The sequence below is a fragment of the Lynx canadensis genome, chromosome B2 (assembly GCF_007474595.2).
Source record: "Lynx canadensis isolate LIC74 chromosome B2, mLynCan4.pri.v2, whole genome shotgun sequence".
Lineage (NCBI taxonomy): Eukaryota > Metazoa > Chordata > Mammalia > Carnivora > Felidae > Lynx > Lynx canadensis.
Genome location: NC_044307.1, coordinates 45,234,045 through 45,378,223, shown reverse-complemented (window position 1 = coordinate 45,378,223; position 144,179 = coordinate 45,234,045). Strand labels below are relative to the sequence as shown.

The window sequence follows — 144,179 nt, the reverse complement described above, 5'->3', positions numbered from 1 at the left end:
AAGCTCCCGCTAGAAAGGGAGACACGGAATCTGAAGCAGGCTCCAGGCTCTGAGTTGTCAGTGCATTACTTACTTATGCTTAGGAAGCACACTTACATTCTAGCCAAATACACTCAACAAACACATAGGCTCCATACCAAACGCCAAGGATATAACAGCCCTGAGATGGTCTCTGCCTCAGAGGGCTATAGCCCAAGAGGGGATAGGCTAGGAGAGCAGAATAACAATCCTGCGTGATAGGTATTATGAGGAGGGTGAGCGTGGGTTGCTCTAGAAATACGTGGTCTCATGTAGCAGCCACTAGCCGCATGTGGCTAGTGAGTATTTGAATTGTGGTTATCCAAACTGAGATGTGCTATGAATATAACCCACACCCAATTTTTTTTTAATTTTTTTTTAACGTTTATTTATTTTTGAGACAGAGAGAGAGAGAGAGAGAGAGAGAGAGAGAGCATGAACGGGGGAGGGTCAGAGAGAGAGGGAGACACAGAATCTGAAACAGGCTCCAGGCTCTGAGCGGTCAGCACAGAGCCCGATGCAGGGCTCGAACTCACAGACCGTGAGATCATGTCCTGAGCCGAAGTCGGCCGCTTAACCAACTGAGCCACCCAGGCGCCCCTAGCCCACACCCAATTTTGAAGATTTAGTAGAAAAAACAAAAAACAAAAAAACAGTAAGCTAACTCATAAATAACTGTATTATATTAATTACATGTCAAAGTATTAATATTTTGGACATATGGACTTAAATGAAATATATTATTAAAGTTAACCTCAAATAGTTTCTTTTTATCTATTTTACTGTATTTCTTATTGTTGTTATTATTTCAATTTAAATCCAAGCTAGTTAACATAGTGTAATAATGGTTTCAGGAATAGAATTTAGTGATTCATCCCTTACACAGCCAGAGCTCATCCCAACAAGTGCCCTCCTTTTTTTTTTTTTTTTAATTTTTTTTTTCAACGTTTATTTATTTTTGGGACAGAGAGAGACAGAGCATGAATGGGGGAGGGGCAGAGAGACAGGGAGACACAGAATCGGAAGCAGGCTCCAGGCTCTGAGCCATCAGCCCAAAGCCCGACGCAGGGCTCGAACTCACGGACCGCGAGATCGTGACCTGGCTGAAGTCGGACGCTTAACCGACTGCGCCACCCAGGCGCCCCAACAAGTGCCCTCCTTAATGCCCATCACCCATCCCCCCACCCAACACCCCCCCCCCCCAGCAACCCTCAGTTTGTTCTCTGTATTTAAGAAACTCTTATGGTTTGCCTCCTTCTCTGTTTTTATCTTATTTTTCCTTCCCTTCCCCTATGTTCATCTGCTTTCTTTCTTAAGTTCCACATATGAGTGAAATCATGATGTCTGTCTTTCTCTGACTGGCTTATTTCACTTTCTTTTTACCTTTTTTAATGTTACTGCTAAGAAATTTAAAATTACATCCGCGTTCATATCTTAAAAAAAATTGTTTAATATTTGTTTATTTTTGAGAGACAGAGAGGCACAGTGTCTCTTGGCCATTTGTATATCTTTGGAGAAATGTCTATTCAAATTGTTTGCCCATGTTTAAATTGTGTTGTTTGTCTTTTTGTTGTTAAATTATAAGTGTTCTTTCTTATTCTGGATATAGACTTTTATCAGATCCAATGATTTGAAAAAATTTTCTCTGTGCCTTTGCACTTTTTCAGTAGTTTCCTTTTCTTCAAAAAAAATTTTTTTAATGTTTATTTTTGAGAGAGAGAGGGAGACAGAGTGTGAGTTGGGGGGGGGGCAAAGGGAGAGGGAGACACAGTATCTGAAGCAGACTTCAGGCCGAGTTCTCAGCACAGAGCCCAATGTGGGGCTGGAACTCACAAACCATGAATGAAATCATGACCTGAGCCAAAGTCGGACACTTAACTGACTGAGCCACCCAGGCACCCCGTAGTCTCCTTTTCAAGATTATTTTAGCTGTTCTGGGTCCTTTGCATTTCCATGTGAGGTTTTTGGTTTTATTTTTCCATTTTTTTAAAGTAATCTCTACACACAAAGTGGGGCTCAAACTCACGACCCCAAGATCAAGAGTTGCATGCTCTTCTAACTGAGCCAACCAGGTGAATTTTAAGATCAACTTGTCCATGTGAATTTTAAGATCAACTTGTCCATTTCTGCAAAAAAGGCAGCTGAAATTGTAGGGCTTGCATTCATCTACAGATCAGACTATTGGTCAATATTGCTGTCTTAACAATAGCAAGTCTTCCAATCCATGAAGATTCATTTAGGGCTTCTTTAATTTAATTCTGTAATGTTTTGTACCTTTCACTGTACACAAAAAGTTGGTTAAACATTTTCCTAAGAACTTTATTTTATTGATACTATTGTAAATGAAATTGTCACACCTGGGATGATAGTGATTTCATTGGGACTCGCTTTGAACCCTCCCCCTGATCTCCCTGTTAAGCTGTCTGCCTCTGGGGGGTTCACACCCAGATTTCCCACTCCTCTCATTGCTGGTTGATTGCTCTATTGCTTAGACACCCTGGTTGTTAACTTGCTGTCTTTCAGAGCCAGCTCAATTTGAATCCTTCACAGAGATAGTTTTTGAGGCAATTCTTCAAGGTTTGTTTTGACCCCTGGAGGGCTCTCCTTAGCTCTATGCTTTCCTGGTTCTCTTTGATGAACTAGCTGGTCTGTGGTTTAAGATGTTACTCCAATGGAATTACCAACTTCTCTCTTAACTGCTACCCCCAAAATCTCCAATGTTTTGAAGAGTGACTGTAAGCCTAACTTTTCCCATAATCTGTTTTAAATTTTTTTTTTCAGCGTTTATTTTTATTTTTGGGACAGAGAGAGACAGAACATGAACGGGGAAGGGGCAGAGAGAGAGGGAGACACAGAATCGGAAACAGGCTCCAGGCTCTGAGCCATCAGCCCAGAGCCCGACGCGGGGCTCGAACTCACGGACCGCGAGATCGTGACCTGGCTGAAGTCGGACGCTTAACCGACTGCGCCACCCAGGCGCCCCCCCATAAACTGTTTTAAATAAAATCGGTTCCTCTGGGAGTAGCCTTGGAACTTTCTGTTCTTAGGAACTGCCTCTCCCCCTGTTCAAAATCTCTGAGCTCCTGCTTTTGATATAGAAACAGTGGCTCATGTCTCTTGTAACGATATTGCTCCCTAACAAGCAAGGCACTGGATGGAGGTAATAGCTTCTGGTCTTCTCCATTTGCTTCTGCCAGCATGGAATCTCTGTCTTATGAGTGAGATGGGGCAAGGATGGTCAGGGCCTCAATATTGTCCACCTGACACATCTTGGACCAAGTCTGTGCCCTTGTAAGTGTGAGATGGATGGAGGAAGGGACTCCCCTATCTTTTGGTCACACTCACCAAGAATTTAAGTTCAGCAACTTGTAGCTGGAGGGAAATGAGAAATGATGATGTTTTGCTCCTTCTGGTAAGGTACTGTATTCCTTGATGGGAAGCTGGGAGGAAAGGGAGCTTTGTTTTCTTGGCCACACCCATCCGGACTGAAGCCTCTGTCTTTGCACAGAGCTACAGCTGAGGGTAGAAAGGAGCCGTGTTGGTTCAAGTGCCACAGATCCTTGGTGTTACTACTGAGATTACTTAGTAGATTTTCTTGAATAAATGCTTCTTCATGTGTTGTATGCCATTAGGACAATTTTCAGAAACTCGAAATGGCCATTTTTACATATTTTTCACCAAATTCTAGTTATTTCCTGTTGAGTCTCTTCCACAGAGCTCCTCATGCTGCCATTCTGGAACTGGAAGTAGTAACGATTCTTTTTAAAACAAAACTAAAACCATAAAGGGGGGAATTCACTGGTGTTTACTCTATTCGAATGAAAGGTTTTTGTTCAAGAATGGATGGCGTTTAAGTAGTTAACTGGTGACTACCAGATAGCAGATTATGATAGAAAAAATTTCAGAAGACATGAATAATAAAATATGGTGTATTTTTAATGGAATATACAGAATACATAGGAATTCCTGTAAATCTGCTAGAAAATGATGTGGAACCTCATAGAAAAATGGGCAATGGATGAGAATAAGTGGTTCAGAGATGGAGGAAACTCTTACAGCTAATACGTTCAGAACGAGAGGCTTAGCCTCATTCGCAGTCCTAAAAATGCAATTAAAATATTTACTTTAATCCAAATAATAGGGCAAATTAAGTTATTTTCTGTCAAATACTGATGAAAAATGGGGAACAGAAGCCTCACAGACTCTTGGTGAGATTAAGCTTTTGGAGAGCAATTTGGTGGTATTTAATACAAACAATTATGCATTTAGCTTATAACCCAGGAAATTTCATGCCTGGTAAATACGTTGGAAAATCTTCACAAAGAAGCTCGAGGAAGGTGATTCATGGCAGCGTTGTTATTAATATGTGTTAGAGTGAAGATTTGAAATCTGCCAAAAGTGCATCAACAGAGAATGGATGAACCCATGTGGTATATGCATGTTATCAAATAAGTGTATCAACGAAAGAGAAGGAAGTAGATATATCAGTAAAGATGGCTTACAGATGTGATATTGAGTATGAAAACTGAAAAGCAAAATGAAATGTTCGGCATGACATAATTGACGTAGAACATAAAAAGATACTTTATGTTGTTCATTGTTACACAGATTTGTGAATAAAGATATGGATGGTGAAATAATATCCATGAGGCTATGTGTGGTGGAGATCAGATGGTGAATGGCAGTGGATAAGGGAAAGGGAAGATGACAAAAAAAAAAAATAAATAAACTCATTAAAATTAAATTAAAAATGGATTAGGCAAAGGCACAGAGGAATAAAAAAAAAGACTATGCTGGCAGTGCTCCAAATAATATGCTCCAAACTAAGGAGTATGATTGGCCATATTTTTTCTTAATTTTATTTTTTTTTTAATTTTGGTGGGGGAGGGGCAGAGAGCGAGAGGGAGAGAGGATCTTAAGCAGGCTCCACACTCAGGGTGGAGCCTGATGTGGGGCTTGACCTCATGACTCTGAGACAGTGACCTGAGCTGAAATCAAGAGTCAGTTGCTTAACTGACTGAGCCACCCAGGAGCCCCTGATTGGTCCTATTAGTTGGTCCTATGCCATTCTGTGTGCGCACGAGTCCCATAATATTTTTGATGATGATAAAATGAGATAATGTATGTATAAGTGATTAGATAAACATTCGAGAAACATTCGTGAAGATTCCCACGAAAACTATAGTTTGAATTACCTTTGTAAAAATTAGACATGAATTACTATTATAAAAATTACCAGTGATTCGTTTTAAATGGCCTGTGGCTTAGTCAGGTAGAGAGCAACTGGGAGGGCAGAGTTTACCTTTTTTATTTTTATTCTTTTAAATATGTATTTATTTTGGGGAGAGCGCAAGTGGGGGAGGGGCAGAGAGATGGGGACAGAGGATATGAAGTTGGCTCTGCGCTGACAGGCTGACAGCAGCGAGTCCGATGTGGGTCTTGAACTCATGAACCGTGAGGTCATGATCTGAGCCAAAGTCGGACGCTCAACCGACTGAGCCACCCAAGTGTCCCTGGGAGGGTAGAGTTTAAAAAAAGAAAATATTTCAGTAAGGCAAGCTGTCAAGGTGCCTATGAATTATACACAGAAAATGAAACAAATTCCTGGACAAAATCTGTTAAGTCTTGGTCCAAAGGGTGCCATCTGCTCATAAAATCATGGAGAAGCTGTTGGAACTTTCCAGCACTGGGTTGAACTATCTCCACAAAATTCTGTGGCACCAGATCATCAGGAGCATTTCTAAGGGGAGAAGGCCACTAGGATACTTTCACTCTTCTTGTCTTGTTTCTGCACAGTAATTCCCAAAGTAGAGAAAACGAGCATTTTCCTTCATAAAACACTGGTCCAAACTAAACTTACTTCTACTGAACTAAATCCAGGAGTGCCCCTGCTTGATCAACACCACCCATCCAATTCATAATCACTCTTCGAATTTCATCTCAAGTCCAAGAGAGAGCGGAACGAGCAAGGGCATTGGATACAGACAAACTTGGGTTCAAATCTAGATTCAACTTCTTATTGGCTGCGTGAACTTGGGCATAGTTTTAAATTTCACGGTGCTGCAATTTCCCGAGTAAAATGGCGGGGGTGTGGGGAATACCTAACTTTCAAGTTGTGGCAATGAAAGAATCAGAGCGGATGCTCAAATCAATACTTACACATTATTTCCCCTTCACAGGCCTTGACTACTCTTGTCCCCGTCCACCTCTCCCTTCTTGGAGTTTCCCCAACACATGTAGGTGCAACTCAATAACCTCCTGTCTTGATGGTAATCTCATTTCATGGTGTAAGTCTCATCTCACCAGGAAGAGCTTGGCATGACGGTCTTTTCCTTCTTCTCACTTTGTCCCCTGCCTCTTGTGCCTAGCACTCTTGTTCCCTCACTTGGTCCCTGTTTCCCGCCTCCTGTGCCTAGCAGACCTGGCACTCAGTAAACCCTTGTGGGCATGATGACGAGGATGCCTCCAGCTTTCCCAGAGGCCTCCAGGAAAACATCTCAGTCAAGGGCAACATGTCTGGACAGGTGTGAAGGGAAAGTTTATTATCAGAAAGTGAAGCAAAATGTCACTGTTGGGCACACGATCTCCATGCAGCGGGTGGTGCCAAGTACTTCTGTGTGTGCCCACAGTTAGTCCTTATAATGCCAACCTCGGGCAACCAGAGGCCTTTTCCAACTGGTTCCTCTTTTCTCCTCCCTGACGATCCCTCCCAACCTTTCCTTGCTTTGCGCTCTGCTGGACTCCCAGAGAAGCACTTTCTGGGTCTCTGTGCCCTGGGAATCATTAGTGGCTCCATCCAGAGTATCTGTAGACGTTCCCTGGGTGTGGCTGAAAGAGGCTTTGCGTCCTTCGGATTCTTCAGAGGGGGGTACTTCAGAGCCATAAACAAACCTTTCTTTTGTCAGGGTAAATTGCTGCTCAGGGGACAATTTTGTCGCCTCACTCTGCTGGCAAAGCCTCCATTTCTATATTGTCTTGTAACAAAAACACCTCCCATTTACGGACCATTTATGCTTAAGCCCATGAGATATGAACTGTCATTACCTCTATTTTACAACTGAGGAAACTGAGGCACAGAGAGCTTGCATAACTTGCATAAGGTCTATCTCCACTGCCTAATCTAATCCATTGCTCCACCACCACTCATAGTTAAATAAGGAAGAGAAAATCTTATCTCATCTCGTGAGTCTTAATGCAGGGGAATGCTTCCCTTAGAAGCTTCCTTCCCTCAGACTTCTAAATGGGTAAAATGGAATCTCATTCTCCATCCAATCCTCGAAACCGGATTTGGTGGGACCAGGGATTGGCTGGCAAGGACACTTCTCCAGGGCCTGGCCCCACATGGCCTCACATGGTCAGAGGGGACCCCAGGGAATCTTAGGGGGGTGGGGTGGAGGGAGATGAGCATTTCCGTAAGAGCACGTCTCAGGAAGCTTCCTAATCAGGTGAACTGGATACTACCAGCCCGTGAAGGCAGGATCACAAAACTGCAACAGGCATTAAAGAGAGACGTATCTTGTCAGGGGCGCCTGGGTGGCTCAGTCGGTCAAGCGTCTGACTTCAGCTTGATCTTGTAGTTCGTGGGTTCAAGCCCCACGTCGGGCTCTGGGCTGACAGCTCAGGAGTCTGGAGGCTGCTTTGGATGCTGGGTCTTCCTTTCTCTCTGCCCCTCCCCCACTCACACTCTGTCTGTGTGTCTCTGTCACAAAAATAAATACACATTAAAAAAGAAAAAGAAAAACCCACCTTGCCAGAAGGAAGAGGGATAGAGGAGGACTGTGTACAATCCAGCCTGTGCAAACTGCTAGGGAGTGAACCCGTTAGAGTAGGAACCTGGCTGCATGTTATTATCATGAATAGATTCAAACTGAGGAGGCTTTGCATTTGACTTAACATACCCCACTGGTGATCAGTGGTAGGGGAAAAAAGAGAGAGAGAAGAGGGGGGCACCAGGTGGCTCAGTTGGTTGAGCATCTGACTCTTGATTTCAGCTCAGGTCATGATCCCAAGGTCGTGGGATCGAGCCCCCTGTCAGTCTCCTCACTGAGCGTGGAGCCTGCTTGACATTCTCATTCCCTCTGCCCCTGTCCCACTTGTGTGCTTTCTTTCTCTCTCTAAAATAAAAAATTGCGTCTTTCTCTCGCCTCCACACACATAGTGGTGACTCAACTTCTCCTTATCTGCAGCCACAAAGGAAGGTGGACACTTTATTTTTTCTATGATAAATTTAAAGTAATCATTCTTTTCTCCAGATAATAAGGCAGTACTCACAGTCAAAAGGCTTCTCTTTTCCTAGTTCGTTTAAACTCATAATTTCCCATGGGCCTATGATATGCCAAAGCACAAAAATAGGTCACTGTCATCCCTACTGCTCCCAATCAGAAAAAAATACAGTTTAACTGGTAAGGGAAGGGAGTGATAGCTAAATTTCTTATAAAATCTTTAAGCTTTATGGATGCTTTCATGGCTATATAATCGACGCATTTCCTCGAGATTCACCGGGAAAAGAGATGCTCCCCATTTTCCTGGGTGCAGAAAGCCAGGTGCCCTGGCTGGTGGGAATGTGCACGGGCTGCCTTTTCGGTTTCCACGTTACAGCGGTTCCCAGGAAGCCAATCACTTGGCCAGCTCCGGGCTGTCCAATTACCCAGGCTCTCCAATCAAAGGTCTTTTCTCCTCCTCACGTAGTACAGATTTCTATGAAGCGCTTCGAACCCTCAAAGGAACTTAAAGTAATTCTATTTTGGCTTTAACATACAGGCCATTTATCCCGTACATTTACATCAGTCCAGTTACATTTCAATTAACAACATTCATGTTTGCTGAGTGGGTACCATGAACAAAGCATTATGTAAATGCACATGGATAGCAGTTCTCACTCACGGAGGGAATAGAAGAAGACCTGGTGAGCTTTTCTTTTCCTTGTTTCAAAACAGTTTTGTGGAGGTTTAATTCACATACTCCTAAACATTACCCATTTTGAGCGTATGATTCAATGGCTTGTAGTACATTTGCAGAGTTGTGTGAACATTGTGGCAATCCTATTTTGGAACGTTTCCATCATGTCAGGAACTTTGAAAAAAAATATGGATGCCCAGGCCACCCAGACCCAGGTAGTCAGACTTTTCAGGGTGATTTAGGCAGCTTCCCAAGTGGTTGTGAAAGGCAGCGTGTTGAGAAGGACTATTGTGGAGGATACAAACACAAGTGGTTCCTAGCACCTGCTCGTAGGGGACTCACAGTCTACAGCTGTCCCACTGGGGCACTACTGATGTTTTGAGCTGGATAATTCTTTCTTGGGAAGGGCTGTCCTGTGCATTGTAGGGTGTTTTTTTTTTTTTAGGCTTATTTATTTATTTTGAGAGAAAGAGAGAAGAGAGGGAGAGAGAGAATCCCAAGCAGGCTCTGCACTGTCAGCTCAGAGCCTGACGTGGGGATTAAGGGAAAGCTGTATAAGTAGTCATCCATCCATCCACTCATCCATCCATCCATCCACCCATCCATCTACCCACTCATCCATCCATCCATCCATCCATCCAACATGGACTGAGAATCATCTATGTGCCAGACACTATTCTAGCCATTGGACATACAGTCATGAATAAGACAGCAAGAGCAGTGCCCTACCAAGGTTTATATTCCAGTAGGGGAATATGACTTTTGATTCATATCTTGCAGGAAGGATAGGAGTCCACTGTGCAGGTAAGGGAGTCAAGACTTTTCCAGTAGAGAGAATAGGACATACAAAGGCACAAAGGCAAGAAATAGCAAGAAATATAATTAAAGCACTCAAAATGCTTAATATGGTTGGCTCATAGGATGCTTGGTTGGATGGCAAAGATGGAGGGAAATGAGGCGGGGCCAGTCAGGCACATAGCTGGGAGCTTGGGTATTATTCTGTGGAGAGGGGAAGGTTTGATTAATTGTGTAATGTCTCTGCCTTCCTTTTTCCCCACTGCTGTGCCCTCTCTTCCTCTCTATTCCAGTCAGCATGTGTGCTTGTCAGTCCCACCAAATGAGTCAGTGGAGATGGGAGCATTAATTTATTTGAGCAGACATGTGTCAACATCATTTGGAGAAAAGGCACCAGACCCATTACACACACTCATATAACACGATTAAGACTAGTTTGAGAGCAGCGAAACTCAGACCTTCCTAATTCAGTCCTGATCGGCTCAGCTCACTCTGCTTCTCAGCCTGTCTCCCTAGGGAATTTCTCCCTCCCTATCTCCACACCCCTCAGCCCCTTCCCCTACTACACACGCACACACACACACACACACACACACTTTGTATAAGTGGGTCTCTTTCCTGTTGTCTGGTCTTGATTCTTGTTAGGGCAAGCCATAATATTCATTGGATTGCCATAACAAGGAAGGGGTAAATTCTTAGAACCTATCTCCCTTAATGTAGGGGAAGGTACTGTAATAAAAACATGGTCTGATCCTAATCTCCTCACATCTTTATTAGATTCATGAAATTGTAAGGATCTGGACAGGATCTTAGAGGCTGTGTAATGAAATCCACCTCCTTCATTTTAGAAAAAAAAAAAAGTCTCAGAGAAATTTATCTAAAGTTAACAAGGCTCTGCAGTTGAAAACAACATGAGCACTTTCTGGTTCCTTAATCAGTGGGGGATATGTGTGAGCGTGTGTGTGTGTGTGAGTGAGTGTGAGAGAGTGTGAGTGTGTGCGAGTGTGTTTGTGGGAGTGTGTGTGTGTGTGTGTGTGTTGTAGAGGAGTGTGGGGTAGGAAGCCCGGGGGCTATGTGGGAAAGTGGAAAAGGTAACATGCAATCCCAACAGCCATACAGGCAGGCTTATGGATGCTGGAACATTCTTTAGGCTCTGCAGAAGTTGAATCAGCACCGAATCCAGGCCAGCTGGCCATGCCCTCAGCATCAGGAACTCTAAGTTCCTACTTAAGGGTATGCCTTGCCATATCCCCATTCCTCCTGATATTGGCTTTGACTATTCTAGCTGCTTCTATCACCTCATGTTAATAACTTGAAAAAAACCTCATCTGTCTTCTTTAGGGCTTATGCTGACTCTTGGCGTCTCCTGATTGTGGTTTCTGCTTGTTGGTTCCCTCTGTGGAACCTTCAGCTTGTCTGTTGCTAACTCTCTCTCCTTCTGTCTAGCCTTCAGTCTCCCTGAGAGGCACTGACTGGTTCATTTAGTCTCATAGTTATTCCTTGTGGACAAAATTCTTGTGGCAGCCCTTCTTGGAGACTGCCACCTGGCCCGTGGATCGGCTGTCCGTGGCCCTTTCCCTTGTGGCCAGGATGGCAGGAGTTTTCTTTCATAAGACAGGATTGTGCAGGTGGCCGTGTTGAACCAATCTCCTCTCCAAGCGGACTCTCCATAAATATTAGTGACTAAGATAGGGCTTAAATCCAGGTTCAGACTCCTAGTTCAGCGCCCTTTCTATTATGCCACGCTCGCCTGGGTTCCCAATGGTTCATGTATTTCTTCCTTACCACCTGCCTGCCCCTTACCTTCTCATGCTGTGCATGGCCTCCTGGTGCATTCGCTCTCCCACAGAGCAAGGCCCACGCTCAGAGCCTGGAATTATTGAAAAGGACCCGATCAAGTAATTATAACTAAGAGTGGCTTAGTCTACTTCCCTGGGTATTTACATTTTAACAATGCGTTAAGCTGAGCAAATTACCCTCTAATGTGGCATTTTAGACTGCTCAAGAAGGAAAGAAGAATCTGGGAGGAAGCAAATTTTCCAGGGCGCTCCAATTACCATATAAACCGCGATGTATTTTGTATGCCGGTAAGTAGAGCTTCCAGCCTCTTCTACATCCATCATCTCCTCTGTCACCACCACCTTTATTTCACAGATGAAGATTAAGAAGTTAATAAATTTTCTGGGCACAACCCAGATTAGGGATGTTGAGACTGGCACATGTAAGCACTTCTTATGCTCCAGAAGAAGCTCATGCAATACAAGATGAAGGGAAAATGTTTCTAATTTAAAGAATTCTTGAACATTCTATTACCCATCGCACTCTCCTGCAAGGCAGAGGTACACTGTCTTTCACAGACCTGGAATGAGTTCACTTGTATTCCTGGAGAGTTGTGAACCCACAATATTATCCTAATGCCTACTACAGAGTGGGTAGTATTTAAGAAATGCCAATTAGTGCGCAGAACTGAGTAAGGAGCCCCCATGGAGATATCCACTGTATTTTTATTTTTACATGTATTTCATTCATGTTTCAAATAAAATTGAGAATATGTGTGTATATGCATACGTATATATTAATATTCTATTTGTCTTAATTTCACTTTATAAGAATTTTTATGTAACTGAACATGTAGAAAGATATTATTCTCAAAAGATGTTATCCTAATAAACTACAATAATATTCCACCACTTCAGTTTAGTGTATAAATTAAATATTTCCCTCCTGGTGGATGTTTAAGTTGTTTTCCAGTTTTCGCTATGGCAATGATGATGTAAATATTCTTTCACGTAAATCCTTATTTGCATTAATTATCATTCCCTAAGGTAGATCCCCAGATCTAGAAATAGTGAGCCAAAAAGCATGATGATGTTTCCAGCAAAGAAAGAAGTTCTCTTTGAGACGGAGTGGTAAAGAAGATGTGGGACCCTCTTCCCAAGTATGGGGTAAACTTGATGAGTCCACATTCAGTTTCCTCTCTCATGGGAAGGGAGCCCACTTGAGGGCTGACTTCCATTTTGTCCATCTTTTTTTTGGAGAAATGTGTAACCAGAGTTAGGAGGACAGGTTGGTCCTTTAATATCATCGGCCACTTCTCATTCTCTGCTTGAACCGTATTCTCCTTTCAACGGACTTCTTTCTCTTAAATATTTTTTAATCTTTCATTTATTTTTGAGAGAGAGAGAGAGAGAGAGAGAGAGCATGAGTAGGCAGAGAGAGAGGGAGACACAGAATCCAAAGCGGGCTCCAGGCTCTGAGGGGTCAGCACAGAGCCCAACACGGGGCTTGAACCCATGAACTGCAAGATCATGACCTGAGCCGAAGTCGGATGCTTAACCGACTGAGCCACCCAGGTGCCCCACGATGGACTTCTGACTACTCTTAGAATGGTATCCAGGGCCTACGCTATCCACACCATCTGTCCCCAGACTGCTTTTGCAGCCATCTTGTGACACTCTTCCCTTGCTTAACGTCCTTCTGTGGCTCAACCATGCCAGACTCTCTAAAAAGTCTTAATTAGGCCTTTTCCCTATGTCTAGAATATTCCTCTCCACACTCTTTTTGAGACAGAGAGGGGGTGGTAAGAAAACATGCAGGGGAGAGGCAGAGAGAGGGAGAGAGAGAGAATCCCAAACATTCCAGGCTCTGAGAGGGCAGAGTCCAACTCAGGGCTCAACCCACGAACCTGTGAGATCATAACCTGAGCTGAAATCAAGAGTCAGATGCTTAACTGACTGAGCCATCCCAGTGCCCCTTCTCCACACTCTTTCCATGACCTAGCTCTTTCTTTTCCTTTAGGATTCAGTTTTAAACGTTCCTCAGAGATTTCTTACCTGACCATGTCACAAAATGTTGCTACTTTTTAGAACTTGCTAAAATTTGCAATTTTTTTTTTTTTTTACTTATTGCTCTGTTACTGTTACTTGTTTTTTTCCTCTGCTTCCCATCCATGACGGGAGAGCAGGTTCTGGGTGTACCACATGTGATCTGGAATTCCTGGAGCTTAACGCAGTGACCGGCTCGTGTTAGGGCATTGCGTAACTACTTATTGTTGAATTTCTCGTGAATTTGGCCAATTGCAGCGGTGGTACAGGGTGGATAGTGAGACAAGATGTGGAATCTAAAGCCAGATTTGAAGGGAGGGACTCAGGCTATCGGTCTAAGGTTGGGTTGATCTGCATTTCCCGATGTGGTAGTTGAATAATGGCCCCCAAACACGTGCCTGTCTTCATCTCTGGAAACTGAATGTCTCAGAATGAAATACCTTAGTTTGCTTGGCTAAACAGCCGACAAAACCATCCCAAGGTTGGGGTAGCTGTGATCCAGGTTCAAGGTCAGGGTTCTATTTATTAAGTTCCCAGCTCAGCAGAAATCCAAACTGCAATAGTCACAGCCTCCAATGAAGCCCGAATAAAATTAAGGGTGATTAAGGTACCTTCCATATAGGGCTATCATAAATATGGCATTAGATAATGCATGTAAAATAGTTATCAAAGAACCTGGTATAAGGTCTGTTGCTCAGTAAACCTGAGCATGTTGCCATGGGGGGTAGAAATGTTGAGCCCAAAGACGCTAATGATATGGATGGTGATAGAGATTCAAGAAGACTGGCTTCCTGTATGAACTCAGGGAACACCCTGGGAGTTATCAGTGCTCAAGCAGCCCTAAGGCAGAATTCTCTTTCTTTTTCTTCCTTTCTTTCTTTCTTTCTTTCTTTCTTTCTTTCTTTCTTTCTTTCTTTTTCTTCCTTTCTTCCTTTCTTCCTTCCGGAGGTGGGGTTCAAACAACGCACATTTATTCTCTTACACTTCTGAAGTCAGAATGTTGAAATCAAATGTCAACAGGACTGGTTCCTCATGGAGGCTGTGGTGGGGCAGGGGCGATCTGTTCCCCTGGCTTTTTCAGCTTCTAGAAGCAATCTTCGTTCCTGGGCTCGTGGCCTTGCTCCATCTTCCGAGTGCATCACTCCAATCTCTGCTTCTGTTATCACATTGCCTTTCTTGTTTCTTTGACCTCTTGCTTCCCTCTTATAAGAATGCTAGTGATTACATTTATGACCCACTGGATAACCCAGGATAATATCCCCATCTAAAGATGCCTAACTTCTGTCTGCAGAGTCTCTTTTGCAATATAAGGCAATAGTCACAGGTCCTGGGACTTAGGATGTGGATATTTTGGTGGGGGGGAGGGGGAGATTATTCGGCCCACCACAACCGTCCGTCATCTGTCCCCATCTCCCCACTTCCCCAATGTAGATTCCTGGACGGTCTGTGAGGCTCCATTGTATACTCTCTCAACACCTTTGCTCTCATTTCTGTCGTAAGCCTCATCCCTGGTTAACTCAACTTCTCCAAGCAGCAAAATGAGTCTGGAGAAAAATGCAATTTTGCCAGCAGGTCCTGCCTAATATTTTTTACCCCAAATCTGAAGTGGGCCCTCAGCATTATGGCAGAGCTCTTGACATACCCCGGGGCACAGACTGGGGTAGAGGGAGAGGTAGAATGATTCAGTTTGAGATAATTAGTAAAAGAGAGGGGAAAAAAGGTAGATGATGTTAAATAGAGATAAGAAAATGCAACTGGATTAAAAAGTGAATTGTGAGGAACATTTGCCCTGACAGTGAAGAGTTTTTATGTGACGCCCTCTCGGTGATGGAATTCTACAGCAGAGGGAAAGTTGTGTGGCTAACTCAAAAGAAGGGAATCTTTCCAGGTCTGCTAAGAAGCTTGGGGAAAAGGTCATGTAAGTACAGGGCTTACATTCTTATGGGGGAGACAGGAAATGAGATAGAGATAAGGATACAAATAAAGATACACATAAAGATAAAAAATAATGCCAGTTGGAGAAAAACGCCGATAAAAATAAAACAGGGAAGAGGATGGGGAATAACAGGGCTTGCTATTTTAAGTTCTTTTTTAAATTATTATTTGAGAGAGAGAGAGAGAGAGAGAGACAGCACGAGCAGGAAAGGAGCAGAGGGAGAGAGAGAATCCCAAGCCAGCTCTGCACTCAGCACAGAGTACCACGTGGGGCTTGATCCCAAGACCCTGGGGTCATGACATGAGCCCAAGCCAAAAGTCAGATGCTCAACAGACTGAGCCACCCAGGCACTCCAAGGGATTGCTATTTCAGAAAGAGGAATTAGAACTTCTCTGAGGAGGTGGCCTGTGAGCCCAGGATGCAGCCAGGGAGTTCACAAAGAGATGGGCAGGCAAGGAGAACAGCAAGTGTAAAACCCCTGAGGCAGGATTTGCTTGGTAAGTTTGAGGAATAGCACGAAAGTGAGTGTGGCATGGACAGGAGTGGTGGATGAAGCTGGGACGGTCTCCAGGGAGGGTCTTCTCGGAGGATTTTATGTCTTCGGCCTCTCCTCTGGTCAGGGAGACAGGTGCCCCTCTCCTCCTCTCAAATGAAGAGCTGTGCTGCCTTCAGCAGAGCCCTGTTCTCTGTCACTTCTGCTGGGAAGTCCTCTTGGATGCCCTGGAGGCATACCTGATCACAGCCTCTGGTATTCGCCCTTGACTCTTGCATACCTCCCCTCGGGCAAGTCACTGCTTCTCAAGATCTCCGCCTCTGCATTGGACCAGCTCTACCTTTCTGTGAGAGTCGAAGTGACACATCTCTTCCCAAACTCCAATATATGACTCACCACCACATGTCAAGATTTTTTAGAGGATTTTCTTCTTTCTGCTATATTTGAAAAGAAATGTTGCTTTCTCCTCCATTGTCTAGTTTTGTTGACCTCTCCTATGATTTCCTTTGTTATGTGATTTGCACGTTTGGCCTATGGGGTGAAAAGGGTCCCAAAAGCGTAGAAGGTGCCAGGGGGAGGTCAGAGAGGAGGTGGGAGCTTAGAAGGACAAGTTGAGAGCATACTGAAGCAAGGGTAAAGAAACAAAATAGAGCAAGGGAGGAGTCTGATCCCCCCTGAGAAATCGACTTCCACACCATTGCTGTTAATGCTTTCTTCCCAACCCAGGGGCTAGAGTAGATGTCCTTGACTGTCCCCACCAGCGGTGGCACAGTCCTGTCTGCCTCCTGCAGCTGAAACGTCCGAGGGCTGGGGATGTGGAGGAGGAAAAATGGGCGTTAGGCTTTTGCTTTTCGCTTGTTTGCTTGAAGAATCATCACGGTTTTATTGATTTTATGTCGTTCCATAGGTTATCGTAGGAACTAGGACCATAGCTACGTAAAGGCAGACATTCTGAACAGTGTTGCTGTAAGAAATTAAAAAAAGGAGAACAGCCAAAGGAACATTCATTTTAAATCCTTGATCTAATCTCAAATCTCTTCCAATGTTAAAACAATCTGCAAATGATATGGGAGCAAAGAGTTAGACACCTTGACCTTGTCCCTTATGTTTTCTTAGCACCTTTGGTACCTTGTGACATAAGTCTATTTTCAATATTTTGAGGAGCTCCGTATTGGCTTTTCCACAGCAGCTGCATCAACTTACATTCCCACCAACAGTGCATGACGGTTCCCTTTTTTCCACATCCTGACCAACACTTGTTCCCTCTTGTCTTTTTTTTTAATATAATTTTTTAATGTTTATTTATTTTTGAGAGAGAGAGAGAAAGAGAGAGAGAGAGAGACTGTGTGAGTGAGGGAGGGGCAGGGATAGAGGGAGACACAGAACCCAAAGCAGGCTCCAGGCTCCGGGCTGTCAGCACAGAGCCTGAAGTGGGGCTCGAACCCACAAACCGTGAGATCACGACCTGAGTGGAAGTTGGACAGTTAACCAACTGAGCCACCCAGGAGCCCTCCTCTGCCCATCTTCTAATTGGATTGTTTTCTGTTTTTGTTACTGAGTTGTAGGAGTTCTTTATGTATTTTTGGATGTTAGCCCCTTATCAGATACATCATTTGCAAATATTTTCCATTTGGTAGGTTGCCTTTGTGTTGGTGTCACATCCAAAAAGTCATCGCCAAAAGCAACATCAAGGAGCTTCGTGCCTGTTTGGTTCAAGATGTTTTCTGGTTTCACGTCTTGCATTCGAGTCTTCGATCCACTTTTATGGAGCTAATTTTTGCGTATGGGTAAGGTAGGGGTCCAGTTTCATTCTTTTGCCTGTGGCTATTCAGTTTTCCGAAACCCATTTACTGAAGAGACTGTCCTTTCCCCGTTGTACGTTCTTGCCTTCTCTATCGTAAATTAGTTGACCATACATGCATGTATTCTGTATTTCTGACCCTCTATTCTCTTCCATTGATCTATGTATCTGTTTTTGTTTCAATCACTAGAGTTTTGTAATAGCGTTTGCAATCAGGGAGTGTAATGCTTCCAGCTTTGTTCCTGTCTTCAAAGTCTGCTTTGGCTATTCAGGGTCTTTCGTGATTCCATACAAACTTTAGGATTGTTCTATTTTTGTGATAATGTTGTTGGAATTTTGAGAGCAATTGCATTGAATCTGTAGATTGCTTTCAGTAGTGTAGACATTTTAACAACATTAATTCTTCTAATCCATGAGCATGAATATCTTCCTATTTATTTGTGTCTTCGGTTTCTTTCATCGATGTCTTACAGCTTCCAGTATTTCTAAGTATTTTATTCTTTTTGATACCATTATAAATGGAATTTTTTTCCTTAATTTCTCTCTCTGATAGTTTGTTACAGAAATGCAATAGATGTCTGTATATATTTGTGCCCCAGGTTTTAAAATTGTAATTTAAAATTACACTGGTCAAAATTGAGGACTGGGGCGCCTGGGTGGTGCAGTCGGTTAAGCGTCCGACTTCAGCCAGGTCACGATCTCGCGGTCCGTGAGTTCGAGCCCCGCGTCGGGCTCTGGGCTGATGGCTCAGAGCCTGGAGCCTGTTTCCGATTCTGTGTCTCCCTCTCTCTCTGCACCTCGCCCGTTCATGCTCTGTCTCTCTCTGTCCCAAAAATAAATAAACGTTGAAAAAAAAATTTAAAAAAAAAAAAATTGACGACTGAAAAGGTGAAACCAAATATTCATAATAACAATTATAACAAAAACAAAATGTAACTTTCTTGTTTTTGACAGATCTCATGACTCTGGTACATATATATTTTTAAGTTTCTTTTTGAAAGAGAGAGAGAGAGAGACAAAGTGTGAGCAGGGGAGGGGCAGAGAGAGAGGGAGACACAGAATCTGAAACAGGCTTCAGGCTCTGAGCTGTTAGCACAGAGCCTAATGCAGGGCTTGAACTCTGAACGGAGAGATGATGATCTGAACCGAAGTCGGACGCTTAACCGACTGAGCCATCCAGGCACCTGGACTCTGATATATTTCTAAAAAGAGTTCAAAGAGTAGGTTTGCAGGCCTGGGTTCAAGTCTTAATTCTGGAACTTAACAACTGTATAACTTTAGGTACATAGTTACATTTCTTCCTACAGGAGTTTTTCTTGTGTAAATGTGGATAAGAATATGTGGCTTACAAACCTATGGATTAACTAACAGCATATGTCTAGCAAGTTGCCTAACGTGTAGGTAAGGCCCACTCTCACTTCTTTTTAACTTTCCTTCCTCCCTTCCTCTCTCCACCTTTTCTTTCTGATTCTTTAAGGAGCTGTATGACATTCCAAAGATACTTAGAAAGTACAAACATACCAAAAGAATTTAATAAAAATGCTGACATTTTTCTAAGGAAATGTGTCAGCGTTTATAATGGGTGTCATACCAAACTCAAAGTAATAACAAGGAGAGGGAGGAGGAGAAGAAGAAAAGCTAGGAAGAAAAAAAAGAAAGGAAGGAAGAAAACAAGGCAGGAAAAGCCTACATAATTTTTCCTCTTTCCTTCCCCACCACTTTCTTTCTCTCTCTTCCCCTCTCCCCCTTTCAGAATATAAATTCCTGAAGGGCAAGTTTTGCAAACATATTTTTATATCAAGTCAAGTAATGTAGTCCAGAAAAAAGATTAGATATACTGCTAATCTTGAGTTGGTTAAATAAGCAAACGTTTTTCAAGCTTCTGTACAGAAAGCATTGTTCCAGGTGCCATGAGATGATATGAAGATGAGCAAGGAAAGGCTCTACTTTCAAGTGGTTTGCACTCTAGCTACATTCACATATGATCTTACGGAAATACAATGACCATAATGCAGTGCAGACATCCATGCATAAAAAGAGACTGAGTTAGGGGTGCCTGGGTGGCTCAGTCGGTTGAGCATCCGACTTCAGCTCAGGTCACGATCTTGCGGTCCGTGAGTTCGAGCCCCACGTCAGGCTCTGGGCTGATGGCCCAGAGCCTGGAGCCTGCTTCCGATTCTGTGTCTCCCTCTCTCTCTGCCCCTCCCCCGTTCATGCTCTGTCTCTCTCTGTCTCAAAAATAAATAAATGTAAAAAAAAAATTTTTTTTTAAATAAAAAAAAAAAAAGAGACTGAGTTAGAACCAAATCACCTAACTGTCCTTTCTCCCTGTGCTTGAGGTTTTTATAGCTACAGAAGATATGAGGATGTGGGACACAGTTGGCACTTTTGATGCCAGCCCGGGTCCAAGCTACTGCCCTTTCTAGTCTGGTTATTTCAGTAACCTCCTAACTGGTATCCCAGCTCCCCCACGGTCTGTCCTCAGCACAACAGCCAGGCCGATTTGGACAAACACACATCAGATCATGAAACTCTGCTCATGGCTTCTGGATTCACTGGGAAAAAGCCAATGTTTTATCACAGTCCTGTCCCTCTTTCTCTCTGAGCTCTCTCTAGCAGCTCTGCAACACTTGGCTTTCTCGGGATTCCTCCAGAACAATGGGGACATTCCTGCCAGGGCTACCTCGGGTGTTGCTTCTCCCAGACACCTGCTTGGCTCCCTCCCTCCCTCCCTCCCTCCCTCCCTTTGTGTCAGATCTTTATGCAAGTATGGTCTTCCTTGATCACCTCGTTTAGAGATTGCAATCTTTCTCCGCTCTGCCTCGTCACTATCATACCGTGTAACTATATCAGTATGTTGGAGCTGCTGTAACAAAGTACCACAGACTGGCTTAACAACAGAAATTTATTTTCTCACAGTTCTGGAGGCTGGAAGTAAGAGGTCAGGGTGTCCACGGGGTCAGTCGATTCTGAGCTCTCTCTCTCTTTGGCTTTAAATGGCGGCCGTCTCCCTGCGTTTACACACAGTCTTCCCTCTGCACGTGTCGTGTCCTCATCTCCTTTTCCTACGAAGACGTTAGTCATGTGGGAGTAGGGCTCACTCCAATGCTTTCATTTTACCTTACATGCCTCTTAAAATACCCCATCTCCAAATATAGTCATGTTCTGAGATACTGGGGATTAGGACTTTAACATATAAGTTTGGGGGAGGGTGGGAGGGACACAATTCAGCCCCTAAAAATAACTTAAGTATTTGTTTTTATCTGCTTCTTGGTAAGTTCCAAGAAGGCAGGGGTAAGTGTCTGTTTTGTTTGCTGTCGGTTACCCAGAACTTAGAAAAATGGCTGGCCCATAGTGGACGATTAATCAATGTTTGAAATGAATAGATAGTAAAGGTATCGACAAGAAAGTAAAAATCTGAATACTTTGGATATATAATGGCTGGGGGCAATGTACATTGTGAATTTGGAGACCTGTCTTCAGCAAGGGGTCAACCAGTCAGGGAGAGGCAGAGCTCAGATTCTTCTCTGATCTCAGCTGATCCTTAGCTGGATAGCACTGCATTTCTCAAACTGTGTCTTTGTCCCTGCCACCAACAGGTGTCCTCCCCAAGGGGCTGGGAAGGACTCTAACGTCATCACTTGGCTATGTGAGCTTGGACCAGTTGCTTGTCTCTCTGGTAATTTGTTTCTTCATCTGTAAAATATGGTTAAGGATTTTTACCTCATAGGATTCATACAAGATGATATCTGTGAAAATATCTGGCATATAGTATTCCCTCAAGCTAAAGTTGCTGACCCATGACATTTCAAGTTATAACCTTCTCAGAGCTCTACAGAGATAACACTCCATCCCTGAACCCTGCCTCTCCATCCTTCAGTTCCGTCCTCTGCCTTCCATATCCTTCCGTCACAGCTCACTGACAGAAGAATTTGAAAAAGAAGCAAGAGAAATGAGGGTGTGGTTATTTTTTTCATGGCTTGTAAACAGATAAATTATTTTTTTTAGGGAAACAATAATTTAATGCCTTAACATGAAACTCATTTTTACAATCACTTCAAAGAGAAAAATTGTGTAAGACAGCAACTTAGCAACCAATACAGTCATTTGCAACCCCTTTATTTTTTTTTGTTTATTTTTGAGAGAGACAGAGAGAGAGAGAGAGAGAGAGAGCATGAGTGGGAAAGGGGCAGACAGAGAGAGAGGGAGACACAGAATCCGAAGCAGGCTCCAGGCTCTGGAGCTGTCAGCACAGAGCCCGACTCGGGGCTGGAATCCACAAACCATGAGATCATGACCTGAGCCGAAGTCCGATGCTCAACCAACTGAGCCACCCAGGCGCCCCTACAACCCTTTATTTTTTTTTATTTTTTTTATTTTTTTTTTAATTTTTTTTTTTTCAACGTTTATTTATTTTTGGGACAGAGCGAGACAGAGCATGAACGGGAGAGGGGCAGAGAGAGAGGGAGACACAGAATCGGAAACAGGCTACAGGCTCTGAGCCATCAGCCCAGAGCCCGACGCGGGGCTCGAACTCACGGACCGCGAGATCGTGACCTGGCTGAAGTCGGACGCTTAACCGACTGCGCCACCCAGGCGCCCCAACCCTTTATTTTTTAAATAGTAAACAGCTCCGTGTTAAAGACAGAGTTTGATTCGTGGATGTGTAAGGAGGATGGGTTTTCAAGTAACACTGTTCATAAATCATTTCTAGAAATAAACTACTTTACAATACAAATGTCCCTTGTGCTCATCATTATGAATTCTTTATGTAGCATTAGTTTTAGTGCTGTGCAGATGGATGGCTGAAAACTGTGCAGTGACAACATTTTTGGTTAAACTAAGCTCTTTAAGTACTTTAGATATTTCAGTGAAATGATTATTTTTCCAAGCACATTCTGGTTGTCCGCGTTGCTTGGGAAATGATTTTGGATTCAAGCAAATGACTTCAACTGAGCCTAAGGCATAATATGTATAGGATGTCCCCATACCTTACTGTGGTTTTAAGATTTAATTGCTGGAAAAGCGTATGTGTTACAAACAATAACAAATTGGTTGAAAGTGTTATTTCAATTATTTTACCTTTATGCAATTTGGTGAATTCTGAATAATCACTGCTTTATTTTAATTTTTTTGTGTGTGTTCTGATCAATGTTTGCCATTTTCAGTTAGGTCCAAAATTCAAATTAAATGTGTATTATTCCAAAGACTAAAAAATGTAGTCACAGTACAAAGTTTAAAAATGAAACTTCGGAATGTTTTTTTGGTTAAGTTTGCAGCATAGACTTCTGCAAGCGTTGAAGTTTGAAACTGCACTAAGACCTGTGGGGGGCACTCTCTGTAAGAACCCTCTACCTAGTAAGTGCTGTGAGGAATAAAGGCAAAAAAGATTTAATCAGAAGGGGAAGTTTCCTCTCAAGAAAAAAAAAAAAATCCCTTTCCCTGAGATCAGTTGCTGCATGCAGGGCAGCAAAGACCAATCATCCAGAAAACCCCAAAGGTCTTTGAAGGGGCGAGGCAGGGTGTGTGGGGTGGTGAATTGGAATATGAGATCATATTACCTAAATTTCCATTGCTTAAATGACTCTGGATCCAGTTTTCTCTTGCTGATGAAGTTGTCCACTTGTCAGAGGCTTTTAATGCTGCCTTTACCATTTACAAAAGCTGAGAGAATGGCTTAAGAGAGGTGCTCCTTTTCCAAGGGATCGTCTACAACCAACAACCTACCGTTGTGAGAGAATCTGTATATTGGCTGGGCAGGTGAGCTAGGAAGCCACAAGACTTGGGTTCAAATCCTGTCTCCGCCAATGACTGGGTGTGTGACCACAGGCAAATTACAAAACCTCGGGAAGACTCCGTTTGCCCACCTGTGCAAGGGAGATGATGATTCTAATAATACGTATCCCGTTGTAGGGATCAAACAAAATACTATACGTGAACGGCTTATATGGTACCTGGTATATATGGTAAGTGTTCAATACATGCTGCTGACGGTTAGTGTTACTCTGATTACAGTGCCCCAAACCCTCTCCTTGCTCTCATCATAAATGGAATCAGGTTTCTTCATTTGAAGTCGGCAAAAGGGGAAAGCTGCTGTTTGCTTTGCAAAATGCGTAATTGCAAGGCAAGGTTCTCCGTGTCAAGACACAGGAAGCCAAAGGGCTGGATGTGAAAAGCAAAATATTTCTTCCCTACGATGTGTAGGTTTTTCCATGCAAAATAACGTGGGGTTCTAGAGACCTTAGAAAGGTTTGGGGAAGGGCAGGGAAGCTGAGAAAAGATGCTGGAAAGGACTCTGTAGAGAGGGCCGGCCCAGAAGCAAGGTGGGAATCTTCAGGACAGAGAAGGCTGCTGGCCTCCTTCTGACTCCCTTGGCTCCCTTTGACAAGCCACCAGACTTCAGAACAACAGCATCGAATCCAACTTTGTGTGGTGCCGATGATCTTAACCACTACACTGCAGGGCCTCCCTCTCCTGGAAATCTCACTCTTGAGGTCTTCTCAGATGTGCTCCCAGTTGAAATGAATCTTTGCTTCCTATACTCTACTACTGCAGTATGTTTGCATCTCACAGAACGCTTAATCGTTTAGTCATTCAGCAAACATGCATCACATCATCTGGGTGCCAGGCCCCAGCTAGGCATTTAAGGCAGAGTGTGAAAATCTGAATGCCATTTGTATGTTTCCAACATCATGTCTCTCAATAATACTGCCAGCCCCTAAAGGCAGAAGTCACCTTCATTCACCATTGTATGACTTACATTGCCTAGCCTAGCGCATTGAACACAGTCCTCAGTAAATGTTTGCTGAATTGAATGGAACTAAATGAGGGAGGTGAAATATTAAGGTGAGTCTTGACTGAGATTTCAACTGGTAGAGACCGCATGCAGAGAAAACGGACGACACAAAATCACTTAGGAAAATGCACGGTGTGTGCTAGGAATGATGAAAAGTTTTTATTCTCTATAGCTAAGGGAGTGGCAGAAGATGATGCAGAAAAGGGAGGATGAAGCCATACTGTAGAGACTTTGAAGTCCAAAACGAAATTTTCATGCTTCACTTTTCAATCAATGGGGAACCATTGAGTGTTCTTCGGCAGGAATGATCAAACCTGTGATTTAGGAAGCAAATTTGGCCTTGGTGTGTCAGAGTGTTAGGGGAGATGAGCTAAAGACCAGGAGCCCAGTCATCAAACTAATGAATTCAGCTAAGCAGAGATGTTAACAACTTCAATGAGATTGATTATAGAGAGAAATGGAAAGACATACAAAGACACGCGAGACTTTGCTAAAGCACAGGTCTTAGCAGCAAAGTAGACGCAAGGGTTGGGAGGTGGGAGAGAGAAGGCAAAGAAAAGGAAGACTCAGGGATGGTTTGGGAATCCAGAGCTGTGGATGAGAAAAATGTGGTGCCACTAAAACAAAACAAAACAAACCAACAAAAAACAGCCCCCCCCTCCCCGCCCCAGTCCTTGCAAAAAAGAGGTGTTGGTTGATTTAGGAAAGAAATGGAGAAGTGTACGGGTTTTCTTTATTTGTTTATGTGTTTATTTACTTATTGGTTTACATATTTAAGGATGAAGGTCTCTGGATATTATAGGGATGGGAAAACCAGAAAAGAGAGATTTTCTAGAGGCAGGGCGAGAAGGAGTTGTGATTTTAGAGGCAGAAGCGGTGAAGTCAAGATCCTAAAAGGAAGCGTCAGCCTAGCCAAGGACAGGTGCTTCAAGCACTGAAATGGAAGTAAAGAAAGAAAAGGAAGGGAGGGTAGAGAATGATTCAGGCTTGGGAAGAAGGGAGCAGAGGAAGCTCACATTACATCAAGGTGATCCGATGAGGGCCAAGGGGCCCAGGTGGGAAAGAGAAGATTGGAGGGAAACAGAAGTAAAAGAAAAAAGGCTGATTGCCACCGAGTGGTGAGGACCAAGCCAGAGTATGTCCACCGTAACTACTGAGTCACTGAGCGGATGAAAGGTCCATCAGAGGGAGCAAGTGAGGAAAGGGGAGAAGCCAATGACTTGAAAATTGCCAACTTGGACGAGCATGCTGAACGTGAACCCTGAACAGAAGCTAGTTGGGCTCCACGCTTCTTGCACCCCTCCCTGCATCTGCTTCGACTTCCTCCTCCCCCAATCCTCTCTTCGTCAATCTTCTCTGCCTTCTGATTTTAAAGAACTTGAACCCCTCTCGGCCAGGAGAAAGTATGCTACGGGAGCCAATGAGAATCCTAGTAGTAGAAAGAATCATAAGTGATTACTTAGTTCATATTTACCAGTTTGCACACCAGGAAGCTTAAACAAACCCAAACAGATGCAGAGGAATGCAGTGAATTGTCCAAATTCGCACAGCTGGCTACTGCCAGAGCCAAGACCAGAAATCAGATGTCCCGTTGCACCTTTCTTTTTTTTTTTTTTTTAAATTTTTTTTAACGTTTTATTTATTTTTGGGACAGAGAGAGACAGAGCATGAACAGGGGAGGGTGAGAGAGAGAGGGAGACACAGAATCCAAAACAGGCTCCAGGCGCTGAGGCTGTCAGCACAGAGCCCGACGCGGGGCTCGAACTCACAGACTGCGAGATCATGACCTGAGCTGAAGTCGGCCACTTAACTGACTGAGCCACCCAGGTGCCCCCCGTTGCACCTTTCTTGACACCACTTTGCATCCTAACAGAGTAAGCAATTTTTCTATTTGTCCCAACCCCAAATTCTAATGTGTCTAGGAAGAAATATTACACTTTCCAGCTTTTCTGTAGTTAGAGTAGTTTATAAAATACTGTCTTCTCAAAAGGGAACTGGAGAAGAGGAGTGGATTTATTGAGTACAAATGAAAGGACAGGCACTGTGCTGGGAATTTTACATATTTTATTCCATTTATTACTCATATCACCACTGTGAGATAGTTCTCACGTCTTACACATGGAGAAGCTCACACAGGTTAAGGGACTTTCTCATACCCACCCAGTTAGTAAGTGGTGTAACACAGATTTGATCCCATTATCTGGTCACTCCTCAAACCCACTGTCTTTCAATTAAACTATTAAATGTTAAATATAAAAATATAAATATATCATACATGAAATTATTATATAAAATTACACAATGATATATTTATAAATACATAAATTAAAAAAATAAGTATTATATATAAAATTATTAAGCTTTCTCATCAACTCTCACATGAAGTGAAAAATTATTTAGGGCCCTGAGTGAAAAAGCTTATGGCAAAATGAAAACATTACGGGTGGGGAACCCTAAAGTGCATGGATGATGGGCATTTCAAGGTGAGCCCCACTATTCCCAGCTCTACAGATTCTCTCCTTCGGGGAAGGGAACTAATTTAGTCACCTCCCTGCTCTTCGGAGTGAGACAAAGGTGTCGTCCCTTCAAAGGGCTGTCTATTTTATTTTCCAAATCATCCCTCTCTTGTCCTCCAAGAGACAAGGAAGCTTCTGGAACTGTGCCTGCTTTGCAATTCTATTCCCATTTGATCTTATCCAAGAGTGCCTTCTTTGTAGAATGTCACCATGGAGACTTGATCAAACTCATGCTCATGCACTTAATCTTGCAATCTGTTGCTGAATGGCTGATATTCCTTCTTAGGCCAAAGCACAGCAAGTTCGTAAATGAATTTTTGAAGGAAACAGAGCCTGCGGACAATATGTTTAACCCAAGTGTGGGACGCGGCCCTTTAGTAATATACAAGATTAAACCTGTTGTTGAATAACACAACTCAAGATGTTTAAATTAAGGCTTGGAAAAAGGAAACGTACAATCTGGTATGTTAACTCCTCTGCTGCTTGTCAAATTTTTCCAAGTTTGTTTCGCTCAACACATATTTACTGAGGCAGGTAAATATCTTGAACCTTGACTATGCAGATATGAAGATGACTAAGATATCAACTTTGGCCCCAAAGAGCTCAATATCTGGCTGGGGACACAGAGCAGTAAGCTAACTATATAATGTCATACATGGTATAACAAAGCTGCCTGGGGAAAAAAAAATGAAAGGAAGGAATAACTAAATCTTTCAAATGAGGGTAGAAAGGTGAAAAGAGGACATTACAGAAGGCTTCTTAGATGAAGTACCGTTTGAGGTTGGTCTTAAAGAGTGGATTCACAGGAATTCAAAAGCAGAGGAGGGGAAATGAAAACACCACCTAACAAAGGTCTGGAAGAATCACAGGGACAAGGTAGTCAAGAAACACAATGATCTAATGGGATTAGTATGTAGACCTTGGGATCCGTAGGGACTGGTAGCATTGGGGATGGAAATCTGAGCTGGATATAGGACGTAAAGGCTCTGTGTGCCATATTTGTGCCTGTTTACTCAATCTTGTAGCAGTGGTGACAGTTGAATCATAAGCAGAGTTCAGAATATGAATGGTTTTATTAGGACTCTGAACTTCAAATTGAGCCTAATGAGGGTTCTTTGTTGGGCTTTCGGCAAGGGAAGGGCATGATCAGATTTGGGTTCTACCAAGCTCCTTTTCCTTAGGGTGTGAAGAAGAGATTTATTGCAGAACCGCGGGGGTCCAGGCAAAACTAGAGGCAGAGAGGCAATCAGGAGGTTTGCATAACCCCCTAGGCAAGAGGCAGAAGGTTTACAGAGGAGGAGCAAGGGGGAAATTTTCGATGTGGAACGAGATCGGACTTGACTGAGATAGGATTAGCAGGTTTTAGTGAAGTTTGAAGGGGAGGGGTGATGAATAAGTTCTAGCCAATGGGAATGTTTTTCAGAAGACACACGGGACAATTCTGCTTCGCTGAAATGTGAGACACGTGCACGCTTAGGAGCGCTGTAGGGTGGGAAAGGTCAACTCTTACTGTGGGCAGCCGCGTGACCCCTACAGTAGGTGTGCATCTGTAATGGGGGTACAAAGCAATCTTTACCACCCACACCTGCTATACTATTATTTCTCCCGGAGACTGTGAATGCCTCAGACAGGATCACTTAGTATTGTTTTTTGCAGCACCCAACAGCGCCTGACACAGAATAGATACTTGATACATGTTGCAATGAAACAATTTTGCTGTTGCTTAGACAAGTTTCCTGCTCTTTCTCTGAGCCTGGCTTCCTTGGATTCTTGTACCTTCCACGTGCTCACACCTATTCCTGTCAATTCCTGCCTTTCCTTCACCGAGGATCAGCTCAGGATATTGGCCATACACTACTCAGGATGCGGCCCACTTCTATTTTCATTATAAAAACTGGGTGCTCGCATTTTTGGGCATGCTCACTTTTTTGAAAACTGGAATTTTATTAGAACCGCCCCAAGTGTGCAGGATAAATAACAGTTTAAGGCAAAACTCAAGGCAAGATGGTAGTTTTGGTGATTTCTCCAGCATCCAAATATATAATCCGGATTTAGCTAGCAAGACAAAGAAAATGGAAAAAAAATATATAGGAGGATAGAAGAAGCAGATTGACTGGAAATGTGCTAACAGAGGGAAAAGAATCAAAAATGATTTTGAAACTGGAAGCCTAGAAGAAATGTGTAGCAATGGCAGAAATGTGAAAAAAAGCCCAAAGCTGGGAGGTGTATAAAGAGATGGGAGTTGGAGGGTGATGTGGCAGAAATACAACAAAGCTAATCCTTATGGGTTACTGGATTTCCATCCTTTCCCAGAAAATAAACATATCTGAGTGACCATACTGAAAAATGTGGCAATGAGTTAATCAATAGTTGAAGAATTTTTACGAAGTGAAATAAGATCATTCATATATTTTAATTCAAAGTAACAGCTTCACACCCCACTTAGATTCAAATTATCCATAATCCACTTATGACTCCTATAGAGGGACATTTACTTAAATGTTAGTAGAAAACAGGAGTGAGTGAAGTTTTCATCCCTCAAAATGGATATTTAATTTCAACTTGATGTGATCAATACCACACCGGGGAAATGGTAAAATTTGTGAGTGGTGAAATCACAATTCAAACTTCTTTTAAGAAGAGAGACAGTTAAGACAGGACTCCTTACACCTGCATAGTAACCCAAAACCTAAACCCAAAATTTGCCCAAGTTCATGAAGCAAATCAATCAGCTCCGGCTTTGAGCAAGGTAGGTTTAGTTGTGAGGAGTTAAATGAACTAGCTAACAAACAAGGGCTGTCACTCTCACCCATCCACCCCCATTTTTTTACACCCATGTAACTTTTAAAAAAAACATGATGATATTGACCAGTCCTTTGAGTTTTTAAAGAAATAGTTGAAACCGTTATATATGGAGACACAATAAATAACCCTCACTCTCTTGAACTTCTGGAAATAGCTAGAGACATTCAAATCCAAACATTACCCTCTCCCCAAACTACATATTGAGTGGTAATATTTTCTACCCGTTCTTTTAATTTCACCAGAGGTTACACATTATGGTCCCCCCCTTTAATATTTATGGATAATCCTTTTCTTTACCGACAGTTGTCTGAAATAAGAGATTGGAATGAATCTATCTATCTATCATCTATCTATCTATTATCTATCTATCTATCTATCTATCTATCTATCTATCTACCTATCTATCTTTTTATCATCTTCCAAGCAAGCACAGAACAATGGGCAAAGCACAAATATGTCAATCAAAAAATGAATAGTTCACACCTCTGTTTTAATAGGTTATCTTCAGGGGTACTGGGTGAGTCTTGAAGCAGGTGACTGAGAAAGTGTGTACCTTGAACTAGAAGGGGTCAAGGAAAGCTAGAACAAGCCCAGCACCACAGGGCTCACAAATGAGGAGGACAGAGTGAAAGTGGCAGGTTCAATACAGTATTCTATGAGCAGTCAGTATCTAGACGATGGACACCATGGGACCAGACAAGGCGGTCACAGTCAGGGGACGGACTCCCTCCAAAGAAAGGGATGCTGGGTCGTATCTCACATTCAGAAATGTAGATGTTAACTATCCAAGATAACGTTCTGGCTGTTCCTACTTCTGAAGCACTGTGCTAACTAACTTCCTTTCTACCCGCCCACAATGGCATTTGAAACTCAACTACAAAATGTTAACACTTTTTTTTGGGGGGGGGGGGGAGAAATGTTTTTCATCTCGGTGATAATCTGATTCAAAACACTGGATCCTTTAATTAGAATGATGCACCTGCCCACACATCTCAAGGATTTCCAAGGCCTCACAAAGACCACCCACGGACCCAACTCCACAGACTCTGAGTCTGGAACTCTTAGTCTGGGTTTCCTCAACTGTGCTCATCAGCCCAGAGGTTTTCGGAGTTTGCTCCAGAGTAAAATGACCTGGCGAACCTTTAAAAATCCCAATGCTCGGGCCACACCCCATTTTCGATTAAATCAGAATCTCGGGTGGGATCAGGCATGCATACGTGTGTTTTCAACTCTTCAGGTGATTCGAAAACGCAGCCAGGTTTGAGAACCAACTCACTGGTATATTTTTGACACGCAGATCATCTACGTGTTCTAGGGTGCTTGGCTGTTTTTAATCACTGCGTCAAAAACCACAGATGGGCGCCTGTCGCGGAAATAATTTACTTAGAATCGTCTTAGAAAAAACAAGTAAATTTGGGCCAGGGGTGGGCATACCTTCGCCGCGGTTTCCCCGGGTCAAAAAGCAGCTGCAGTTCCTTCAGCCAACGCCAAGGGGCACCCTCTCCCTCCCCGCTCGACCTGGAACGCCTTCCCGGTGCTGATCGCACAAAGAGCCCGGCCTCCTCCCGGGTGACATCACAAAGGGCCGATCCCCCGCCCCTTCGGCGCCACCACGTGTGTCCCCGCGCCCGGCGGCCACCCGACTCAGTCCCTCACCGGCCGGTCTGGGCAGCGGTGGAGGGTGGTTGGCAGTGGCTGGAGGCTTCGCTATGGGAAGTTGTTCCTTTGCTCTCTCGCGCCCAGCCCTCCTCCCTGGTTCTCCGCAGCCGCTGTCGGAGGAGAGCACGGGGAGGCGCGGGCTGCAGCCGCCGCTGCCTCTCCCCGCCCGGGCGGCCGCGCGGCTGGGCAGGTGCTGAGCGCCCCCGGAGCCTCCCTCGCCGCCTCCCTCCTCTGCCCGGCTGCCCGGCTGCCGCAGTGCACATGGGGTGTTGGAGGTAGATGGGCTCCCGGCCCGGGAGGCGGCGGTGGATGCGGCGCTGGGCAGAAGCAGCCGCCGACTCCAGCTGCCAGGGGGCCACGCGCCCCGGGCGCCTCTGCGAGCCCCGGGCTCAGCCATGGGGACCTCCGCGAACAGCAGCACCGCCCTCGCCTCCTGCAGCCGCGTCGCTAGAGCTACGATGATCGCCGGCTCCTTTCTCCTGGTGAGCGCGCGGGGAGACCGGGGGCGGCGGGCGCGCGGGAGCCCAAGGCGCCGCGCTCCGGGAGCGGGGCGGGTCCCCGGGCCGGGGCTGCGGGGGGCGCGGGGTCCGCCCGGCTGGGTGGGGGTGGGGGTGGGGGTGGCGGAGCGTGCAGGCCGAGGGGGAAGGTACCCGGGTCGTCTGGGGGAGCCACCGGGCTCAGCCGGGACTCTGGAATGAAGGCGAACTGTTTTCCTCGCGGTCTGGCTGCGCTGGAGGAGGCGCTAGAGGTGGCCCCCCGGCTTCCTGCGCATTTCGGGGCTTTTCCCGCACCTCGGGCCCCCTGTGCCCCCTACCCCCTCCACACACCGGCACAGGCACCGGCCGCTGCGCCCTCCGCGTGGCGTGGGGCGGGGGCTGCGGGGCGGGGCGCCGGGGGCGGCGGCCGCCGCTGTGCTGCAGCTGCAGTGTCGTGTCGGGATGCTACCGCAGTGGGAGAGCGGTTCCGGTGCGCCCCGGCCGCGGGAGACCTAGGTGCGTCCGCGCTGTGCCTTCCCGAGCGGCGCGCCGGCCGCCCCTCCCCCACCTCTCCTCCGCGCCTCGGGTGGGTCGCAGTTTCTGCGTGCCAAAAAAAGGACCCTTAGACCCGCTGTCGGGCGCCTCCGAAGCGCCGGCTCCCAGCCAGCCAGCGCGCTGCCACTTGAGTGGGGGGAGGGGGAGAGACCCACATAAAGGAAGATGAATTGCTCCAGCCTTTCCTATCGCTCGCTTACCTGCGGCCAGGCAGGTGACCCTGCAAAGGGGAGCAGGTTCGTTCTCCACCCGAGCCGCATTCAGCCTCCAGGGCGTGCCCTGGACCTAGTCCTCCTTCGCTTACCTGGTCAAAGCCTGAAACCACCCCTTGACCTAAAACTTATCCTCAACTTCCCCAGATCCCTTCCCCTTTCCAAATGTTGGAAGGGAGGGGGCGAGTCAGGTGGAAGAAAAATTGAGATCAAGCCCTTGAGCCACCATAAGCTTCCCATGCCTGTCTTTTTGTCTCTGGAGGGAGGACAGAGATTCTTAGCTGAAACCCAAACAAAAACAAAAGACAAGAGCCTATTTTCATGGCTGGGCTGTGTAAGGGAAAGGCAGGCTCGCTGTCTCCTTCCCGAAAAGGGCTTAATGGCTGGTTAGCCAAGATCTCTTAGATCCCAGGGCATTGCAGTTGCTATGGCCTGGGAATTCATCCTACAGACGCTCTGGTTCCCTGTGTGAGTGTAGGTCTTAAGGGGAAAAGAGAGGCTAAAGAAAAGTTTGGTGCTGTTAGCATTTATAATGAGGCAAGTCCCAGTCTCCTTTCAGCGTCTTTTCTGCCCATTAATAGTAATGGCAAAGTCAAGATCTGTATCCTTGAAACAAGTGGGAGGGATGCTGAGCATAAGGGGGTGGGGATGGGCGTCTCTTCAAGCAGTGGACCTGGGTTGACAGTGTTGGTGTGGAGAGAAACCCATCTCGGCCCATGGGAACACTGACCCTAACATCAGTGGAGTTACATCAGCCCTTGAATTTCTCCATGCTCCTGTACCCACCACATGCCTGTTGGTCCCTCTGACATATCTGATTATTACATGCCGCACACAGTCCTTGCCTCGGTTAAATCCTGAGTCCGTGTGATATTTCATTCATTTTACATTTGAGCATGAGATAGGTGTTTAAAGGAAGGTCTCCACATAATGAAAGTGTCTCCACTGCTTTGACCGTCAGAGAAAGAACCATGCTCCTTTTCTGAAATCGTTAAACTCAGTTTATCTAAAAATCGTGCCCTGGATTTGCAACGAAAGACCTGAGAATTCAAGTGTAGCTGTCTTTTTTAAAAATGAGATTTATAGGGGGGCTTAGAGGCTACCTCAGGCTGTTAACTCAAGTGAGAGTCCTTATTCTCCTGGCAACTAATTTCAGTCCATGAAATGGCTTGGGGTTGACCCAGTTGTCCTGAGGGTGACCGAGAGGGTGTACCAGGGGTCACCAGGGATTTTGCTCTAACACCCAATGAGGTGATGTCTTTTATTTTTTTCCCATCCCCACTCTGCAAGCCCAGTCCTCAGGATAGGCATTGCTAATGTGTAAAATGATGATCTCATGATACTGGTATAGGATTATTCATCCCTTTGGAGTTCTTAGCCATGTGAAAATGGCAGACAACAGGCACTGGAGCCCAGCGGACCATGGCAGGTGCTCAGAACACTCGTGGGGGAAGTGGGGAAGTTAGTGTTCTACCCACAGATTGCAGTTAGATTAAAAAAGAGTGAACTCGGGGCGCCTGGGTGGCTCGGTCGGTTGGGCGTCTGACTTCGGCTCAGGTCATGATCTCACAGCCCGTGAGTTCAAGCCCCGCGTCGGGCTCTGTGCTGACAGCTCAGAGCCTGGAGCCTGTTTCGGATTCTGTGTCTCCCTCTCTCTCTGCCCCTCCCCTGTTCATGCTCTGTCTCTCTCTGTCTCAAAAATAAATAAAACATTAAAAAAAATTAAAAAAAAATTTTTTTTCTAATGTTTATTTTTGAGGGAGAGATAGAGCATGAGTGGGGGAGGGGCAGAGAGAGAGGGAGACACAGAATCCGAAGCAGGCTCCAGGCTCTGAGCTGTCAGCACAGAGCCCGACGCGGGGCTCGAACTCACGGGCTGTGAGATCATGACCTGAGCTGAAGTCAGACGCCCAAATGACTGAGCCACCCAGGGACCCCATTATTGTCATCATTTTTGACACTGTTTTTTCGGGATGACAGGCTAACTGTATGAAAATCTCATATCTCTTTAATAAGCTTTTAAAAAAAACTTATGATACCTACATAACATACAATATCACATATATATATAAATCACTGTGTCAGGTGCTTTATATACCGTATCTCATTTACTCCCAACATCTCTGCAAAGCAGGTGGTGTTATGCCCATTTTACAGAAGAGGAAACCTACGGCTGCAAAAACTTCATTGGTTTGTGCTGGGCCACACAGCTCGCTAGTGATGGCACTCGGGCCGGGACTCAGCAGCGCCTGACTCCTCGGCTCGTACTCTTGCTCACTCCTGTGCCACTTTACCCATTTCACAACTCCAAATTGCTAGACGATGAAGTGTAGCAACAGAAGGCTCACTGGAGGAAAGTTGAGACTGGTGGTTTGGTTTGTTGCAGAGTACTAATGAGAGTTACACGAGTGCCTTTGGAAGAAAGTGTTGCTGCTCCTTGCACTTCTGTTTCTGATGGGTTGAGGAGTCTGCATGATATTGGAAAGTAAACCAGAAACTGAGAGATGAAATGTTATGTGTTCCAGGCCGAAAGTCTGGAGAGAAGTGAGGCCTTGAAGTTTGTGCCGTTGTTAAGGAGTGCCCTACAAGGGCATGCCCAGTAGGAAGGACACACTCACAGGGGTCTCCTGCTCTCAGGGAGCTTGCTTTGACTGGACAGATAGAATGTTGGCAGGGAGGCAGTCAGAAGAGAAGGGAACCGTAATGGATAAGGAAATGAGGTCTGAAGTTTTGGAAACTGCTATTCTGCACGTATTACGAATTCCAGATAGAGGGGCGTTCGTTCTAGGAGCCTGTTTAGCCGTGTGCTGGCCTAGAAAGTACCAAGTAATGCCAGGGTCATTGAGACTGGATGTCTAGCTTCGTGTCACCTCCTGCCCTTCGCTTATTGAAGTTAATCATCTAGCTTCTTGGCACTTGACTTTGGCTATTGGGCTAGGCATGCCTGGAGTGGTCTGGTGGGGCCTGAAGTCCTGAAGCACTTGATGGCAGGTTCAAGTAGAACTCCGAATCAGAGCTGGTATTATATCCAAAAGATTTTCTCCTTTCTTTAATATAACTTCCAAATCGTAGAGTGGGAAGGTGGCAAGGGAAAGCTGGAGGGAAGACAAGAGCCTAGATTAGGGGAATTGATTTCCTTTCCATGTTAGCAAACCTACTCTGAGCACCTGCTCTGAGAGAGGCGCTGTACTAGGCAGTGGGAACCCAGGGATGAGTTAGGATTTGGATCTTGCTCCTCAGACACGGTTTCTGTGGTATGTAAAATGCACATGGCTATCAGTAGGGCTGATATGGAGTCCGTGGATGAATGTACTCAAAGTAATACACAACGTGTGGTTGATGTTAAAATCTTTAGACTACTTTAAGTGACTTTGGCTTGTTTAGTTTGAAAGCCAGCAGAAGAAAAACCTTCCCAGGTCTCAGAATAACCTACATTAGCACTGATAGGGGAAGTGACTTATAATCGGAAGAATAGGGAGGGCCGACTCGTACTGGAACGCAGGATTTCTGACTTACCCCGTGAATCTCCCATCCCCCTTGTCAAAATGTGTAGAATAGGATCAAGCTTTCTCAGTCTGCGCTGTTTCCAAAGGCATATGGCTGAATCTGCCTCAGGTTCAGTCCAAAACAAACAGACAAAAATCTACTGTAAAATAAAATACACGGGCAAACCAGATCAGCAAGAAAAAAATTCCTTGTGGAAAGTACACTACCTTAAGTTAAAGGAAAAAAACCTGAGACTAAATAGACACAGATCACCAACTGGTGAAATTATACGTGTTTTAGTGTGGCTAAATTTGCACAAAGGCTACCGAGCTGGGTGTGGTCCAAACAGTTGTTAATGCCCTCTTTTCCAGGACAGGTTGAAGAAGGTGACTTTCTCCAGGTATGCCTTATTGGATAGAGGCAAGTAGGCGTGGCTTAAGGGGCTCTCTAACAGGTGGTCTGTGTACTTTCTGCACTGCAGATCGGAATGTGGAGACATCCCACTTCAACTCTGCCTTTGAGTCCATCTGTGAAAGTGAGGGGTGAAAGTGAGTCTTTGGTGACTCCATTGACAAGCTGCAAATTGGTCTTGTACTCCACCCGCTCTTTGTAACGCATAATTGGCTTGGGTAAACCTGATCGATCGATCGATTGATTGATTGATGCCAGGAAATAGTCAGATCGCCAGACTATTTAGGAGCCAGTATGAATTGAGTGACTTATCACTGCATAAATGGCAACGTCTATTTTCCAGTAAGCACTAAACGCTGTTGACCCTCTTCCCGCCCAAACAGGCCTGGCAAATTCTGCTGAGGCCAAGTCACTGGCAACTTCCTGGAAAACTCAGATGCTTCTGCTCTGTGACTGGAGGAGCCTAGGGTATGTCATCGCCTTTGGGCATGTGCCCGATGACCATTTGAAGCAGATTCAGTCCGGGCCATCAGGCGCGGGTATGTGTGTTTGATGGAATGAAAACAGAAGCCTTAATAGGAGTCACTTGTTCCCCCAAATTGGATCCGTGTTTAGCATTAGCAGGACACTGGGCTTTGTTGCTGCCGGGGTAGCAGCTGCTGAGCTTTGATTCTTTAGGAATTGGGGAGGGGTGCTAGATCACGAATAAATACTGTCTTTGTCTCAGTGTTTGTATTTGTCAAGTACCAAAAAATAAACAAGAGTCTGAAATTGGCTTCTCTGCTGCCACCTGGCTTTCCTACCACCTCCCGTTTCCTGGCCTGAGTCCAGGGGAGAGGAGCCCGGGCAGAGGTATAACCAAGGAGGAGCTTGGCAGGTGTCAGTGAGTGTGTCCTAACCTTGGGGCTGCAGACAGGTGAGGCTTACTGATATTCAGGCTTTTGATTCAAAGCCGTGGTTTCACGGATATTTACGCTTTTGACCTCACTCTTCCTGAGGGGTGGAGAGTCCTCCTGGAATGGTCCATTTCCCTGGATTCTGGCTGTTTCTCCCCCCCCCCCCCCCCGCCCGCCCCGGTAAGCATCCCGGCCTTGTAGAAACTTATGCTTGCAGTGGAGGGAAAGTTTGCTCCAAGGGAGCTCTAGCAGGGTGAGAGTGGGCCGGGTATAGGTGGGTAGTCAGGACACTGACCTCTATAGCCCCATCTCCTCTTTAGAAGATTTGGAAATTATGGGGGTGCCTCCGTGGCTCAGTCAGTTAAGCATCCAGCTTCGGCTTAGTTCACGATCTCACGTGGTTTGTGAGTTTGGGCCCCACGTCGGGCTCTGTGCTGACAGCTCAGAGCCTGAAGCCTTCTTTGGATTCTGTATCTCCTTCTCCCTCTGTCCCACCCCCATTCATCCCCTTTCTCTCTCAAAAATAAATAAACATTAAACAAAATTTAGGAGATTTGGAAATTCTGTCTAAGGCTTTGTTGCAAAGTAAAGAACAAAACGAAAACAACAGAGAAGTAAGGGGGCTTTGTAAGCTACGTCATAGCAGGGGCTCTTTCCCCGATCTTATATCATTTTCCATTTGCCTTTTCACCACCAGAACTGCTTGGTGGGTCATCCGCTTGGAGCTGTATGCAGATCTGTTTTGGGAGAAGGAACCTGAGTTTAATGGATTTAGGAGGCAGGAGAGGCTTGCGTCCGTGAGTCCCGGAATCAAATGAGAGTAGCTGTGGATTCAAGAAGGCTTCTGCACCGAGAGCCCAGAGAGGAGGAATATTAATGGCTGTTCATATTAATCATTGGTGTGGATATTACTAAGCTCCTATTTATTGACATTACCATTGACATCGTGTTGAATACCTTCTACAAATGATCTCAGTATATCTTACAAGTCCGTGATGTAGTAGCATTAGCCCCATATTATAAGTAAGGGATTGAGGTGTGAGAGAAGTTATGGTCAAGCAATTGGCAAGTGGCAGAGAGAGGATTCCCATCTAGGCCATTGTGGCTTCGTACACAGTGCTTTCTCGGCCAAGTTGTGGGTAGGGAACAAGTAACCTTCAGTTATTGGAATTTTGTTTCTCGTTAAGGGAATGATTTTACCTGAGAGTCGAACATTTCCCTTTCTCCCTGGCAAGCCATTCTGCCCTGTGATGGCACTAGGAAGTTTAGCCAGAACAGCTGATTATAAAGTAAGAGCAACCTGTGTGTGTGTGTGTGTGTGTGTGTGTGTGTGTGTGTGGACTGAAAGTGGACGGTCGATGGTGCCGTGGTTAGGATGGAAAGATATTCTTGCAAATTGAAATGTTATAACTAGGGAATGGATGCTTTGCTTTCCTACGCCTTGGGTCATTTTGACAAATATTTGCTTAGTGAGTAACGGTGTGACAGGGGTTCTGCTTAGCAAGTAGTTTTAATCACTTTTCCGGAGAACTTGAGGACCTGGTAGGGTTTTCTTCGCTGCCAGCCTGGTTATTTGTGTAGGATTAGTGCATGGGTTTGCCTCATCTGTTAGTAGTATTTACTTCAGTAACTTTGCAGGTCTCTTAGAAACTGGTTGAACTCCATGATCTGCACGGTCCCATAAGTCATGTGTTTGTGTGTGGTTTCTGACACTCACTTTTAGCATTCTCTTAAGCGGGCTTTTAAACATATCTCTTCCTAGATTGTAGATGGTGAGTAGACTAAAGAAAGGCCAAGGATGAGGAGAAGTTTAACCATTGGTTCTGGGAAAGAGGTTGGGATTCTGGTTTCTCAAAGAACTCTTGAGACAAGACCATTATTTGATTTCATCCTAGGTATGGCCAAGTTGGCTTCACCAGGATTAAGAGAAATGGGCCGGGGAGGGAGGAAAAGATTCAAAGGCAAATGGTAACAGGTTTCCAGAATAATTTAACTGGTTATCATTCACTTTTTGCTCTTCCTTTACTTCTAGGAGTCCAGGATCTCGCTCTAAACTAACCATTCATTCTAGACAGGCTGGAGGGTAGTTGGGTCTTGAGCTGCATCTCAACACTTTGAGCTACAACTGAAGGGTATCTGAGTTATTAACAAAGGACATTTTAAACTTAGGCGAATCGGCAGACTTGAGGAACCTAGTGGGTATGCATTTCTCTTCCCAATTCATTTTTATTCTTTGATATACACACATTTACGAATAGTTAAAACTGATGTATACATACTTGCTTGTATTCTGCTTTCCTCTATGCATCTATCTTATCTGACAGAGACATTTTCCTTCATTTAATAAATATTTACGGCGCCTTGCTAAATTGCACTGCAAAATGTCAGGCATTGCTAGACTTTGGGTGTGATAGTAAAAGGCCTTTCGTGGCCTTTTACTCCTTCCCTTTTGGAGTTCATAGTTTATTAGGGAAGACAGGAAGGGCGATGTCCTGAAAGAGCACAAGGAAGAGGATGCCAGTGAGAGGGAACAGCGTGTAGAAGGGTCCAGAGGTAGGAAGGAGTCTACATGTTCAGAGTGTAGGCAGAACGCCGTTGCAGTTGGTGCTCAGCGAGTAGGGGCAAAGGGAGTGTGGGCTGAGGTTGAAGAGGCAGGCAGGGGTCAGGTTGGACAAGCCCTTTAAAGATGTGAACGTGTCAGGGTGTCGCTGGGCACACAGTTGTAAGCAACCTTGTAATATGATTTTAATGAGATTTCTTAAAAAGTTTTTTGATGTTTATTTTTGAGAGAGAGAGAGAGAGAATAAGTGGAGGAGGGGCAGAGAGAGAGGGAGACACAGAATCTGAAGCAGGCTCCAGGCTCTGTGCTGTCAGCGCAGAGCCCGATGAGAGGCTTGAACTCACGAGCCATGAGATCATGACCTGAGCTGAAGTCAATTGCTAAACCGACTGAGCCACCCAGGCGCCCCTTAATGAGATTTCTTTTAAAGATCACTCTGGCGGTTCTGTGGAGTAAGACTTAGAAAGGGGACCTGTAGGGGCGCCTGGGTGGCTCAGTTGGTTCGGTGTCCGACTTCGGCTCAGGTCATGATCTCACAGCTCGTGGGTTGAAGCCCCGTGTCGGGTTCTGTGCTGACAGCTCGGAGCCTGGAGCCTGGAGCCTGCTTTGGATTCTGTGTCTCCCTCTCTCTCTGCCCCTCCCCTGCTCATGCTCTGTGTGTCTCTCTCTCTCTCTCAAAAATAAATAAACAAAGAAAGAAAGAAAGAAAGAGAAAGAAAGAAAGAGGACCTGGAGATACAGGAGGGCCATTTGGATTCTTTTGCAGTTAGTTCAGGGGAAAGACTATGGTTCTGGGGTCGTGGCAGGGAAGATGGGGATTACTAGCTAGATGTGAAAGATTTTGGAGAGGGTTTACTGACCATGAGATGTGAGGGGGCAGGAGCTGAAGGAAAGCATGACAGCTTTCACTCGGTCATCAAGCCGGACTCCCTGGTTCCTGAGTGGAGTCTTTGGTGGTCTGACTACTTTGAAGGGGAAAGCTGGGGGAGGGGTGGCTGGGCTCAGGAACCCAAAGTTTGGATGTGTGTTGGTCAGTTTGAGGTGCCTGTGGTTCATGCAGTTCAAGCCTTCCCGCCTGCCATTTTTAAATAGCCGTCTCTCCTCCGGTTGGCCATGTGTTGAGCCACCCTGCCGTTGGTGGACGCTTGGGTTATTGGCATTGCTCTGCAAGCGAGCAGCACTGATGAAGTTGTCTCTGTACAGACCTCCTTTTGGGTTGTTCCCAAAAGTGAGGTATATTTGGGGTGTATTCCCCAAAGTGGATTGCTGGGTCACAGGAAATGAATGAACCGTTTTATGGCTCTAGCTGCATACTGCCAGATTGTCTTTAGAAAGACTGAATTAATTTAAAGTGCCACCAGGAACTATAAATGTGCCTTCTAGCCCACAAGGCTGCCAACATTGGAGTTTATCATTTTAATTTATTTATGCGGCTTTAATATAGATATGTAAGGGTCCTTGGTTGCCCACGTTTACATTTCGGTGATTGCTAGGGTGTCATAAGTTTATCCATGTGATAATTACCTTTGTAATTAATTACTCATGTTGTCCTCTGTCTCAGCTGTTGGGTGGAATTTATGTTAACCTCATTTGCATTCACTCGTTACATTTTTGGTTATAAGCTTTTGTTAGCTGTGTGTGGCACACATTTTTATGTTCTACTTTCAACATTATATTTAATAACAAAAATTGAGGTGAGTAAATTCTTAAACCCCCTCTTTTTTGTGTCCGAGAGTGTCTTTGGTTGTCACTGGTTTTGTTTTAATAGTCAGAAATGGATCTCTTTACAATCGGGCTCAACCGACCATTCTGACGGCTTTGAGTTTTAGGCTTGATCTTTTTAACGTCAGGTTAGCTGACTTTTCTGGTCTCGAGCAGCACGTTGGTGGTGGAAACTGCGTCAGTGTGTTCTGCGGGGTGTTCATCCATCTTGCGTGAGTAAAGGATTGTATGGCCAGTTCCCAAAAAAGTTTGGGAAATGCCGGATTCAGCGAAGTCACTATTTTCTGCAGCCCTCCTGCGGAGCCTCCTGGAGCCACAACAGGCTAATATGAATTGTGCCTCTGGGAGGGCTGCCATCAGGAGTATTTCCTAAACTTTCAGGCCAGGGGTTGGTACACTTTATCTGTAAAGAGCTAGATAGTGTTTTTTTGGCTTTGAGGGGCATGTGGTCTCTGTGGAAACCGCTCAACTCTGCTTTTGTGCTTTGAAAGCAGCTCTGGGCAATACCTAAAAGAATGGGCGTGGCTGTGTTCCAATAAACCTGGATTTGTGGACACTGAAATTTGAATTTCAAATTTTCATGTGTCACAAAATTTTATTCGTCTTTTGATTCTCACCCCAGCCACCCGCCCCCACCCCCACCCCCCTACGCCCGCAACTATTTAAAACGTAAAAATCATTCTTAGCTCGTGGGCTATAAAAAAGCAGGGGACTGGGCTATAAAAAAGCAGGAGACTGGCGGGAGTTTCCTCCCCGTGTTTCAGACCCGAGAGCATGAGCATCCTGTTGGACCAGGTCAGGGAAACTCATTCTGGAACATGCTTGCTAAAATTCTGCTGCTCCGTTTGTCTGAAGTACACTTTATTGAAAGTAAATCCTTTCTCCTCTCTTGTGTTTTCTCGTTTGCTATGTATTGTTTACATGTTAAACCTTTTTTGAAGTGTCAGTTGGCCCTTGTTTGTCTCTTAACTCCTCACCGTGCACTCTGTATTTTGTTTTCTGTTTTTTGTTTTTTGTAGCATGCTCCAAGGCTAGTAGGGAATGTTTTAGGATTACAGCTTTCTAAAATCTGGTATCTTTTTAAAATTAAAAAAAAATTTTTTTGTTACGTTTTATTTATTTATTTTGAGAGAGAGAGAGAGAGCATGAGCAGGGCAGGGGCAGAGAGAGGGAGAGAGAGAATCCCAAGGAGGCTCCATGCTGTCAGTGTGGAGCCCAATGTGGGATTCAAACTCCCGAACCTTGAGATCTTGACTTGAGCTGAAATCAAGAGTCGGACACTTAACCGACTGAGCCACCCAGGCGCCTCTAAAATCTGGTGTCTTTGATGCACTTCTCAGGAACTGGACATTTGCATTTTAATTGGGGTGTTTTAGGAGACTGTCTAATCCCAAGGCAATGAAGCTACCATATAGTAATGTGATAAGCAGAAGGAGTGATGATTAAAATAACTACAATATCCGGGGGGCTGACTTGTGTCTCGCGTGTTACACCCGCTTTATCTGTATTAACAATGAATCCTGAAAACAGTCTTGGGAGAGTAGTTCTCGCCATTATACCGATGGGGACACGGAGACACAGGTTGGGTCACTCGCCAAGATCCTACAGCCGGGACCTGGTGGAGCCAGCCTGCAGGGCACACGCCAGGCTAAAATAGGTCTTGTTTATGCTCTCCTGCCGGGACCGTTGCCCTGGCTGGTGTTGTTAGTGTTGCCTTGGTTTATATGAGGATTCTATAAATGCTCAGGGAGCGCAGAAAAGTGTTTCCCCTAAACCTTGACCACTGTCTTGTTTATAATGTGGCTTCCCCATGTAGGCGGGGGTCCTGGCCCATGGAATTAGCCACTGGCCTAGATGGAAGGAGCTGAAATCTGTGGTCCAAGGACTCAGCGCTGGGTGCGGGCCCTCCTCTGCATTGCAGGTTCCAGGCCAGACAGCATCTGGGTTAAGTTGTGCCTGTGTTTTTCCTTTTCCCAGTATGCCCTGAGCTCGCCTCCTTCCAGCCCTGGAGTCAGCACATTCTAGCCTCGGTGTTTCTTTATATTCGCCGACGTTAACAGCAGTCCCTGCTTTTGCCCTAGCAACAGAAGACCTTTTTAAGGCAGTGTAGATAATAGGGAATGCAAGAAGCTGACCAAATTTATATAACATACCTGGGAACAGATCTGTGTTTTGTGGAAGCTTTGTCCTTGCAGCTTTCCTCTTCATACCGTTCTTTTTCCCCTTCAAATTTGGAGAATTCCCAGCAATGTCTGCTTCTTATAAATTTGATGTGACTCTCATAATAAAATGGTCAGAAATTCTGGGGGTGCCTAGCTCTGCCTGGCTTTTGCCTTTTGAGCATCAGTTGGCAGGCTTTATGGTCACCATCTCAGGAATAACTTGCCTTGCTTGCCTTAGAATATCACAGTAACTGAGATCCCTCTTAAAATAATAGTTTGACGTGCCATTAAACATTTTCTCTAGCAAACTCAAAAGCAGTCTTCCTGCTTGCCCATTGTGAATAGGCAGAAGTCTGTCACTGCCTCGAGCTTACTCATTTTCCATGAAAAATTACTGGAATTTGATCCAGAGCAAGAATGGCATATACATTGTACAGGTAAACCGCAGGGGATTTTTTTTCCCGTTTGTTTGAAGGATGAGGCCATGGGATAAGACTTGTTCAAGATTTATAAACATCAGCAATCTGACCTATGTTTGCACATCTGGGTGCTTCTGGTCCTCAGTCTCATCCCAGTGCCCTAGAGAAGTGACAACAGGACCGGTGTGATGTGGGCCACCAAGGTGAGTGTGGCAGCCTTGGGGGCCTTTACAGCTGGTCATTTTGGAGCTGCCTCTTTCCTCTTTTGCAATTTGGTTTATCCTGGGGTTTGCCTTTTGGCTACTCATTAAGCATTTATAGCACTCCCACATCCTGTACGGTGAGGGTTGGTACACTGACATTTGGTTATTTATCCATTATGGCTGGTGAAATCAGCATCCCGGATAAATGAAAAATTCCCAAGAACTGAAGTTTCGACTAGGGTGGAACATAAATAGTTTCTGAAGAATAATCTCATTATACCTCTCACAAGTCCAAGTCTCACATTAGTGTCATTTTTTTTTTTTTTATAAAAGGAAGAGGGATGTTTTAAATTCTTCATGACATCTGGTTGTCATCGCAAATGCCCCGCCCAACGTAATTCTTGTACATCAGGCATGGTTCTGTTAAAACGGTGATGTGTCCTTAGTGTCTTTGGAGGTGAAACAGACTGTGTGCCCGCCCACCGAAGGCTGCCAGACTTGGATTCTGATGGCTACATTGTGGAGGCCTTTTGGTTTTCTCACGTTGGCTCTCATACCTGTGCTCCAGCAGCCGCTTCTGTACCATCACACTGTAATTTGTTGCTTCTAATTGTTTGTGGTCTGCACATCCACTCACTGAGTCAATAAACACTCGTCAGGTATGTCATGAATCGGGTACAGGCCTTGAGGGCTTGCGTTAGCATCGGTATGTGAAACAGACTCTATCCTTGTCCTCATGGAGCTTGTCCAAGGTGGGAAGGCACACCTAAACTTGACAGATGTACCACTGCAAAATTATGGGTTTCATAGGAAAAAAGGGGAGGGGACAACGTGAAACCTGATTTAAGTTAGGAAGAGAAGGGCAGGGATGATATTGCAGAGGAAGTCCGATCTCTGTGAAAGATTTTGCATTTCATCCTAAGTCGTTTGTGAAGCCACTGAGGTTTTTTTTTTTTTTTTTTTTTTTAAGTTTGTATATATCTGAGAGAGAGAGAGCATGAGCAGGGGAGGGGCAGAGAGAGAGAGGGAGACAGAGAATCCCAAGCAGGCTCTGCACTGTCATCGCAGAGCCTGATGCGGGGCTCGATCTCACGAACTGTGAGATCGTGACCTGAGCCAAAACCAAGAGTTGGCTGCTTAACTGACTGAGCTACCAGGTGTCCCTCGAAACTATTGTTTTAAGCAGGGGATAAATGGATCAGATTTGGTGTGTGTCAACAAAGGAAGGCAAGAACTCAATACTGATTGTTAGACTGAGAGAAGGTCTGGGGGTTCCTATGAGTGGGCTCCTGGTCCCTGCGTTTTTTGACATTTCCTTTGACTTCTCAGACCAGGTATTAGTTGGCTTTTTTTCCTGTAAAAGGCCAGATAGTAAATGTTTTTAAGTTTGTGGGCCATCTGGTCTCTTTTGGAATTAGCCGGCTCTGCCGTTGTAGTTGAAAGCTGCTATAGGCAATACCTAAATGAATGGCTGCATTGCAGTAAAACTTATTTACAAGAATAAGTAGCATGTGCGATTTAGTTCGCTGACCCCTGGCTCAGAGGTTGCTTTGTTTATGATTTCCATGGTCGTCATTATTGAAGTGGTTCAGCAAGGAAGGAAATGCAATCCATGTGGTTGTCCCTGGCCTTGAGCTGCTTATAATCATTATGGGAAGATAAATATATACACTTATGAGGCCATCAACAAACATTACCAGCAAGATGTAATTAGTCACCGAAATGAAGACTAGAAACAGGAAATGTGATGAAGAGCTTGCTCATCTGCTTGGAATCCTAGACATAGGAGTAATTGTAAAGCCTTTGTGGAGGAGGTGGAACTTGACCTATAGCCGCAGACAGAGTTGAATATGATCTTGAAGGTTAGAGTTGAATAGGATCTAGTACAACGTACCTAATTTGACACAACACATGAGGCAAGGTGCAACTGATCTTAAGGCATAACCTGGACAAAAACACGTCTTGTGTTTTCTAAACCTTAGTGCACATATCCTTTCTTATTCAGGTCTGGTCTTCCCACAGGCTGACAATACTTATATAGTAGATTCATTTTAATAGGGGGTGTGAGTGGGGGGAGGGGCAGGGGAGAGACAGAGAGGGAAAGAGAATCTCAAGCAGGTTCCACACCTGCACGGAGCCTGGCTCCGGGCTCGATCTCACGACCCTGAGATCATGACCCCCGCCAAAATCAGGAGTCGGACGCTCAACGGACTGTCCTCCAGCTTTGTAGCTCAGATGGGTTTTTGCCATTGACTTTGGAATTGGAGGAGATCTTAGAGGTCCCCCAAGTGCAGTGATTTGCAAACTTGTTTTAGGAGTAATCCTTCCTTCAAATGAGTTCTTACTCGGAGCCCCAGCCCCCTTAGCAAATTGGTAAATCAGAGCTGCTGTGTTTGGGGCAGAAATGGGGAGCTCGGAGCCCTACCTCCTGACCTTGCCATGGCCCACAGGTGCACGCTCCTGGCTTCAGGGGCAGCCTCGAGAACGGTGCTCTCAAGTCTGATCTGAAGATGATTGATTTTTTTCTCTCTCCTTCCATAGGTAATTGTTCACCAAATCTAGCTGCTCTGACCTCTCGAATCCATTGCCTTCTTCTCTTTCCATGGCCACCCCCTGAATCCCAGCCACCCCTGACTTTCACTTTGGCTTTCACCTTTTTTCATCCATTCTCCCCCCAGCCACTTTCCCCCTCTACTCTGCTACCAGTTAACTTTTTTATTCACAAATGTGATTGTATGTCCCCCCCCATATAAATGCAGAGTGACTTCTCATTGCGTTTTGGATTACGATAAAAATTCAGAGCCTCTCCAAATTTAACTATGGCCACTGTGTTGCATTTGAGGTAGAGCCACCTAAACTTTTTTCGTTCTTGAGCTAAGCTTTATTCTGCTTCAGGTTTTTTTTTTTTTTTTTTTAAGTTTATTTATTTATTTTGAGAGAGAGAGAAAGCATGCAAGCAGGGGAAGGGCGGAGAGGGAGGGAGAGAGAATCCCAAGGAGGCTCTGCACTGTCAGCGCAGAGCCCGATGTAGGGCTCGATCCCACAAACCGTGAGATCATGACCTGAGCCGAAACCAAGAGTCAGATGCTTAACCGACGGGGCCACCCAGGTGCCCCTCTGCTTCAGAATTTTGCTGTGGGGCTCCCTCAGCCTAATCCGCCCTCCCTTCCCCCTGCGCAGAATTAAATTCTGCTTCTCTGTCCTTCGGAACGGCTCCAAACACGTCCATAACATCCCTGAGCTAGAAAGCATGTGCTAACCTCCCCCTCACGGGACTCTGTGTTTCTCCTTAGCAGTAATCTCAATTGGAATTAAGTAATACCTGATGTAATTCGTTGTTTCTGTCCACCTTGCTTTAGAAGGTGCACTGCATGGGGCTGGAATGGAGTTCACAGGGCTCCGTTGTCAGCCGGTGGCATGGTGCCTCGTATACACATAGTAGGTCTTCACTACACGTTTGTCCAGTGCGTTCAAGATGCCTAGTTCTGCACAAACCTCATTTCTAGCGTTCAGTCCGGGTGAGATGCTGAGGCATCATTGTTAACTCCGTGTGTAGGAGCCAGAATTGCCTCCTGTAACATGAGGTAATTGAAAGGTCCATTTTTAGAGCCCCATTGTCTATAAAGTGGGTTACTTAGTATGATGCAGTTAAAGAGCCCCGAGCTTTGCTTCAGTTAGAAATCTGACAAATTATTCCAAAGGAACAGAGAACTGAAACATCTACTTAATGAGTGGCGAAGAGCGGGGGTGCAGTGGGATCTGGAAGTGGGTTTTGTGTGCCGCCGCGGGGCCGGGGGGGGGACCTCTGGTAACTCGGTAGTCAGGGGCTGATGCATCCCTGAGAAGTGTGCACCCTGGGGAGTGAAGTGAAGCTATAGAAGACAAGCTTCAACCCCATGCCTGGACACACACACACACACACACACACACACACACACACACTGCTATTCACCACTATGCTTGTTCTGCAGAGCCACCCTGGAGTAGATGCCTGGCTGACTGTCTAGCCTTGCACAGGTAGGGGCCAGACTCAGAGCCCATACGTTGCACAGCAAGGTGGTGGTTGTCCTGACCACCACTCTCTGGCCAGATCTCCTGTATGTTCTCTGATTTATCTCCTTTACAAAAGTGTAATAACCTGCCATTTGGGTTGTTTATACATCTTTCAAACTTCCAGAACATTGTGTCCATCTAGAAGCGCTTTTGCACTTAGAAGCTACATATAAAGGAACTTGGAGCAACACAGAGCAGGGCCACTTTTGCGACCTCTTGGGTCGGTCCTTAGTGTCAAGGAGATGGGGACAAGATTTGTCCTCATGTGCTTGACAAATGGAACTTGGGCTCCACACGATGGTGATGGGCTTTCTTCCCTCAATCTAATATGTCTGCAATGCTCAGAAGAGTATGGCTGGGCTGATTTTGCAAACAGAAAGACCAAGAAAAGGAAAGAAAGCCAGAAGCAAAAAGGGGATGATAGAGAATTTATCATTATTAAGCAGGAGATTCTTTTTCTTCACAGTCCAACCTGCAGTTAAGTTTCTTACCGAGAAAAATCAACCACTAGCTCTTTTGTGTGTGTCTCAGATTAAAGAAACGATGACTAGATTCTCACAAGCTAAAAATTTGTTTTCAGTATTGTTGTTTAACTGGAGGCGGCCCTGGGAGAGAGTAAGGGATGATACTTTTGATTCAATTAGTTAAATTTTGCGGTGGAGGGGAATTGAATCTAGGGTTAAGTTGCAGGGTGCTAAGGAGACAGGAACTCTGATCAATTTTTGAAAAAATTCTGCTTTTATTCTCCTAGTTATTGGTTCTAATTTAGAAGGAAATTGCCCTGATGGGTATCTGGTAGTTTGAGGCAGCCATTATTTTCTTGACGCTTGACCTTTCTCCATTTTGAGGAGGGCAGTGGGAACTTTCTTGTTGGACCCTCTCAACCTTCATTCATGCAGAAAAGCTCTCTCTTAATATTCATTCTTAAATATTTTTCTCCCCTCTCGGAAGGACCTCAAGATTTAGTACCACAAATATAATTTACTTTCTCTGAAGTTTTCAGTTTGGAAGCTAGTGTAAAATCTAGCTGGGTGAAGTTTCCATCCTGTGAATTTAATTTATATCTGTTGAGTCCCTGCTGGACCCAGCTTTGTGTTTGGACCCCCTAGGTGTCTGTAGGTCCATGCTCCCGCAACCACGGTCTTCAGAGGCTGAGCAGAACAGGATGTACATCTAAAAGCATCGACTCTATTGTTGAAAGCAAATTAAGAATGCCAAGGGCCTGCCTCTGTTTTGCAAATAAAACAAAACCAAAAAATGTTTGGCATTGCATAGAGAAAAGCTTTGAAAAAATCATGCATTGTCAGTTAACCCCATGTGAGCAATCTGGTGCCATAAGGAGAAGTAGCTTAAATAGACGTCGTCATACTTCTCAGTTGTTTTGTCCTGGTCCCAAGCAATGGCAACTTAACATTTGGGCCACGAGAGGGAAGACAGCTATTCAGGAAGTTAGTTTCTTCTTGCATTAGGACTTTTCACTTCTACACAGCATTTAAAAACAGTTTTTTTTTTTTTAATTTGAAAAAAAAAAAATTAGGTAAGCTCTTATGCCCACCATGGGGGTTGAACTCATGACCTTGAGGTGAAGGGTTGCAAGCTCCACCAACTGAGCCAGCCAAGCGCCCCTGTATAGCATTTTGAATATGAACTACAAAGTGTTTTCATGTTCATATTCTCAGTTGATTTTTTGTAATCGATTTGAGCGGTATCATCAACTTCATGTCACTACAGACAGAAAAAGAAGGAAGTTGAGGCACAGGTCACGCAACAAAACCAAATCAGGCCTCAGGATGGAATCAGAGTCTTGGTCTCTTCCTACTGTGTTGAGAGGCTATGGGACCGGTTGGACCTCTAATGGGAGCGATGGTGGTTGTGGTGTTCTTTTCTTTCTTCTCCTCTGTTCCCATCTAACACCTTCTTGGTTTTTATCCCTTCTCCCTCCCCTTTTATTTCTTTCAGCTTGGATTCCTTAGCACCACCACAGCTCAGCCAGAACAGAAGGCCCCAAATCTCATTGGCAAATACCACCATGTGGACCGTGCCACTGGCCAGGTGCTAACCTGTGACAAATGTCCGGCAGGAACGTATGTGTCCGAGCACTGTACCAACACAAGCCTGCGTGTCTGTAGTAGCTGCCCTGTGGGGACCTTTACCAGGCATGAGAATGGCATAGAGAAATGCCATGACTGTAGTCAGCCATGCCCATGGCCGATGGTTGAGAAATTACCCTGTGCTGCCTTGACTGACCGAGAATGCACTTGCCCACCTGGCATGTTCCAGTTTAATGGTACCTGCACCCCCCATACGGTGTGTCCTGTGGGTTGGGGCGTGCGGAAGAAAGGGACAGAGACCGAGGACGTGCGGTGTAAGCAGTGTGCTCGGGGTACCTTCTCTGATGTGCCTTCTAGTGTGATGAAATGCAAAGCATACACAGACTGTCTGAGTCAGAACCTGGTGGTGATCAAGCCGGGGACCAAGGAAGCAGACAACGTCTGTGGCACACTTTCGTCCTCCAGCACGACCTCACCTTCCCCTGGCACAGCCATCTTTTCATACCCGGAGCACATGGAATCCCATGAAGTCCCTTCCTCCACCTATATTCCCAAAGGTAACTTAACCTCATGAGTTACTTATTTGAAAAAGGCTTTGAGCCCAGTGGAACTACCGAAAATGGGCTTCTACAGAGGATGTTTTCTCCATTTTGTATATTCCAAAGTCACCCTTTGAGGAAGGGCCTCCATTTCGTGGCTAATTTAATCTGGCTTCTTTGCATGTATTAGAAACATTTAGACTCAGGTTTTCTGTTGAGGGGGGATCAAATATCTAAAAACTAGGTCACATCAAGTTTAAAAATAAGAACGAGAGAAATAAAGATAGTGTGTGGCCTTATGTAAGTCACTTCTTCAGGCCTTGGTTTCAAACTTGTTAAATACATGATGTTCAAGGTTCCGTCCAGACTCAAAGTTTTCCAATATGGAATCAATCCTGGATAGACACAGCCAGGAGGAAAGAAGGAGGGATAAGGGCAGAAAATACCATGATGCCTGGAAGGGAAGGATGAATATTAGAAACAAGTTGGGGCATAAAAGGAGAAAGAAAGAAGTTTCAGGAAACAAGCACATTTGTAGCATGTTGAACATAACTGGCATTCACATTTGGAAAATAATAAGTTTAATTTTTTTTCTTTAAAAAAGGTTTTTTAATGTTTATTTTTGAGAGAGAGCCACTGGGGGAGGGGCAGAGAGAGAGGGAGACAGAGAATCTGAAGCAGGCTCCACATCATCAGCACAAAGCCCGACATGGGGCTTCAGCCCACAAACTGTGAGGTCATGACCTGAGCCAAAGTCAGACGCTCAACCAACTGAGCCACCCAGGTGCGCCTATAAGTTTAATTTTTCCAATTATTTTTAACTTTATGCCCTTCATCAAGTATCTTAGTTGTTAGGATTTGGACGTCAGGCAGAATATAAAATTTATTATTTATTTCCAAGTCCTTTTTAATTTTCATGAGATGATAGCCAACTTGAGTTGTGCTTTCTAGCATACTCTTTGTGTGTGATTGCACTGGACCTTCATGATAACTCTGTAAGGAGGGCCTTCTCACAACCGCCATTTTGAAATGAAGAAATGGTCTCAAAGAGCTCAAATGAACTGTCCAGGTTTTCTCAGTGAAGGATGCAGTCTAGGTCCTGTCTCTTGGGACTCGAAATCCCTGGCTCTCACACCAGGAGTATGTGCAAGCTTCTCTGAAAGAAGTCCACTAAGCTGCCCAAAATTTACTAATCTATTAATAGCTGATGCTAAGTCCTGCTTTGTTTTATTCACTGACTTTTCTCACCAAAGCTTTCCCTGGTTGGATTTGGAACTGAGTTTGAGCTCTTTTTCCCTACCTTAGTTATAGTCTCAATTTTACCATTGTATCCTGAAATGGTCAAAAGGAGGAGGAGTAAAGGAATTAGATTAGTTTTGTGAATAATCAGCACAATTAAGAGTTGACTAGAACCCTGAACATTCATGGCTCTGCTCTGAACGTGAAGCGTAGGAGAAGCTGCCCTGAAGCTCAGATGTTGGGTCCCTCAGGATGCTGTTGGTTTTGCCATGAGGAAGTGAGTTTAGCTGTTAGGTTTAGTTTTTACCTTCCACGTAAAAGTGCCGTTAGAGTCCTTACGAAAACGTGCAGTATAAATTACTCTTAATCTCCAACAGTTCACATCTTGCGTTATCTGGCCTGGTTTGAAGATGAACAGGAAGAGGAGGAATGTACAGATCCCCAAATATAGAAAAGCTCTCCCCCCCTCCTTTTTTCTAGGCATGAACTCAACAGAATCCAGCTCTTCTGCCTCTGTTAGACCAAAGGTACCGAGTGGCATCCAGGAAGGGACAGTCCCCAACAACACAAGCTCAGCGAGGGGTGAGGAAGGCGTGAACCAGACCTTCCCAAACCTCCAGGTAGTCAACCACCAGCAAGGCCCCCACCACAGACACATCCTGAAGCTGCTGCCATCCATGGAGGCCACTGGGGGGGAGAAGTCCAGCACGCCCATCAAAGGCCTCAAGAGGGGTCACCCCAGACAGAATTTACACAAGCATTTTGACATCAATGAACATTTGCCCTGGATGATTGTGCTTTTCCTGCTGCTGGTGCTTGTGGTGATAGTGGTATGCAGTATCCGGAAAAGCTCAAGGACTCTGAAAAAGGGGCCCCGGCAGGATCCGAGCGCCATTGTGGAAAAGGCAGGGCTGAAGAAATCCATGACCCCAACCCAGAACCGGGAGAAGTGGATCTACTACTGCAATGGCCATGGTGAGCCTTCTTTTCTCCTTGCTCACAGATCCCCATGCCTGTCCTTTCTTAGTCCTTGCTGCCTGAAGGAGTGGGAAATGCAAAGTTTCTGGAAGCTGCTGTATACCATGTGCCGTTGGATCTAGTTGTGCTGTGAAAAATGAGGTGGTCCGCATTTGACGTAATACGTTCACAGACAATAACCACTCTGCCCTTTTCTCCCCGGCACATTTAAAGGAGAATGTTGACAAATCAGAGACCTGAGAATGACCCTTAGGGACTTTGTTCAACCGTGTCATTTAACAAGCAGGGAGATAGAGTTCAGGGAAGTTTGGCCGTGTCCTTGACCCAGGCTGGTTGTTTGTTCAGCCCAGATGGGGCTGACTCCGTATCTCCTGACTGTTAGGTCCCTTGCTTCTACAATACGAGGCTGCTGGAAAAATAGAGGGCGAAAAACCCATCTTGTCTTCATTAAGTTTGCCTTTTTGAATCTGAACCTTGCTTTTAGATTCCTGTCACTTTCTCACAAGTGCATTTCCCCTCCTTGTGTTTTGAGGATCCCATTTCTATCAGGAGGCTAGGAAAGTCTTTTAGATTATAGACACCCAAAGCTTACTCTACTGGTTATCGTCCGAAGCTGGACCCTGTGTCTTCTACCGAGCGGTCAGTGTGTGCTGATACAGGCTAGAATATTTCAGTTTTTCCTTTTTTCGAAGGCTAAAAACAGCCAACAGGACGTGTCCCAGCAGCCAAGTTTGATGTGACGAGTGCAGTTTTTAACTGGTGGTAGTAACTTCCCTTTCTTTGAATCCTCGGGGGCTCAATCCAGTGGGGTCACAACCTGAGCCGAAATCAAGAGTCAGACGCTCAACCGACTGAGCCACCCGGGCACCCCCGTGTTGAGTCTTAAAAATGTTTATGCCCTTTGCCCCAGTAATTCAGTTTTTGTGAATCTCTCATAAAGGCATAAAGCGGAAATACTAAAAAAAAGATATGAGCCCAAAGACCTTAAACTTTTAACTCAGCATGTTGTGTAATAAATAAAAATTAAAAATAATCAATCGAAGGCCTAGTTTTAGGGAAATGAATAAGTAAATTATGGCATATCCATGTAGTGGAATACGGTGTTGACATTGACGATTTAATGAGGTTTTGTTCTTTTTACCCGCGACATAGGGAAATGTTTACACTAGCTTAAAAGAAAAACAACAAAGCCAACCCAGGCTACGCACTTTACACAATAAAATCCTGGTTCTCTTAAAATGTTGGGAAAAGACTGAAAAGAAATACGCCAGAATAAAAATAATGTTTCTTTCAGTTTGGTGGGGTATAGTGGAATTTTTGAGTGCTGTTTTCCCCTTCTTTATTAGTTTTCTGTTCTTTTCCCCAAATTTTCTATAATAAGCTCATGCAATTTTTATAATCAGAAATTTAGGGAAAGTTAAAAAAAAAAACCCAAAACTCATTTTGCTTCCTTTTGCTAGTCTGAGTGAAAATCAGACTGGGGGGAACATCCTGTTTGGGATAGAGCCTGCATAGATTTGAATAAGATGTCTCTTTGCAGGCAACCCAGCTGGGGAAGGAAAGCTTCAATTAATTCTCCCCTCCTTTTTCATAAAACGTAGTTTTATTTGGACATAATTTCAGACTTATGGAAATATTGGCCATAGTACAAAGAATACCGATATACCTGTGCCCAGATCGACCGATGGTTAACTTTTGTCCTTTTGCTTATTTGCTCTTTTTATATAAAATTACATACAGACTTTGTGTTGTGACATGCGTAATAACACAGACGAGTTTGTTACATATAGCATAATGTTATATAATATATATAAAATAGTGTTACATAATACGTAGTGTATATATGCAGACTGTCCCTGACTTAATGATGGTTCAACTTCAGGTGTTTTGACATTACGACGTTGCCAAAGTGATATATACATACATTCACTCCAAATTGTACTTCAGATTGTGAATTCTGGTCTTTCTGGGCCAGTGATGTGCAGAATGATACTCTGTCATGATGCTGGGTGACAGGCATCTCTCAGTCAGCCACGCGGTCACGGGGGTGAACAACCAATACACTTATAGCCCTGATGTACCCAAATAACCATTCTGGTTTTCACTTTCAGTACAGTATGCAGTAAATTACACGAGGTACTCAACACTTTGTTGTAAACTAGGCTTTGTGTGAGATGATTTTGCCCAACTGTATGCTAATGTAAGTGTTCCGAGTAGGTCTAAGGCAGGCTAGGCTTAGCCGTGATGTTTGATAGGTGAGGTGTATTTTTCTCTTAGTTGAGAATAATGAGTTAGGTGTATTACATGCATTTTCAACTTACTGTATTAAATGATACTTTCAACCTGCGATGGGTTTATCAGGATGTTACCCCATCACAAGTTAAGGAAGACCTATATACATATGTACATGCATACAATAATTTTTCTGAGTCATTTCATGGCCCTTTAAGCCTAGGTACGTTAGTATACATTTCTTAACAGTAAGGATAGTCTCTATATTTTTTTAAATTTTTTAAATTAAGTTTTTAAATGTTTATTTTTGAGAGACAGAGAGAGACAGAGTGCGAGCAGGGGAGGGGCAGAGAGAGAGGGAGACACAGAATCTGAAGCGGTCTCCAGGCTCCGAGCTGTCAGCACAGAGCCCGACGTGGGGCTCGAACCCACAAAGGGTGAGATCGTGACCTGAGCTGAAGTTGGACGCTTAACTGACTGAGCCACCCAGGCGCCCCAAGGATACTCTCTTTAAAAAACATAGTCATTTTCAAACTTAATAAATTTAACATGGATACAGTATTTTTATTTTATTTTATTTTATTTTATTTTATTTTATTTTATTTATTATTTTTTTTAACATTATCAAGAGCTCCTGGGTTTATTTATTTATTTTTTTTGGATACAGTATTTTAATTCACTGCCCATATTCCAGTGTTGTCAGTTGACCCAGTAAAGCCCTCGATGGATAGCCTACCTTTTTCCTCTGGTCCAGGATCGGTCTAGGATCAGCTATTTCATTGAATTGCCCTTTAAATGGCCAGTCAGGACACTTGTTCTGATATATCTAATTAGGAGAACACAAGCAAAGAACATCTTGCTGGATTCCGTAAATGTCCGGAACCCTCCTCCTACTTTATTAAAAAAGTGACTCCATTCTTTAGTAGTCGCACTTACCGATTAGATCGCGGTCATAGCTGTCAGAATTCTTGAGAACACTGCGAGTTAAAGAAGTAAAACTGGTTCGGCGGTAGAAAGCAGCTTAATTCAGTGACTTTTAGGCATTCTTAGGATCACCTTGTGTCCCGTGCCCTTGTGTCCCATGCCTGTGTCCTTGAAACAATCTCCTGTCTCATAAAAAAGAATGGAAGTGCCAAGTCAAATAAAACCATAACTCCTGCGTTCAAATCAGTACCTTGGGATTATGCTTTTCCAGCTAAATCACAGTAGTCTCATTCGGGTACAATGATCTCTTCCCGTATTTAAACTTTCCCCCCAGGTTTTTGCATTGCAATGTTTATATTGCAAAAAGTGTGAAGACCTAAGGAAGGTCTCTTCTTTCCAAATTGCTATTCTCAAAGGTCCAACCAGGTAAAATCCCATTACAAAGCGAGGTTCTGTTTAATAACCGTCCCAGGGGCTCAGAGAGGCCTCTAGAAACAATACCTTGTTGATCTGATTGCAGTGAGTTCTGGGCAGCAGATAATCCTGTATAATAAGATCTTTTTGTGATCCTCACCCATTTCACACTGAGTTGTTCATGAGGAAGAGAGGGGATAAAATCACCTAGCCCTGGGGCGAGCTCTATAAGAGATCATCTCTCCCTACCTTAGCAACCCTGGCTGTGATCCTGAGTGCCTCATAGACCTTCAGCACTCTGACGCGGGGCCATTGGTTCCCATCCGTTTTCCCAACAAGAGCCTCTCCTTTATTTGGCCCCACTCAGCCCTCTTTACCTACTATGGACTTAGGTTAGGGGTTTTAAAGTTGAATTCCTGCAAACTGCAATCCTGCTTTCATGGAATCCTAGTGTTGGAAACACCAGATGAGACGTTATATGGCCAAGAGGATCAAAGACCGTAGGTGCTGTGGTACTTGTATACTTCCTTTTTCAAGTCGTAGCAATTTTATGTCTGGTTGATTGGGTCTGGACTGTGGTTTCCTGTAATGCATCTATTGCAGCAACAGAATTAGAAGTCCCTTCAGAATTTTAAAAAATTTATTTATTTATTTTGAGAGAGAGAGAGAGAACACGCACGTGGGAGCGGGAGTGGGAGAGAGGCAGAGAGAGAGGGAGAAAGAGAGAATCCCAAACAGCAGTTCACCATCAGTGCAGAGCCTGATGTGGGGCACAGTCTCACGAGCCATGAGATCATGACCCAAGTTGAAATCAAGAGTAGGCTGCTTAATGGACTGAACCACCCGGATGCCCCAGAAGTTTTATACATAAAAATCTATGTCACTCTTTATTACTGCATCATGAGTGTCCTCAAGATGTATGTCTGTTGTTAATGGTCCATTTGTCATCGTTTTGTCACTTTTAAAAACGTTCCTTCTTTCTGTAGTATAACCCCAACATAATGGGTCAATGGTGGGACCAAAATGTTCCATTTAATTTAAAATGAAGAGAAGTGTGGGTTCACATTCATTGGGAGGTCACATGGGAAACAGCAGTTTTTGTTTGATCTGCTTTGTCACAAAAAGCACAAACGCAAAGATAGTGAAATTTAGCCTGTGCACAACCGGCCATACACTGCAACGCGAGAGGCTCAAATGGTCTCAAAATAGTCTCTCTATTCCCTTCCTGGTAACCATGGAAGAGAGAGAACTGTAGCTGAGGGGATGGCTGACGACGGGAATCTGTCGCCGCTCTCTCATGGCTGTTCCTTTGTGGGCCATTTCTAGTTACCTTTCCTTCCTTTCTTCCCCTTCTCTCTCCATTCCCACTTCTCTCTCTTCCTTCCTGTATTCCTCTCTTCCTTCCTTCCTTCCTCTTTACCTATTTGCAAAAAGTGTGAAGTTGCGATCCTGGGCAACCTATTGTCCGAGGGATTTGGAAGGGGAAGTTTGAAAGGCAGGGCGAGGAGTGGAAGTCACCCCGAAAAATGCTTCTATGGATAAGAGAGGAGAATACAGACAGGAGGCTCTGCAAGGTGATAAAGGGAACAAAAAATGGACAGTATTTCTCCTCGATCGTATTTCCTTTCTCTCTCAGACTTCAAGATATGGAGAAAAATGAGGAATAAAAGAGTGAGAGACCAAGGAAGTGGATTTATCTCGTTTAAACTGAACTTGGCTCCTGACTAGCACCTTCTGAGTTCTGTGTCTCGGGGAGACAGTAAGCATTGGCCAGGGACAGTGAGCCCTTCTGGTGTGGCTACTTCAAGCACATGACATATAAGGACAGCGGCATCTCCTAGAAATTGACTGCAAAAACAATAGTACACGCGGCGGCTGGTGCACTCTTTCTCAAGCAACTCTTTCGCAGCAAAAGGGGAAAGGACTCATTCTGTAGAACTAGATTCTAAGATGCTATTTCTTAACTCCTTTTGCTCTTCTTGTCTGGCACTGTTTAACTGTTTGTGTCTATGTGGTTTGTCTCCCCACATTGTTTCCAAGTTCTTAGAGAGCAGACACTGGGTTTTATTGTGTGTCCCCAGGCCTGGGCAATAGCCCAGGGCCCTCAGAGGGGTGGTCCGGAGTCCAGCTGGCCCATGTGGTAGCCACCCGAGCTATTTCACGTAAAGGTAAAAGTAACTAAAATAAAAAAAAAAATCAGTACCTCGGTTGTGCCAGCCACCGTTCAGGGGCTCAGTAGCCACATGTAGCTAGTAATTGCCAGATTGGACAGGACAGCTCTGAAACGTTGCCATCATAGAAAGTTCTATTGGATAACACTGGTCTAGAGCAACCATGAACTAATTAATCTACCTTATCCTTTTCCAGGTTGCATTGTTTTCCAAATATTGGATTTTTTTCCTTTGGCTTATAATCATATTTGGTGTGAGGGATTTCACATAAAGATCTTAAGGTGGGTTCTTTACACGAAATTGCCGTAGATACCAAGGGTTATTATTCGGAGCTAAAGGAAGCTTTCGTGACAGTAGTGCTTTAAAATATGCAAAAACCAGCTACAAAATTTGCTGATATTCCTCCATCTGATATGCTTCTCCAATGTGGAACACTTGGGCTCTTGGACACTGGAGAGCTGGGTGACGTGAAGAGAGGGAATTAATTCGTGAATGTTTCGGTGCTTGCGTTTAAGCAGAATGCAAATGGTTTAGTCTTGCGGGTGCCCTCAAGCAAGGAAGCCAGTGGGAGGCGGCCCTTGGCTGGGTCGGAGGTGAGAGCAGCAGAGGCAGTGGAGGCCAGGGGTTTGGGGAGGAGAGCAACACTACACTACACCCTGGAAATGACAGCAATAAAGCTGGGTTCTAGAATTCTAGAATTGCCATTCCCTGTCCATTTCAGTGAAGACCTTTCACTTCTCTGGGCCTCTGTTTAGAAGGTTAGAAAGAAGTTGTTCTCATATGCACTTCAGAGCAAAGTCTCTGGAGTCTGGTTCCACTTAGTGGCTATGTGATCAAGATCAAGGTCCAGTTATTTAGCCCCTCGGTGCCTCGTTTTCCATGTGTATAGAATCGGAATCATACTAACGGATCGTTTGTTGTGGGAGTGAAGGGAGTGTGTGCCCAGCGCTCGGTACGTGGCTGGCCATGTGGTCCGTGGTTTGTAAGGAGAGATGGTAGAGAAGTGACTCGTCATCGTCACTTCTGTCCTCTCTGGTAGTCTCTCGGTTTGTTTCCTGATTCAGTCACAGAAATGATGACCACGAGTCTCCTTTATAGTGTGTGCAGCTGTGCTTACATAGCGTCAAAACTGCTACCTTAAAAGAGCTTGCTGGAAATGTGGTTTTCCCTCCATGCAGGGTATGGTTCCTTCTTGGTTTACTTAATCTGCTGCTGGAGGCAGTGCTCTCTGAAATGGCAGAAAGCCTCATAGACAGTCAAACAAGACTCCTTATTGGCTTTATATTTAGATATGGACTTATCCTTTCCATGGTAATATTTTCTCTATGCTCTACCGGGGTCGGCAAGCTAGGACATATTTCAGCATTCAAAGGTTATACGGTCTATGTTGCTATACTCGGCTCTGCTTTTATGGGATGAAAACAGCCTTATAGGCAACATGTAAATGATGGACGGGGCTGTGTTCCAGGAAAACCTTATTTGTAGAAACAGGGGGCTTGTCCTGCACGTTCTAGTTGGCCAGCCCCTGATATATACCATAGCGTTGTCTTTTAGCAGCTTTTTTAAAATAAATTTTTTTTAATGTTTATTTATTTACTTTTATTTATTATTTTTGAGAGACAGAGACAGAGCACAAGTGGGGGAGGGGCAGAGAGAGAAGGAGACACTGAATCCGAAGCAGGCTCTGGGCTCTGAGCTGGCAGCACAGAGCCCGACGCGGGGCTTGAACTCACAAACCATGAGATCATGACCTGAGCCGAAGTCAGACGCTTAACCCCTGAGCCACTCAGGAGTCCCAAATGTTCATTTATTTTTGAGAGAGACCGTGAGAAGGGGAGGAGCAGAGAGAGAGGGAGACACAGAATCTGAAGCAGACTCCAGGCTCTGAGCTGTCAGCACAGAGCCCCACGCGGGACTCAAACTCACAGACCGGGAGATCATGACCTGAGCTGAAGTCGGATGCTCAACCGACTGAGCCACCCAGGCGCCCCTCTTAGCACTTCTTTTTGTATCTTGCCTCCCGGTGCCTTGTACGGTTTGGAGAAGCAGTCTGGTTCTTCTTGGACAGCTGCTTGAATTCTAGCCTCCGTGTTCTACCTTATATTTAGCAGCAACTATTTCCCAGTCTGACTGCTGAAGGGCTGAGTTATAAAACAGGACCATCGGATATGGGGGGGGGGGGAAGGAAAAGGTGGCAGTTACCCTGTATTTTGCTGAAAAATTACTCCAGGGTTTCTCCACCTTCTCCTGATAGATGCTAGTTTTTGCCAAGAGACCTTAGTCTCACCTCGTGGGTCCACCTCACGGGGGGTACCTGCCATACACCTGCTATATCTTGCCTCTTAGGCAAACCAGAGCCATAGAGGGAGGAGGCAGTGGTTTGGGGTGCAGTCTGGTCGCCTACCTTTCGTCGTTCGCTCAGGGGACCGATGTGCTTTGCGTGGAGAGAGGGACTGAGCGAGGCAGTGGACACGCACAACCAACTATATGCTGCAGCGCGCCCCTTCTTTCCTCAGAAGCTGAGAGCGTGCACGGCTGCATTGAATATTTTCTTCGTTCAGTGTCCGAATAGTGGTGTTGAGGAGAGCTGGAAGTGAGGCATGCCGGATTGCTGCACAGAGTAAGAATATCTGAAATGCAGTCCCTTCAACAAGCATGAGCTGGTTGAGTGGAGCCACGGGCTTGTTCTTCAGAGGCTGGATCGCGGTGCCCAGAAGGCGCCATGGCAGCAGAAATGACACTGGACTGTGACACCTGAGGTCCAGATCTGGGTCTTCTACTAAAAGGCTGCTTGATCCTGGGAGGAAGACTTGCTCTCTTTGAATCTCAACTTTGAAGAATGAGGAAACTTGAACCCAACACAGCAGGGTCATCAGATTTTGGTCTGCATGATCATTTTACTGTAACCGAGGACACTGCCGTCACACTGTTGTCTGTCCCAGTGTGATCTGCCCTCATGGATCCTGCAGCGGGCTGTAGAGTGGAGTACAGGGGCTTCTGGGCCGAGATAAGAGGCCAGGCTTAACCCCAAACTGATGCCAAAGAAGGACCGCGTGCTCACTGCCACGCAGTAAAGCTTTCCCTTGCGCTTACCCTAGAGTAAGGTCAGGGCAGTGGAAATTTCCACCTAAGTCAGGACACGTGGCTGGGGAGGACCAGGGGAATGTGCGATAACCGTGCATGCTTTTGGCGAGAATGTGAGACATTTTTGTAGCGTGGTTGGGACTGGCGGGGGGGAGCTACTTTTGAGTCTTTCAGTCCCTTCAGATGTGTCACCTTGATTGCCTAAGGTGAAGCTGTGTCCAAGGCTCTCATCCATTTCTGAATTATTATGCTGAGGAAGGCCTTGGTCTCCTCATATGGGCGAGGGACTCCATTCCCAACAGAACTCCTGAGAACAGCTTTACCCTGGTGACACAGAGAGCATACCTGGTAAGTGCTTTCCTGCCTTGGAAAAGTTAGTCGACTCTCGTCCTGGCTGGAGGGCGGCCAGCAGCTCATATCCACCTGTCATATCCACCTGTCAAGGCAGCTTCCAGGATACACATGTTGGGGCAGTACCCCCTGGCAGTCTAGCTGAGGATCAATGAATAAGTTCAGACTTCTGCTGAAACTCTCTGTAACTTTCATATATATTTTTACGAGTTCTTATTAGTTCTCAGGGAGGATTACTCTCCCTGTCAAGGGGTTCTTAAATTACACATTTAGCACAGATCCGTGCAGCTTTGTAATTTGTTGGGACTATGCTTAAAATGTTCCAGGATAATCCAAAAATAATCCTTGAGGATGAGGGAAAAAATGTCACTCATAGATCAGTGGAAGGCTGGGGTTATAGAAAGAATTTATCTCGCTTCCAGAAAGGCAATGTCCAAGTCTGGTTTCACCGGCAGGGAATAGGCGAGGCACCCTGCCGGGTACTTCAGAGGCCCAGGCAGAGCTCTTGTCCACAGGTTTTGCCTTTCGCCTCGACAGCCAGGAATTTCTTATTTCTTCAGGGGAAAGTGCTATGAGAGACATTAGATTGGAGAGGAGCTAGTCTCCATCTTAGTTACGTATTTCTCCCTCTTTGTTGAGTCTTTTGCCGCATTATCTCCCATTTCAGAGTTGTCATCCAGATGTTGACTTGTTTTCCTGAAAAGGAACTCAATGGTCAATCTGCCTGATTCTGAATTAGCTGTACTTTGGCTGAAGTAGGGGACTATAGTGTCTGAAGTAAACTCTTCCTGTTTGTAACCAGGGTCACCTTTAAGGAATCCCAAGGCAAAAAAAAAAAAAGAGGAAATTTCAAACGTGACTCGTTATTAAACTGCTTGACTTCTGTTATTTTTCATTTAATTATGTGTGTGTGAACACCAAGGTTAAGGTACAGTCTAAGGATTAGGCTTTAGTAACGTAGAAGGTATTCGGTTTAGTTTTATTTGGGGAGAGCTTCAAGTTGGAGATCGTGGAGAAGTGTGTGTGTGTGTGTGTGTGTGTGTGTGTGTGTTTGTCTAATCTACCATTTTACAGGAGCTGAAACTGAGTGCCAGACGAGAACAGTGACTTGCCCAACGTCATGTGGCCAGTAGGCTTAGAGAAGAAACTAAGGCTGAGTCTCTTGGCTCCTGGGACAGTGCTCTTTATATTTCACGTGTTGCTTCTCTGGTCAAAGGACTGCAGGGTCCTGCTCAGTTCAGAGGCTATCGGGGTTTGAAAGCAATTACTCCTGTTTCTTAAATGACAGCATGGAGAGGCTGTTTGCCTGTGAGGATACCGAAGGCTGAGACTGGGGGAGCAGAAGAACGTAGCCCTTTGGCCACAGGGACTCAGAAGTGGACGGTGGGGGGGGGGGCGGGGGAGAGACGAAGGCATGTTTCAGAAGGGGACGTCTCCCTGGATTGCCTTCATGGGGATGGTGATGGTCCCTAGGTGGTCATTCATTTGGGGGGGGGCTGCAGGTGGTGGCGGTGTTCCGCTACCTTTGCTGAGCCTCTTAATTGGATGATTTCCGACTGCGGGAGGTGAAGAAGCTGGGAGCTGAAGATGAATTAGATCTTGGCAGCAGGTGAAAGTAAAGAAGTTCTTTTTTTTTTTTTTTTTTTTAATTTTTTTTTTTTTTCAACGTTTATTTATTTTTGGGACAGAGAGAGACAGAGCATGACGGGGGAGGGGCAGAGAGAGAGGGAGACACAGAATCGGAAGCAGGCTCCAGGCTCCGGGCCATCAGCCCAGAGCCCGACGCGGGGCTCGAACTCCCGGACCGTGAGATCGTGACCTGGCTGAAGTCGGACGCTCAACCGACTGTGCCACCCAGGCGCCCCTAAAGAAGTTCTTAAAGCTCTTGCAATATATACGGAACTTTCCCACCTTGACCTTGAAGAGGCAGAGGCATTCTCCTTTCTTTGATCCTTTCCTTACACCCTCATGGCCTGCTTCTCAGGCACTCAAGCACCTTTCTGGCTGCTCTTGACATCCTCTCACTTTAACTCGGTTTTACTCAAAAATGTCCTTGTCTAGGATTATTCTATAAGCAAATTGCTCTAAGGGAGCCTATGTAAGGCCTTGGCATTGACACACTGGTTTGGAGAAAGGGAGAGAAAGAATACACCAGGGTTATCGGATGCTTACTGTGTGCCAGGTACTGTTCTGTGGGATTTATATGTACTTTCTCATTTAATTCTCAGAACAACCTTATAATGGCAGGACCGTGCCCATTCTACAGCATATTAAGAACGGAGACACAGAGGATTACATGACTTGACAAAGGTCCACACGTCAGGCCAGTGGTGATCCAGGACTGGCACTCACGCAGCTGGCCTTGGATTCCGAGCTGGTCACTAGCATGTGCCGCTGCCTCTCCCACGTCTCTCCATTGTTTGGAGGAGGAAGAGTGGGCAGAAGGTTGAAACCTGGGCTATCGTAAATCTATCATTGTAACCAATTTCTCCTTTATTTCCACTTGTCTCGTTTCCTGTGACCCCATGAAGGGGAGTCGGGGTTGGCGGGAGACATATTCAAAAGATTTATGTCCAGGGAAGCAACCAAGACTCAAGAAGGACAGGGTGGGTAACACTTTGCTTGGTCCCGGGAGGCATCATGGTGCAGTGAGAGATGTGGGCTGATGGGTGGATTCACCTGCGGTTTTGACTCTCCGTCCTGACTGTGCAACTATGCCAAGCTACCGAACCTCTCCTCAGTTCTCTCATCTGTAATGTGGACATAGCTCCTATCTCATGGGGTTGTTGATGAAGACTAAATGAGATCATATGTAAATATTGATAAAGCTGCCAGCTCGGCTTGCTTCTCTTTCTCTCTTTCCTCACAGGAAGGTCAGGAAGTTGAGCTGTACTAAGCATTCGTGGAGAGCTGAGGCCAGGGTGGAGGGACAGTTGTATCTGATGTTCAAGACAAGTAGAACTCCATCGAGGGTGAGATTTAATGAGTCCTGTGGGTCAGGAGAAATGGCTGCAGGGGGAAAAAAAAATCTACACTAAGAACGGTGGCCATAATGTGCCTCAAAGCCTGATTGACCAAAACAAAAAGAGCTGGAAAGAAACTGACAGTGTGGCACATAGTCTGTGACTCTCAGCATTCTCGAGGGCGAGAGGAAGGAATTTTGCTCACCCAGCCTGCTCCCGTGGTCGCCTCGACAGTGCAGCCTGGGGCAAGGGGGAGGGGGGAGGAACCCACCATGCTCAGGGGACATGTGCAGTAGGACAGCATTGGCTTGGAGGGAGGCTATGCAGAGGGAAGGACCTTGTGACCTTGTGGAGCCCGGTTTTGCTCACTGGTAGGATGAAGGGCTTGGCTTCAAGTATCTCTAACATCTTCCATTCTAAATCCTGTCCTTCGGCGCTGCAAAAACTTACCAGTGAAGTTAAGAACGACCCACGACCAAACACCAAACTGCTTCCGTGTCTCAGGCTTGAAACCTGAAGATGAAGTTCAAGTTCAAGTAGAGCTCAGCTGGCTTGGTCGTTAAACCTCTTATTTGCATAACTTGATTGCATAACTTTATTTGTCTAAGATTGATATCCCAGTCTGTCTGTAAAGACTGTTCTTTGGGAAAACAGTGCTGCCTGAGAACCTGGACGTAATTTGCCAGTGCACTTATTTAAAAAGTTCAGACACTGTCCTTGAACGAAGGTATATTTTAGGGGTTGAGTTTCTGGTAATATGTGTTTTGTTTCTTCCATCCTGTTCTCTATCCTTACCCCGCTGCTCAAGCAAAGCACTACCCAGCAAATAAGCAAAACCTATCTCTTCTTTAAGTGTTACTTACGAGCATCATTCTTGGTTCTAGGTCCTTATGAATCCCAACAGTAGGCTTAGGAAATGTGTTTCCTTTCTTCCCAAATTGTGGTTCCTCCTTCAGGATGGGTCAGGTATGGGAGAATGGGTCTTTATGGGGGTTGTGAAGGAAACCTGTCTCTTGGATTCCCAGCTCTCATAGCCTTCATCCTCTTTCCAGAGAAAGCAGCCAGATGCAGTCCAGTTGGGACTGTGTTTCTGGCATAAATCTTTCCCCCAGGTTGCAGTGGTTGGTAGGGGACAGAGGTTGAGTAACCGGAAGCCGTGCCCTGGATATATTTGAACAATATCAATAGACTTCTTCAGACAGGTTTCAGGGAGCACTTAAAACATTGCAATCGAATTATGGAAACTACCATATGCAGCATTCAGAAATGATGAACAAGTGAAGTGTGTTAGGAATTTGATAATAAGTACTCGACTCATTTTTTTTTTTCCCCTAAAGTGATGTTACGGGATGTTTGTTAGTGCTGACATAGGCAAGATTGTGAAAGTAATTCTGGAGTACAACTGTGACTAGTAAATATATTTTTCTAGCCTTATAAGAAAGGCTTCTGTTACCATTAAGTTTCCATTGTTTGCTTCAACAAAGACTTACCTCATGCTTACTGAGTGGCATATCCTGTTCTACGAATTTTGTATTTGATTTTTATTTTTTGAGAGATTTTTTGAAATTTCCCATGAATCACCTGAGGCTAGAAACTTCTAAATTTCTATGCTTGATTTTTTTTTTTTATCATGCTCTATTAAGAAAATTTTATTTCCCTTAGCAAAACCCAACTTGTCTGAAATAAAACAACTACAAAATTGTCATCAATAATGAGTTCTCCTCTATAGAAGTTACACCGATTTCCTACTTTTCACTTTTCTCTTAAGCTTAGGCTTGGAGGGCTCTCGTAAAAAAATAAATAAATAAAGGCCGTTACAGATAAGTCAGCGGTGATGGAGTCCTGCTAATCTGAAGTCACATCTGTTGAACTTGGTGGTGTTCTCAGCCCCAGACAGCAGACAGCTGCAACCAAAGAAACCTTCCTTCTTTGCCTCAAGCCTCCTTGACTAAAAATTCCAGACGGTCACCTCTCTGTCAGCCCAAATTTCCTATGGGAAGTAGACTTGAAATGTAAACACCGGGAAGCTGGGCTGAAGGGAGCAGATTGTTCCATTTTAAGAGGCCGCTGTGTCCTTTGCTCCGTCCCCGGGGCTGCCCCACCACAGTTATTTTACAGTGGCAGGAAGAGACGTTTTTTCCACCTCCCCCCTTACCCCGCTGCCTTTTCCACCTCTGCCTCCACTAATGCCATTTCCCGCCGACAGCACCTATCTGTTTAACCTCTGAGGATGTCTGAGGATTATGCAGCAGAAAGAACTGTTGCAGGAGAAAAGCCTCTTATCACTGGAGCCTAAAAAGCATTATCTCGTGCACAAAGTGGCCAGGGATGGGCTTTTGCCCTTGGGAATCGCAGGCTGCAGTCCTCCCCAGGCCCACCCGCTGATGATGCTTCCTCTGGGCTTTAAGGGGATGGTATTTAGTTTTAAGTGTATGTTTTATTTTGTAATTTATCTAACTAACAGCTTTTGCATTTAAGCTCTTTGGAAGACAAATTAGTGTTTTCCCCCACAGAGGGCTAAAATCCAAATAGAAACCAACCAAACAAAAAAAAACAAACAAAAAAAATCCTTAAAAATCAGTGCCCTTGAATCAACCTGGTCAGGTGTTATGTAAGCAGATTTTGCAGAGGAGGAGGAATTTCTAGATTTCTGTTGGTTGTTCTTCTTGAGTAATTGGTTTTTAACATTGCAGGGTATGCACAGAATTTGACATATTAAGTGTGGATGCTGTGTCGTATTTTAAAAAATAGGCGGGTTCAAGTTTATAAGTTAAAAAGATAATGACTCTATATTTTATCAAATCTAAGAGACCACTGATGGTGACATAACATTTTTTAAAATACCACTAAGAGGGGCGCCTGGGTGGCCCAGTTGGTTAAACGGCCGACTTTGGCCCAGGTCATGATCTCGTGGTTTGTGAGTTCAAGCCCCACGTCAGGCTCTGTGCTGACAGCTCGGAGCCTGGAGCCTGCTTCAGATTCTGTCTGTCTGTCTGTCTGTCTGTCTCTCTCTCTCTCTCTCTCTCAAAATTAAATAAACATTAAAAATATAATACCACTAAGGAAGAAAATCCACTGTAACCAAGATATGAAAAGGCATTGACTGAAATATGCATTCAGATGTCTTAGAATCAGTGAAATATGGCAGTATTTTAGCTACAATCTTGCATCTTTTCTGTAGAGTCTGACAACATGATTTTGTCTGTTCAGTTCAGTTTCCTCTGAATCTGCATGGCCTATTGGCAGCATTTAACATTCTTGATCCCCTTCTCCTTGAAACATTTCTTTACCTTGGCCTCCGGGACACTGTTCTCTCCTGGTTCTTCTCGCACCTCTCTGGTTATTCCTTCTCCATCTCCTTGGCTAGTTCCTCCTCTTTAACTTGACCTATAAACAGTGGACAGACCCAGAACTCAGGACTTGCACGTCTTTCCTACCTGTACACTCTCCCTTCCTTGGTGGCTAAGGTCTTTAAATACCGTCTATCTGCTGGTGATTCCCAAGAGCATCTTGGTTCTTGAACCTGAATGTAATATACAGATATCCTCTCCCTTGCCCGATAGACCCAGATGTCTAGACGTTCGACACCTAAGACGTTTAAACTGAATCCCAAACCACACCTCCACATCAGTTACCCATTGCAGAAAGAGGCCCCTCCAGCCTTCCAGGTGCTCAGGCCAAAATGTTAGAGTGACTCCTTCTATCTCCCCCCATATTCAGCAAACCCAGTAGCAAATCTCATCAGCCTTCCCTTCAAAATATATTCAGAAGTTGACCCTTTCCTATCATTTTGCCCCTCAGGCCCAAATGACTGTCCCTTCCCTAGGGAGATCGCTGTGACCTCTGACTGGTGGCTTCTATTCTACCTGTACCCCTTCCATGTATTCTTGACGGCAGCCAAAATGACCCTGCTCAAATGGAAGTCAGATGGTGCCATTCCTTGGTTCAAACGTCTCCAGTGACTTTTTGTTACATTTTTCTCCCCAGCATGCCTCGCTGTCTATCACGCTAAATATCTTACTACTTTCCATGTCTCCCAGTGGAATGCAGGAAAGGCTTTTGTTATGCCCTGTACACCACAGTGTCCCCAGTGCCTACGACAGTGGCAGGTGCAGAATAAGGGCTCGATATGTTTTTGTCGAATGAATAAATGAACAGCTTCAAACACAGACTAAGACCAGGAGAAAGGAGGCATCTTGGGCCTTGTGCTTTTTGTTTTCCTCCACGGAGTGAAATACAAGGTTATTAGTTTTCCCTACAGCATCAGTGGTATCTATTTCTTCCATCTGGAAAATTGTCTACTGTTTTGATAGAACTTGTCTTTGGTAGACAGCCCATCATTAGCTTTATGAGACCTTTGCACAGTGGTTTTTTTTTTTTTAGTAGCTTTTGAGATTCATCTGAGCTTATAGTGATTGTCCATTGAGCCTTCAACAAGATAGTGATTAATTCTGCTTCGGAAGTCACTTTTCGAGTTAAAATGAAGTTTAAGCAGTTCTTTCAACTTTTGTACTTCAACTAGAGGAAAGGAGTATTTTTAACTTGGGGCGTACTAAGCTCCCAAGTGCTGATAAAGTAGTTTCCTGTGTGATGCGTTGAGAGTGATTCCTGTTGATATCCCATTTTTAAAACTATCCCGTAACCATACTAATTACTACCAAACACAGGTGCACGTTTTTGGTGTGTGGCTTTTATTTTATTTATTTATTTATTTATTTATTTATTTATTTATTTATTATATTTTATTATCTTTTATTTTATTTTATTTTTTGTTTTAGTTTTATTTTTGAGAGAGAGAGAGAGACAGAGTACGAGTGGGGCAGGGACAGAGAGAGAGAGGGAGACACAGAATCCGAAGCAGGCTCCAGGCTCCGAGCTGTCAGCACAGAGCCCGACTCAGGGCTCGAGGTCTCGAACCACGAGATCATGACCTGAACTGCAGTCGGACGCTTAACCTACTGAGTGACCCGGGCGCCCCGGGTATGTTGCTTTTAGAAGCACTTACTGTGTAATCGGGCCAGACAGACCTTGGTCTAGACAGCTTCTCTCCGCAGGAGGATTTGGCTGCAGGGGCACACAGTCTGGGAGACTTTTTCCTCTGGTGCCTGACATGGCTGTGACGGACCACCCTCACTGGGAAGAGGGCACTGCCAGAGGGAGAGGCTCTTGCACAAGAACTGGGTCCCTGTGCCAGGAAGCCCAGGTTCCACCCATTGTTGACCACATGAGATCTGGCACGGTTACATGACGAGGGTGTGTCAGCATGTGGCCCCTCAGGTTCTCGATGGCTGCAGTTATAGAGATTAATGAGATGATAAAAGGTGGTGGTGGTGGTGGGGGGTGTTCAGGCAAGAGGGGAAAGCTCAGAAAAAAAGGCTCCCATTCATTCATTCAAGATGTTCGTTGTAATTCCCGTTATGTGCTAGGCTCTGGCAGGTGCTGGGGATAATGGTAGTCACAGCCAACGTGGGGCTCAGGCAGAAGAAGGAGGTCAGAAAAGGCACCAATGAGGACATGACCATTGGATAGGGAAGAACATCAATTCTAGGAATGCTAAAGCCAGGCTCTTATTGAGATTTCCAACTTGCTGTACATTGAGGACACAGCACGTGTTGATAAAGAGTAATGTGGGGGGTGGGTAGGAATTAGGATGATGGTAGAAGGGAGATAATCTTGAGCTCATTTCTCCTGCTCGTTCTTTTTCTTTCTTTCTTTCTTTCTTTCTTTCTTTCTTTCTTTCTTTCTCCTTCCTTCCTTCCTTCCTTCCTTCCTTTCTTTCTTTCTTTCTTTCTTTCCTTCTTTCTTTCGTGTGTCTACATCGCAGGAGACTGCTGTGTGTAGAGAAACCAGCATAGAGATAATTATGGAGTTATCTGTCCAGGGAGGAGGAAGTTGTGTATTAATTGCCTCTATGGGAATTTTCTCATTATTCGTCGCTCTACCTCTCTTTCTAAGAAGAATAATGAGAACAGACATTACATTTCACAAGTATGGGAGATGCAGTGGGAATGCTCGAATCTTTTAAATGATGAGAATTTGGTACCATCACAAGGCTTATAACCTACTCATCTTTTCCACGCACCCGTTCTGTTGAACCCGGGTGCACGGCATGAAACCAGGTGCTGTGTTGTGGGTTACAGATGGCCTTTGTTTCCATCATCACTGTCCTTCATACCTCGTCCGGGGAGGCTTTAATGTGGGTTCTTAATGATGGCACTCATTTCAGATATTTATCTCTAAAAGGAAAGAGCTTTAATATCTTCTCTGATTATAAAGGTCAGTTCAGGTTTTTATGAAAAGAGGTGGAACTCTTTTCTTTTTTTTGCATATTGGAGCTGACATTGGGCTTAACAAAATGAGCCTCAAATTAATGTTGTCACCCAGATGATATCTAATTCAGGATTTTAGGATGCACTAGAAAAATGCCATTGCTTCCACAATAGCTCAGTCAATGACCTCCTTCATGCCTCTGTTCTTGAGTTCCCTGGTGGCCAATCTGGGCAAGGTCAGCAGTGAGTACTGATAGGATGCCCTGCATGTTGCAGGGGCAGAAACATTTTTCTTTCACATCTGCCTTTCTGTGGATGGTGCCCTTCTGTGTGGCGGTGCCCCTTCTGGTATGTGCCAGTGAGGTTCCAAAAAGCACAGGAAGCCAGGATGCTGGTGCTCGCCTTCATTGTCAAGTAGCTATAATCCCTAGGTCTCTGCAAAACCCCTGCCATCTTTCAGGTCCTTTGTCCCGACGACCTGTCTGTGCAGAGGTGGAGGGGACAGAGGAAGCGAAACCGATGTGCACTCAGGCTCTCGGCTTGACGGTTTTACTACCCGATCCCATAAATCTCCTTACCTACCCTATGAGATCAGAGGTGGCATTGTCATTTTACTGATGTGGACCCTGAAATCTTAGGGGTGGTCATTTGCCCAAGGTCACACAACTAACAAGTCATGGCATTTGAAACCGTATCTTGTGATGACTAAGTTCATGATCTTTCCGCTACCTGCTCCTCAAAATTCAAAAGCCGTGTCCTGGGGCCAGAGCCATCTTCTCACACACAGCCCCTAGCAACTATCTGGCAGATAAGGGCTTGTTTGACTCCTATGCTGATTTCTTTAGAAGCTTCATTCTCAGAGCTCCGGGACCTGATATCACAGGAAGAGCAAAGTTAAGCTTCACACCCTTGTCAGCACTTCCGTGGGTGGAGGGATGTGTTATTTTTCAACCTAAGGAATGAGATGTGGCATCCCTTTCAGCTAAATGAGTCCCATCTATTCAGCTCCTCTGTCTCCGGGATAGATAAAAACCTGGGACTTGGATAGGACAGGTGACCAGGACCAGGGTTGGTCTCTCTTTCAGTTACCCCCATTTCACATTAATGATTGGGGTGAGAACTCCCATTGTCTTGTGTGTGTGTCGGCAGGGTGTTTCTTTTAACAAGATGTTTTTCTAAATCTTTATGCCATTTGATAATCTAGCTATGTTCCCTTTATTTTTTTTTTAAATGTTTGTTTATTTTTGAGAACGAGAGGGAGAGAGAGAGAGAAAGTCGGGGAGGGGTGGGGGGTTACAGAAGATCCGAAGCAGGCTCAATCATGACAGCAGAGAACCCGATGCGGGGCTCAAACTCATGAACTGTGAGATCATGACTGGAGCTGAAGTCGGACGCTTAACCGATTGAGCCACCCAGGCGCCCCCAAGCTATGGTCCCTTTTAAGTGCATCTGCTTCAGGGGGTGGCAAAGTACAGTGTGTGGGCCATACATAGGCCACCCCCAGTTTTTGTAAATAAAGGTTCTTACAGGCACACTCATGTGTATCATCTATGGCTGTTTTCACATTACAACAGAGTCAAGGAAGAGACCTCGGCCAGAGATCATGGCGGTACTCAAAACCTAATATATTTACTGTTTCCCTTTACGGAGAACCTGTGCTGACCTCCCTTTTCTTCCCCCCTAAGGACACCATAATTTTTTTTTGTCCAATTTTTTTTTTTAACATTTATTTATTTTTGAGACAGAGAGAGACAGAGCATGAACGGGGGAGGAGCAGAGAGAGAGGGAGACACAGAATCGGAAGCAGGCTCCAGGCTCCGAGCTGTCAGCCCAGAGCCTGACGCGGGGCTCGAACTCACGGACCGCGAGATCGTGACCTGAGCTGAAGTCGGACGCTCAACCGACTGAGCCACCCAGGCACCCCAAGGGCACCATAATTTTTAAAGAAAAGAAATAAATTTACTAGCCCCACAGAAAACTTTCCCAGCATCTGCTTGGTCAGTAATAACAGGCCAGGAAGAAGCATACACACTGTATCCGACCCCAAGTGCATTCATAATTTCAGCATATAATAAGGCTCCTGTCCTACACCGCGTTCCCTATTAACTGCAGTAGAGGTACTACTAACTGGCTAGCTGATCTCGAACCAATAATATAGTAACAAGATAAAAAGAGGACCCATTTCCCCGGCATCCAGTTTGACAAAGAGAACCTTGTGACTACCTCTCAAGTCCCTTCTGTTTCGTTACCCGGTAACCTCCGCCTCGCTCCCCCAGCCCCCACGTAACTATCTCAATGTGGTTTTGTTATCCTACTGCTTTTCTCTATAGTTGTATGGCTTAGTTTTGCCTAAAACTTCTTGCTAAGTAAAGAGCACTCCCAGAGCCCATCACACTTTCCATTTCATTGGCATTACTTCACTTTCTTGGCGATATCATTCTTTCTGCATTAAAATTCTGTAGGGGTCATCAGTCCAGCAAACACAGTAAGCCGCAGTGGCCGCTCAGAAATATTCTTGAAATACTCCACAGGTCTTTCTTTCCCCTTTGTGGGGGTGGGGACCAGGGGCCGTAGGCTCTTGGGCCAGTTCAGACTGGCCCGTCTCCTGCTGTGTTGTGATCCCCTGTGGGGTGGAAAGGCTGCTCTCTCCAGTAGCTCTCTCTGCCATTAAAAAAAAAAAAATGAGGGGCGCCTGCGTGGCTCAGTCCGCTAGGCGTCCGACTTGGCTCAGGTCATGATCTCACCGCTTGTGAGTTTGAGCCCTGTGTTGGGCTCTGTGCTGACATCTTGGAGCCTGGAGCCTGCTTCGGATTCTGTGTCTCCCTCTCTCGCTCCCCTTATTCACGCTCTCTCTCTCTCTTTCAAAAATAAATAAACATTAAAAAAATAATAAAGAAAGAAATAAAATGAGACCTGATCCGTGGGCCTTAAATTTAGCTTCCAGTCAGTTAGTTGAAGGAAAGTTTCAGTGTATCCATTCTTTGTGTTTTTCTTTTTTTCCTCCTTTTTCTTTATTTTGTGACTGAAACAAAGTATAAATACTGGGTTTGGGGAGAGGGAACTGTTGTTAGGTTTGAGCCTTTTAGACTCTGTAATTACTCTATAAAGGCTGTGTATTTGCATCAGAAATGCATTTAGTCTTAAGTTTTAGTGTTTAGTATATGGAGCATTTATAACCACGGGGCGCTTCCAAAAATAAATCAACTCTATAGAAAATGTTAATCAGCCCATCCCCAGGGACTCTAGTGAGTATCTCCATTGTACAAATGAGGAAATGGACATGACAGTTAGTGGTTTGCCCAAAGCCACACTGTCACGGGCATTATGAAGATTTAGGCAAAAGTCCCATGTACAAGAAAATGCAGTCATGTTTTTGTGTAAGACACTGTGGGCCTTAGTCAAATTAACCTAAATTAAGATTCAGGGATGAACAAGCGTCTTGGTATTTGGAAGAACCTACCGCATCAATCACAAAGAGCTGGCTGTCTCCTTAAAGTCACCTGCAGGGTTTTAAATAGGACATAGACTTTTTTTTTTTTTTTTTTTTTTTAGGTGTCTGTTGCTTGAAATCAAAAGCTCTGTACCTGGCTAAACATTGCCATGAAAATTGAAAAGCAACTAGTTCAAGTGTATTTCACACTGCCCAGGGAAAATCGTGTGGAAAGTACAGTAATGCCTTGATTTGTGGCATTCTACTCTTAGAGTTGACAAGAAAGCAGCCTTCTACCAGGAACTTATTTTTAAAAGCCAGTTGCGGGTGGTTGGTTCAGGATATGTATGCAATCTTGCAGATAAATCTGCCTCTATAGGTTTGCATGGCAGAGTAAGGATTGACATCGAGGAAACACAAAGCTCTCCATTTTCAAAGAAACTTCTGGAACTAGTGTTGCTCTTTTCTTAGGCAAACATTGAGAGCTAGTTTTATAATTATTTTCCCCAAGAACTGACTGAAGAAAAAAAAAAAAAAAAAGACTTTTTCCCCTTGGTTAACCTGTAGTTAATTAAAAAATTCAGTTCTCGATCCCAGGAATCTTCCCTCTCTTCTCTTCTTTTCTTCTTTTCTTTTTTTTCCCCTAAGCTTCACGTGGGAGCTTGACTCCTTTTTTTTTTTTTGAGTAGTTAGTGTTTTAAAGACATAACAGTTAACTATAATACCTCCAGTATCTGGGCATGGGAGCACGGCCTCATTCGAAGACATGGTACTGGCTGAGAGGGCTCACCCCCTGTTGTGGTAAACTGCCTGCCAGGTCCCCAACTGTGAGGTTCTCTGTAATGCCGTGTAGCAATTTGGGCAAAGCCAACGTGTAAATGCCGAGAGAAGGTGCCGTGTACAAGAAGACACCAAAGCGTATTGCTAATGGAGAGCCACACCTCACAGAGGGTCAATGTCAGGCACTCACCTCGAGCTTGCAGCTGCCGGGATTTGACTCAGCATTTCACCCTGCGTTCATCAGATCTGGGTCCCGTAGACCCACACTGACGGAGTTTACAAGTGACCGATCCGCCAGAGTGACCGTATAATACGTGATCCAGTGAGTCAGGTTCAGTTCCGACCCAGCTGCCTTTGTGCTGTTGGGCAGATTGTCTAACTTTTCTAGGTGCTGTGGTCTTATCCGTGTGGTTGGAATGTTAACGCTTTATGAAGATGTTCCAAGAGCTAGTGCCTGAGACATAAAACCGGGGAGATAATAGCTATTGTTATTATAGTCTCACTTTGGTTGTTGTCTCCCTTTTAACTGTGCAAGTCAGCTTCGGAGACTGAATAATAGATGAAAAAATTGCTTGCTGAGCATAGGATTAGAGCACAAGGAGCCAGAGGTTCTTAAGGAGTGCCTCCATTGGGCTGGAATGGCTGGGCATACAGTCAGTTGACATAAAGGACATTATTTCCAGAATCTGAACACTGTACCCAGATGGTGCTGGATAAAGTCCACTGCGCTTTTAATCCATGGCTTACTTTTTTCTTAATCTCATGAATTTCTTAATTTCTTAATTTCACCACTTTTTTAGTCCGGGGGCGTCTGGTTACACTTTTTTTTTTTTAAGTTTTATTTATTTATTTTGAGAGAGAGAGAAAGGGTGTGCGGTGGAGGGGGAGAGAGAGAATCTCAGGCAGGCTTGGCACTCTCAATATGGAGCCTGATGTGGGGCTCAAACCCGTAAACCCATGCAAGATCGTGACGACCTGAGCTGAAATCAAGAGTCAGACGCATAAGCAGCTGAGCCACTCAGGAGCTGTGGATGCACTTGTTTTTAGCAGTAACAAAGGAGTCCCTGGTTCTTTTGTTTGGATTTGGCTTTCAAAACATCGTTTTGGGGGCTATTTATTGTACTTCCAGGATTGTGCCTTCTTCTGGTTCCATATTCAGGAAGTGAAATTTATAGGAGGGTACCTGACTAGTCCCTAGGAGGGGTTGTGTATGTTAAGTGCTTATAGAAGGCAGTCCACTCCCTTGGATGTTATTACAAGGGGAGAGCATGCTTCTTTTAGGTCATTAAATCAGTCGCCATATATAAAGAAGGACCTTTCCTCGTGTGCCTGTGTCTGTTTTTCATTTTATTTTCTCTCTGGTTTAGGGATTGACATCCTGAAGCTCGTAGCAGCCCAAGTGGGAAGCCAGTGGAAGGATATCTATCAGTTTCTGTGCAATGCCAGTGAGCGGGAGGTGGCCGCTTTCTCGAACGGGTACACGGCCGACCACGAGCGGGCCTACGCAGCTCTGCAGCACTGGACCATCCGGGGGCCTGAGGCCAGCCTCGCCCAGCTCATCAGTGCCCTGCGCCAGCACCGGCGCAACGATGTCGTGGAGAAGATTCGGGGACTGATGGAAGATACGGCCCAGGTAATGTCCCTGGGTTGTTGGTCTTTCCAACTAACCTGTGGGTCCCTGTGTTCAGATTTTACCAGGTGTATATAATAAGGAAAAATACAGATATTGGGTGTTTGGATCACACACACTCCCCTTCTGGGACAGTGTGGTTCTTGGCGGTTGTCCGTTATGATCATCTAGAGAACTTTAAAAAATTTCTGGTACTTGGATTCCACTGTAGACCAGTCAGATCAGAATCTGTAGGTGGAGCACCACAGATCAGTACTTAAAAAAATTTTTTTTTTTAAATGTTTTTTTTTTTTTTTTTTTTTTTTTTTTTTTTGAGAGAGAGAGAGAGAGAGAGTGCGTGAGCGGCGGAGGGGCAGAGAGAGAGGGAGACAGAATCCGAAGCAGGCTCCGGGCTCTGAGCCATCAGCACAGAGCTGACGCAGGGCTTAAACTCACAAGCCTTGAGATCATGACCTGAGCTGAAGTTGGATGCTTAACCGACTGAGCTACCCAGGTGTCCCAGAAATCAGTATTTTAAAAAGCTCTCAAAATGGTGTTAATTTGGAGGCGCAGAGGTGAGAATCATCGTGTTTGGGATATGTTCTGTCTTCAGACTATGCAGCCAGATCTCGTTATCCCATGTACGGTCTCATTTTGCATAACACACCTGAACAAATCCAAGAAGGAGGACTTTTTTTTTTCCCCCTATTCTCCCCTTTCCCAACCCTCCCCCAGGATATTTTTTGTGATGTAGTTTAGGAGGACTCAATCTTACCTTCTGAGGTTGCACGTGGTGCTGACAGCAGTAGGTAACAGGATTGATCAATCCTTCTTCTTGCGCTTGTTCAATCTGTACATCAGACGGGAACAGAGGGGACCCAGGAGTGTGACTTATTTATAGTCACTGGTCACTGAGTTCTGGCTTTGGAACCAGGCAGCTCTGGATTTGAATCCTGGCTGTGACACTTATTATCTGGGTGACCAAGGGCAAGTTACTTCACCTTTCTCTACTTCTATTTTCTCATTTGTAAGCCAGCCTTATAGGGCTAATTGAGATTAGAAATAAAGTATATGGAAGTCCTGGTATGTTGAAGATGTTCTACAAATGGTAGTTATGATCATAACATACCTGATTTTACTCAGCCTTTCCTTTAATCATAATATGCTTCCCTGAAAGGCTGTGAATTAAGTACAAACTTGAGTATTGACTTCTGTTTCTCACAAACTTCGATTAAAGTTTCTGAATGTATTCCCAAAGTAAAGAAAATGTTGCCACCGAGACCTGATAAAACCCACTTAAAATTTAAAAGGCCATTCTGTCGATGTTATTTTCCAGTGCTCCAAACTCATTACCTAAAGAGCTGGAGAGAGTTTTTTCCCCCCATCAACTCTAACTCACTACTGTTCTGTACCAAATTTTGTGTATCAAGGGACTCAATTTTATATATCCAAGAGGTCCAAGTGCTTTTATTTTTTTGCACTAACAGTGTAGTCTTTCTTCACTATTGAAGTAAACAGTCAAGAGGTGGCTCTTTTATCTAAGCGAGTGGATAAAATTTATAGGTGCTAATTGGTACTGAAGGTGGTCTTTAAACTCCTGGTATATTTTTGGCTTCTTTGAGGTGTGGAATTTCAGGAAAAATATATATTTGTTTAGTGTTATTTATTTGTTTATTTTGAGAGAGAGTGTGTGAGTGAGCAGAGGAGGGGTAGAGAGAGGGAGAGAGAGGGAATATCCGAAGCAGGCTCTGTGCTGTCACACAGAGGCAGAACAGGACTCGAAGCCATGAACCAACCATGAGATCATGACCTGAGCTGAAGTCAAGTCAGATGCTTAACTGACTGAGCCAGCCAGGTGCCCCCAGAAAAAAATATTATGAACAGATGCAGTGGTAAACATTCAAAGGCACGCAGTAGTGTCTTGTGACTTCCTGAGAATGATACCAAAAGTATGGCTCACAACTAAAGCTGGCTTCGAGTTAGCTGGATCTGGGGGAAAGGAAAGGAAGATGTTTAATCTCTAGTTGGATGAAATGACTGCCGTTCGAGTAAGGGAGTTGAGAGGCAAACATGAATGGGCTTCCTTGGAATATTGACTCAGGGAAAGAGCTGGCAGGGCAAGCAGGCGACTTGAGGATTTAGATGTTGGAGAATAAGCCGCTAGGTCTTTTCAATGATCCCTACAAGAAACGTAAATTGTGATCGATGCAATGTTAGCATTTGGTGGAGTGGAATCTTTGGTAAAGTAGAAAGATGATCATGATGAATTTTTAAGGGAAAAGAAGGTGTCTTATTAGAAAAAAAAAATGCAAGCGTAGGAAAATATAAACATAGAGAATTGAGAAAGCATTAATGTTATGTCATTAAATCCAGGTGGTACAGTGAGAAGTGAATTTTCTTGTTTATTTTTTTCTGTAATGAAAACACATTACTTTTGTGATTTAAAGTTTATTTATTTAAATGGCAAATAGAATGTGACTTATTTAAGTTTTTAAAATTATATTTACTTATTTTGAGAGAGAGAGAGAGAGAGACAGTGCAAGTGGGGGAGAGGCAGAGAGAGAGGGAGACACAGAGTCTGAAGCAGGCTCCAGGCTCCGAGCTGTCAGTACAGAACCTGATGCGGGGCTTGAACTCACGAGTGTGAGATCATGACCTGAGCCGAAGTTGAACGCTCAACCTACTGAGCCACCCAGGCACCCCAAATGTGACTTATTTATATTCAAGTTACCCTCACATACTGATTTCATAAATCAAGTGATACCCACTCTTCACCCCCAATCATACAATTGAAAGATGTGTCGCTGGTATAGATTTGAAGAAAGTACGTTCTGGAATCAGTCTGTGTAGAGTCCAAATTCTGGATCCTCAATTTACCCACTGTGTGATCTGGGACAAATTACTAAACCTCTCTGGTCTCAGGTTCCCCATTAAAATATTTTTTATTTTTTTATTTTTTTTCAACGTTTATTTATTTTTGGGACAGAGAGAGACAGAGCATGAACGGGGGAGGGGCAGAGAGAGAGGGAGACATAGAATCGGAAACAGGCTCCAGTCTCTGAGCCATCAGCCCAGAGCCTGACGCGGGACTCGAACTCACGGACCGCGAGATCGTGACCTGGCTGAAGTCGGACGCTTAACCGACTGCGCCACCCAGGCACCCCTAAAATATTTTTTAAATGACTGAGCTGAAAGGGCACAAGCAAAAGGGTAGGTAGGGCTTTGTTTGACTGCTGAATTGAGAGAGGGAGCGCCATCCTGTTTCAGTTTAGGGAGAGTAGACAGTGTGACCATATTTGTGTGACAGTCTTCCTTGTAAATGTTTACAAGGACTGACTTGAGGTTTGTGATGTTGGGTCAGATTTGCCAAAAAAATCGCCGAGACTTATTTCGCTTTTTGATTTCTGCAAATCTGTCTCATTTCTCTGTGCATACTCAGCAATCACTTAGAAAACTCAGTCCCAATCTTCAGGGTAATTCTCTTTTGGGGGTGGTGGTGATGGTGGTAGGGTGTTGACTATAAAAAATGACCTTTGGATGTTTCTCTGATGATTCCGTTGAGGTCCATAAATGTTTCTTGAGCACCTACTTTATTCCAGGCACTGTCACAGGTGTTGGGAGAGGTAGGCCCCAAAGTTTCTGTGGAGGCGACCGTGTTTGTGTACCAAGGAGAGTGATTCGTAACAAAAATCACTGAGTCAGTGAATCCGAAAACAAAACAAAATACTGAGTCCCAAAGTGCCAGACTCTTGTACCCTTGAGCGCTTTTCTTCTGTCTCCTCTATATCCAACAAGATTCTAATATCTATTTTGTTATTTATTTTTTAAGGAACAGTGGCATCACGCATCCTCGCTTTCTCTGTAGTTCTGGGGTAGCCTATGTGTGATGATGGAGCCTGAGAAGCCAATATGAAGCTTCTTGTTCCGTGTTTTCATAATGGCCATCATTGTCTAGCAACCCTGTGGACCCAGCTCTGACTCTCATTTTAAGAGCCAATGAGCATGGATTTCTGGCTGCCAGCTTTTATTAATCACACAGTATGTAATTGTCTGCAGCTTATCTCTGAGATTAGTTGAGTCAAACAAGACACAGAGTGCAGGGGGCATAATTGAGACTTATTCTTCCCGCTTTATGATGGATTTGTATTCTTGCTGTATTGTGGTAACTGCTGGGGGCTTGAGACTTTGCCCTAGGAGTTAATGGAAGCTTAATGTGTAAAAATGACTATGCGTGCATATGTTGAAAAATGGTTAATAGTTTTTCCTATTCATGAACCCGAGAGCACCCACATTAGCTTCCACTCAAAGGATGAGCCTGGTGTACCTTTTAGTTACCTCTGGCAAGGACAGCTGGGCCATTATTAACCATGGTGGCCTATTAGCCATGTTTTAGTTAAACACATCCAGAGTCTGACCTAAAAAAATTTTTTTTTGTGTACTAAAAAAAATTACATAATAAAATTCACTTTTTGGCGTGTTCTTTTTTTTTTTTTTTTTTTTTTTTTTTTTTTAAGACTTAAGTGTTTAAGAGCAGTTGCAGGTTTGAAAGAAAATCAAGAGGGAGGTACAGAGATTTCTCATATACCTTCTCCTCCGACATATACATAGCCTCTCCCATTGTCAATATCACTCACCAGAATGGCACATTTTTTACCAAGGAGGAACCTACATTGACATACAATAATCAGCCAAAGTCCATAGCTTACCTTAGGGTTCACTAAGTGTCTATTCTACAGGTTTGGACAAGTGTATAATGATACAATACCATCATGTGGAATATTTAGACTGCCCCTAAAATCCTCTATGCTGTGTCCGTTTATCTCTCTCTCCTACCCTACCCACCCTGGCAACACTATTTTTTTTTTTTTTTTTTTTTTTTTTTTTACTGTCTCCATGGTTTTTCCTTTTCTAGAATGTTATATAGTTGGAATCATGCAGTATGTAGCCTTCTCAGATTGGCTTCTTTGACTTAGTAATATACAGTTAAGATTCCATCGTGTCTTTCCATGACTCGATAGCTCATTTGTTTTTAGCCCGGAATAACACTCCAGTGTTTAGTTATATCAGTTTATTAATCCATTCAGCTACCTGACTCTTTCTTTATCTAAGGTGTGAGTTGTTTTTCAGTACTCTCTTCTTGGAGTTCAACATCTAAAGCCTTCTAGAATCGGATCTATTTTTCCCTTCCAGGGCATCAGCGTTTGGTAGAAACAGCAGTGGGGCCGTAGTTGGAAGTTATTGGGACTTTGCCAAAGCTATTTAAAAACTCCAATACAGCATTCCAAATTGTATGTTATCTCTTTTTTCCCAACCTTTTACTTTGACTTTTCCCCCCCTGTGGCATTATTTAAAGAAAGTCTTATGTAAGTAGCATATATTTAAGGTTTCAAAAAATTTAGTCCGACAGCTTTTTGTCATTTAATTAGAGAATTCTAGTGTGGTTACATTTCTAATGTAATTACTCATATATTTGGGTTTAAATCTAGCCATCTGATTATTTGTTTTGTATTTGTCTTGTCTCTTTTTCTCCCCCTCTTTCTTGCCTTCTTTGGGATTAATCAAGTATTTTTTATGATTCGACTTCTCTTCCTTTTTTAGCTTGTTAGTTACACATGTTTTACTGTACTTTTAATGGTTACCGTAGAGATCACAACTTAAATTATGAGAGATGTTTCGTAAGTGGATACTTCTTACTATTTCTAAACAGCGTAACGGCCTTAGGAGACCTTAATTCTATTTATCCTTCTCTTGCATTATGTTTTTTTATTGTCATGAATTTTAACACCACACATTTCTCAGCCCCCAAAAGGCACAATTATTATGATTTTTCACGTCAGGATTCCCATGGATAACACCTGCATCTTGATCTTTTCTGTTGTTCCTTGTTCCTTTCTGCAGCTTCTGCTTCTACCTGAGATCATTTTTCTTTGACCCCAAGAATACTTGGGGTAGGTTTCCGGCAATAAATTCTGTTTTTCTGTGTCTGGAAAATGCCAACTCAATAAATAAATTGCATTAGTTGCCCTTTGGTTTTGAAGGATAGCTGGAAAAGAGAATTTAGTGGGACCGTTGTTTCTTTCCAGTGCTCTCATGTCTGTATGTAAGTTTCCTCTGCTAAAGAGCAAAGGAGATGATGTGATTTTGTGTTCAAATCTCTATTACCTAACAGACTAGATGTGCAGTATTATACCGGACGTTTGGGGCAAATGCAAAGACCAGTCTAAGACAGAGTCAGTGCGGTCAAGGAAGCTTACGGTTGAATGGGAGAAACTTCTATATACTTAGGGAGTGTGAGGGAATAAATCCACAAGGGTGGGAGGAGGGGTTGCTGGATATACAGCTAATCAGCCGGTAAGGCTCCAGATCGGAGCCTCGGTGTGGAGATGTGTGCCAGGTGAAGTTCCTGCCCTGGCAGCACGTCGCAGGGAACCCTGGCCTCTCTGCCTCAGTTTGTTCCTGAGGAAACGGAAGCGCCATTAGTGCCTGTCCTATGAGGTGTTGTGGGAGCTAGGTGAGTGTGTCCCCACAGTAAGCACTTGGTGAATGTTTACTGTGCATGGCTGCCATTATTCCCCGGGCTCTAGAGGCAAGAGAGATGGAAAAAGTGTTCCTAAGTAGCTCCAACTCATACACATAATGGATCCTTTAAATCCATCCACTTAGTGTCGGGTGGGGAGGTACTTCCCATTCCAACACTGGTTAAAGTGGGCGGTTGAGCATCAGGTTGCCATCTGGGTTCAGTGCCCAAGAACTGGAAATTCCACTAATGGTAAATATTTATTCCTTGCTGCCTGAGCGAATGTTCCTAGGCTGGGGATGTTTTCTCTAGCGAAGAAACAAAGGTGATGGTATGTGTGAAGATAACGGTCTGCTTTCTCAGTGGCTGTCAGAAAAAGGGAAACAAAATTGAGCAACTGAATCTCTAGATTTACTCTCACCCCTCCTCACCCCTCCCCTCCCTTCAACTTCTCTCTCTGTCGTCCCCTCTCAGATTTTTCTTTTTTCTTTTTTCACTTTTATTTGCTTTTAAGAGACAGAGCATGAGTGGGGGAGGGGTGCGTGCACTTGAGCATGCACACGCGCACGCACACACACACACACAGAATCCGAAGCAGGCTCCAGGCTCTGAGCTGTTAGCACAGAGCCCGACACGGGGCTCAAACCCATGAACCTTGAGATCGTGACCTGAGCCGAAGTCGGACGCTTAATAGACTGAGCCACCCAAGGCCCCAGATTTTTCTACTTAAAATGGAAGATCGAGTGGTTATCAAAATTGAATGAGGTACTGTTTATTTAAACTGCGGGATGTAAGAAAGTGGCATAGTAAAGCAATGCTTACTGGCTGGGTTCGACAGTAATTGTGATTGGAATTTCAGTATTCCTTTATCGTCTCAGTTTGATAAAGGATAGAAAAAGGGATTTTATGCACCTTTCACAGAATGATAATATTTTTTTTTATTTTTATTTAAAAAAAATTTTTTTTTCAACGTTTTATTTATTTTTGGGACAGAGAGAGACAGAGTATGAACGAGGGAGGGGCAGAGAGAGAGGGAGACGCAGAATCAGAAACAGGCTCCAGGCTCTGAGCCATCAGCCCAGAGCCTGACGCGGGGCTCGAACTCCCGGACCGCGAGATCGTGACCTGGCTGAAGTCGGACGCATAACCGACTGCGCCACCCAGGCGCCCCCAGAATGATAATATTAAGAAGACCTGCAACAATTGAAAATAATGTAAAGTGTTACTTCAGCTGTCTGCTTTGACCAGCGATCTTCAAATGTACAGAACTGGTGCTAATCCAGCAGGGGAGTTGGGTACCTTACCCCTCCTGCCCGCCTTCCATTAGATAAGACCGATCAAAACTATGCTGTAATGTAACTAGTGGACTTGAAGCCAGTGCTGTTGTTGTGGACTGCTGGGTAATAGAATGACTCTTTGTTAGATATTCTCGATCCCTTCCAGAAACCATGCAGGAGACCTACGTCCCAGAGGCAGAGTCCTCCCCCCCACCGGCCCCCAACTATAGTCGACGCTGTTTGGACACATGATCTTGCAGTTGGTGGGTTCGAGCCCCATGTCAAGCTCTGTGGCTTTGCTTTGTATAGTCAACTGGAACAGTCTCTGCATTGGGGACAGCACTGGGCATTCTGATTTTGCCACTGTTTCTGTGGCGGAGGGAACTACAGTTGCTGATTTTTTTTTTTGTTAACCAGCTGCAGGATGCAGCTGTCCTTACCTAAGGTCTGACTGAGACCAGCTCTTTTCAGACACTTAACATAGTGAGGGCGAGTCAAGGCGAATACCAGCTGTATGTTCAACTGTTGGCTTTTTGGCCATTCAGATTTGTCTTCGTCTTTAATTTACCAGTTGGTCATCTCTGAGAAGATAGGGATTATTATCCCAAGGCCCTAAGACGCTAGCTGAACTCAGCCTGTATCTCGCGCCTGCCCTCAGCCGGCCGTGTTACCACAGCATAGAGGGTCATTTAAGGTCAAGTCACTTAATTTGCAGGGTGTGACTATGGGCTCTGGGGAACTCCCCTGTGTGGTGACAAGGGGACTTTATAAAGGGATTGTTGCCACACGATAGGCTTAGGTACATTTCGTGGTGCTTGTGTTTAGGGTGGCCATCGTGTATAAAGAAGCAAGCTCTGTGAATAAGCTTTTAGGTTTTTAATGTCATTTCAGGCCATTCTACTTATTATCACATTCCAGGGTTTCATTCAGTTGGTCAACAACCTTTTGTGGAGCACCAGCTGTGTGTCTGGTACTCTGTAAAGAAGAAAGGTGGTCTCTAGGCCTTTCAGCAGCTCGGTCACCAAGAGGGAGACTCTTGTGCAAATAATGTGCAATTCAGTGTGATAAGCAAATGTTATAACAGAAGGGTACACAGGAAATTATAAGGTTGTAGCAGAAGGCAGGGGTACTGACCTACCCCAAAATATAGAAAACAATAGCAGACGTATATTTGTCCATTTGAAAAAGTCATTTTTAGGGGCACCTGGGTGGCTTCGTCAGTTAAGCATCTGACTCTTGATTTTGGCTCAGGTCATGATCTCATCATTTGTGGGTTTGAGCCCCACATTGGGCCCTGCGCTGACAGTGTGAAACCTGCTTGGGATTCTCTTTCTTTCTCTTTCTGCCCCTCCCCCACTCACACTCTTTCTCTCTCAAAATAAATAAGGAAAAAAAGGTACTCTTTTTTTTTTTTTTTAATGTTTATTTATTTTGAGAGACAGAATGAGCAGGGGAGGGGCAGAGAGAGAGGGAGACAGAATCCCAAACAGGCTCTGCGAAGTCAGCACAGAGCTTGACATGGGGCTCGAACCCACCAACTGCAAGATCATGACCTGAGCTGAAATCAAGAGTCGGACGCTTAACTGACTGAGCCACCCAGGTGCCCCCCAAAAAAGGCACTCTTAAAAAAACAGACTGTAGTTTCTTTCAAGACTGGATTTTGGTCCTCTTCCCCGAGATTTTCTGTCTGGTTTCTGCTGAGGAAGCCCTACCTAATCACACTTAGGGCTTCTCAAGCTTTTGACTCTGCAAAGGACACTTGTTTTACTGAGAACCTTGTTTTGTTTTACTCCGTCGCAAGCTGTTCAGAAAGCTTTCACTGTTGCACAATATTAAAGGTACATAAATAAGTTTCCAATGCCCCACTTCATGGAAGTGCTGAAGTTTGAAATTTGCATCTTTAAGAATTAATAGAACTAATTGGTGGATCCAACAAATTGACTTTCAGCTTCGTGAATTCATGGCTGTCTTCTAAGGATCTGGGGAAGATTGGAACCAGAGTGTGTATACTAGAGATCAGGAGTGTAAATACCCAGTCCTGCACTTGCCATTGAGTGGGGGCTCAATACAGTTTTGCTACTATCCTCTACGTTGAAATTAAATTCTGCCTTCTTCCGTTTTTAACTCGAGCAAATGATACCACTCTACTTTCAATAAATGCACATTAAGGAGAAAGGGAGCCAGCATTTGCTGAGTATCTGTTGTGTCCCAAATGCTGTCTGGGTGCTTTACATCTGTGATTATCTAGCAAGCTTCATCGTTCTGCAGGGTATAGGTAGGTATGAGAATTAAGACATCATTTTGTATTTAGTTCAAGGCCATGTCCATTGTATGATGCACCATTATTGTATATACTACCAAGGTAGCAATTAAAACACTGCCAATTATAGTTGTAAGATTTATCCCTATTTGAGAGATGTTAAAATGTGAAAAAATATATATCGTAGGATTAATCTAGTATGGTAGTTGAGCTTGAGGTGTATAGTTTATAAGGAGTTTCTTGGGGATCTTGAGATTGATACATTTTCTCTCCCAACACATGTATTTGCACATGCTTTTTCTTTTCCTTTTTAAAATTGCTTTTGAGGATAGATGGATTAACCTAAACAACTTATTTAGTAAACATTAATGGAATGCCCATTATGTTTTGAGCCCTGTGTCCAACACTGGAGATACTAGATGGAAACATTTACGTATAAGACACATAAAACACAAAACCTGGGAATCCTCCCTCAAGTTGCTGACAGTTTTACAGGAGGGGTAGGTATTTGAGCCCCACGTTAAAGGATATTCTGTAGACTTGAAGTGGGCTTTTATTTGTTTCCTGAGACACGGTGTCTCCATGTTCAGAAAAGGCAGTCTATTAGTTGATGACATTTTCCATTGCTTAATCCACACCTTCACTGGCTTTCTCAAAGAATCCACTGAAATGAAATCAGAATCAATATAGTGAAAAGAAGCTTATTTTCTCCATCAATTACCAGTGCTGGATATCATATTTTTAATTTATTTTTAAAGCCAAAACTCATATCTTGATAAAGCTTAGTAGCTTCCAATTCGGGCCCAGTTTCTCCATTTTATGTTTATGAGACTATCTCTTGTTCTGTTATAACACATGTACCAATCGCAGGTACACGTGCTGGTGAGGAATTGTATCATGGCCAGCAGTAAGTTTTATTGTATACCAGTTAATTTCAGTTCAACACTTTCAAAGCTTAATTCTTCATATTCTTTGGGAGAGGTAGCTTTCACTCCTGACTTTCCCATTAGATTTTTTTTTTTTTCACAGAGAAACTTTTGATTTACCCACAGTTGGACTTTGTCAGGGGACAGTCTGCAGTGAACAACCATGAACATGACTTGTCACCAAAAAAGTACTAGAAAAAAACATGGGGAAGTTTTTCTTTGTTCTTATTATCCCAACAGTAGGTCAGTCTCTTTTGAGAAGGATAGAAAACACCGAAGTCACACAAGTAAGATTCAACTACTTAACAATAAATGGATAAGCCAGAAAACATCATAGGTAAATCAAAAGAATAATAACTGGGAGAAGTTGTTTGCAACATAGGGTTAACAACCTTAAAAAAAATCAAGAGCTTTTACAAATTAATGAAGAGACCAAGGACCCAAAAGAAAATTGGGCAGTCTGTGAACAAGACAGTTCACAGAAAAGGAAATCGTGAGGGTTCCTAAAGGTATACAGGTTTTTTAGCCTTGCTCGGAACAAGAAAAATTAAAATGGAAACCTGCACAGAGATACAATTTTAACTTCTTAGATTGGTAAGGAGGAGAAGGTGTGACGCCATTTTTTGTGTTGTGAGAGTACAGAGAAAGAGGGATACTGTCTGTTGCCGATGTGTGTGTACGTGAGCCCAACCCTTATGGAGAGCCATCTGGTATTATCTACCAAAGTATATGGCAGTTGATGATTGACCTGGTACCTCCAGGACTATGTCCTACGAATAGTCCCACGTGCCTCTGCCATGTGTGTAGAATGTCCCAAGTAAAGTATTCCTTGTAACGTCATCTGTAATAAAGGAGCGGAGGCAGCATAAATGACCTTCAACAGAGAACTGGTTGTAGAAGTTGTGGAACGCCCGGACAGTGGAACAGCATGCATTTGTCGAAAGGAGCGAGTATTGTGTTAAAAAAAAAAAAAAAGTAAAATAAGAAAAATAGTAACAACTAAAGAAGAGGTGGGGAAGGGTAGAGACTATATAATACCTCTTTATTGGTGTAAGTATCGACTGGGAGGAAGAACACGCGAGGAATGGGTAAGAATCACCACCCGCAGGGGAACCGAGTAGATGAGAACTGTGAGTCAGAGATTAATAAGGGAGAAGTATTTTTCACAGTAGCTCCTTTTGGAATTATGTACCAGGTATATTCCAATTCTAATGGCATGCATCCAACTAATGATTTTATTAAATAATACTAATTTAATCAAACTTAGCAAGTTCAAAACAGTTGAGTCACTGAGATGAGCTTGAGCCTTCTTAGCTCAAGATCATGAGTTTCCTGTGAAATTACTTTCTGTCTTCCACAATGCCTTAAGGCAAGCTTTGTCAGATTCATGCACCTCCTTCTCATGGTTAGAATTGGTCAAAGACTTTTTTGTGGGAAAGGCTTCCTCATGGGTTCTCAGTGAGTGAAATGTAGGGAAACCCACGTCATTCCCGGCAGCGTGACCTCCTCATGTGTCCACGGGGCCAAGCTCTTGTAAGGCTCAGCAGTATGTTTGGATGTGAGTGGGCTCCAGCTTGGAACCAAGAGAACCCACTTACTCTCTCTGCCGTCGCTTCCTTTTTCGAGAAAGCTAGTCAGTGAGTCAGCTCAGGGCTGCAATGTTACCGTTGATGTCAGCAGGCTGGACAGCTTGCAGACACAGCGCCAGCAGCTGGGCGGGGCTCACCCTCCCTTCCTTCTCCTTCCAGAGCCAGCTGGTTCTTCCCAGCTCTGGCAGCTTCATACAGCACTGCTTGTGGCTTCCTGTGGCTTTTCCCCTCTGCATTCAGCAGAGGAACAGTTCTCTTGCTTAGGGCAGGGATTAGCCACCTTCACTTAAATGTGGGTGGATTTGTAGCCTTTGGGATTCCCTTTTGAAATTAACTCTTAGAAACGACACATACACACAAGACTGTAGCAACTGCCTTGACTTGGGCTTGGCGTAGTTAAGGGAGAAACACACTATGGCCAGCTAACCTGGGATGCAGCTTCAATATAGCCTTAACTGAGGTTGCAGTCGATACAAAACACTTTCATGATGCTATGCTTGGACAGATCTAGGGTGGGTGTGAGGTGTCTTTTAAAATAATTTCCCAGTGGCTTTGCCATTCTTGGGCCAAGTTAATCCTATGAGCCTCCCGAGGATGAGTACTGTAGGTCCTGCTATTGGTCCCCAGCTCTCGGGGACAGTGCACACCTCTGTGTCCACTGAGCTCTGCTACTGCTCTGGGCTGACATCAAGCTTTCCAGGGAAGACGAGCAGGGCTTTTTGGCATCGCACTCTTGTTCCTGCTTCCATCCCATGACCTCCGGTGGCCCTAGGGGGATCTAGACAGCATGAGGCCAGCAATGCCCACTTGCCAACTGATGATTTAGATTTAAGTGTTAGCCCTGTTCCCTGCTTATGCAACGGAAGCCCCCTCTTGTCTCCCTTTCCTGGGACAGGGGCTGGGCAAGAGAAGAAAGATGGAATGACAACAGACTAAAGAATCAGAAGCCTAGGAAAAGTTTGGGGAATTTTTGTCTTAATAGTTACTTGGCTCTTAGCCCTTGTTTAAAATTTATTTTCCCAATTAAGAAAATAAGGCTTATGAAACAAAGAGAAGTTGAAAACACAGTACAACAAATACCCATAAGCTTAACCACCTAGATTTAACAATTAACTCACATTTTAACGTCTTTGCTTTATCTATATAGGTGAATGTATATTTCCGGGTCATATTCCCATTTCTAAGACTTCCCTCCAAATTTCTTAACAACTGATAACACTTCTTTTAAAGGCTGAGGAATCAGCATCTTCCCATTTTCTTTTTTTTCTTTTGTTTGTGAAAAAAAATTTTATAATTTTACTAGGTGTAAATTTGGATTATTCCTGCCAACACCTTTTACTCTGAGTGAATTTAATAAGAACTCACACTCAGAAGAATAAAGCCATTGTCTCCCATCCATTTTTTCTCTTTTTCGTTGTTGGGATCACCACCGTATTTCATTTATTAAAGAGAGAAATCGTTGTATTTCTCAGGTTTTCTTCAGTATCTGAACTTAGGAATTGAATAGATTCAGATAAGTTTTTTGAGAGACAGCTGGTAACCATCATTGTCTGAACCTTATTTATATATGAAATCCTGGAACCACATAGATTTAGATGACAAAGGTTTCCTTATCATCTGGATTCCTGTTCTCTAAACAAAGGGACTGCATAAGATTCAGATATCTAGATGCTTATACGGGCAGGGAAGATAGCACTTGCTTTTATCAGAGCCCCGGCTTACATATCTACCAGACCTATAGGACGTCATGAAATCTAATTTGATTTTGATTACACGAGCAGCTGGGAGAGCAGGGGAAACAAGCTTGAGATAATATCATAATCCTCAAATAATTTTAGTTATGTATTTATTTGTGACTGTAATTCCTTTGAGATAAAACTTTAGTGGAAATTACGTGTGTGTTTTGTTTTTTTTTTTTTTTTAAACAGTCCCTGGTCTGTCGGATCGGAAATATTTTCAAATGCAAATGCAAGTCATTGGTCCACCGTTGAGGTGTCTGATATTTACAGAATCTCTCTCTCATCTTTATCTCAGGGCCGTCATCCAGCCGGAGTCTAAGCTCTGCCACTGAGTTACAGATCCTTGCAGACCCCGCCTTTTGCTTCTTCCTTCTGCCTCAGCAGCCAGGGCACCTCCTTGTGGTCATGTGGTCGCTCATACTGAGGTTACGGGGTTTGTCATTTTTCTGTAAACGTAGTGGGTCCAGACAGAGAAGTGACATGGCTCAGCAAAGAGGGTTGCTTTGAAACTGGACAGACTTGATCTTGAATCCTGGCTCCGTGACCTTGGGCAGGGTCGTCAAACCTCTTAGAGCCTCAGTTTTTTCATTTGTAAAATGAAGCCCCTAAGAGCTACCTTCACAGCAAATGGAATATGTGTATTTCACACTGAATCATTTAAGCCCAGTACCGGTAATGGTTTATTTCTTAAAGTCCCTGTTGTTTGCTGGATCTGAGTGACAAGCTGGTCAACTCAGATGGAATAGCAATTAGTTTTCATTGAATTTAGCAAATGGGCTTTTAAACACCATTATTAAAGTGATGGAAAACGTCGCAAATGTGACATAAGATTCTCCCATCTTTCTAAGTGTTGGAGGAGGCCTGGAGGGAAAGTTCAGCTGAAAGGGTAGCTTTTGATTGTGAGGAGTTCTCTTCTTGAGGCTGTCGGGCATATCGGTGGGATATGAAATCTTGTGGAATCCCAACTGGCTAGTGCCAGGAGCCAAGGGGTTAAGTTGAACCATTTTAGCAGATTGGCAAGGAGCATCTAGGCTGGGTAATTAGTGCTTCATTTCAGGGGGTCATTGATGCATCAAAGTTGTGAATTCGTTTTATGAAAACAGATTGTGCAACCACAGGGAGATTATAATTGGGTAGTAATTGAAAATAACTCAGTGGTAAACTTTCGTTGAGTGAACCAGTTAGGGGTAACTTGGAAGGAGAAAGGGAGTTGGGGGTGGGTGGGTTGAGGGGAGAGAAGGAAATAGCCATAGTATGGCAAACAATAAATAAGACATAATTTCAACAGAGATGACCTAGTCTAATCTTTTTTGTTCAGAAATGAGGAAATAGGTCTAAGGAGGGAAGTGATTTCTCCAAGACCACACAGCTAGTTGGAAGTCGATTTCCTTTCCTCTCTTGCAGTGGAATTTCCAGGATGTTAATGATTTTGATGTTGAGGAGTGGACTGTGGGGCACATGAAATGCATGCTGGAAAGACAGCCTCTGAGGCTGGCGTTCTCTGGCCGATTCCTGTTTGCAGACTATATTTGGGAGTAGTCTTGGAACCTTATTTCATTTATAAACCACTCTTGCCATGACTGGGGCTTGGAAGGATTTTCCTTTACCATCCCTGGCCACGCCATCCCCAAGGCTAGTCAACAAGGAAAGCGATTTGGGGTTTGATGCTAAAACAGAAGAATTACTTCTGAGCTTCAGTTTCAGGTTGCAGTTGAGCTGAGCACCCAGAGTGGGTGCTCATTTGGATGCCGTAGGAGTGGAGGGTCGCAAAGACACAGCTGGAAATGAATGGCTCACCCCGGTGTAGCCCAAATACAAGTTAAATCACTGTTCTTACAAGGACTGCTACAAACCTCTACAGCCCTGGGATGGTCAAGCCCACCAATTTCAATCAATACCTTGGTTCCCTCATCCATTTGGATGGTACCTTGTACTCGGTGGCTCTGCTAATCAGAAAGGAAAGCAGTCAGGTCAGCAGTGGACCTTTAGGTGTGACTCAGCTGTTGAGTAGGTGAATCGTTTATCTATCTCCCTTCCCCTATCACTTGGGACTAATAAATACAGTATCTGGCAGGACTAAGTGTACTTGCATAGAAACTCATCAGGAGGACATTTGGGGCTCATTTGGCGAAAGTAAATTGCACGCTCTTGAAGTTCGCACAATAGAACTGTTCTGGTTTTGGCTGCTTGGGGAGCTCTCCCCTCATTATCCCTGCTGCCTCCCCCTTCCGTGTGTCTTACCGTCTCTACCTCATTTCTCAAGTGAGTCTTCTAAGTTAGCATGATTTGTCTCCTGGCTGTAAGGCAAAAAGAATTGTGTTTTTAAAGTTTCTGCAAAAGGACTTCAAATATCTGGTGGATGTATTGCCTTCATTGGCCAGATTTCTCCAGAGGCCTTTCTTTTAAGTCGAGTGTCTACCTCACTGCAGTGAATTGGAGGGTAATGTTACCCTTTTGTGCCTGTGGACACTTAACGGAAGTATAGCGAGGTGCTCAGCCAAGTAGGTGATCTTCCAAGGTGATCCTGTTCCTTGGCTACCAATATAAATAAATAAGAGCTACTGTAGCCATAATATTTCCAAGTTAGCAAAGAGAAAATATACTTATCAGTGGTTACTGCTTTTATTTTATTAAAATTTTAAAAAAATATTTTATTTATTTGAAAAAAAAAATTTAACGTTTATTCATTTTTGAGAGACAGAGAGATACAGAGCATGAGCGGGGAAGGGGCAGAGAGAGAGGGAGACACAGAATCCGAAGCAGGCTCCAGGCTCCGAGCTGTCAGCACAGAGCCTGATGCGGGGCTCGAACTCATGAACTGCGAGATCATGACCTGAGCCTAAGTTGGACGCTCGACCGACTGAGCCACCCAGGCACCCCAGTATTTTATTTATTTTTGAGAGAGAGAGAGAGAGAGAGAGAGAGAGAGAGAATGGGGGAGGGGCAGAGAGAGAGGGAGACGCAGAATCCAAAGCAGACTCCAGGCTCTGAGCTGTTAGCACAGAGCGCAATGTGGGGCTCGAACCCACACACCGTGAGATCATGGCCTGAGCCAAAATCGGTTGCTTAACCAACTGAGCCACCCAGGCGCCCCATTGTGGTAACTTCTTTTAAAAATAACTTGTATTGTTTTTATAGTTATAAAAGTTGATATGTCCCTGTAGAGAATTTGGAAGGCCCAAAGATGCATAAGGAAAAAATTAAGTCCCTCATAATCTATTTTGTGAATATTTGGATAAGTGTATGCTTAAAGATTTAACAAGAGGACCCTTTTCTGGCTTTCTTGTTTAGAGTGTTTGTCATTTAGTATCTAAATCTTATTAATAACTATTCTTTATTTGCTATCAACTCAACAATGAACATGAACTTTCTGAATTAATAAAGAATTAATTTATTCCACATATCCCGATGACTTAATTTTCTTTTTTAAAAATTTTTAAGTGTTTTATTTATTTTTGAGAGAGAGAGTGAGTACAAGCAGGGGAGGGGAAGAGAGAGAGGGAGACACAGAATCTGAAGCAGGCTCCAGGCTCCGAGCTGTCAGCACAGAGCCTGATGTGGGGCTCAAACTCATGAACCGCTAGATTATGACCTGAGCTGAAGTCAGATGCTTAACTGACTAAACCACCCAGGTGACCCCCAATGACTTAATTTCCATTTAGAGCTATCTAATAGGTATCGTAGGTAATACAATGCTTGAGTTGCTGTGTTGTAACCCAGTGTTGATGGATATTGTAAATAGTAAGGTAAAGAAAGGGAGGAAAGAAGTTAACTTTCTATGAGCAGGGTTTTTTTTTTCCTTATAGGAAAAGTGCAGATAATTTTAGAGAAATCTGGAAATCAACCAGCTGCTGTGTATCCTGCATAAAGGGAGAGATACCTATATTTAGTAGCTGAATAGATTTTCTAGAAAGATGATTATCACATGAGCTCTGGCTTTGGCTGTGATTGTTAGCCCTACGGTGATGACGCTAAAACCACTCTTAGGGACATTTTCTTATTCGCTGGACTCATCGTTGATTATAAGAGAGCATCACTGCAGCGTTCTGTCTCACTGAATTGTGTTGGAAATCACGTACCTAATTTCCACTGATAGGATCCTTTGGCAAAAGTGGGGGGAAAATAAAATATTTAAAGTTTTGAGCTAAGTTCAGGAAATAGGTGGGTGGACTCCTTAGTCTGTTGGCATGTGATTTGTGGGCAGGAATTTCTTTTTTTAAGCAAGAACAGTGCACTATATTGACTGACCATGTCGTCCAATGTAATGTGGTCCCTGAGAACCAGAGTGTAGACAAGCGCTCTTTGTCTAATTGAGTGAATAAAAAATGTGTATTGGCATGAATGGCCATGTGCATTTCGGAGAGGAGGGGCACATGCTAAGGCCTATTGAATTAAAAGTGTAAAAGCAGAAACATAAAATTTTGTCTGTGGATCAGGAAGGGGGCAGCTGGGAATGCGTTATGCAAGTCTCCAGCTTGTACTGGGAAGCAGAAGCAGGGTGTGGGTGGTTGTGCGGAGGAAAAATGCTGTTGGAACAGTGGGCAGGTGCAGGAATCGGTGGTCTTTGGAATCTCCAGTCAGTTACGAGAATTCCTCAGGCCTTACAGGTTGTAGAAGAAGCAGCTGTGTTTGCCTTGTGCGTTTTACAGCCCTTGAGCACAATACTTTGAAATGAGGGTCAGTGTCTTCCTGATTGAGGAACTTGACAATGTTTTGCTTGTCGTGTCTGAGTGAAGTCATGAGGGTTCTAATAAGTGGTGATTAGCACTCCCCGAACCCTGCCCTGTGCGATCTGGCCACCTGGCCCCCAGATTTTCATCCACGCCAGAGGAGCCAATAAAAAGATTCAAGTCCATGAACTAAGAGATGCCACAAATGCCTGCCAGAGTTCTAAAGCAGAGTGTCAAATGAGAAGCTAAGTAGAGGTATTAAGCAGACCTGAGTTGAGCACCGGCCTTCTCCCAAGGGTTGTGTGCCCTGTCTGGACCTTGGTCATTTCATCTGTAAAACGGGGTGATATCGCCTATCATTTCCCCACTGCACACCTAGGTACAAACCATGCTTTTACCTGACCTGGCCACTGTAGCAGCATCCTAACTGGGCTCTCTCTTTTGTTTCTTGCCCGCCCTCCCCCGCGCCCCCCAAAATCCATTCTCTGTCTCCCCTCCAGAATGCAAGCTTCACTGTCTCCATTAAGTCCTTAGGAGCTCTATACTGGCTCCAGTGGGGTGGTCCTCACTCTCTTCCAGCTGCTTTGGCCTCTGGTGTTCTCCTGAGCTGCTTTGAAATGGGAATGAGTCTTAGCTCTGCCCCTTACTCTTTGGGAGCCCGTAATTAAGAAAGTCATGTCATTTCTCTAGACCTCAGTTTCCTTACTTGTAAAAAGAGGATGTGTTCGTTTGCTAGGGCTACCGTAATAAAGTATCGCAGACTGGAAGCTTCAACAGCAGACGCTTATCTTGTCACAGTTCTGGAGGCTAGAAGTTTGAGGTGTCCTCAGGCTTCTCGACTTGGAGAAGATGGTAACCATCACCCTGTGTCTTACATGGTCTTTCTGCTGTGTGCCTCTTCTAAAGGCTTCTTCTAAGGATACCAGTCGTATTGGATTAGAACCCAATTATACCTTAATCACCTCTTTTTAAACTTACTTAGTTGGCCCCATCTTCAAATACAGTCATATTCTGAGGTACAGGAAGTTACAACTTCAACATGAATTTTGGGGGACATAATTCAGCTCATACAGAGGGGAAGGTACTAGATGTTATCTAAGACCTACACCAGCTCAATCAATGTTTTTCTAAGTCGGAGATCTTCCTGTTCACTCCCTTGTCCAATTCCGTTCCTGTGAGGTAACAGCTTCGTGCACATGCTTCCTAATTGTTAATGCTTAACGCTTAGCCAGCGCCTAAGGTTTAAAAAGCGTGTGTGTATGTGTGTCTAGCAATAATGTAAGTTACAGACTGTCAGAATGGCAGAATTCATCTATAAAATAGTAAATGGAACAAAAATAGCATCTGAGAGGGTGTTTTGATTTCATTGTTTTCCTCTACAGTTTTTGAAGTATATAATAAGAAACATTTTTATTTGTTTGTTTCCCCTCACAGCTGGAAACTGACAAACTGGCCCTCCCGATGAGCCCCAGCCCACTTAGCCCGAGCCCCATCCCCAGCCCCAACACGAAACTTGAGAATTCCACCCTGCTGACGGTGGAGCCTTCCCCGCTGGACAAGAACAAGGGCTTCTTCGTGGATGAGTCGGAGCCTCTTCTTCGCTGTGACTCCACATCCAGCGGCTCCTCGGCTCTGAGCAGGACGGGCTCCTTTATTACCAAAGGTACAGACGTTGGCAGAACGGCAGCAGGGCATATTCATTGTTTAAGCCTCCCCCAGAGGAGCCCCCGGGGTTTCTCCCTGGCCAGCCCCACAGCCAGGTAGTTGCCTCATGGGAGTGATCTGCCCAGGAAAACCTATAACAGACCCCAAGCTGAGGCTGGCCCCAGAGGAACTGAGGCATCAGACAGCGGGGACCCACCCAGGAAGTCTTTACAGCTCTTTTGATCTGGCCGAGAGCCTGCATTGGTCGCCCTTTATCCTCATGATGCTATCGAAGGTGTTTCGGGGAAGGTCCGATAAAATGTTGTCTGGCAGGTTTTTCTGAAAATTATTTACCAGACCGGGTTTGCAGAATCCAAGGATTTAGAGTCTAACCTATCTTGGGGGTCAGAAGTGTAAGTTTCAGTGACTCAACTTAAAATGCACTCTCTTCAGAATCATTGCAGAGAACAAGGTGTTAAACATTGAGGATTGGTACTTTTGGTAAATAATTTCCCACTTTCGGATATTTCATGGCAGGCTAGGGAATTAGCAGGCACACTATATCTGTAATGGGTTTTTGTTCGAAATTTCCCCGTTTGGGTAATTCCAGTTAGATTTTAAAGAAAGGGTTATATTTCATGTTATGTTGTAGTTTATGTTTATAAAATATGTTCTCTCTTATATACCTTACCTATTTACATTTATCTATTTTATATTCATAGGAAAGATTTATATTTTAGTTTGTATTTTATGCTACATATTATATTTTAGAGAAAGCTTTTTAAAGGAGTAATAAATACGTTACAGTCCCTTGTCTCATTGTAAGGTGTGATCCAAGAAGCAGTATTTTCTTATTTGTGTGCTTTTGCCCTTGTAGTTTAGTTTTGAAATGTGGCAATGTAATTTGAAAGTCAGATAAGCAGATTACATGGACTTGGAATTTTTGAGGGGAAAAGGGTGGACTGATCTTTGTTTAGTAAACACATTGCAGATGGAAAAGTGGTTTTTTTGTTTTGTTTCCTTAAGTGTCTCTAAGTATTGCAGCATTCTGCTGAGTTATAGAAGAATCCCGAAGTCTTTTAGGTCTAGACAAAAGTCACGCTAAGGACAGTCAACAACCCATGCAAGTGGTTCCTTGTCTGCTCTCTGTTAGGCAGATCTTATTATCTTAAGCGCATTGCAAGTAAAAACTATTGTATCGTTTAAAATGTGCCAGGGGTTCACTCACACACCTTGGGGTGGGGGTGGGGACGGCCTGGGAGAGGGGAACTGCCCCTCCTAGCGCTGTTCTGTTTCCCCAGTCCAGTCCCTTGACCGCCCCTTACCTTCCCTGTCCTCCCTGCAGAAAAGAAGGACACGGTGTTGCGGCAGGTACGCCTGGACCCCTGTGACTTACAGCCTATTTTTGACGACATGCTCCACATTCTGAATCCTGAGGAGCTGCGGGTGATTGAAGAGATTCCTCAGGCTGAGGACAAGCTGGACCGGCTATTTGAGATCATTGGAGTCAAGAGTCAGGAAGCCAGCCAGACCCTCTTGGACTCTGTGTATAGCCATCTTCCCGATCTATTGTAGACCATGAGGGATACCGCACTCTGGAAATTACTCAATTTAGTGGCAGGGTGGTTTTTTGTTTGTTTTGTTTCTGTTTTTCTAGTTGCGTGTGTGTGCATGCGCACGCGCACGTGCGTGTGTGTGTGTGTGTGTGTGTAACAGAGTATATGGCCAGTGTTTTGAGTTCTTTCTTTCTTTTTTTAACCCTTCTAGGAAGTTAGTTTATAAGCCTTACTCAAGGTGTAACTGTTGAAAAATACCCACCACTAAAGTTTTCTAGGTTCCATATTTTCTGTTTCGACTTCTTATGTGTTTTCAAAATTGTTCTGTGCACTTTAAATTCACTTAATGTACCACAAATGCAGTGTGGCTTTTCCTGCACACTGGATTGTGAGGCTCTGAACTTCTTAAAAGTGTAATGGCATCTTGTGAATTCTATACGCAGTCTTCATGTCTCAACATCCACATCAGCTTTTTATTTTTTAATTGTAACTTTTTTTATTATTATTTGTAATTTACAAATTTTCTTAAGGGTTAAAGAAGTGTAATACCCCGTTGCGTTACTGTAATGCAATAGATTTTGAGTTATCGTTTTAATATGCCTTGTTGTATAGTTCATATTCATGGCTGAAACTTGACCACACTGTTGCTGATTGTATGATTTTCACTTGGGCACTGTGTAGAATGCCTGATTACTTGTGCCCCTCTTATGCTAATGATGCTCTGGGCTGGAGACATGAAATCCTCAAGCCATCAGACCTTGCTATTTAAGTGGCTTGACACCTGGGCCACCAAAGAACTTGAACTTCATCTTTTAGGAATTGAGCTATTCTGGAACGTATTGCTGCACTTTGGAAAGTCACAACTGAGTGCCCATGGCACCTTTTTCCATAGGGGATTTGCTCAGTTTTGCTTTAAAAGATGTCTTGTTTTTTTTATACACACGTAGTCGGTAGGTCCAGTCTGCCCTCGAGGCCTTGGTCTTGGTGGGTGTCCTTTGTCATTCAATCACTTTAATTAAAAGTGGCTGCAGCTGTAAGAGCTCTTGTCTGATATATTTGCAACTCTGCTCCCGTTTATAAACATGCTCTCTAATAACGCTCAGTTGCCAGACTCTAATGCAAAGGTGGCGTGGACTCCCTTTGTGTGGGCGGGGTTTGTGGGTCATGGGGAGGGACTGATAGCAGAAAAAATGCCTTCAAGTGTACTAATTTATTAATAAATATTAGGTGTTTGTTACTTGAGTAGTTTGAGTGTATTTACTACTTGCCTTGTACATGTGCTCAAATTACAACTCTTTGGTTAGCCTCTTGGAAAAAATGTGTGTATTCTAAAAATCTCTGCATTTCTGACCTGTGAATCATGCAGATTCGCAAAGCTTTGTGTCTGGAAGAGTATTTGGAAATTCAGAGAGAAGGATGACCAAGTGTTAGAGATGACCAAGCATTCCCTAGTCTTTTGGGGGTAAATCTTAGGCTCCTATTTTGTCTCTATTTTAAGAAAAGAGGATTTGGAGGTGGAGAGGTATAAATGATGACATAGGTCCTGGAGTGTATTCTTACTCATTTCCATCTAGGAATTTTACCACTCGTGGGGGGCGGGGGTGGTGGAGGGGGTCTGTACAAGTTCACAGGCTTCTGTGTGAAACGTCATTGCCCCTGAGTAACTTCAAGGGGCTTTCTTAGCAATAGGGCAAAGTCTCATGATGATGGATGTATTACATCATATTATATATATTATTTTTTTATTATGTGTTATCATATCTCCTTAGCTTGGGAACCCTGGCTCTATAGAATTCCAGTGGCCAGGACATCAGCAATTTTGAGTTCCTCTTTCGGTGAGAAACTGGAAGTGGGTGCCCTGTCTGGACACTTTGACACCCATGTCAGGGACATTGAAGGGGTCTTCTGCTTTCATCCACTCCCATGTGGCTGGTTTCTAGAGAACAATTCTGGTATTTGGTTTTATGGTTCTCAGGCCAGGTTTCCCTTCCTCTTTTGTGAACAGAAGACAGAAACTCTTCAAAAGGGAAACAAACTAGGATAGGTCGGTGATGGGAGGGAAGGAGACAGATGGGTTTTTCAGAGGATTTGGAGACTGCGACTTATTTTTTGTGGGGCTTGAAAACAAATCGGTGTTACAGTTATTAAGTTTGTAAGTTACTTCTAGCTTGGAGATCATTATTTTCTTAACCTTTACAGCTTTGTACTTTACAAAGTGACTTTTACAATGTCTCATTGAAACCTCATAACCACCTTTTAAGATAGGTACTATTATTGTACCCATTTTATAGATGAAGAATAGGCTTATAAAGGCTAAGGAACTTGCTTAAGGCTCTACAACAGAGTGGTAGAGATCAGACTTGAATCTGAATCCAAAAGTGTTTATTCAGGACTGATAACCAGAAATATTTTGTCAAGCTGAAGCCGTGGATACAGAGATCACAGTGGTGAAATGTATGTGGCTTATAAAGAAAGCCTTATACTTAAGTTCAATGAATAATTGTGGAAGTGTAAGAAGGGGGCAGCATCTTTTGATGATACAAGGGGAAGGGACATGGAAGTTAGGGTTAAACAGAAGCTTAATACTGAGTTAATGTAATACATAGCTTTCCACCTACCCCCAAAGTAACCCCAAGCTGCATTATTAAAAAAAATATATAATGTTCTGGTCAGAGTTGATGACAATCTGATTTATATATTATGTGGCTCACTTTGGAGGTTTTCTCTGGTGTGAACTAGCTTACTTTGAGGGCTGTGCTAAACTAGGTTTCCAGTGCGGGGTTGGAGGGATAACCAGAAGAGTAGGAAACAGAAACAGGAGCATTTGTTGAGAAATCTAAAGTTGACTACGAAGATCATCTGGGTAGGGGAAAGACTATCTTCAGCTATTTGCAGGGCTAAGGAAGAGACAATTTATTTTTCTTTAGAGAGTAATACTGTTTCCTCTAAGCCAATTTAGGTGAAATGCAGAAGAGCTCTTAAACAATTAGATCTGGCTGCTTTTCCAAGGAGAAAATATCTCCTACTCTGGGAAAAAGTTGGATGTGCTTCACTGGGTTATCAACCTTTCATGTAAATAATCACCTGGGAATGAGCAGTCTGTTCTAAAGGCAGGTTCCCAGAGAGTGCAATTCAGAAGGTTTGCCGTGAAGTACAGAACAAGTGTCTCCCATATTTTTTTTTTTCTGAAAAATCTTGGGCTCAGTGCTTGAGATCCTTGCCACTGTGGGCTGTCATCGCACCCAGGAGGTTGTTAGAATGCATCCTTGGAGGCCACTTTGTTGTGCTCCTTAAACTTTAATGAGCACATGAAACACTTGGAGATCTTGTTAAAATGCAGATTCTGTTTCAGTTGGTGAGGGGATAGGTACCTAGGTGATGTGGATGCTGCTGGTCTCTAGATCGACACTGGGTAGCCTGCAACTGGGCCTCGTTTTCATGCAAAGAGTAGTGCTGATGTGGGAGAAGATGACACCATTTCCAAATGAGAGAAGTAAACGATTTCCGATGATCCAAAGAGATTTCCAGAATCAGGCAGTCCTGGTCAAGATCTACAGCGGTGGTTCTTGATCCTGGCGGCACATCGAAATCAGCAGGGCGGCTCTGGGAAATCCAGTGCCCAGGCCAACCTCCATACCGGTGAGGTCAGAATCTAAGGGCCTGGAACCCAGGAATCAGCATTTTTAAAGCTCCCCAAGAGATGCCAATGTGTAGTCAGTCAGCTTGGGCAGCCACTGATTTAAGAGTTTGTGAAGGGGGGCGCCTGGGTGGCGCAGTCGGTTAAGCGTCCGACTTTAGCCAGGTCACGATCTCGCGGTCTGTGAGTTCGAGCCCAGCGTCAGGCTCTGGGCTGATGGCTCAGAGCCTGGAGCCTGTTTCCGATTCTGTGTCTCCCTCTCTCTCTGCCCCTCCCCCGTTCATGCTCTGTCTCTCTCTGTCCCAAAAATAAAATAAACGTTGAAAAAAAAAAAATTAAAAAAAAAAAAAAAAAAGAGTTCGTGAAGGGAGAGTGCTTCTCAATCCTCACCCCAGATCTGATGGATAAATCTTACAGGGAGCGAACTCGGAAATCTGCAATTGTGAGTTTGCTATAAATCGTCCCACTCAACTCTGCAGGCTTGCTTTAGAACCCATAACTGTCCTGTAAAACTACATGTAACTGTCAAGAACTGATACGCTCCGTAGCAAGGATGGGCAACATCTTAAGGCTTAATTGCACTGCTGAACAATTAATTGATGCAACTGACCAGTTCTTCATGACTTTGAGCATAATGTATAAGGTATGATTAATCAAGAATATTTGGGATGTGATGTTGTTCTGATTTATGTTTCTATATCTATTTGATTGAAGGTTTGCCAATTTTCAAAAAATAAAGTAAGATCTGATGAGTCATAACTGCACTATGTCATAGAATCTCAGACTGTGGGTCGCACCTGGGCTATGGGAGTGTCAGTTTCGATGTACGGTCCTGTAGATGTATCGGGTACCTATCTTACACTTCGATTTGAGAAAAGGAGATGTGATCAGTCTCTTGTTCAGCAGACTTGTGGCCCTTACCTTTGTAAGGAAACTTGGACATTGTCTAGAAATCTTGCGGTTTTCAGGTGGGAAGCTAGGCTCATTTCTGCTACTTCATGGCAGACCCCAGTTACCTTAGTCCCTGCCAGTACTCGTCCACTATTCCGAGATACTTCTTTGGCCTCTTTTCTTGAAGGCAGGTGGAAAATGAAGTTAGCGATTTGACCAAGAGTTACTTGCATTAGAAATCTAAAACAGTTTTTATGCTATTTGACTTCAAGTCGCCGAATATGTGAAGCATGTTGGATGCCACAGCCTCACTATTTCCAAAATAACAGCTTTTCGTAAAGTACCTCACAAGGATATAGAAAATATGGCAATGGATACGTCTGGGGAAAGGAACAAGCTATCCAGGGGAAAGGAAGAGGAAAGGAAGGACACGTTCTTTCCACGGTTTGTTCTTTGGAGACTTTTGAGTTTTGCACCGTGTGTGTATTATGTGTGGAATTTGAAAAATTATAAATAAAAACTATTTTTAGAATATTTCTAAGGCATCCAGGGAATGCACACCCGTGAAGAGCAAGGTAAGAGTCCCATGAACCAGGCTTAAAATGTTAGTAATATTTTTGTGAGGGGCGTTTTTGTAAAACCTGCAAAAGGGAGACAGGGTCTCGTTCTGCCCACCGCCAACCCCAACCTCTGTGATTTTAGATTTTTTTCCCGGACTTGGCTCCCAACAAACTTAATTAATGCAAAAGTTAGAGGGAGGGACTTCAAACCGAGAAATTCAGAGAGGTGGAACATAGCAGCTATTTTCTGGCCCATCTTTTTTATATTTCTCAATACAGGAATCACTCGTAATTAAGATCTTCAGGAGGAAAAAGGTCAAAGATTTCTTGAGAGCCTTTTGATAGTTGTTCATCTCTCCAAAGGAGGCGCTTCTGTTCTGCTCTGGCATTGTCTTGTTTTCACTCACCTAGTGCTTTGTCCATAGCAAGATGCCAAACTAGAAATCCCATGAAGGAGGCAGAAGAGGGACACAGGTAGCTCGTTTCCAAAAGTCCTATGACAATTGTGTCTCATTCTCTTTAGAAGTTAGAACAATTTCATGCGAGGTTTTGGCCCCTTTTGTTTAAACACAGGGTACCCATCAACAGAAATATTCATTTTGTCACTCCATTCATCCATCCATGAAACACGTGAGCACCTACTATGGGTAAGGCACTAAGCCAAGAGCCAAGAATACAAAGAATTCTATACAAGCCAGTAACAACCGTCGACACCAGGGCATTTGTCTGTTCATCGCTGTATCCTCAGCGTCTAGAACAATGCCTGGAACGTGGTAGGTGCTCAGTTACTCTATGTTGAGTAAATGAAAGCATGCAGGCCCTGACCTCAAGCTCACATCTCAGAAAGGAAACAGACATGGACATTATAATCAAATCAAATTATAATCAAATGTATCTAAATAAAATGATAGAAATACAAAGAGGGTATTAGAAGAGTTAGAAATGAAATATGAATCAAGGAAAAAATATCACAAAATCCTTTAGTGGAATTCTTCCTTCTAATTTTAAAGAAAATTGCGCTAAAAGAAAGGGCAGACAGTTACAGTTCCATACATTCCAAATCTCTGGGGAGAGAGATAGTTTGTAAAGAGAAAGTTTTCCAAAAGGAAAACGTAGGTATTGTAGACATTATTATGCAAGCAAGGAGTTGATATTGTTTAAATATTGGCTAACCATCATGATAAGACACGAGGCCCAGTCATGTGACTGCTTTGCATACATCACATATTGGGAGTCCAGAATGTATATGTCCCTTCATGGAACAACTCCTCCTCCTATAAAGTATCCAAAGCACTTGGTATTATTCACTCTAATCCTAACCTGCATCTTATGATGCAGGAGCTGTTAGAATTTCTCTTCTGCTGATGAGGAAACTGGTGCACAGATAATGACTTCCCCAAGTCACACAGCTAGTAAATGGTGGAGCCAGGAAGACCATTATAGAACTGGGTGAGCCAAGCATGGTCCTAAATGACAAATTAGGTGGACTGGATTGCTGCCCTTCTAGAGCATCTCATCTGGAATCGACCGAAGTTGAATTGCTTTTTTGTTTGGCTTTCACATTGTTATTTTTTTTTTTTTTTTACTTTGAAATAATTTAAGATACACAAGAAGTTTCAAAAGTAGTATAGAGAGTTCCTATCCACCCTTTGCCCAGTTTCCCCAGGATAACATCTTGCATAACCATGATATTACCAAAACCAGGAAATTGACATTCATATAATATTACTAACTAAGGCTCCAGACCTTACTCAGCTCACATCAGTGTTTACATGCACTTCTTTAAAAAATGTTTGTTTATTTTGAGAGAGAGAGAGAGAGCAGGGGAGGGGGGGAGAGAGAGGGAGAGAGAATCCCAACCAGGCTCTGTGCTGTCAGCACAGAGTCTGACTCAGGGCTTGATCCCATGAACCGGGAGATCATAACCTGAGCCGAACTCAAGAGTCAGACACTGAACTGACTGAGCCACCCAGACCCAGGCGCGCCTGTTTTTTTGGTGTGTGTGTGTGTGTGTGTGTGTGTATGTGTGTAGTACTATGAAATTTTATCACATATGTAGATTCATGAAGGCACTACCATAATCAGAATACATAACTGCTTTATCACCACAAAGAAACTCTCCCCCGTGTCCTCTTTATAGTGACACCTTCCCCTCCACCCTAAACCCTGACAACTGTTTTCTGTCACTAGTTTGTCATTTAGAAAGTGTTATATAAATGGCACCATGCAGGATGTAACCTAAGATTGGCTTGTTTTCCTTCAGCATAATTCCATTGTGATCTAACCAAATTGTTGCACATACGAACACGTTCTTTTTCACTGCTGAGTAGTATTCCACGGTAGGGATGTACCACAGTTCGTTAACTATTCATGAATACGTTTGGGCTGTTTCTAGTGTTTGACTATTACGGATAAAACTTCTATGACCATTTGTGCACAGACTTTTATGTGGAAATAAATTTCATTTCCTTAGGGTAAATACTCAGGTATAGGATTGTTAGATAATATGCTAAGTGCTTTTTCAACTTTATAGTAAACTGACCGTTTTCATAGTGGTGGGACCATTGTATATTCCCAGCATTATGCATAAGAGACCAAGTTGTTCTGCATCCTTGCTAGTCCTCAATATTGTCAGTATTTTTATGTTAGTTATGCTAGTGTGTATGTGGTAGTACAAACCTGAATTTATAAAATCGTGGAAACATACAAATGAGTAAGAATTTAAAATTAAAAAGTGCTACCTCTCTGATGCTCGCTTCTGTTTAATTGCCGTATTTCATTCTTTTTAAAATTTCATTTATTGGGGTAAGGATATTTAATATGAGATTGACCCTCATGACAAATTTTTAAGTATACGGTACAGTATAATTTACAGGTGCAATGTATACAGTAGACCTCTAGAACTTACTCATTTTGCTTAATTAAAATTTATGCCCCCTCGATTAGTAACTCCTAATTTTCTCTCTACTCTCAACCCCTGGCCACCACTATTCCACTCTTTGATTCTACGAATTCGAGTATTTCAGATACCTCACCTAAGTGAAATCATATAATGTTTGTCTTTCTGAGATCGGCTTATTTAATTTAGCATCATGTCTTCAAGGTTCATCCATGTTGTCATGCATTGCAGAATTTCCTTCTTTTTTAAAGTCTAAATAATATTCCGTTGTGTGTATATATCAGATTTTCCTGATCCATTCATATCTCAATGGAAATTTAGTCTGTTTCCCTATTTTGGCTATTGTGAATAGGGCTGTTGTAAGCATGAAGGTGCTAATATCTTTTTGAGATCCCGATTTCAATTTTTTTGGATAGATTCCTAGAAGTGGGATTGCTGGATCATAAAGTTTTCTATTTTTTATTTTTTGAGAAATATCAATACTGTTTTCCATAAGGGCTGTAACCAATTTACATTCTTAGTAATACTGTACCAGAATTCCCTTTTCTCCACATCCTCACCCACATGTTATCTTTTTTTTTTTTCCAGCAAGGAATTTTTTTTTTTAATATGAAATTTATTGTCAAATTGGTTTCCATACAACACCCAGTGCTCATCCCAACAGGTGCCCTCCTCAGTGCCCATCACCCACTTTCCCTTCCCTCCTACCCCCCATTAACCCTCAGTTCATTCTCAGTTTTTAAGAGTCTCTTATGGTTTGCCTCCCTGCCTCTCTAACTTTTTTTTTCCCCCTTCCCCTCCCCCGTGGTCTTCTGTAAGTTTCTCAGGATCCACATAAGAGTGAAAACATATGGTATCTGTCTTTCTCTGTATGACTTATTTCACTTAACATAACACTCTCCAGTTCCATCCACGTTGCCACAAAAGGCCAGATTTCATTCTTTCTCATTGCCACATAGTATTCCATTGTGTATATAAACCACAACTTCTTTATCCATTCATCAGTTGATGGACATTTAGGCTCTTCCCATAATTTGGCTATTGTTGAAAGTGTGGCTATAAACACTGGGGTACAAGTGCCCCTATGCATCAGCACTCCTGTGTCCCTTGGGTAAATTCCTAGCAGTGCTATTGCTGGGTCATAGGGTAGATCTATTTTTAATGTTTTGAGGAACTTCCACACTGTTTTCCAGAGCGGCTGCACCAGTTTGCATTCCCACCAACAGTACAAGAGGGTTCCCGTTTCTCCACATCGTCTTCAACATCTATAGTCTCCTGATTTGTTCATTTTAGCCACTCTGACTGGCGTGAGGTGATATCTCAGGGTGGTTTGATTTGTATTTCCCTGATGAGGCGTGACATTGAGCGTCTTTTCATGTGTCTGTTGGCCATCTGGATGTCTTCTTTAGAGAAAGGTCTATTCATGTCTTCTGCCCATTTCTTCACTGGATTGTTTTTCGGGTGTGGAGTTTGGTGAGTTCTTTATAGATTTTGGATACTAGCCCTTTGTCTGATATGTCATTTGCAAATATCTTTTCCCTTTCTGTCGGTTGCCTTTGAGTTTTGTTGATTGTTTCCTTTGCAGTGCAGAAGCTTTTTATCTTGATGAAGTCCAATAGTTCATTTTTGCTTTTAATTCCCTTGCCTTTGGAGGTGTGTCAAGTAAGAAATTGCTGCGGCTGGGGTCAGAGAGGTTTTTACCTTCTTTCTCCTCTAAGGTTTTGTTGGTTTCCTGTCTCACATTCAGGCCCTTCATCCATTTTGAGTTTATTTTTGTGAATGGTGTAAGAAAGTGGTCTAGTTTCATTCTTCTGCACAACATGTTATCTCTTGACTGTTTTTTGTTTTTTTTTTTTATTGAGGTGTAATTGACATACAACATTATATTAGTTTCGGATATACAACATAATGATTTGATATTTGTGTATATATTGCAAACTGATCACCACAATAAGTCTAGTTAACATTTATCTTTTTTGACTTTTTGATAATAACCATCCTAACAGGTATGAGGTGTTATCTCACTGTGATTTTGGTTTGCATTTCCCTGATGATTGGTGACATTGAACACCTTTTATGTACCTCTTAGCCATTTGTATGTCTCCTTTGGAGAAATGTCTATTCATGTCTTTAGCCCATTTTAGGGTGTTTTTTTTGTTTTTGTTTTGTTTTGTTTTGCTATTGAGTTGCAGGAATTCTTTATATATTTTCAAAACATGGTTTGCAAATATTTTCTCCCATCACATTGATTGTCTTTTCACTCCATTGGCTGTTTCCTTTGCTGTGCAGAAGGTTTTTAGTTTGATACAGTTCCACTTGTCTATCTTTTGTTTCTGTTATCTGTGATTTTGTTGTCATACCCATGGAATCATTGCCAAGACCAATGTCAAGCTGTCCCCTGTGTTTTCTTCTGGGAGTTTATAGTTTCAGGTCATGTATTTAAGTCTTAACTCCATTTTGAGTTGGGTTTTGTGAATGGTGTATGATAAGGGTCGAGTTTTAGTCTAATTTTTAGGCAAGTCTTGACTTCCTTGCTCCTTTTACATTCTGTCAGGGAGAATTTTGTTCAGGTGACTTCAGGTCAGTGTCAAAGAATGGAGCTTAAGTCACTTAGCATTTCCCACATGATGTTCTGAGGAACTTCTGGTGACATGTTTAGAGTGTTCCACAGAAAAAAAACTCCATAGGCCAATAAATTTGACAAAGCTACATACTCCATTTTTCTCCCTCCCACTCCCTGAATTAATATTACAATGGTCGTTAGTAGCATATTAAAGGGCCTGAAAGTCTTGCAATGAAGTAACACACTTAGCATTGTTTAACACAGCATTTTCCAAATTCACATGATTATGAAATATACATAGATATGCTCGTATAGTGAATTTGTCTGCTTGTCTTACAAATGCTTATTGTCTCACAGAATACAAATTTTCTGCGGAACAGAGTGTAGGAAATGCTGAGATAGATCAGAACATTGTGGCACCTGGAAAGGACACGGATTTAGGAACAGAAGATCTGTGCCCATTGCTGCTGTTGGTTGATGCTGGGAATATCTGAGCACATCTGAGCCAGCTGTTGGAATAAGGTAATAACCCCATGGCTAAAGAGGCCCTGAGACTTCTAGGGAAGCAAGAGGCATAAAACGGCCACTGTTACCATGGTCAGGTCAAGCTCTGGGTCCAAGACCAGCGTTAGGACATATAAACGAGAAAATTCATATGAGGCGAAGCCAGTTAGAAAGTGATACTGTGGTGCTGATAACTGAGGCAAAGCTTTGGTAGAGCCAAAGATTTTACTTTTACTTTCTTTTTGGTCAGAAGCCGAGTCTGGGATCATAAGTGGGGCCTCTGGCCTGACAGGGGCTGGGACAGACATGGGAACTATGTGGGGTGATGAGCCTGAACTGAAATGTCAAGTCAGGCCTGAAGGTCCCCATGGGAGCCCAGCTGGGAGATGTAAGGCGGCATGGTTCTAGGTAGGATGTGTCCCAGGGATCTAAAATTTGTAGGTCACAGGGACAATTTTAAAGCCCTCACGGTTTAAAATCCACCGATGGCTTTGAGCGGGAGAGAGTAGGGTGGGAGATCAGCCAAGGCCCAGAGAGCAGGTTTCTAGAAGGCTAGCAACATGTGTCAGGTCAGCAGCTCTCCAAAGATTGGAAATAAGGGTAAAATCCACACCTAGTGATGGTCTGGTGGTGATTGAGGAGGATTTTAGTCTCCAAGTACCCCCCAAATAGCCCTTCACCTCCAAGACTAGATGTATTCCTGGAGGTCGAGGGTGCAATTGAGCTTATAGATGAGGGTGAAAGGCAGGTGAGTGGAAGGCAAGCAAGATAATCCAGTCAGGGCATAGAAAATCATGGGCCACAAATGAGGAAAATAGGCGAGTGAGCCCCTGATTCAAATGGTGAAGAAATGAGTGGTAGGGAAGTCACGTCTGGACGCAGGGGACCTGGCATCACGTGGAACAAGGTTCTAAATCTCATAAAACGTGAAACTAGATCTCAACATGGTCAAACTCTCCCCTCCACCATTCAAACTGGTCACTGAGTCATCTTTCCAAAGTCTGGTGAACTTAATTTTACAATAAAATGATTATCAATGTAGTAGCTCCAGATATCCGTGTTCCAAGGATGGGGGAGTTATGTAAATGCAAGGAACATTAGAGGTCACTTAATCACCCTTCTCACTCCCAAACTCTCTCTTGCATACTTCATTGCAATTCAAATGCATGACCCCTGGAACCTACAAACATCCCTCCAGTCTTTGAGCTCTGAAACCAGTCAAGTGCAACCGCTTAAGTGCAAAGTGTGGGATTTTCAACTGCCAAGCAAATTGGGGCAGTGACGATAGCCCAAGTAGATAATTCCATGGCAATGATTGTCTACACACTCCAATTCAGCTGCCAAATGGCAACTCTGGATTGCATTTTGAGTTCTGCAAATCTAGCTCAAAGTCTCAGCTACGTGATTAAGCGGCTCTTGCGCTATGAAGTGAATATTTCCAAATATATTTGCACAGGTGCAATTGCAGATACCGTGAACCTAATACCAAGCCCAATAAAAACAATTTATGTACATTATCATCCTTTCATTCCAATTAGCATTTGTTTTGTTGCAGCAAGTGAAACAAATTGAGAAAAATAATGAGGTCTGGGCCGCTTTCTGTTTTGAAAACATTTTGAGAGAAAACAAATATTTGCACACTAAATGAACGCGCGTGCTTGAATAATATGCCTAGTTCGGCAGGTAGGTTCTATATCAAGGAAACCTCTTTGAGGGAGGCATCAGTCTTTAGTAAACTATCCAAGAGATATGCTAGTCCCAGGAGGGCATGTTCTTTGAAGTTGTTTTTTTTTTTTAAGCTCTCAGTGCAGAGCTTGGTGGGGGGCTAGATTCCAGGAACCATGAGATCATGACCTGAGCTGAAATCAATAGTCAGATGCTTAACCAACTGAACCACCCAGGCGCCCCTGATAAGGCCATGTTCTCACAGGAGATACTGCAGAAGGTGAAAAGTGCCTTGGTGAGTCCAAGGGCATAAAATGCTTCATAGCTGTGTGTTCAGCATTCAGGACTCCTCTCTCCTACCAGCCCTCCTCCAACCAGCTCCCATGCCAATCCAATCGGCACTGTCCTCCAACGACTGGACATTGCTTAACTTTATGTTTTCACCTCTCATTATTCTCCCCTCTTTATCCACTCAGATTGATTGGTCCAGCCAAAAGATGTATTTTGCAGTCCCCCTCCCACAAGACCCAAATTTCCTTCATAGACCCTTGTCAGGGTCTGCTTCCTCTGCCTAGAATGCCCTTCCTGCACCCTCAACGGCCTCCCACCTCTACCTTTGTTTAATTTACTTTTTAAATCTTTTTCTTGTTTTGAGAGAGAAAGAGCGTGAAGAGGTGGGGACATAAGGACAGGGAGAGAGGAGAATCCTAGGCAGTTTCCACGCCCAGCGAGAGACTCCACAGGGGCTACTGCGAGATCATGACCTGAGCTGAAATCAACCCACGGAGCCACTCAGGCGCCCTCCTACCTCCTCCTCTGTTGGCGAATGCATCCCTACCCGGCAAGACTCAGCTGAACTCACCAGCTTCCCACTACCTCTTGGCCTCCCGTGGTCTGCTAGGTGCTCCCAGCTTACTTTTGTCAGCTGTATGGCAGGAGCCCTGCCATGTAAATGTTGACAGAATTAATAAAAGGAAGCTTTAGAGTCATGAGAAGGTTAGGAGGTTGGTTAGGGAGGAAGAGAGAACATTAAGAAGAAAAGGAGGAAGGCAGGCCAGATGTCAGGTGGAGCACTAGAACATAGAATGTTAAATTCACGGAGAAGAAAACGTGGCTCTTGCTTCCCAGGTGTTTCCAATCCAATTGCAGCTGGTGAGGCAAAGCCACGTAAGACTATTAAATTACAAATTACAGGGAAACATATAGAACTACGATGAGAAAGAATAGATGGAATAAATACATAGTGGAGAAGCAATTAAAATGGTGTAGAATTAGTCACTTGCTGCCCATCCTGGCAGCTGGATGTCTCAGAAAAGTAAAAGGTATGTAAAACATATGTGTCCCTTCTCTCTTTCCTTTCTTTTAAAAATATCCTCATTTCGGGGCGCCTGGGTGGCTCAGTCGGTTAAGCGTCCGACTTCGGCTCAGGTCATGATCTCATGGTCTGTGAGTTCAGGCCCCGCGTCGGGCTCTGTGCTGACAGCTCAGAGCCTGGAGCCTGCTTCGGATTCTGTGTCTCCCTCTCTCTCTGCCCCTCCCCTGCTCGTGCTCTGTCTCTCTCTCTCAAAAATAAACATTTAAAAAAATTTTTTAAATATCCTCATTTTATTAAATGATACGGTGTTTGGGATTTCCTTCATAATAATTTGGGTTTGGGCAGGGAGAGAGTGGGATATATGAAAATGCCTGGCTATGAGTTGACTATTCTTGAAGCTGGGTGATGGGTACACCGGGACCTATTAAACTTTTCTACTTTCCTGTAAATTATTCATAATAAAAAATACAAAATAAATTCTCCTCAGGAACTGTGAGTTCTGCCCTAGTTGAATAATTTACCAGGCTAAATGAAATACTAATTGGATGTTTTTACATGCCTTCATACATGCCTTCAACAAAATTTAATGCACACACGAAATGTGTCAGATATTTGTGAGGTATAAGATATTTACTGTGATACATGCAAATATCCTTATGTTTCCTGCTTCCTCCTCAACCTGAATCCTGGTTTTCCTGGACCCTCAGTTCAGGGATGATATATTTTGGGGGAGATGGTAAGGGTTATCAATCATCTCATGGCTGAGTAATGGGAATAGCTTTCTCTTGTCATTGGATGCCACTGAGGGCCTCTTACATGGTAAATATCCACAAAATATGGGGACATTTAGCACTAGCCATGCTATGTCTCTTATGTGGTTTCATTCATCCACTATCCTTAGATAAGGAAACTAAGGCAGGGAGAGGTTAAGTAACTTGTCCAATTTCACACAGCAAGTAAGGGACAGATAGAAGATTTGAACTTTAGGGTGTCAGACCCCAAAGCCAATTCATTTAATCGTTAAGAAATGCCCAAGTCAGCTTCTATGCACTGGTTTCCATATCAACTTCATTTGGTCTCATACCTTCCCACTCTCAAATACTGGCTTTAAGGAAAACTTTCTCACTCCCTTTCCCTCATTTTAGAGGATAACTACCCCCCACCCCCCTGCCCCTCACCTGATGCCTGGATTGCCTTAGGCTAAATATGTCTACTCTAGCCCTCAGGTATAATTTTCCCGCTTGGCTAAATTATTTTTGGTACTGGGGTCTTTGAAACTTTCAGTTTTAAGATGTGGTGCTATGATGGCCAAAGACAAAGAGCAGAAGGAAGGAGATGTCAGTTGTTGTCTTAAGAAATTACTGACGCTCCTTCCTCTTTCTAGAGACAGTTCATTGAAGAGGTAGAGAAGGCTAATGACAGTAACAGCAAACATTTAGTGGCCACTCAATGGATTCTAATGCCCAGCACTTTGTATTAGTTTCCTACTCAGCTCTTAGAACAACCCAGTAGGATAGGCACAATGGGCTCCATTTTATAGATGAGGGACTGAGGCTGACAGAAGTTAAGGGCTTCCTGCAGGTCAAGCAGCTAGTGGGCACCAGGGGAAGGATTTATACCAGGGCTGCTGGGTACCTTTGTGCAGGTCTTTCTGATGGGCACATAGGTGCCATGCAGATTAGTGAGGGCCCTGTGTGAACCCGGACCTAGCCGACTTGGGATTCGGAGCTTTGAGTCTCGATTCCCCTGGGACTAAGTCTGAACGTCCTACAGAGGACAGATTCAACATTCCATGGGGTCCAATGGACTTTACGATGACACTTTGAAAAGGGGGAGGTCAATGTGGATTGGTAGAGAAGAGGCATTCATGAATGAAGTGAGCCTAAGACATACTTTGATGGATAGGCAGATCAGTTTTAGACAGGGGTGAAGACAAGATTTCCCAGGTAAGACAGGAGGGGAAAAGACAAGAGAGAAGTGAGCACAGAGAGCACAGGGAGGAATAAGGGGCGGTTCTGACTAGAGTGGGAGTGCGGGCGAGAGGGTTGCTGAGCATGGGGAGGGAGGCTGGGCTGGGCTGGGGGCAGAGCAGTTTAGACTTGAAGCAGGAGGCAGTATGGAGCCAGGGGAGTGTTCTGATCCAGGGAGGGGTGAGATGAAAGCATTTTCGAGAGGATTAGGTTGGCCAAGGCACAAGATGACTTGGTCTTAGGCAGGTTCAGACCGAGGGTTGACAAGAAGTCCCGAAGGAACTGCCATATCCTGAGGTTTGGCCCGGCTTCGGTCTCCCAGTTGTGGTAATGGCAGTCTTTGTACGAAGGCTGCAATTATCTAGGGGACCTCCCAGTGTGTCTCTGGGACCCATCCCACCACCAGCTTTGCTTCTCTGTTAGCCTCTCACCTCTGTTATCCTCTCAGCAGGCTGGGGTTTTCAGAGGCAACTCCCCAAACTTGCCTGGTCTGGCTTTCCTCCCCTGCAGAGAGGAGAGAACACATTGCTCAACTTGACCAGGGCCTTGGCAATCACGTGTCCACAGCTGACCTGGGATTCTCTTGGGCTTACCTCGTATCCCCGTCTCCTCTCGGGTGGCCCTTTCTCCCACCTCTTCACTCATTGCGCTTGTTGAACCCTTCTTTAACTCTGCTGGCTTCTGGGAGTGGAGGTCCTGAGGGGAAATTCTGCTGCCAGCTCCAGCAGCAAGCTTTGGGAAGACACCATGCACTGCCAAGCCAAGGATGGGGACTTAATGAGAGGTGAGCCTCATTTCTCCTACTCTCCCTACTGGCAGTGTTTTATGGGTGACAAAGAAGGCTCCCCGCAGGCATGGGTGGCCCACCCCTAGACAGGTCGAGGGTGGGCCTGAGTTACACCTCTTGCTCCGCCATAGCCTGGCCCAAGCCCGCCACTATCTCCAGGTCCCACTTGTCCACTGGTACGATGGCAGGCCTCAGGATACCCAGCCTTCAGGAGTCACTGAGCGTCTTCCCAGTCTCAGCGTGTTGGCCGCTGGGGCTGTGGCTGCCCAGTGTGGGCACGTGCAAGTGACCACCATGTAGAAACCACTCCTACAAGCAACAGTCACGTAAGGGCTTACCCTCCCAGACACACATACCAGCTTTGCTTCTGGTGACTCTGACACCTCTCTCTCTCGCCAGGAGGGATGAATTTGAATTCCGTTTTCCCCGAGAAGCTTTAGTGAACAAACTCCCTGGCCCTTGTCACTCATCCTCATGCGTTAAGGTCCTCGGCTGAGACAAAGCCGAGGAAAATTCTATGTTGAAGATGCCTGTGTGCTCCCTAAGTCAGACCACCGCCTGGTCCCACCGCTCTGCCCCATTCCCTTGAGTTGCCAGACTCACTTCTCTGCTGCGCTGACCCCACAGCAACATTAGTCCACAGGAGATGGATGCCCACGGCGCTGCCTTGGATGTGCGCAGGACGGGGTTTCGGCTGGAAGGAAGATTTCAGTCTGGTTAAGGGAGATCGGTACCAACCCTCAACCCTGCAGAGGTTTATGTGGTAAATCCCCAGGAAGGAAAGGGGCCACAGGAGTCCTCCCTTCAGCTGAGGAACTGATCGGCACCAGGAAGGTTTCCCGAGGATGTAACTGCGGTGAAGATAGGACGGATTGGGAAGATTTGGTAAGTGGGGTATTCACAAGGAGGTTTCCCAGAAGAACGTGAGCCAGTGCTCATGTCAGAAAGAGGAGCCTTGGGGGCGCCTGGGAGGCTTAGTCGGTTAAGCATCTGGCTTTGGCTCTGGTCATGATGTCAGGTTTGTGGGTTCGAGCCCTGCGTCGGGCTCTGTGTTGGCAGCTCGGAGCCTGGAGCCTGCTTCTGATCTGGGTCTCCTTCTCTCTCTGCTCCTCCCCATTATCGCTCTGTCTCTGTCTCTCCCTCTCGAAAATGAATAACATTAAAAAAAAATTAAAAAAAAAAAAAAAAGAAAAGAAAGAGGAGCTCCATGACAAGCCTGGACTTGCTATTTGAAGCAGTTTCATGGGTAGTGGGAGATGACGTTGGGGAGAGAGGAGGCATCTGTCAAGGACACTGGGGATGAGCCGAACAGCCAGCCTGCAATCAGAAAAGTGAGTGTGCAGCTACTAAGGTTCTCACGGGATAGTAGCTCTATCATAAAGACTTGGCTATGAGTTCACACTGCTAAGAAATCGTAAGACAGCTTTGAGGAAATGAACATTGACAAGAGGTCCGTTCGTTTCTGCAGCCAGTCTCTTTCCTTGCAGTGAGATTGGCCATCCTCTGTCCATTCCACTCCCTATAGTTGCTTACAGTGCTGCCTCACAGACTTTGAACGTGGGTTTGATGCGGGCAGGACAAATTGCTAGGAATCTCAGGTGTGTGTGCATGCGTGGGTGTGTGTGCAAGAGCGAAAGAATGAGAGACAGAGAGAGACATGGAGAGGTAACACATTGAGGTTGAGCAGGGAGGAGAGAAAAGACAATGTGGTGTCTTACTGTTGATGCTCAGTAAAAGTTAGTGCTTAATAAATGCCACTGTGTTGAGCTCCAGAACACAGCACCATTAGTGATCTGTACTGGGACCACCATACATTCCCTTTCCTGTTTGCTGGACTCTTTCACCTACCAAGTCAGCACCACGCAACTGGCGTGGCATGGCAACGCCCATGGCAACAGAAACTCTGGCAAAAGGAGGGAGCATCTTGGAAGCCAATGTCTTTGGAGATAGCTTTGCTCTTTCTTGCCCTTAGGTTCTATAGTTCTCCCCAGTCTTGGATTTATTAACTTTGCTTCACACCAAGGCTATTACTAGTACCCACAACCCCGGGCCAACCACCTTATACCTGCAGGGACCCTTGAGACTGTGATTGTCTCCGCATTAAACTGTCACTGCTACTGAAGTCCCGCGAGCGTCTCCTGAGGGTGGGCCAGCACGGCCGTGATCCGTGATGAATGGTAGGTGACATATGCCATCTTTCCCAAGGAGCTGAGCTCTTGCTCCCGTTAAACAAGCAATCAATTAATCTAATAAGTACTAATTGAATGTCTATTATGCCAGTCAGTATCTGGAGGCAGCCTCCTGGCCTTTGACACCTCAGAACTTCTAACTCTGGCTTGAGCTTGGACCTGCCCTTGCTCCAGAATCACTTGGTTTCTTTTAATTAATTTTTTTTCCTTCCTCTGGAAACCAAAGAAATATCTCTGACCTAAGTATCCATGGGGCAGTAGAGAAATGGGATATTTATGAATCAGTACAAGAAATTCTTTCATGATTGAATTCGCCAGTGATTTTGGACTGCATAGATCTTTGTTCTCTTATCTTAATGGTATGGAATATTTCACACCAACAGAGAAAAATGGAGAGTAACATTGCAGTAACCCGGGTAGCCACTATCCAGTTCTGTGAGGTTACTAACATTTTGCCATCGTTGGTTTTCAAAGAAATGAAGCTTTGTACTTAATCCCAATTCTGTGATGCGACCTAGGAATGGGTTGGTTATCTCTGTGCTATTTTAAAAATGTAGCAAAAGGTTGGGCTTTGAGAGAGAGGAGGGGACTAAAGTTCCAGATTCTGTTGCAGAAGAATTATAAAATATACTTAATGGAAATTCTAAAGTATTTTTCAATGTGGTTTATCAATTGTATTCATTAAACAGGGTTTAAGTGGATCTTAATTTCCCTAACCACTAAAATTTTGGAAAGATTTTGAAAGTCTTTCTGTCTACAGCATAATAAATAAATTCATCTATGATTCTAATTATTGTCCTTGCCTTCCTCAAATTAGCATGTCTGAATAATCATCAGGCACTTGGAATTTAAGAACATGACTTATTCATTTGATTTCAGTTCTTGGAAACCCAAAAGTTCAATGTCACTTCTCTCTTTTGGCTTCGTTTAACAATTTCCTAGATTGTTCTTTGAAAAGAGACATACGTGTGAATATTAACTCAACCTCGTTAATGAGTACCATGAGCTTAAAGGTTGGAGAGGCCTAGACTTATTTCACTTGAATCAGAAAGTTGGTTTGTATTCATTCATAGAGAGAGCCAATCTGATAATGATTTATAGCATTTGAAATATGAAAAACATGTGAGTAATAGTGGAAATATTTGGAGAGATCAAAGATAACCCTAGAAAATCCTAAGGTTTTCCATTCTCATTATAGGTACTATTAAAAATCACTGTCTCCAAGGACAAAGAGCATGTCATACATATAGCATGTGTTTACATCAATGCAAGAGAGAGAACAGTCAGTTGAGATAATTTAGGTGACAGCAATGCCCAATGCACTCAGTTGGGAACTCTGAGAAGTTCAAAGATGACTAACACACAGCTAGCTTGTCATCAAGTTATGTAGTCAGGGAAACAGGTGTGTGCAACTAAACAAACCACAAGTTAAGAAGAAGCAAGTGCTATGACAGATGTACAAGGGAAATTCCGTGTGATCAGTTAACACACTTTGCTAATTCAGCAAAGATTTATGTGGCAAGTTCTGAGTAATCCATTCTAACTGCCAGGAGTGCAGGGAAGCTCAAGATATGGTAATTGATTTGGGTCTTGATAAATAGCCACCATTTCAGTGGGAAAAGAATAGGTAAAATAGGGAAAGAAGTGGGACAGGAGGAAACTGGTACAGAATGAGCAAATGGAACAAAGATGTAGTGAGTTTTGAATTTCCATAACGATTTTTTAGAATTCTAGTCGTCAGTGTCTTACCCTCCATATATCTCTCTCTCTATTGTAATCTAGCTTTGCCTGCATCAATTGCTTGAAGGACTCCTGGCCAGGTCATTAGTGATTTTTCTATTCTAAATCTGGTGGACACTCTAGTCTCCATCTTATTTGACCTCTTGGCAGCATGGACCCCGTGGTCCGCTCTGGCTTTCTCATTCATCCCTTGGCATCTGCAACACTTTGTTTTCCTTCTTTTTCCTCTGATCTCTATTCTCATTTCTCTTTTGTCTGGCCATCCTTTCCTACCCCAAGTCTTTATGCATACATTTCCTTCTATATTAAAACAGCCCACTCCCCATATTATATCTGAACAATTCTTATTTAGCTTCAGTTCTCAGCTCAGTTATTACCTACTGCAGAAAACCTTTCCTATTTCTGCATTCCCTAGATCTTGCCCAATACAGTTAGGAACCTCCAGATGATTGCTCATAGTACCGAGCTGTGATCCTAGATTAGTACTTACCACGTTGTGTTTCCATTGATTGTATCATCTAAGTCTAAACACAGAAGTCCTGTCCCCCATTATATTTCCAACACTCAGGACAGTGTTGGGCTAATACAAAGTGCTTAATAAATACTTCTCAAGTGAATAATAGGTTTACTCAGGGGCCATCAAGAAATCTGGGTTGGTTAAAATAGGATGTATATAGGAAAAGATGAGGGAAAAAATAGGTTGGGAGAGAGTCTTGGACTTTAAACTAAAACGTTTAAACTCCATTCGATAGACGAAATTGACATTTGCAAGGGTCTGGAGCCTGAAAGTGACATGTTCTAGCATAAGCCTAGTAGTCTGTTTTGTTTGCTGGTGTAGTGTGACCCATGAGGTGAGGCATACAGGAGATTCTGGTTGAGCAACTGTAAGAACAGACAGAAAGTGACTTATTGATGAGGCATGGTGACCAAAGGTATATTGGGATGATGAAAGAGAGAAAGCCATTAGAAGTAACTCTGAGCATTCTCTTCTACATGACCACCTTTCACTGAGAGAAGGCGTGCAGAGGGAGAGCCAGGAGAAGGAAGAGTGAGTTCATTTGTTGATAGTTTGTTGAACCTGGCGGTATGTTATGGAGATAGTGCAGAGACATTTAGAAATTCCAGCCTGTAGTTCAGAGAAGTTTTAAGCAAGAGATCTGTATTGGAGAGACATTTAAAAAGAGGTCATGGTTGAAGCTGTGAAGTTTACCAGAGAGAGAGGACAAAAGGAAAAGAGTTAAGGGCTATGGGTGGGACCTTGAAGAAAATCCACCCTTTTGGTGGAGGGACACAAAACCAGCAAAGAACAAAGGAAGAGTTTTTCAAAAAGGAGAAGGTAGTCACACTCAAATATTGTTGCGATCAGAATCTTCAAAACGTAGAAAAATAACTTGAAAGTTGGCAGATAGCAGAACAATGATGGAGAGGAGGTGATAATCTGATGTGGATTTCAACAGAGGAGAGAGAGTTAAGTTTAGAACGTGAACAGCAAAGATGATCCAGAGGCAACAGGAGGGTAGAGGGCAATGAGAATGTGCCCCTTCTTGACTTTGAGATAAAGGAGGAATGAGGAAGAAAGTAAATTCCACTCGAGAGGGTAAAAAGCCAGGTGAAAGAGAAAGTGAGGTTTTCAGTAAGGGTAGGAAGTGGAAGGAGGAAATGATGAAAGTGTTCAGGGCAAAGGTCCAAAGTGTAAAGGAATTTATTGACAATGGAATGAGAGCTCTTAAGGTTATAGTAGCAAGGTTTAACCAGTCAAATTTCCATTGAGTCAAGTCAACCTGACATGGTAGTTCATCTCATCAGCGATCTGCCCAGCTATGTAAATAATGGGTCTGTTAACTTTTAACATAGTTAATTACGTGTTTCATAAAGATGATTCTTTGGTCATTAGCATTCCGCCTTCCTCATTTTTGTTCTTTCGGAGAACCATCCTCCTGTTATTTTTCTTTAAAAGGACCCGTTGTTTTCTTATACTTATTCTAAAAAATACTATCCACGAAATCGCTCGTTCATACGTACATTTTTATACACTGTAATATATGACTTAAGTGCATAACTTAAATATCTCACTTAAAGTACAAAATGTTTATACAGGTAGAGCACAGGATCTGGTGCCTGACAACTTGAGCTAAATCTTATCGACTAGCTGTGTTACCTTGGGTACCTCACTCACCCTTTCTGTGCCTCAGTTTTCTCTCACACAAAGTAAGAATGCTGGGTGCTCCAGCCTACTATGATCGCCTCCTTCTTTCAAACTTTTTAGTGGCTCTTTCCATCTTGTTTTCTGCACAACTTATTTGTCACTTATTAAAGAACAAAAATTCAACAAAGTAAACTTGATCTAATTGGCTTTATTAGGTGATTTATGAGTCAGGCAGCAAGTAGAGGAAGCTCCTAGGAGTTGTACAAACTGGAAGGTTTTTATAGGTACAAAGTTGGGGCAAAGAAATTATCAGCAGGAAAAAAAAAAAAAAAAAGAATGAAAGGATGTTCCAGGCAAGGTCACCTCCTTTTAGGGGGAAAAGAAAGGGATCTAATTAGGCAGATTACCTCATCTTTCTTTCTTTGGGAGATGGAGAGGGCCCATATGACAGATGACCCTTGGTGCTGATCAGAAAATTTCTGACTGCCCAGTTAAGATTATATGTCTGGGAAGGTTGAAAGTGCAACTAGGTTAAATATTGCACCCTAATCTGGTCAGTTGGCCTAAGGACACCATTTTGGGTCTGTGGTCTTATTTTTAACACCCTTGTCATATACTGCCTTCACTCTTTTTCATTCAAAGAAAATTACTGAGCACTTACTATGTGCCAGTCACTGGGGGTACAAAATGATAAAGACCCAGGCCTCTCTCAAGGAGCCCATAGCTTACTTTAGAAGGTAGAGACACGCTGGCAGACTGACCACTACAGTATAGATAAGACCTTTGGCATAAATCTCAGAGAATCGCTGTGATCATGGAAGTCCTACCAGAGTGGTGAGGCTTGAATTCAGGCTCAGAGAATGAACAGGAATCAACTGCATAGGCACGGAGGGTAGGATTTAGGCAGAAGGAACGGATTATGAGACTGGAAGGCACTAAGGTTTGTGGCCTCACTGCATTCAGAAAACTTTTCTAAGTGGTTATCAAGGCTAGAGCATAGAGCAGGGTTAGACCATGAAGAGTTTTATAAACTATATGAAATGCCCAGACTTTACAAACAAGACGAAGTTAAAAGCACAGATTCTAGAACCATATTTGCAGAGTTGAAATCCTACTTAAGCTACTTAGTAGCTGGTATCATTGGGTAAGGAACAGAATTTCTAGATTTGAGTTTTACCGTTAAAATGGGAATAATATCGGTAATTATACATTTATCCCATACCACTTACTATACGTAAAGTGCTTAAAACAATGTTTAACACATGGTAACTGCTACAAAATGATTATTATTAGTTATGAAAGGATCACTAAAGAACCCAAATGAGGGAGGAGACATGGTCAGGTTTGAGTCTTAGAAAGACAACTTTAAGGGATGCCTGGGTGGCTCAGTTGGTTGAGCGCCTGGCCATTGATTTTGGCTCAGGTCATGATCCCAGGGTGGTGGGATCGAGCCCTGTTTTGGGCTCTGCACTGAATGTGGAGCCTGCTTGGGATTCTCTCTCCCTCTTTCTCTGCCCTTCTTTATCTCGAAATAAATAAATAAACATTAAAAATAGAAGCGGGGCGCCTGGGTGGCTCCATTTGGTTAAGCATCTGACTCTTGATTTTGGTTCAGGTCATGATCTCAAAGGTTTGTGAGTTTGACCCCCGATATGGGACTGTGCACTGACAGTGTGGAGCCTGCTTGGGATTCTCTTTCTCTCCCTCTCTGTTCCTCCCCAGCTTGTGCTCTCCCTCTCTCAAAATAAATAAATGAACTGCAATTTTTTCAAAAAATAAATAAAAAGAAAAGATGACTCTAAGAGGAATGTAGAAAACTGGAGTCAGGAAAAGAAAAGGAGGAAATTGTAGTAATTTAGCAGTGAAGAATCAGATGAAGGAGGGAGCAGATATAAAATAAATGAAGGAAGCATTAAAAGATTTGATGGCCCATTAGATGGGAAGTGTGAGGGTGAAGGAGAATGAGGAGTTAATACTCAGGGTTCTGTTATGAACACTTGTATTTCTATTTATGCCACTAACCAAAATAGGGGGAAGCCTGGGTTTTGGAGTCAGGTGAACCTGGGAGGGTTGGGGGAGTCTTCCTTTAACAAAAATTTTTTTTTTAATGTTTATTTATTTTTGAGAGAAATAGAGACAAGTTCAAGTGGGAGAGAGGCAGAGAGAGACAGAGATAGAATCCAAAGCAGGCTCCAGGCTCTGAGTTGTCCATACAGAGCCTGACCCAGTGCTGGAACTCACGAACCGTGAGATCATGATCTGGGCCAAAGTCAGATGCTTAAATGACTGAGCCACCTGGGTGCCCCAGGAGTCTCTCTTTTATTGAATGATCATGAAACCTCGGCTAAGTGATGCAGCCATACTGAGGTTTGATGTCTCCTTCTAGAAAATGGGGTTGATGAAATGAACCTTGCAGAGTCGTGAGGCTTGAAATGAGGTCAAGTGAGAAATGTGCCTCTCCTAGTGTCCCACCCACACATGGCAGACATTCAATGGAGTCCCGTGCTGTTGGTGGTTTAGGGTTTGAAGATGCTGAATCCCAGGCCCCTGAGGCTTATCTTTGTGGACAAAACATCTCCCCAAATAAACAAAAGGCATCCTTAGACTGTCGCTTACTGCACTTACCAAAAGCTATACTTTCAACATAGAAGACTCATGACCCTTCTCACTTTGATTTACCTCACTTTGCAGGACCTGGGATTGTCATTGCGGTGTTAGACCTCCAAGGCTTACGTGAATTCATTGGTAAGTCAGAAGCCACTTAGACTTGGGCAAAGGGAGATTGGAGAGGGGTGAGGAGAAGTAGAGAAGCGTTAGGGCCTGAGGATTGATGATTCACTAAATAGAAGGAATGTCTCTACCTGTAGACAAGGCTCACAGTGACAGGTTGGCCTTCCTTTCTGGTTGGGACTTGTCAGACCCCTGAACTCTTGGCTCCCATTTCAAATCTCAGCCCAAAGAGTTTCAAGAAAAGCACTCTCTCCTTAGCTCTAGTGGATAAAGAAAAAGCAGACACAATGCTTCACGTCACCAGACTGGACTGCTACTCTCCTTCTCCCCATGTGTAAAAGACTTTTGAGCCCCGAGCAAGCCCTTTTGCTTGAAGAAGACACAAACATTGAGAACAGCCCCCTGTGGTCTGTCAGAAATTCAATATTTGTTGAATTAAATTTGGGGAACCACAAGAAGCCCCATTTCCAGGCCAAGCTCGGGGCAGCTACTGGCTTTTACACAAAGAGGGGTAAAACTCTTCTGGAATCTGTAGACTGTCTGGTTAATCAGATAGAATCTTCCGAGATAGAATTAAAATGGAAGTTTCCGAGGTGATATCAAGGTTTTCGCTTTGACTCCTGGCACTCGGGGTTGTCTTTGAATAAACACCAGATTTATCCCCAAAGTACAAAGAGCCTGTCGAGGGGCTTCATTGCCTGAATTCTGCAGAAGAGAATGCGAAAGTGATGAACAGACCTTATAGCATTCAGGATTTCTGCATGTCATGGATTGATCTTTTTTTTTTTTTTAATTTTGCATATCAGCACTGTATGCCATAAAGCCAAATCAATACTAGTCAACAATACTTAATTATGAGCTGGCTTTAAGCTGCGACCTGACCAAGCATTCCTGGACATCTAGAACAAACTGTTATTTCATATATGTCATCACATTTAATCAGGTTAATCTTCACCACAAAATAGTGAGACAGGCATTATGAATCCTGCTCTGGAAATGAAGATGCTGAGACTCAAGGTCACTTAGCTAACATCTTGCTCTAACTGTGATCTGAAGAAAATCTTTTTTCTTTCTTTCTTTCTTTTTTTTAAAGATACCATTTTCATGTAGTGAAACTCAGGTATCCTGAACGGATGCAGAAACATTTACCAAATTATATGTTTGTAGCGGTAAATTAAGGTTAGGGAGATGAACGGTCAACTTCTTGAGCCCACAGGCTGTTTCTTGTTTGGTTTTTTGTCTCTAGATTCCACTGTGAAGAGATGTTTGAGAAGTGTCTGTGGAATGATGTGAGTAAATACTAATGATTTCTTGGGGTCTTGGATAAATGCATACATTTGCAGGAAAAAAAAGGAATTCCAGAATTAGAAGGGATCTTAGAACCATCTGCACCAGGGGTTCTCAAGCTTTGACATGTAGCATTAGAATCCTCTAGAGGGTTTGTTCAAACACAGATTGCTGTGCCCCAGCCCCTCCAGAATTTCTGGTTTGCAAGGTCTGGAATGGGACTGAAAATGTGCATTTCTTTTTTTTTTTTTCAAGACTTCTTTTCTTTTCTTTATTTTTTTAAATATGAAATTTATTGTCAAATTGGTTTCCATACAACACCCAGTGCTCATCCCAACAGGTGCCCTTCTCAATGCCCATCACCCACCCTCCCCTCCTTCCCACCCCCCATCAACCCTCAGTTCATTCTCAGTTTTTAAGAGTCTCTTATGGTTTGCCTCCCTCCCTCTCTAACTTTTTTTTCCCCCTTCCCCTCCCCCGTGGTCTTCTGTAAGTTTCTCAGGATCCACATAAGAGTGAAAACATATGGTATCTGTCTTTCTCTGTATGACTTATTTCACTTAGCATAACACTCTCCAGTTCCATCCACGTTGCTACAAAAGGCCAGATTTCATTCTTTCTCATTGCCACGTAGTATTCCATTGTGTATATAAACCACAACTTCTTTATCCATTCATCAGTTGATGGACATTTAGGCTCTTTCCATAATTTGGCTATTGTTGAGAGTGCTGCTATAAACATTGGGATAAAAGTGCCCCTATGCATCAGCACTCCTGTATCCCTTGGGGAAATGCCTAGCAGTGCTATTGCTGGGTCATAGGGTAGATCTATTTTTAATGTTTTGAGGAACCTCCACACTGTTTTCCAGAGCGGCTGCACCAGTTTGCATTCCCACCAACAGTGCAAGAGGGTTCCCGTTTCTCCACATCCTCTCCAGCATCTATAGTCTCCTGATTTGTTCATTTTAGCCACTCTGACTGGCGTGAGGTGATATCTGAGTGTGGTTTTGATTTGTATTTCCCTGATGAGGAGCGACATTGAGCATCTTTTCATGTGCCTGTTGGCCATCCGGATGTCTTCTTCAGAGAAGTGTCTATTCATGTTTTCTGCCCATTTCTTCACTGGATTATTTGTTTCTCAGGTGCGGAGTTTGGTGAGTTCTTTATAGATTTTGGATACTAGCCCTTTGTCTGATATGTCATTTGCAAATATCTTTTCCCGTTCTGTCGGTTGCCTTTGAGTTTTGTTGATTGTTTCCCTTGCAGTGCAGAAACACTGCACTCTTGATGAGGTCCCAATAGTTCATTTTTGCTTTTAATTCCCTTGCCTTTGGAGGTGTGTCAAGTAAGAAATTGTTGCGGCTGAGGTCAGAGAGGTTTTTTTCTTCTTTCTTCTCTAGGGTTTTGATGGTTTCCTGTCTCACATTCAGGTCCTTCATCCATTTTGAGTTTATTTTTGTGAATGGTGTAGCAAAGTGGTCTAGTTTCATTCTTTTGCATGTTGCTGTCCAGTTCTCCCAGAACCATTTGTTAAAGAAACTCTTTTTTCCATTGGCTATTCTTTGTCAAAGATTATTTGGCCATACTTTTGTGGGTCCAATTCTGGAGTCTCTATTCTATTCCATTGGTCTATGTGTCTGTTTTTGTGCCAATACCATGCTGTCTTGATGATGACAGCTTTGTAGTAGAGGCTAAAGTTTGGGATTGTGATGCCTCCCGCTTTGGTCTTCTTCTTCAATATTACTTTGGCTATTCGGGGTCTTTTGTGGTTCCATACCAATTTTAGGATTGCTTGTTCTAGCTTCAAGAAGAATGCTGGTGCAATTTTGATTTGGATTGCATTGACTGTGTAGATTGCTTTGGGTGGTGTTGACATTTTAACAATGAAAATGTGCATTTCTAACAAGTTCCCAGATGGGGCTGATGTTGCTGGTTCCGGGGGCACACTTTGAGAATCACTAATCTGCTACAACAATAACATATATCAAGGGCTTATTATGTGCCAGGCACTATGCTAAGTGCATTACTTTCCTCATGTCATTTAATCCTCACCGTAAGTCTAAGGATGGTGATGTTATTAGGATCCCCATTGCATTTATAAGAACAATGAAACACAGAGAAGTTAAGTCTTTTGCTCAACGTAACCCTTCCAACAAGTGTTGGGAGCAGGGTTTTGAACTTGGGCCGTCAGATGCTAAGTCTGGCACTATCAGTCACTTTATGGCATAGGACCTCACAGAGTGAACTGCTCCTTGCACCTGTCCACATGAGGAAATAAAGGCTCACAAGAAGTGACTTGCCCAGAGTCATGCAATGAATTGGAACATGAGTGTGAATGAGGACACAAGTGTCCTAATCCAACATCTTTTTAGGCTACTTTCTTTTGACATAGAACACTAGGAGCGAGCAAGGGCTCTACTTGCTCTCTTCCAGTTTGGATCCCCAAGGTGGACACCTTCTAATTGGCATAGACGGCCTTATGATGTTCTGATATTCTAATCATTTTCCCCCACTTACCCACTATTTCATCTGACTGAGGGAGGTGGCGTTTACCCTGGAAGAGAGAGTGGGGGGCAATGGTTAAGTCTTGAAGCTGCAAACAAAGCCCCAGAAAGGAAAGGGGTTAACCAGATTGGTAAATAGATAGAGTGGGTGGAAGGAAATGTCTCCATGTGTCCGGGCACATCCTCAGTTATGTCCCAACCAACACTAAGAAAATCCAGCTCTTAGGGACTTTAGGTCACCATACCTCGACCTCCAAGTCTCCCAGGGATGCTGGGAAGGAAAATTAAGAGTGTTTGGTTAGTGGAAGATTGGGCCCGGGAGGACTCATAAGATCCAAAAATCAGTCCCTCAGAGGTTCTACCCTCAGCTGTGCTGTACCCATTGTCCCCGAGCATGCCCTCTCCTGGGCCAGCTGTTGGACAAATATTTACAAAGAGAGGCAGCACACTGCAGTGGACAGGGCACCGGCCTCGGCCCAAGTCCCTCCTTGCTGCAGACACCTTCGTGAACTTGAGCGGGACGGTTATCTTTCAGAGCTGGCTTCCTCTTCTGTAAAAGGGTGTGTAGTAAACAAAGTAAATGACTTCCTCCAATGTCCACGTCATAATTCCTGGAACCTGTAAATACGCTACTGTAAATAGCAAAGGGAGATCTTCAGATGTGATTAAGGGTCTTGACATGGGTAGATTGTCCTATATTATCTAGGTGAACCCAGCATGATCACAAGGGTCCTTATAAGTGAGAGGCAGAGGAAACAGAGCTACAAGAGATGTGACCACAGAAGCTGAGGTTGGAGTGATAGGCGTGCTGACTTTGACGACGGAAGGGGACCACTAGCCTGGGAATGTAGGCAGCCTGGGAATACAAACTGGAAGAGGGAAGAATCTGATTTTCCCCTTCAAGCCTGCAGAAGGAGCATAGTCCTGCTGACACCTTGATTTTAGCTCCTCAGCACCCATTTCAGACTTCTGACCTACGGATACTGTAAGATAATACATAGTTTTGTTTTAAGCCACTATGGCTGTGATAATTTCTTTTTTTTTTTTAATTTTTTAATGTGTATTTTAGTTTTGAGAGACAGAGACAGAGCGTGAGCAGGGGAGGGGCAGAGAGAGAGGGAGACACAGAATCTGAAGCAGGCTCCGGGCTCTGAGCTGTCAGCACAGAGCCCGACGCGGGGCTCGAACCCACGGACCACGAGATCATGACCTGAGCTGACGTCGGACGCTTAACCGATGGAGCCACCCAAGCACCCCTGTGATAATTTCTTATAGTAGCAGTAGGAAACTAATACAGGGACAGATAATGCTTTCTTTATCTACCTCATAGGATTGCCGTGAGAGCCAAAAGAAATCATTTATGTGATGCCACTTTAAATATTGTAACCCACCGTCCAAAGATAGCTATCCCCGTTACCCAAAACTAGAACGTTCCTATGAAAACTTTCATAATGCAAAATGGCATAAAGGGAAGAAGCGATCATCATTAATTTATGTGCAAACTTTTTTTTTGAGGGTTTGTTTGAGGGTTCCTAGACCCCCAAGATAATCTGTAATGCATGGACAGTGTGAATTGAGATAAAGCACAGATGCTCCCAGACACAGTTCAAAGTTACGTTGGCTGGATGCTGGGATGCTGGGTGTAGCTCCCGCAGAAGAGGCTTGGCAAGGCCCCTCTTCCTGCGTGGGGTATGCTGTCTCCATAACAGCTTTGCTGCAAAAACAAATGCTGAGCGCTATTTTTGCTTTTCTTCTTTTTTGGTCAATGCAAAAATCCTCTGTGGATTTCTTTCAGTTAGCAACACCAGGTAATAATGTAGGTCTTCTGTAAAAGCAAAGTGGCCTCATGCAAACTTTTGAAAAGTGTGGGGATGTCTATAGAAGGCCCTGTCATTCTCAGCATTAGAGCTCAAATTCTGCCCCCACCACAAAAAATTGCATGGAAAATGCTCATTCTGGTGGGTGGTCAAGGTAATCCTCACAGGAAGGCCATAACATGACAGTGAGCTCAGTGGTACCATCAGGGAAATAACCTTCTTTGAGAATCTGCACTTTGTGATTTTCTCAATTGGAGTATCTCTGCCTTGAATAAGGGAAGATGGAGAGGGAATGTGATCAAAAGACAGAAACTGCTAGTTATAAGATAAGTAAGTTCTGGGGATGTCACGTACAACAAGGTGACTGCAGTTGGCAATACTGTGGTCCAGTCTATTGAAACTTGCTATGAGAGTAGATCTTAAAAATTCTCATCATAAGAAAAAAATTGTAACTCCGTGAGGTGATGGATGTTAACTAAACTTATGGTGGTGGTCCTTTTGCAATACATACATTTATCAAATCGTTATATTGCATACCTTCGACTAATACAATGTTATATGTCAATTATATCTCAAAAAATCTGGGGGAAAAGAGTGAATAGAATCTTTACATAGCCTCAGGAAGAATTCAAATTTAGTTGAAGGAAAAGTCTTGTATTATGAACCCTACCAGGTCAGGTTCCTATAGAGAAAACAAATTTGGGGACCTCGATGGGTACTCTTGAAATGTGACTCCTTGCTTGGAGTTGTAGGGAGGTTCCATCCAGCAAATATAAATTAGACTTGTGCTGTGTTAAAGGTGTAACGATAATTAGACATGGTCCCTGTCCTCAAGGAGCTCACAAGTCTAGTATAATCATCATGCAGGTCTCACGTAGATGTCATCACCTGGGTCTCATATTTATGACATCATCACAGTTAGAAGTCATCACTTGGATCTCATGCTTATGTTTTTTGCATTAATCATGGATCATCTATACTTACACTCATATTTTCAAGTTGAAAAATTTAAATATAAAGTACAGAATTGGATTTGGCTGGATATAAAAGAAACCTAACCACAGTGGCTTAACCAAAAAAGGGGATTGTTTTTCATGTAGTAAAGAGACTACAGTTAGAAAGTCGAAGACGAGGTCAGTGAAACAGCCTCTTTCTCTCTTCCTTCTCTCCCATGCTTAGCAGTTTCCTGGTCCAATGTAGCAATACCTTGTCCAGCCATTTCACCTGCCTTCCAGGCCAGAGATATGGGGGCTCCAAGAGAAGTGGACAGAAAAGACATCTGTCAACTGTCTGACCCTCTTTATCAGGAAAACGATAGTTTCCCTTAAATTCTTATTCAGTAGACTTTTGTTTGCATCTCATTGGCCAGAACTTGGTTACACACTACCTGTAGCTGCAAGAGAGTCTGGCGAGATGACTGTTTTTAAACTGGGAATATTGCTACCTGAACAAAACTTGGGTTCTATGAATAAAGAAGATGAGATAGTCTAGGCAAATGGAAATAGCCATCACCTTGTGATTCTCATTTAAGAAATATCTGTATAATCATGTCCTTAATGGACCATTTTTTTTAATCGAGGTATAATTATATACATTGAATTGCATAGATCTTAAATGTGCCATTTGTCCAGTTTTAACAAATTGTGTACCCTGTGAAACCAATACCCCAATCATGACCTGACTATTTTCATCACCCTAGAAAACCACCTTGTGCCCTTCCTAGTCAACCTTTCCTCTGCCCAGATATAACAACATTCTGATCTATATCCCCATAAATTAGTTTTGCCAAACAGGTGTCTTTGAGCCACTTTCGGAGTGGTCAGGGTAAAAACATTTTAAGGGAGGTGAACAAGAATTAAAGGAGAAATTTGCCCGCTTTTCAAAGATACACAGTACGTGGCACATGGCAGATATTGGCAAACAGCAGTTGCTTTAGTTGCGTTGCTAATCAATGTTGTCCTTTCTCTGACCAGGAAAGGTTTCATTCAACACCCTGCCTGCAAGGAGTCAATTTCCTAAAGGACTCTCCTCCCCTCCAGGGAACCTCATGCACAAAGCTCTTTAATATTGAGATCAGGGGCGTGATTATTAATGGGACAATTTCCTAACTCCCTCCACAGCCTCATATGGATGATTAACCAGGCAAAGCCTGCGTGGCAGGCAAGTTGGTTCTTCAGGACGACAAACTCTGTGAACACGCAGCCCTGAGAGAGCGGTTGCCTTCGATGAGTCATCGGTAACAAGCAGATGAGACAGAAGGCGCGGTTTGTCCACTCGCCCTGCCCCGGGCCCTCCCGGCTACTCCGACATCTCCCCTGACTCCACCCTCAGCAGGTGGAACAGCTGGGTGGGAAGACACATTTTTGCAACCAAGATAAGGCTAGAGTGACAGTTGCCGTGACCCAGCTATTCATCAGGAAAGCACTTTCGGAGTCAGCACAATCATGGGTGAGCTTGTCACACCGCGCTTCTCTTTTGCCCTGACTTACAATGGAGATGCACTCTTTTGTAGCTTTGTTTGGTAAAAGCCAGTACAAAATGGATGCCGTGCCTGGAACACTGATACCTAGCTGAAGCCAAATGCATCTTTGGCCAATAAAACGCCAAGGGCCTGTTTTGTTCGCAGCCACACCAAGTTATATGTGCTGGGGATTTCCACACACGCTGTGGGTCTGGGGGTGGGCCAACTGAACAGCTGTGTGACCCCTGTGGCTCTCCTCATCCGCAGTCCCCAGAGTTTCTGGAATCCCTTTGTTAGCTATGGTTTGGGCATGCAGTGTCCTTGGAAGGTTGTATCTTTCCTCACACTGAATTATTCTTAATTAAGCCCACAGGACTCAGCCTGGTGTTCTAGTCCCTGGACAGCCTGTTCCCAACCAACTGTTGTCACTGGATTCTACCCCGAGCAGACTGCATTTTTCTCTTACTGGTAGAATGTGATAGGCCTGGACTCTGGAGAAAAACCTGGGTTCTAATCCACCTCTATTCATTCTTCTTTTTAAAAAAAAAATTTTTTTTTTAATGTTTTATTTATTTTTAAGAGAGAGAGAGAGAGACAGAGACAGAGACAGAGAGAGATAGAGGGCAAGTGGGGGAGGGGCAAAGATAGAGGGAGACACAGAATCCGAAGCAGGCTCCAGGCTCTGAGCCATCAGCCCAGAGCCCGACGCGGGGCTCGAACTCACGGACCGAGAGATTGTGACCTGAGCTGAAGTCGGGCGCTTAACCGACTGAGCCACCCAGGCGCCCCTAGAGAGAGTTCTTAACTCATCCGGTTTTTCTCTTCAGTTTCCTAGGCCAAGGGCATGTTCTTTTCTCAGGCTGAGGCTCTTGTCTGCCCTTTTGAGATGTCCGTTCATCTCTCGTTCTAAGGCTGTCTTCTCCAGTATGCATCTTCCCCTTTCCCCCCGGTCCTGGGTGCATAGTTCCCCAAGCAGAATGATTTGCCGCTTCCTTTGGATGGCATTGTTGGATGTGTGTGTATGTGTGTGTGTGTGCATATATATGTGTATAATGGGGAAAGTAAACGGCCGTTTTGGTATCTCCTAATCATCCAGGCACAGTTGGGTGGGTGGCCATTAGCAAAATCACTTAAATCTGACATGTATTTATTCCTACCAGGCTATGTACAGGGAACACCTTCAGTGACTTTAATGGGGCCTCTATGCTCTACCCGGCACTACGTCAGATACTTTGCTTACATTGTCCCACTGAATAATCAGGACAACTCTGTGAGGTAGATGTTCTCACCTCAGTTTTGTGAATGCAGAAACAAAATGTAAAAGATTAGTAACTTGCAGGGCGCCTGGGTGGCTCAGTCGGTTGGGCGTCCGACTTCGGCTCAGGTCATGATCTCACGGTTCGTGGGTTTGAGCCCCGCGTTGGGCTCTGTGCTGACAGCTTGGAGCCTGGAGCCTGCTTTGGCTTCTGCGTCTCCCTCTTTCTCTGTTCCTCCCCTGCTCTCACTCTGTCTCTCTCTCTCTCAAAAATAAAGATTAAAAAAAAATTAAAAAAAAAAAAAGATTAGTAACTTGCTTTAAGGCCACCACGCAGGTAACTTCTAGCTGCAATCAAACCCAGCTCCCTGACTCCAACCCTCAAGCTCTTTCGAATGCCATTGGCTCTTCACCCCGGCTGCTCATTAGAATTAACCCAGGGAGCCTTTCCAACGTACCGATGTCTGGACCACCTCCCCAGAAATTCTGCTTTAATCATTTTTGAGGATCATTGCAAGGATATTGGTCTGCCATCATCCCATATGCGAGGACATGAATTAAAAGGATCCAACACAATCTAGTACAACTCTCCATGATCATCATTTATAGATCTTGGGTCCTGAAACTTCCCTATGCTTTGTATTCAAAGATTATTTGTCTCAGTTGCTGTAGATTGGTCCCAGGTATGTATGTGCTCTGTATAACTGGAGAAATGTGAGTATAACGCAAGTGCCAAAGTAGAAGCAATAGCCCATGCTGTTCTTCCATTATGTGAAAAGAATCCTTAAAAAAGTATTCTGGTGATCCTTTCCAAGTTCATTTTATATTGCTCTTGGGGGAGAACTTTGTTGCAATTTACCCAATTTCCAGAGACTCATTTCTTCTTGGACAGTGTACTCCATGGACTAGCTCATCTTTCTTCAGGCCGGGATGGGAGCAGGCTAAGGCTGTATGATTTGCTTTCTGTGCTCCGTCGAATTTGTCTTCTTTTTATTTCACTCTAAGGATTTTTCTGATTGTATTCATTTTTCCCTTTTCTTTTGCCTTCAGGGTACCTTAGAAAGTCTCCCCCACAAAGAAAGCTGTCATGTGCTATTTATGATCTACATTTGAAGTTGCCCTTTGTTTCAATACCATTGGCCTACTTATTAGGGCTGTAATCTGGGACCAGTTTCATTTTGGGGATTCTCAGTTTTTTTTTTTTTTTTTATTTTTTATTTATTTTTTTTTTTTTAATTTTTTTTTCAACGTTTATTTATTTTTGGGACAGAGAGAGACAGAGCATGAACGGGGGAGGGGCAGAGAGAGAGGGAGACACAGAATCGGAAACAGGCTCCAGGCTCCGAGCCATCCGCCCAGAGCCCGACGCGGGGCTCGAACTCACGGACCGCGAGATCGTGACCTGGCTGAAGTCGGACGCTTAACCGACTGCGCCACCCAGGCGCCCCGGGGATTCTCAGTTTTATCCATCGCTAAATGGATTAATAAAAACCTACCACTCACGGGGTGCCTGGGTGGCTCTGTCGGTTAAGCGTCTGACTCTTGGTTTCGGCTCAGGTCATGATCTCATGGTTCATGAGTTCGAGCCCATGTCAGGCTCTGCGCTGACAGTGTGGAGCCTGCTTGGGATTCCCTCTCTCTCCCCCCTCTCTCTGCCCCTTCCCCTGCTCGTGCTCTTTCTCTCTTTCAAAATAAATTAAAAAAACTAAAAAAAAAAAAAAATTCAAAAACCTACCTTCCATGATTTCCATGAAAATTCATTTACCAAACAAAATCGATGTGTTTATTTGTCTAATGCATCTCCTCTACTATAAGACCTTCTAGGAACCAAGTCTGTTTTGATTGCCATTATATGTCTGGTGCCTTGAGTTGTGGTGGGTTTAGTAGATGCTCAGTAAATACTGGTGGCATGTGGACTGTGGAGGGGTCTTGGGAGTCAGGCATGCTGCGTTCTGGGTTTCTGCTGCACCACTTACAAGCTGTGTGACCCTGCGCAAGTTGTTTAACTTCTCTGAACCTTCATTTCTACATTTGTAAAATAATAATAATAATAAGCCTAATATGGTTGTAGTGAAGATTAAGTGATATGTGCCAATAAAGAAATCAGTTCAAGGGTGCCTGGGTGGCTCAGTGGGTTGAGCATCTGACTTTGGCTCAGGTCATGATCTCATGATCCGTGAGTTCAAGCCTCGTGTTGGGCTCCCTGCTGACAGCTCAGAGCCTGGAGCCTGCTTTGGATTCTGTGCCTCCCTCTTTCTCTGCCCTTTCCCCCCACTAATGCTCTGTCTCTCTCTGTCTCTCAAAAATAATGTTAAAAAATTTTAAATTTTTAAAAAATGTTTATTTTTGACAGAGAGAGAGAGAGAGACAGACAGACAGAACATGAGCGGGGGAGGGACAGAGAGAGAGGGAGACACAGAATCCAAAGCAGGCTCCAGCTCTGAGCTGTCAGCACAGAGCCCGACACGGGGCTTGAACTCACAGACCGCGAGATCATGACCTGAGCCGAAGTCGGACGCTCAACCCACTGAGCCACCAGGCACCCCAAATGTTAAAAAAATTTAAAGAAAAAGCAATCAGTTCAGTGCATGGCACATAAAATACCCTTGTTAAGTGCTAATGAAGGGACACCTGGGTGGTTCAGTCAGTTGAACGGATGATTCTTGGTTTCGGCTCAGTTCCTGATCCCAGGGATAGAGCCCCATGTCGGGCTCCACACTTAGAATGAAGCCTGCTTAAGATTCTCTTTCTCTCACTTCCTCTGCTCCTTCCCTGCTCGCACACACACACTCTCTGTCTCTCTCTAAAAAAAAGAAAACATACTGCTAATGAAGATGACCATGTTTTCTAGAAATACTGACTTCCACCATAACATTGTTGGAAACCAGACATATATTCCAAATTTAAGAAAAAAATACTTAAAAAAAAATAGCTGTGAAGTTCCAATGAGGGAAGTTAATGAAGTAGAATTTGAGTACTTGCTTTTTCCTATATATTTTCATCCTGCAATGTGTTACGCCCTTTGAAGAGGAAAAAAAAAGAAGTAAATTCCGTTTATGCTCAGATATGAATTACGTCAGGAGTTCTGGGTGTGTGTGGGGGTGTGTATATGTGTAATTGTATTTTAAAAGAGGACCCAAAGTAGGACTCATTGCCACATTTAAAACCTGTGCATTTCATTGTATGTAAATAATACTTTAAAAAAAAAAGGGGGGGGGGCGCCTGAGTGGCTCAGTCGGTTAAGCGTCCTACTCTTGATTTTGGCTCAGGTCATGATCTCATGGTTTGTGAGATCGAGCCCCGTGTCAGGCTCTGTGCTGAGAGGGCAGAGCCTGTTTGGGATTCTCTCTCTCCCTCTCTCTGTGCCTCTACACTGCTCACACTCTCTTTGTCTCTCTCCATCTCTCTCAAAATAAATAAATAAACATGAGAAAAAGAAACTGCATACAAATGTTGAACTCTAGTTAATGATACACACGCTGCAGGATTTAGGGGTAAAGTATAATGATGTCTGCAACTTACTTTGAAATGCATTACAAAATATGATGCGTTGATGAATGGAGAGGTGCCTAAATATGTGATAAAGCAAATACACTGGAACCTTGAACAACACAGGAGTTAGGGGATAGCAACCCCCCCATATGGCCAAAGATCCATGTATAACTTTGGACTCCCCTAAAACTTAACTACTAATAGCCTACTTTTGACCAGAAGTCTTGCTGATGACACAATTAACACACAATTTGTATTTTACATGCGTTACATACTGTATCCTTACAGCACAGAAAGCTAGAGAAAAGAAAATGTTATTAAGAAACTCATAGGGGTGAGAAAATACATTTACAGTACTGTCCTGTAAAAAATACACACGCGAGTGGACCCATGCAATTCAAACCTGTATTGTTCTAGGGTCAACTGTACAGCAAGATGCTCATTATAGAATCTAAGGGTTCGCTGTGTTCACTGCACACTTTTATCAATATTTCTGTATGTCTGACATTTTTCATAATAAATTGTTGGGGGGGCCGCCTGGGGGGGCTCAGTCAGTTAAGCTTCTGACTCTTGATTTCAGCTTATGTCATGATCTCAGGGTTGTGACGTGGAGCCCGGTGGTGGGGTCCACACTGGGCATGGAACCTGCTTAAGATTCTCTCTCTCTCTCTCTCTCTCTCTCTCTCTTTATCTCTCTCTCTTTCTCATAAATGAATACATAAATAAAACATTGGGAGGAAAAAGAAAGAAACGCAATCCTAAATCCAAGGCAGGCTCATCGTGCTGGATTTCAGGCATGTGGTACTTGTCAATATCTATATTTTAGGAAGACTTTCCTGCTTCTCTATTAATCACAGCCCATAAAAAACTTCCAACACTGCCTCTGCATAGTGCTAACCCACATGAAAGAAAACAAGGTCTGAGTTGAAAAAAACAGCAATGAAGGGGCGTCTGGGTGGCTCAGTCGGTTAAGCGTCCGACTTCAGCTCAGATCATGATCACGCAGTTTGTGAGTTTGAGCCCCGTGTCAGGCTCTATGCTGACAGCTTGGAGTCTGGGGCCTGCTTCAGATTCTCTCTTTCTCTCTCTCTCTCGAAAATAAATGAAACATTAAAAAATTTAAAAAAATAGCACTGAAAGAGCACACGACGAATGGAAGACAGGAGTAGGCTATCCTTTGGCCCTTTGGGGAACAACTAAATTATTAGACTCTCAGACATCCAGGGTTGCTGAGAGACGATGAGACTCTGATCTCTGGCTCTTAGACTTTTTATCGTGCCTGCTACTTACCACGTAGGTAAGAAATGTTAGAAATAATTGGCCATTTCATAGAGAATCATGAACAAAGGTACATGTAGGCCATTTCTTTGGAAAGGTATTTAAGATGTTGGGTTTTTGGAAAGGTAGTTTTTGTCTTGTTGTGGAGAGACATAATAAGAAAGGATGTGATAAATTGGGACTATATGCCAACTTCCTACAAGTTAGAATGTTTTGGAGAATGGGTAAAGATAAGCTTTAGGTTTATATACATGTAAATAATCAGGAACACACCCTGGTAGCCGAAGGAAATACAAGTATCTTCTCTTGGCCACAGGAAGTATATGATGGAGCACAGGAAGACTTAAAAGCAGATGGGAAGGAGTGCTCATGCTATTGTACATCTGAACAAAAGGGCCATGGTTTTATCATTAGCTCATTCAAGTGGCAGTTGTGAGGCCTATTTATTTGACTTTTTCTTCTGTTTACATAAATGGAAACACCCTGCAGGGTTTACTAAAAGCAGATGTATTAAATAGCAACACTAAAAACTGGTTTAACAAGGAAACAATGAGCATTAAAACACACAAAAAGGAGAGAATGAACAAGAGTCAGGAGAGAGCAATGTGGCAACCCGCAAGAATCCTAGGCAGGGCAAAAATATCCAAATCAAGGTCATAGCCAGTTACCGTCAGTCACACTGGGAAGAGAGCAAATAACACTCACTTCTCTACCATTTGCTCAAGAAACAGAACCGACTTCCTGCCTGTCTTTGATGCCTCCTTGATGATCCCAGGACTCTTTTTTTTTTTTTTTTTTTTTTTTTTTTTTTGTGAGACCGAGAGAAAGCACGAGCTGGGGAGTGGCAGAGAGAGAGAGGGAGACAGGAACTAAAGCAGACTCCGCACTGACAGTAGAGAGCCCGATGTGGGGCCTGAACCCACGAGCTGTGAGATCATGACCTGAGCCGAAGTCAGACACTTAGCCAACTGAGCCACCCAGGCACCCCAGTCCCAGGACTCTTTAGAGCCCAGGGGTTTGTCCTTTGGGGAAGGCTGCAATTGACAAGGCCCTGGCAGTGAGCCCTGCTAGCACAGTGAACACCCCGGTGTGGGTTACAAAAGGTGCCCTGTGGGTGGATGAGTTACAAAATGTGACTTTCCCTCTGGGCTGGCACAAGATTTGGGGAGGGGAGTGGGGGCTGGATTTCAACCTCCATCCACCCCTCCGCTGGGTCCTTTCGTGATGTGCACTCTGTAAGTGTATATAGTGACCCTGGAAAAGTTCACTACTCTATGACACGTGGATCCCCTTTCACCAATGAAGAAGCTAAGTCCCAGGAGACTAAAACACCTCATTTAAGGCTACAACATAGATAGTAATAGACTTTTCTTGGGAGAAAAGCCACTTCCAACGTGGGCCTTGGTCAATGCCATTGTATAGAGCACACGCTGCACACAGAGTACTCTGCCAGGTTCTAGGATGTGGGCTGCATAGAAGCCTGGGGGTCTCAAACCCAACTCCAAGGGCAGGCTCGAGCGCTGTAGACGGTGAGAGCTAGGGGAGCTCACAAGAGAGAATAACCCTCTTTTCTCTGCAATCGGAGAAGGTTGCACTGACAAGGCGGGACTTGAGTGGAAGGCAGGACAGATAGGGCTCAGAAAACCAGAGAAGACTGGGCAGGATTGCCAGGGGGAGAAAGCAGCGCGCGTGATGGTGGGGAGACAGGCCTCATGTTGGTGACCCTGGTCACCCCTTGGTATCATGGCACCTGCTCTCGTTCCCCATTCTCATGTGCAACCGTCACTCCAGACCACAGCACTCTCAGGTCTGCTTCCTGAAGGGTGGTAGCTAGTTATGCGAGAGAATCTGGGGTTAAGGGCTGATATATTAACCCACCCACATAACAGAGAGACATTTGAAGGAGGGATTTCTGGGTATCTTGCCCTAAAACATTTCTGAAACTTTTGGGAATGCGGGCAGGGCAGAGGACGTTTATGTTTGATACCTATTTGCTACACAATACCTTCTGCCCCAAACTTAGCAGCCTGAAGCAACAAACATTTATCTCATACAGTTTCTCAGGATCAGGAATGCAGGAACCACTTCGCTGGGTAGGTCGAGGTCTGGGGGTCTCTCATGAAGTTGCAATCACCGTCTTGGCCAGGGCTGTGTCATCCGAAGCCTTGACTGGAACTGAAGGATGGGGCTGTAAGCTCACCTATCTGCCTGTTGGCAGGGGGGGCCTCGGTCTCACGGGCATCTCCATAAGAGAGCCGTCTCACAGCTGGCCCTGGAATGAGGGATCAAAGAAAGAAAGAGCAAACAGGAAGCTCAGTGCCTTTTATGACCTAGCCCCTGATGAAGCATCATTTCTGCTATATTTTACTGGTCGTGCAGACCCTCCGGGACACAGAGTGTCAGGGAATTATATAAGGGGACACATAAAGTTGGGGACCACTCGGGACCATCTCAAATGCCAGTGCCATTGAAATCATATTTGGGGGACACTAGAGCTTTTAAAACATATACCAGCGGTAATACGGTGCTCTGGATATCCTAAAATTTCCTTCTGTAAAACACTTAAGTATTCTTTTTCAAAAAAACATTTTAATGTTTATTTGTTTGTTTATTTATTTTTTGAGAGAGAGAGCAAAAGACAGAGAGAGAGAGAGAGAGAGAGAGCAAGTATGAGTGGGGGAGGGGCAGAGAGCGAGGGAGACCGAGAATCCAAAGCAGGCTCCACGCTGTCAACACAGAGCTTGAACTCGCAAGCCGTGAGATCATAAACTGAGCCGAAAAAATCGAGTCCGGTGCTTAACCGACTGAGCCATTCAGAAGCCCATAAAACACCTAAATATTCTTTTTTTTTTTTTTAACGTTTATTTATTTTTGAGACAGAGAAAGACAGAGCATGAACGGGGGAGGGTCAGAGAGAGAGGGAGACACAGAATCGGAAGCAGGCTCCAGGCTCCGAGCCATCAGCCCAGAGCCTGACGCGGGGCTCAAACTCACGGACCGCGAGATCACGACCTGAGCCGAAGTCAGACGCCTAACCGACCAAGCCACCCAGGCACCCCAAGATCACTTTAATTTTATAAGGAATATTTACTTACCAACAAATACATTTTAAAGGGCATATTATATTTACTTTGGAGAAAAATGTAACTGTTAGGGCACCAAAAATTGATAAATGCTCTTATAAATTGGTGTTTTGAATTTTTGCATTTTCCACTTAAGAGCGAATCAACTGCTCTCTTTTCTTCTGAGTTTTGTTTACTAATGATGAGGTAAGAGGGGTTGCAAGCACCTTCCTGCAAATGACACATGTGGGAGTAGTCATGTCCAATAATTGAAAAGTCTTGGTGGCAATAATCCTTGCAACAGTTTTGTATTTAAGTTTGATTTTTTTTAAAAAAAGAAATCAATACATGTGGATGTACTGTTTAAGAATTTAAAAAAAAAATTTTTTTTAACATTTTATTTATTTTTGAGACAGAGAGAGACAGAGTATGAACGGGGGAGGGGCAGAGAGAGAGGGAGACACAGAATCGGAAGCAGGCTCCGGGCTCTGAGCCATCAGCCCAGAGCCCGACGCTGGGCTCGAACTCGTGGACCGTGAGATCATGACCCGAGCTGAAGTCGGACGCTTAACCGACTGAGCCACCCAGGCACCCCCTAAATATTCTTAATAAAATACTTTAAAAATCTTCAAGAATGCACTGTTACGCTGGCTGGAAAGGAAGGGGAAAAACAAGCAAATGAGAAACCATGAATCCAGAGAGATGCACGAGTGTTTATGCTGAAAGTTAACCTTGGGGGTATCTGTCTACCCTCAAGTGACCCGAGAGTTGGTTTTAATGTCTGCCTGGCAAGCATGAGACCAAGTGTAGGGGAACATGAGAAGTCAGATCAGCGGCTCTCTAATAAATTACGTTGGGCCCCAAAGGATGTCTCCTCAGTGACAGTTAAGCCAGGAATTTCTGGGACTCCATTTCTGCACTGAAGGACATAGAAAGGAAACTGGCCTGTCTTATCCCTGGGTCTGGAGAGCAGGAGGAAAAATCGGAAAATCTGTAACCACGAGCTAACCTAGCCAAGTTGACGCTCTCAGTGTGGTTTGAAAACCCCTATTTGATACTTTGTCTTAATGTGGCTCAGAGTGGGCAGCACTCTTGGTCTAGAAAGAAATCAAATCCTCACTGAAGTCATCACCTTTATCAGAGGCCTTAAAGATTCCCAGATACGACATCCCATTGAACTGGTGCTCATGATTAAAAAAAATAATAATAATTACAGAACACTTGAGGAAACAAGGCATAGTTAGAGAGAACCAGCAAAAACCACAGACAGCAGATCAGGCTGACAAACACTTCAGATATTTGGCTATTGATTATGGAATGAATTTGAGTTTATTTAATATGGTTAACAAAGAAAAAATGTTATCAAATGGACAAGTGAAAAATAAGAGGCTGTTGAAGTTACCAGTCCTGACAACCAAATAGAACCTCCAGAAGTGAAAATTAAATTTACATTTAGTTTAAATTTAATCTAAAATTACACTTTATTTATTTTTTAATGTTTATTTATTTTTGAGAGAGAG

General features: G+C 43.9%; 1 protein-coding gene across 1 annotated transcript; it reads left to right on the top strand.

Moving 5' to 3' along the window:
• The first annotated feature begins 31,528 nt into the window (after nt 1-31,528).
• On the top strand, nt 31,529-101,150 carry TNFRSF21 (TNF receptor superfamily member 21). Its single transcript, XM_030315671.1, has 6 exons — nt 31,529-32,023; nt 50,656-51,304; nt 53,006-53,500; nt 77,489-77,754; nt 98,143-98,371; nt 99,698-101,150. Exons 1-6 carry the CDS (start codon nt 31,937-31,939, stop codon nt 99,925-99,927), a joined length of 1,956 nt encoding a protein of 651 aa, XP_030171531.1. The 5' UTR covers nt 31,529-31,936; the 3' UTR covers nt 99,928-101,150.
• The last annotated feature ends 43,029 nt before the right edge of the window (nt 101,151-144,179 follow it).

Coding starts and splice junctions, on each gene's coding strand:
- TNFRSF21 (XM_030315671.1), top strand. CDS start 31,937: ATGGGGACCTCCGCGAACAGCAGCACCGCCCTCGCCTCCTGCAGCCGC. Junction 77,755..98,142: donor TGATGGAAGATACGGCCCAG/GTAATGTCCCTG, acceptor TTCCCCTCACAG/CTGGAAACTGACAAACTGGC. Junction 98,372..99,697: donor GGGCTCCTTTATTACCAAAG/GTACAGACGTTG, acceptor TCCTCCCTGCAG/AAAAGAAGGACACGGTGTTG.